Raw genomic sequence first — 142,307 nt, 5'->3', positions numbered from 1 at the left:
TGTTCAAGGGACTCTCCAGAGTCTTCTCTAGCATCACAATTCAAAAGCATCAATTAAGAGTCTTGGGGGGTGTGATATTCATTATTACTTCTCAACTATCTCTATTCATCTGATTGTGTGCATTTATAGGGGTGAAGGTGTGGCTGCCACAGGCCTGGGGTGGGGGCCTGGAAAGAGGAACAGGAGCCCAAGCAGAGCCACTCTGTGTCTTGGCGATAAGAGTAGATGGAAACAGCAGCTCTGTGTCCATGTGGGCTCAGCAACTGACAAGTGGGATGAAGAACCCTATCTGGGTCAGTGTGTGGAAACGGCCGCCGGGCTGGTCCCAAGGTGGATGGTGATAAATGTGTTCCGAAAAGTATTCTCAGAGAGCACGTGGCCCTGGGGCCCCACCCGTGCTCATCAGCATGGTCTTTGATGGATTTCTGACAGCCAGACCTGGCTGATAAACTCATCTCCAATCCTGAGGAGGCCCCAGCATATCTCTTCCAGAAACGTGAACTTTAATTTATTTAAATTTAATGGAAAAGCATATGGAGGGGAACGGAAAGCTAATTTAAAATGGTGCTCAAAGCAATCAATATGTTAACAGATTCCTTCAACTTTTTCCACTTGGCTGCAGGGGAAAAAAAAAAAAAAGAAAACACAACAAACCTTTAAAATGTAAGTGGATCTCTTCCATCCCCCTCCTCCTATTTTATAAAAACACAGGTTTTGATGTCTGGTGCTGAGTCCTTGGGAGTTAAAATCAGTCAGTCTTGTAAACATTCAAATATGCTTTTGGAAACATAAATCATCAGATGAGGTCGGAAGTGGTGCTGGAGAGAACTCTAGTCAAAAAATAATTTGGGGGGTTTGCTGAGGCAGGCGAGGAATATGAAGCTTTTCAGATGAAGCGATTGTTTTTTTGTGTGTCTGCACTTGAGTTTGCTCATCTCCAAAGTGGGCATAATCATCCCCCCTTCAATATTCTTGTGGGAATTCAGCAGGATGAGGTGGGAGGGCCTGTTCTGCAGATTGCAAAGCTGTGCAGTTCGTTGTTTATTTTATAGGGCGCATCGGGCCACGCCCCTCAGAGGGGCCAGGCCTGGCTCAGCCCAATGGATGCAACTGAACTCATCTGAGAGGCCCAAGGGCGACCTTCCCGCCTCCAAGCCTGTTCGCATACAAGAGCCATGGTGCCAGCATTTCCACCGTTAGGGAGTTCTTCCTTTGTTGCATTCTTGTCTTAGTCTCTGCTGGCCAGGCAGCAGGGTGTGGAGGAAGAACAGAGGCGTTGCAGTGAAGGACGTGACTTCAGCACCTGCCTCCACGGGGCTTCCTGGCAGGCTGGACCTCTCCAGGTCAAGCCCCAGTTGTTTTGTCCCTGATGCGTTTAGGGTGGGTTTAGGGAAGGCATCAAACACAGAGTCAGTGCCCAATGAGTGCTCTATTCCTTTCAAAGGTCAAGTCCCCCAGGAACGGGGCAGGGAGAAAACACTAATCACCATATCACTGGGCCTGCCTTCCAGCTGGGAGCGGGGAGGATGGAGGAAGCCTGAGGGGGTGGGGTGGGGTGGGCAGGGTTTGGGGGAGTCTGCATGGGAGCAGGTGAGGTGCTGGGCCAAGGTTTTGGGACGTAAATCTCCAGCCTTGTCTTCCCATTCTGAGGCAAAGAGCAAGACTGTGTGATGGTAACAGAGTCCTTTCTCTGTGTTGGTGCTTCCTTATTCCTAAAGGCAGCTCAAGGTCAACTGTTTCCAGATTGAAATTTGGATACCAACTGGCGGACACCAGCGGAATCCCAATTCCCCCGCCCCTCCCCCCGCGGCATTAACCTTGGAGAGCCTGTACCGCGTTAAAATTCTGGGGCTTCTTTCTCCCTGTTCTGCTGCCAGGGGCTAGGAGCCCTCATTTGCTTATATATTAAAAAAGGGGAGACAGAAAGGCTGCCGGACCACTGCAGAATTTCATCTGTAATCAACATCTGCCTAATTGCATTTTCTCCCAGAAAAAGGAGAATTTCAAGGCTACTGAGTTAACTCAAGGCCTCGTGGAAAGGTCTCCGCCAGGGTTCCCCTGGCTGAGAGGTGACGATTGAGACATTGTCGGAGCTCTTCCTCCAGGAACAGTATCTCAGCATGCCAAGAATTTGCAAGCTTAAATGTCATCAGGTTGACTGAAAACGTCTTTCACCGAGTGTCCAGAGGTGGTTTCTTAGAAGGTTAAAGTGTCTCAGGGCTGTTCCCCAAGCAGAATGTGGGATTCTTGAAAGACAAGGTGGTTCCTTCTCCCACATACACATAGAACCCACCCAGAGGGAGAGAAGTGCAGAGGTCCCAGGGACGGGGGTCAGGTCTGGGGATCCAGACAGATGTCTCAAAGGCCTGGAGTCAGTGCAGGGGAGACTCCTAAAGACATTGTTCACAAACTGTCAGACAGTCAGGAGGGACAATGAAACCCTAGAGGAGAGATGCAGAGATGCCCCAGGAGAGGTGCAGAAAAGATCCTTTATAATAAGCCGGAAGCAGAGCCCTCCACTCAGCCTCACATGGTTCCAGGAAGTGGAAGCAGGAACCAGATCAGGAGAACCTGAGTTACAGAAACACTGAGAACCAGGGCCCTGGCGGATAACCCACATCATCTGGGAAGTCTTCGACATCCGTGTGCAAAACGGATGCCAGGAAATTACTGCAGTTGTTAGCAGAAACACTGACCAAAACTGCTTGCCCTGGCCAGACCTGATAGTAACCACTTGCTTGACTTATCTTACAACAGAAGGTTCTGGTAAGGAACTGGGAACTAACAAGCTACCACCCACTGGAAGAATTCAGGAAAGGTCAAAAGGAGAGAGGACATGCCAATTCATATGTTCCTACCAAACTCCCAGAATCCTTTTCGCTGGAATCCATCTTGGCTGAGTGATACACACACCCTCCAGGAAGGACTCTGAGTCAGAGTGATTGGCCAGGGGCAACCTGGAAACTAACCCCATCACCGTAAAACCCAAGGCTGTGAACCATGTGGCAGAGCAGTCCTCCTGGGTCTCCTTACCCTACTGCTCTCCACCCAGATGCCCCTTCCCAATAAAGTCTCTTGCTTTGTGTCTCCTTGAACAATTTATCTCTGAGTGTTAAACAAGAGCCCACTCTCAGGCCCTGGAAGGGGTCTCCCTTCCTGCAACACCCTGACACAAGGAATGCAGGAAACAGAAGTATGGAGTGCAGAAAAGAATCCATGAAATGACACAGAGAAGTGTCTGCCCCAGCTTAAGGCCAGGAGGGTACTTGGTCAGGGCTGTGGGGGTGAGGCTGTGTCTGTATACGATGGTCACGATGTATTTCTGTGCCCTTGGGAGATGCATGCATCGTGTTCCCGGTGCCAGCCAAAGAATGTCGCTCACCATCTGGTTCTCCAGGGATTAAGTCATTAGCCACTGCAGTTTCTGACCTTCAACACACCCTGGAAAGGACTTCAGGGTGGAGAGCAGGAATGAAGCATTCTGTGCTCTTGGAAAAACTGGCAGAACAGGCCTTCAGATGGTGAGATATTTTCAGGAGAAAATTTTATGAACCCAGTTTCTTGCATCCTCCCATATCTAGAAAAGCACTAACATCCTTAACAGAGACATCTGGTCCTCATGTCTAGCAGCAAGCCTCTACCAAGATGTGTGCTCAACTGCACGTACCCTCCTCACCAAAACCATATAGTCTGTAAAAGAATACATACATGTATCACTGAGTCACTTAGCTACACAGCAGAAATTAACACAACATTGTAAATCGACTATTATGCTGTGGTTTAGTCGCTAAGTTGTGTCTGACTCTTTTGCCACTCTGTGGACTGCAACCTGCCAGGCTTTATCTAGAGGATTTCCCAGGCAAGAATACAGAAAGACAAAAGCGACTATCATATACTAACACACATACACGGGATCTAGAAAGATGGTACTGACGAAGCTATCTGTAGAGCAGCATGGAGACACAGACGTTGAGAGCAGACTTATGGACATGGCTAGGGTTGGGGGAAGAACGAGAGGATGGGAGGTGTGAAGAGGTTAACATGGAAACGTGCATTACCAAACGTAAACAGATGGCCAATGGCAATTTGCTGTGTGACTCAGGGAACTCAAACCCTGGCTGGATAACAACCTAGAGAAGTGCGATGGGGAGGAAGGTGGGAGGGAAGTTTAAGTGGGAGGGGACATGGGCAAACCTATGGCTGATTCAGGCTGATGTTTGGTAGAAACCAAAGCAATACTATAAAGCAATTATCCTTCGATTAAAAATAAATAAATAAATAAATGCAGAACAAACAAAGAAACAAGCAAAAAAAGAATACCCGAGTGGATTGCCATTTTCTTCTCCAGGGGATCTTTCTGGATCAGGGATTGAACCCATGTCTCCTGCATTGACAGGCAGATTCTTCACCACTGAGCCACCAGGGAAGCCACCAAATCAAAAACTAGACTTCAAACATTTAAAAAAAAAATCATATATTTATTGGCCTCTTTGGAGCAGTTCCTCAGAGCTATCTGAGAGGCTGTCTCCCAGGCAATAGTCCTCAGTAAATCCCCAATAAAACTGAACCCACAGCTCTCATCTTGTGCCTTTTTTTTTTTTCAGTCAACACAAGTCTAATGGGGTGGTGATCACCAGGTGGGCTTGGGAGCCACTGGTCTGGTGTTTGGGGGCCTGCTGCACTCCAGACAAGTAACCTCATCCTCTAAGCCTCTCCTGAGAAATGGAGATCGTGGGTGTGCCAAAAGTTGTAGTTAGTACCAAATCAAGTAATGCTCCTTAGTTATAATAATGTTTTACAAGGCTCTGGCGAAAGGACTCCTCTGGGTGCTATTAAGAAGGGCTTTTATCCACGTGACCCTGAACCATGTCCACCTGGACAACCCAGGTGACCCATTCACAGAGCAGTCAGCCCTGTTGGACCCTGTGGGTGTGTGGACGACTCCAGCCTTGCCTCTGAGTTTCCCAAAGTGTGTGTTCCTGGTCCTTGGACTCCAGGGTCTCTCTTGACTCTGGCACAGCCCCCTCCCAACTTGCATGTAAAACAGCATGTAATATGGGACTTATAATATGAAAGCTAAAAACAGGAACCCAGCTCTATTTTTAGAAATGGCACTTAAAACTGCAATGTGGTTAAAGCTCTGTAATTTCTCCCTGGGTGTGAAGGGAGTGTGGTTTGCCCCAGCCCCGTAGGAAAGTGCTTCTGAAATGAAGAGTTAGGGGTGTCATGGGTGTCCACCCTCTGTTCATCCCGTTGCTCCCTTTCCTGGGCAGTGGGGGCCACAGTCACCTACATCGGAGGACTGGGGAGACTCAGCCTGGGTGGTCAGTGCCCTGGCGGTATGGAATAGCCAGGATGGCTATTCTGGGGGGCAGTGATAAGGACACTCCTCGTGGGCTCTGGGACAGGATCTCATGCACCCACTGGAGATGTGTAGTCCAGGGGGATGCTCCTACTTTGATGAAGAGGTTTGAGCTCCTCTCCATTCTGTCCCTGGACCCCGATTGTCACTGTTCCTGTCACAGGTCAACCCACGGGGTGGGTACCGCATCTGGGCTCTCATCACAGCCTGGCCCCAGGTGAGCACGACTGGTCACTCAGGGATGAGTGGAACGTGAACTTTCGACCCTCAGGGACACAGACTACGCCCTCCATGACCAGAAATACTGGGCTAAGGCGCCATTGTTCCTGCCCAGAAAGGGAACTCAGCACAGGGTCTGTGGGGTGGATGGGAGGTTGAGGGTGGGGTGCAGAGTAGGACCCAGATAGGCAGACTTTTTATTTTTTAATTCTTAGGGGTGGGAATTTTTTTAAATACTTATATATTTATTTACAGTACTATGTCAAGTCTAAGTTGTGACACGTGGGCTGTGGGATCTTAGTTCTCAGACCAGGGATTGAACCCACATCTCCTGCATTGCATCTCCTGATTCTTAACCACTGGACCACGGGGAAGTCCACAGACAAGCAGTCTTTGAACCTTGTGTTATTCTAGCTGCTGCTTCATCCCTCTTGGCCTCAGTCTCCTCTGCTATAAAATTGGTGAATGTTACTTCTCAGAGACTGAATGTGGACGGGCATCTCCCAGGGGCTGTGCTTCGTCATAGCACAGGGGGCTCAAACCTCAGCATCCCTTGCAGGGAGTGGCTCATTAAAGCCTCTAAGCATCTGCAAACCAGTCCTATGGCACAGACACCTGGGGACAGAGGGGCCTGAATGGAGGCTGTTGACCAGACGTCTCTTCCAGCTCTCAAGGTTTTCAAGCTGCTGAGTTGGACGTTCCTGTTTAACCTGTATCAGAAATCCCACAGGAAGCAAATGAGCAAAACACTCTGCTCTGGAAAGCAAACGTTTGGGGCCAAGGGGACAAGGCTGGGGTGAGGAGCCAGGCCAGCGTCGCTGGACTACAGGGCTTTCAGAGGTTCTCCAATCAGGGGAAAGATGGACCCCTTGCTCTGTCTCTCTTCTGACTCACATCTGGAGCAGGGGCAGGCCTGGATCTTTGGTGATCCCTTTGGAAAACTAGACTTTAGGAAGAGGAGAGAAGGGGAAGGAGAAGACCCTGGTGGGAGCTGAGTGACTGCCTGGCTCTGAGTACCCTTGTCCACAGATACCGCTGGGTTGTAGCCAGCCGGCCAGGCAGGGGGCTGGCCCTGTGGGCGTCCCTGGCTGGAGTGGTGGTGTTGGCACAAACCCTCGAGAGGAGTCTCCCTCTGTCACTCTGGGAGAAGGGCCTTTGCTACTGTCAGGAGCTGTAAGGGTGTGTGGAGGCGGCTTCCCACTGCACGGGCCCAGCCCGCTCCGTCAATGCCCTTCAGCATCTTCCCAGCCACTCCAGGCCCTCTGTGGGGCTCCCATTGCTGCTCCTGCTGGTCCTCTGCTGTACTAGGTTCTCCTGGCAGGTCTAAGAATGAAATTGACATGAGCCAGAGTTAAGAGGAGAAAATCACAAAAAAGTTTAATAACATGGAAGAGACCCAGGAAAACCGAGTAAGTCGCTAAGATGGCTGCAACCATCTCTTTAAATTCCATCTTCAGCTAAAGATAAAAGATGTTGCGGATAATGGTTGGGGACTTCAAAGGGGAGAAAGGTGATTCACCTGGAGATAGAAAAACAAATGTTTGATAAATGTTTGCTGGCCCTGCAGAGACAATGGACACAGAGAGGATGCTGATCTCTGGGCTTGTTCTGGGAACAAGCCTTCCATCTAAATTTTTTTAGGCAATTAGGGGGAAAGAAAGAAAAGAAAGAAAGTGAAGTCACTCAGTCGTGCCCAACTCTTTGCGACCCCATGGACTGTAGGCTATCAAGCTCCTCCGTCCACGGGATTCTCCAGGCAAGAGTACTGGAGTGGGTTGCCATTTCTTTCTCCGGGGATTTTTCTGACCCAGGGATTGAGCCCGGGTCTCCCACATTGCGGGCAGACGCTTTACCCTCTGAGCCATCAGGGAAGGTCAGAGTTTTTCCTGAGTCTTTTGAACCTTGCTTGCTTTCAATCAGAGATAATCTGCATGCCAGAGAGATATTTTGGAGTGGCAAGTTCTTCTCCCCTACAGGTCCCACCCCTCCTTTCTTCTCAAATTCCCATGGCCTGGGCAGGGGCTCTGGGCCCCACCTCTGGTTCCTACCATACTTGGGGTCTGGCTAGCTGCTTTTCTCAGCTCCTTTCCTTTTTTTGGAATTCCTACTCCCTGCTGCATGCAGCTATTGGGCATCCATCAATGCTGCCTCCTCCAGGAAGCCTTCCCTGATGGGCTGACTCATGCGTGTTCTGAACTGCCACTTCACTTAGCACAGTCCTGTGTTCGGTGCACCGGGGGCACCTGTTCTGCACTGGGAAGGAGGTGGTGGCAAGAGGGTACCTTTGGAGTTGAATCTTGGCACTGCCAACTCCCAGCTGGGCAACTTCAGCAGATTATACCAACACTCTGAGCATCAGGCAGAAATCTGCCCTCACAGGTTGCTGGGAGGAGAGATGAAAGAAATCCTCCAGCACGAGGGGGCAGGTCTCTGAACGTTGGCTCCCAACTCCTTCTGACCACAAGGGTGGCGCTGTGATGCTCAATGCTGGCTGGGTACTAAGCCCTCTGAACAGCCCTGAGCTGAGTTAACTCAGGGTCAGGGGCCTCTCCCGTGTCGCTTATTCAAGGGAGCAGGCAGAGCAGGGGCTGGACAGAGCTTGACTGTGGCTCCACCTCTGAGCAGCAGGCGTCCTGATGCCCTTCTCTGGGGACAGCGAGGCCAGCCTCACAGTGACAGCGTCACCCCGTCGCGCCTGCCCCTCTCCGGGTGGACACGGAAGGGCTCTCGCCCACCCCCGTTTGCTGCCTCCCCCTTTTCTCTCTTCCCGGTGTGGACTGAGAGGCCCCCTGAGGGACCCCCTGCCCCCCGAGCCTCCAGGAGCATCTCAAGGTGTGAGGGCCCAGGTTGGCGAGGGGGTGGGTGGAAGTTCCACTGCTGAGGCCTCAGGGCGCGTCCTGGGGCCAGTCAGTCCTCCTGGAGCTCAAGCAACAGAAACTCCGACAGGCTCTCTGGAAAGTGCTACCAGCCTGTGCCTTGGAGCTGGCTGTGGTTCCACAATCTGGCTATGTTGTCCGCTGGGGGCGCCGACCGGTCAGGAGTGGAGGGCAGGTCTAAGGGGGTCTGTGCCTTCCCTGGGGGCCTGAGCTCAGGCTTGGTGGTTGGGGGTGGGCAGCTCTCTTTCCTTCTCCCTGGACTATGGGTCTGGGCTGCCTGCCTTCACCTGCCTTTCCACTGCTTGCTGTCTGGCTGGAAGCCAGCAGCGTCCAGCCGGGCCTGTGCTGGTCTTCCCACAGCCACTTCCTGGGCCTGTTTATTGCCTCATTTACTTACCTGGTCAACAGCTCTGCCCGCCTCGGCTCCCATTACCTGGAGATGCTGCTGGGTAACAGCACAGCCAGTTTCTCACCCTCTATGAGCTGTGGGATTGATGACACTTATTTCACAGCCTTATTGTAAGGATTAAATGAGAAATGACCGCGTAACTCCAATGCATCTCTCCCCACCCCACTGGCCCAGGGCCCAGGGCCTGCACGCTGGCTCCTGGAAAGCACACAAGAATCCAAGATTGGCCCCGAGAGGGTGGAGGAGACATCGGTGAAGGCTTCTTGGGTCACACCAGAGAAAGTTCATCTCACAGGACACGGCCATGCTCCCCTGGTTCCCACGTGAGCCGTTCTCTCTGCCAAAGTTCCCCTTTCGGTGCTCCCGGGAGACCCCCAGGCTGGCATTGGCTCCCCTCCCCCATCTTCCCTCTCCAGCCACCTCCCTGCCTAGGAAGTTAGTAATCTTGCTTCCTCTTGGCCTCTCCCATTTGCATTTCCTCCAAAAGATTGATTTCTGAGCCATACAAACAAAGGATTCATTTTCTTTGTTGGACAAGGCAAGGCTGCTTGGAAGCATCCATAATTTTATTTTTTTAATATTTGCCGTCACATATGTGAAGCTCCTAAACAGTACACGGCCCCTTGCAGCTTGTTAATCAATAGTGCTTCCTGGTCCCAGGACAAGGGGCCCCTTTGACCTCTAAAGAGAGGGGTCCTCCAGAGACAGAGGCACGGGGGCTGCTCAGAAGGTGCTGGCGTTCAGAGCCTGGCTGTCCTCTGCCTGTGGGGCTCCCCTCTGGGTCTGGAGTCTCTGCTGTAAGGCAGGGATTCACGGTGGGGCTGGCTCTTCCTAGCGCCCAAATAGCCTGGTGGGAATCAGGGTGCACCGTGCTTGAAGTAGAGGCTTCCAGTCAAGTTAACTTCATGTTGATGTCCAGTGGAGCTACTCTCTGGCCCTCCCTCTGCCCAGAGCACTCACTGGCTCCCCAGCACTGTCGGGGCAAAGACGGCTCGTTAAGACAGCATCCGGTGCTCTGTGGACCGTCTCAGCTGTCCCTGGAAGCTCACCAAAGGCCTTTTGTATGCTTCTCTCTCTTACCACGGCTCTCTCTCCCTGGGCTTGCTCTGATCCATCCTCCAATTTGGCTTATTCATCCTCAGCCTCACGTCTCTCTGCTCAGGAGGTCCCTCCCAGCATCGTAGATGCCTGTCTTACCCCATCAGCACCCATCTTGGCCTGGCTCACAATCATCTGCTCTCTTTTCTGAAGGGACCCCCCACCCAGACTCCAAGCTCTGTGAAGGCAAGGATGCTGCCTGTCTTGCCAGCACTCTGTCCCGAGTACCTCCTACGTGATGCAGATCCACACAAGACTCAATGGAGTAGATGAAGAAAGGTTCTCATTGTGATCAAATGCCACACTTTTAGCAAAGAAATTCTTGGTGTTGGTTCAAAAGGATTTGCTAGATATTCATCCTAAATGACATGTTGTTGTTGTTCGGTCACCCCCCTCATATCTGACTCTGAGACCCCACAGACGGCAGCACACCAAGCCTCCCTGTCCCTCGCCAACTCCCCGAGTTTGCCCAAGCTCATGTCCATTGAGTTGGTGATGCCATCCATCCATCTCATCCTCTGACACCCTCTTCTCCTTCTGCCCTCAATCTTTCCCAGCATCAGGGACTTTTCCAAAATGTCAGTTAAGTGACATATCACTGCCTCAAATTAAAATGTTAAAATATTAAGCACATTGCTTTGTGTTTTTGGTTCAACGTAAAATACGGTTTGTTGAGTTTCTGGAATCCTGGTTGGGTCTAGTTTTTGTAAAAAGTAAAACTTCTCAGTCAAATCAATTATTTATTTGTTTGTGAAAATAAAAATCCACACCCAGTGGTCTGGTTATAATAAAGCCCACGCTCCCCCACCACATGCCCAGTACCCCCCTCCTCTGGCCTCAGATCTGGGGATCCTGGAGTGACGTCCTTGCAGGGCCTGACATCAGCCCAACCCAGGAGCACATGCAGCAAGCTGCCTGTGTTTCTACATTTTCCATTTCCATTTTCAGATGATTGAATGCTCGGGGGCGGAGGTGGGGAATGCTTTGAAAAGAACCCCCCACCCCTACCCCAGCCCTTCAGCAGGTTAGTGTAGCTTAGTAATTAGCAATCACAATATGAGCTGGGATAATTATCCCCAAAAGTCAGATGAAAAACACAGATGTTTTTAAAGCTGCACAGTGGAGATTTTGCCTTTCGATTGTAATAATTTAGCATGCGAAATGAATTAAAGGCTGGCTTTTCCGGGGACTTCATTTCCAAGGTAGGTTAGGGAAAAACCTGCTGTTTTTGAAAAGAACAGTCTTGGTTTGGGGGGCAGGTGGGGTGGAGGGAACCCATACAATGCATGACAATTTTCAAAATCTAGCAAGAAGCGAGAGATGCCAGATTGAATGCATTAATGAGTTTTTTTTTCCCTCCTGGGATTTGAGTTAAAGCTTTCTCATAATTGAAAACTTGTGGGATGCTCCTCGACTGAAATATCAATATAAAAGTACAGCTGTGTGTTTGGTTTGGCTAACATGTGGAACAGGTCTGGACAAAGGCATAGATACCTTTGGATGGCCCTGCTTTCTCTGGGTTCCAGAACTTTCCAGGGGCCTCTCCCATTTGCTCACTGTGATTCCTCCATAATTATAGAGTTGGTGATGGACAGGGAGGCCTGGCGTGCTGCGATTCGTGGGGTCTCAAAGAGTGGGACGCGACTGAGCGACTGAACTGAACTGAACTGATATATCAGAAAGGTCCTCAGTGAAACAAACCAGCCAATCTTACTTCTGGAAATGAAACAAATGATCAAAAGGATCAGATCACAGGGAAAATGGGAAAAAAACGTGGCTAAGACCGTCCCCTGGTGCACTGGGTCCTTTCTTTTTCTTTTTAAGGAGCTGAGAACTTTTTAAAAAATGTGTTATTGGAGTAGAGTTGCTTTACAATGTGTGTTAGTTTGTGAATCAGCTATGTGTGCACGTGTGTCTACTCTTTCTTGGCTTTCCTCCCCATTCAAGTCATCACAGAACACTGAATACAGTTCCCTGTGCTATACGGTAGGTTCTCGTTAGTCATCTGTTTGACGCACAGTACCCATCGTGTACAGATGCTGCACTGGTCCCTTCTGGGAGCTCCATCCTGTGCCATCTGGGAGGGTCCTCAGGAAGTTTCATTTGTCTGAGGAAACACAAGCATGCCCTGGCCTTGGGTCAGGGACTTGAATATCAGACTTGCTACTGACTATAAAGAAAGCTGAGCACAGAAGAACTGATGCTTTTGAACTGTGGTGCTGGAGAAGACTCTTGAGAGTCCCTTGGACTGCAAGGAGATCCAACCAGTTCATCCTAAAGGAGATCAGTCCTGAGTGTTCATTGGAAGGACTGATGTTGAAGCTGAAACTCCAATACTTTGGCTACCTGATGTGAAGAACTGACTCATTTGAAAAGACCCTGATGCTGGGAAAGATTGAAGGCAGGAGGAGAAGGAGACGACAGAGGATAAAATAGTTGGATGGCATCACCGACTCAATGGACATGAATTTGAGTAAACTCCGGGAGTTGGTGATGGACAGGGAGGCCTGGCAGGCTGCAGTCCATGGCATCACAAAGAGTTGGACACGACTGAGTGACTGAACTGAAATGACTCATTTGGCTTTTGTCGTTTGTAAACCCTGTCCCCTCAGGACCTTGGTTCCCTCAACTGTAAAATGGAACTTGGTTTCCATCGATGTTTTCCCAAATTGTGTTCTGCAGAATTGCAGTTCCAAGAGATATTAAACAATAAAACAAAGGACAGAAGGACCTAGTGGACCCCACTTTTTCCCCTGAAAAAGTAGTTCTCAGTAGTTCTCAGTCTGGGAGGTTTTATTCCCAGGGGACACGTGGAAAGGTTTGGAGACCTTTGCTTGCTTGTCATAAATGAGAGATGGTGGGGTTTGCTGCTGGCATCTAGCAGGTAGAGGGCAGAACTACTGCTAACACCACCTAATACAGTCTCCTCAGCCAAGATTTATCCAGTCCCTCTTAAAAAAAAATTCATCTAAGTACATTTTAAAGTTTTTATCAGCTTTGTTCAACAGTTCATGAATCAGGCAGTGTCCCAGCTAGTAAACAGAAAGGAGCTCTGAAGAACTGTACAAAATGGAAGTCTTGTATAGTCAGAAAGGGGCAGGGCTAGGCGGTTACTAGCAGAGTGGACTGTGGCAATTTTCTTGGGCTCCAAAATCATTGCCACCGGTGACTGCAGCCATGCAATTAAAGGATGCTTGCTCCTTGGAAGAAGAGCTATGACAAACCTAGACAGGGTATTAAAAAGCTGAGACATCACTTTGCTGATAAATGTCCGTAGAGTCAAAGCTATAGTTTTTCTGTAGTCACATACAGATGTGAGAGCTGGATGGACCATAAAGAAGACTGAGCTCTGAAGAATGGACACTTTTGAACTGTGGTGTTGGAGAAGACTCTTGAGAGTCACTTAGACTGCAAGGAGATCCAACCATCAATCCTAAAGGTAATCAACCCTGAATATTCATTGGAAGGACTGATGCTGAAGCCCCAATACTTTGGCCACCTGATATGAAGAGCTGACTCATTGGAAAAGACCCTGATGCTGGGAAAGATTGAAGGCAGGAGGAGAAGGGGACGACAGAGGATGAGATGGTTGGATGGCACCACTGACTCAATGAACATGAGTTTAAGCAAGCTCCAGGAAACAATGAAGGACCGAGTAGCCTGGCGTGCTGCAGTCCTTGGGGTTGCAGAGTCAGACACAACAACAGGGCTTTCCTTTAAAAGGGGATGGCAGAGGTGTATCAAGTAGGTTACTTCACTAGTGCCAACCAGATAATTCCAGATTAACTGGTCTAAGATCCCACTCTTGGGAGAGATTGAAACTCTAAGTTTGGTGCTAAGTCTTGGTTTGGTGATGTGGGCTTAGCACAAGTGCTCCATTTTAGGCTTGTTATTATTATTTTTTAAAATGTGGACCGTTTTTAAAGTCTTCATTGAATTTGTTACTATATTGCTTCTGTTTTATGCTTTGTAATTTTGGCCACAAGATATGTGTCACCTTAGCTCCCTGACCAGGGATTGAACTCACACCCCCTGCATTGGAAGGCAAAGTCGTTACCACTGGACTGCCAGGGAAGTTCCCTGTTGTTTTTTTCTTTAATGCCCCCGTTTCAATAGTGCTGAGGTTGAGAAATGCTGCCAGAAGTTTCCAGAATCTATCTGAATAGTAAAGACTATGTGCAGTAAAAAGACCCTTTCAACTTTCAAGCCAACATGCCATATATATATACAGGCAGGCAGAGTCTCTTGTTTTCCCACCTAACAATAGGATTAATGTACCTTAGGACTCACTCTGGGAAACAGAGCTAAGTGGTAACTGAGGTTTCCTTCTACTCTGACCAGCTCAGATGCTGTATCTAATGAACAGACCTTCCCAGAAGGATGCAGACCTTCTTACGACCCATATCTGGCACAGTGCATCAGTCAGATGAAGTGTTCAAGAACTGCCAGGAGAGCTGAAACCAAAAAGCTGGCCTTAGCTTCTGTGAAGCAGAACCTGAAACAGAGGCTTTCTTGGAAAAGGGCTCTCAGGAGAAGAGAGAGGGAAGGGGATGGGGCTGGGCGCAGAGCTAAGTTCAAGATGCGGTCTCTGCTAGTGTTACTTCTGCCTGAACCTGAAGCTCCAAGGCCGGTATCATATCTCAGTGTTGGGAGTGACTTTGAGGCAGGAGGCCAGTCTATGGTTCAGTCCAAGGACTTCGTCCAACACTGACCTTGGTGCAGGGAGGCACAGCCTCCCAGGCAGAGATGCGCGCTTTGGAGAAGGAGGTGGCTGTGCGCTGTCACAGGGCCTTCTGGGGGTTGACTGCACAGGCAGGAAGGAAGACCAGCGACACCTGCCTCCCTGCAGCAGAGTGGGGAAGTGCTCAGGATGGTCCATGCAGGGAGCCCCAGAGCCTGGAGGAAAAGCTCGGTCTGTGCTTGACTGACTATTAGAACTGGGGAGTGATTTGGGGAATTAACCCCATTGCCACATCATTGGGTCAAATTCCCCTTCGACTTTCACTCAGAGTGACGAGGGGTGTGTGCAGTGGTAAGTGCTTCCCGCACCCCTTATTTCAATGACTACTTGGGCTTTCTCTTTTTCTCTTCTTTAGCTTTCTGAGATCCAGTTGTTGTTCAGTTGCTCAGTTGTGTCTGACTCTTTGCGACCCCATGGACTGCTGCACGCCAGGCTTCCCTGTCCTTCTCTACTTCCAGGAGTTTGTTCAAACTCATGTCTACTGAATCAGTGATGCCATCCAACCATCTCATCCTCTGTCGCCCCCTTCTCCTTCTGCCCTCCATCTTTCCAAGCATCAGCGTCTTTTCCAATGAGTTGGCTCTTCTGGGATCCTATCACTGCTCTAACTGGTGGGACCCCAAGGGAGTGAAATGGCTGGTAAGGGAAACTGCAGAGGAAAAACTAGCCACCAGCCAATCAGCCACTTGATGAGCCCCTGCGTCTGCCAGGTGCCAAGGGAGGGGTGGTATCAGAGCAGGAACTGGGTGTTCTGAGAGGTCCAAGGGCACACACTTGACAGGGGCTGGAAATCAGAACTTGTGGCCTTCGCTTTGGGCTCTTCCTCACATGGACCACATGCGTACTTCCAAGTGGCCGGGGTGGGGCTGCTGATAGAGTAAACAAGAGTGAAATATGCAAGATGCAATTATTTAATTAGCCTCATATTTGAAAACATGTGGCTTCAAATCGGATGCCAGTGGAACATCCCGGCCCACATTCCCTCTCCTTCCCAGACCCGAGCCCATGGCGTCTTGGATCATTTCAGGGGTGTTAGCGACTGCTGCTGTCCCAGCAGATTTGCAGCCACAAAAGGAGGAGGGTCTCCAGGGTCAGACTGAGAGGCAGCTTCCTCTGGTGGGAGGACACTGGTCTTGGGGTCAAAGACTCTGATGCCATGGCATTTCTAAGAGCGGCATTATATCCCTTCATATGGATTTACTGTAATTTTCATGAGCAGCAATTTATTGCTAGCCATTTGGGGTATTTTTCCCCCAGAATTTTTAGTATTCTAAGTATCAACACAATGACTATCTTTGTATATTCAGCTCTGCCTACATCTCAACCAAGTCCCTTGGGATAAAGCCTTAAAATAATTACAGGGTCAAGTTTACGTACATTTTAAAGGCTGCCAGATTGCCCTTCAGAAAGATGTGCCAAACACCCAGGGTCAGTGTACGGCGGGCCCATTTCTCTGCTTCCTCATCTGGACTAGGTATTGTCTTGGCCAATCTATTTTAAAAAATAGCATCTTAGTATTTTAGCTTGTTTTTATCGTTCACTGTTGAGACTGAACTTTCCCCCTTGTGCTTGTCAACCACTTGTATCTCTTTTTTTATAAATCGCCCTTGCATGCTGCTGCTCACTATTCTCTGGGCCATCCAACCCACGGTCACTTCTGCGTATGAAGGACCTCAGCCCTTTGTGATGAAGGTCACACCTACTTTTCTCAGTCGATTGTTTGCCCCGTTTTCGTTCTGTGGGAATTCAGTTTTGAGACCTTGACCCTCCAGGTGGAGATGGTTCCCCTGGAAGTAGTGACCATCGAACTTCTGGGTTAAGAGATTGTCTCTCACTTATCTTAAAAAATGAGAGCTCAGCTGGAACCAGAGAGGGTCAGTGGGGAAGAGGTTCAAGGGGTCAGAGCGTATCCTGTTCCTCGTTTCACAAATCATGCTGCTAATTGCCCAATTTGGAGAGATTTGGTGGTGATTCTCGGCAGCTGGACGTGCATTGCTCCACACACAAGGACAGCTGAGGATGTTCGGTTTCGTTGGGTGGTGTGTCAGGAAGTCCCGCAGTGGCCTCTGGGGCCCAGTGACGAAAGCCCTGGTCTTAGAGTGGAACAGAACTAGGACAGACTAGCTGAGCTCTGCGTCTCTGGGAGGGGTCACTGAACTCCTCCAAGCTTTCTGTTCCTGAAACGGGCTCTAATGCTTAGTCTGTGGTCTTGTTGGGACCGCTAATAGTGACTGGCCAGTGTGAAAATGGTCCTGGCCATGGGTGGTGATCTGAAGCTTTGAACGGACTTGCCTTCGACCCCTCAGAGCTATGAGATGAAGTATGGAAAATATTTATTTAGGCCCTGACTCTGTCGGTGGTGACTCAATGTCCTTGCCCCTTCTATAAAACAGAGTTTTTCATGGGGTGGTATGGGCTGTGGCCCCACATCCCCTGGGCTGTTGGGGTTCCCTCTGAACAGAACTCTGGGTCAGAGGCTTCTCAGGAAGCCTGCTGCTGCAAGGTGGAGGAGGGGGGCCGCCTTGGCCTCTCAGGCTGCTGGAGCACGGCACAACCACCGGCTGGCTGTGTTACGTGCTCAGGCGTGTCCGACTCTCTGCGACCCCACGGACTGGAGCCCGCCAGGCTCCTCAGTCCATGGGATTTCCCAGACAAGAATACTGGAGTGGGTTGCCATTTCCTTCTCCAGGGCACCTTCTTGACCTAGGGACTGAACCTGCGTCTCCTGCATTGGTAGGCAGATTCTTTACCACTGGGCCACCTGAGAACCACTGACCGGGGAGCTTATAAACCACAGAAATGTATTGCTCACGGCTCTGAAGACTGGAAGTCCAAGATGTTCAGGTGAGGGTCCTCTTCTTGGTTCTCGACTGTGCCTTTTCAGGGTGTCCCCTCTCACGTGCTAGAAGGGGTAGGGGAGCAGTGAGGTCTCTTTTATTAGGGCACAAATCCCATCATGAGGGCACCACCCTCATGACCTAGTCACCTCCCCCAAGTCCACCTACTAAGAACATCAACTTTGGGGGTTAGAATTCCTACGTGTGAAGCTGGGGGGACACAAACATTCAGCCCGTAGCAAGGACTTTCCACCTCCCCTCTTTGCAATCTCCCTTCCGGCAGGACATGGCTAATCCAGCAGGGAGGACCTTGGTTACAAGTCACCACGGCCTTGTGCTAACAGTATTGTCTGAGTCATGCTGGGCACCTCCTGGGCACCAAGGCCTGAGCTCGGTGATTCAGAGACAAAGTCTCCACACGTGTGTGATAGTCACCAGGAGGCCACACCAGCTCTCCTCCTAAGGATGTCCGGGGAGGGACTCAGAGACCCACACAGACACTAGTGTGCAGATACACGCACACACACACACAGACATGCTCATGCACATATATTCACACTCATTCATACAGACGCAGACACATGCATGCGCAACACACACATACACAATACATAACACTCACAACACGCACATATACACACACTCACATTTGCAGACACACACATATGTAACATATCACACACATATACCGCATTCACCCACACAGACACTCAGACACAGACAGACACATATACACAGACACGCTCATACACACACACACACACATATACACTCATTCACACAGACACACTCTCACACAAGCAGACACACACATATGCATACAACACACAGACACACATTCACACACATGCACCCACACAGCAACATCAGACACAACCCTCAAGGGCTGGGCGGGCTCCTGGCCGTCACACGTGAAGAAGGACAGACACAGGCTGAGGCCCCTCAGAAGCAGATGGGCAGGAAGAGGAAGTTTCTAGACAAATACAAACGGAACGCCTCTCCTGGGCCAGCGCTGGGATGATGCCGTGCAGGGCAGACCCGCAGGGTCACGTCCTTCCAGGGCGGGGCATCTACACGGATGACAAGCTGGAGTATCTGCGGGGCTGCAGGCAGAGCCCGGCTGGCTGGAGTCAGCTCCCTGTCTGTATCAGCAGATGGGTGACAAGACGCTGGCTGGGGTGTCACCTCCTGGGTGGGGAGAGTCCCTGAGACTCTCAGTGAGATCTTGCCCATCCATGACTCCAAAGCTGCTGTTTTAGATTTCACACTTGGTTCTCACAGAAAACAGAGCAGGAAGAGGAAGTAACAAGAGTTTCGTGGTTTCCTGCACACCTCGCCCTCTGGGTTCTTCAGGGGGTGTTATTAGGGCATATCGGTGGCAGGGGGTAAAGGATGGTTCGGTAGCCCAGTGACCTCTGCCTTGGCTGCCCCCCAACCTGCTTCAGCAAGGATGATTCTTTCAAGTTCGGAGGCCCAGGAAGGCAGGGCCATGCAGGAGAAAGCAGAGCGTGGATGGGCCGGCAGGGAGCCTGGCTTCATTCAGCCCTCTGCTCTGTAACTTACTTGCTGTGTGCCTTTAGGCAAGTCACTCACCCTTTCTGGGCCTCTGCTGTAATTTGAGGGATTTGCACTGGTTGGGTTTATAGCCACTCCAGCCCTGAAGGGCTACAAATAACCCTGTAGTTACTGAGCCCACGACAGGCCCCCATCAAGGGGTCAGTGGGTGGGTGGGCTGGCCAGCCTTGCTGTGTGGCTGCTGGGCTAAGATCAAACTTCTGAGCAGGAGGATTTCTGGGGGTGATGCTATTTATTTCTTTCTGGGTTTCAGGAAAAAACCTCAGAAGCAGGTTTACTTCCCAGCCCCCCAGAGGTTTCTTTCCAAGGATGATATGTGCTAACCAAGACGGCAGCATCAGAGCTGAGACTTCTCTTTAAACCCTTTTCTGTAAACCTCCACCCGGACACTCCCCTTGTCTGCTGCAAAACTTGGATGGCGGCTTTAAATAGATCTCCTCAGGGCCTCAGATTTCAGCGGAGGCAAAATCCACAAACAGCCAAGGGCAAATGGGAAAATTAAATGTTTCAGAAACTTACATTTTAAAACTTATAATAAGCACGCAGCAAGCTTTGTGAGACTACTCAGTGGTACTAACCAGTCTCCAGCCCTCCCAATTCTTGGACTAAATCGACGCTGGTAATATGCCAGCCAGCTGGCATGAACTTTGAACCATTTCTACAAAGTCTGTGGTGTAGGCTGACCCCCACTGCCTCAAGCAGCCCCACCGCAGGTGATATGAGCAGGCTTCATGGGTGGGCATGGCGTTTTTGCCTAGAGGGTCTCATGCTTGGTTTCATGTCCACCTGTCACTATCTTAAAAGTCTTAAGTTTTGAACAAGGGGCTCTGTGTTTTCATTTTGGACTGGGCCTTGCAAATTCTGCACAGTGTCTGAACCCAAGCACACTTTTCCTAGACAATCACTGAACTGATGGCAGTGTGTTAATATTTGGTCTAAAGCCATTTAACTTTCAGAAGAACTAAGCCGTTCAACTTGGGTCTTATTTGCACATGACTTAGCCTACTTACCTGTCCAGGGTCAGTGCCAAGCACAAAATAAAGAGGAGTTATTTTTGGCTCAGAGAAATAAAACCAAGTCTGTCTCATGTGTAATTCCAAATACAAATGCCCAAACATGTAAATTTGATGAGGTATCTACAAAGACCATAAGGAATTGCCAATGTTCCAGTACTGGATGGTATAGATCAGGGGTGAGCAAACTATGGCCCTGGGTCTGATCTGGTTTTCCACCTGTTTTGTGAATAAAGTTTTATTGAAACTGCAGGCTATAATGGCAGAATTGATTAGCTACAAGAGACTGGAGGACCAGTCTGGCCTTTTACAGAAAAATTTGCCAACGCTGGTCTGCTATTTGAATTTATAAATTTCTAGAATACACTGATGAACTTCCAAAAGCATAGCTCTGAAGAATAATGTTGTACCCTTGGGACAGGAAATAATTACTTAGACATAAACCACAATTGAAAAAGATTTATTTATTTATAAATTTGATTACAGTAAAAAACTTTTGCAAAGCAAAAGCCACCATTAACAAGGTTAAAACAAACTTAACTCTTTGGGAAAAGTTCAAAATACTAAACAGAATTCAAATTATATGATGAAATCCTGAAAACCCAAGAGAAGTAGAAAAAGTGGCAAAAGGGAATCACGAGGAGGGTCAACCAGATGACCAGTGCCAGTGACAAGCCTGGACGATGACGAGGAGACCAGTGTGGCCATTCCTGACTGCCCGCTCTGCGTTCCTGTGGTGGGAATTCTCTTCCCCAGGTCTTTGCATGGCTCGCCCTGTCAGCATATGGATCTTGACTCAACATTGCTTCCCATCCCAGCCATTGGCTTGTTTGCCCTACGATCTAGCCCCTTTGTCCCCCTGCCCTGCTATAATACATCACAGAGCCCTGGGAAGGGGACTGGGAAATGTGTTTCTGGGCTTGCTTGCCATTGGCTCTTGGTTATGTTCAGCGGTTGGCAGGAGCTGGCAGCAGATTGGAAAGTGGGAGGAAGGAGAAGCCAGGTATCTGTAGCCCCCAGGCTTCCTCTGCTTCAGGGACCATCTCATCTCCAGCAGCTGCTCCATCTCCCTGTAGTCTGGATCCTGCTTCCCTCTATGGCACCCCCTCCTGGACTCTGGGACACCTACCTTCCTTCCTTGGCCTCTCCTCTAGGATTAGTGCTCAGTTGCTCAGTCGTGTCTGACTCTTCGCAGCCCCATGGACTGTAGCCTGCCAGGCTCCTCTGTCCATGGGATTTTTCAGGCAGTAATACTGGCGTATATTGCCATTTCCTTCTCCAGGGGATCTTCCCGACCCAGAGATCAAACCCTATCTCCCGTGTCTCCTGCATTGGCAGGCTGATCCTTTACCACTGGGCCACCTGGGAAGACCCAGGGTTGGTAGCAGCTGCCTGTTGCTGCTAATCTCCAGGGGGACTCACCATCCTCTTTGTTCCTTCTGCTCTTCCTGCATCTTATAAGTGGTTCTCCATACTAAAATCCTTCTATTGAACTCCGTGGTATAGGATCTGCTTTCTCCATGGGCTTGAGATTAAACATCTGGGATTCTGTGACTTTGCTTTGCAATTACTCTTACAATTCAGCCAATCTGGAAATAACTCAAAATTTCAAATTTCCTTTTCCAGAGTTGTCAACACGGCTAATAAAAGCCAAAAATCACTAATTCCTTGGAGTGCTTTGTTCTGCTGGAAGCCCGTTGGTCCTGAGACACAACTGCTCTCTGTTAAGCTCTCAAGTGTGTGCACTCATTAGGAAGAAGGGAGCAGAAAGGCCATCACTCAGATTCAGCAATGACCTGACAACGTGAGCAGCTCACACTGTCCATTCCAAATACCAATCAGCACGTCATTACAGCATCGGAGGCCAGCAGAGCTCGGCCAAGCTCATTGGAACCTGCCACTCTAAGCTGTCTCTAGCAACACATGGGAAGAAGGTTGGAGCCTTTGTGAACTTTAAGGCAGCTGCACGCTGAGCAGTCATTTCCACGTGGGTGCACCGCAGGCATTAGAAGTCTTTGGAAATGGGCATTGGATACTTAGTATTTAGACAGCTTCTCTCTCCCCATTGCGACTGGCTCTATCCCAGAGTCCCCTTGCTTCTGGTATAGACCACTCCCCAGCCTCCTCTCGGGTCCTCTGCAACCAGAACACACCCCCCCTGCCCCATTTCCATCCAATCCATCCTCCACACTGCCATGAGAATGGCCTTTCCAAAAGGCTCAGAGGACTGAATCACTTACCCACTTAATACCCTTAAATAATTCCCTGTAGCTTTCAGGATAATTTCCTGGCTCCTTGGCCTGGCATTCAAGATTACTGCGCGGTCTGTTCCTCCCACAGCATCTGCAGCCCTCACTTTAACCGTCCCCTCTCCGTGTGTGCTTTAAACATATGTTTCTTCTGGTTCCCCTGCTCTGCCTGCTCAGCGTCTTTGCTCATGTTCCTTCCTCCTCCTAGGTTCTAGGACCCAGAATACTCTTCCTCCCTTCTTCGTCTGATTCTCATAGCTTTCCCCCTCAATTTTAAAACAAAATGTCTGCATTCAAGGGTTATAAAGAATATCCTACTAAGCTTAAGAAATGAAGTCAATCAACACGACAAGGCTCTCTGTGAAGTGAAGTGAAGTCGCTCAGTCATGTCCAACTCTTTGCGACCCTATGGACTGTAGCCTACCAGGCTCCTCCATCCATGGAATTTTCCAGGCAAGAGTACTGGAGTGGGTTGCCATTTCCTTCTCCAAGGGATCTTCCCGACCCAGGGATCGAACCCGGGTCTCCCGCATTGTAGACAGATGCTTTCCTGTCTGAGCCACCAAGGAAGTCACCCCTTCCTAATCCTGGTGCTCTTCTCCCAGGTAACCATCATTCTGAATTCACTGTTTTATCATTTCTATAAAGATCTTTGTACGTTTGCCATGAGTGTATGTACGTATGCCTAAGCAATATGCATTGTGGCTTAGAGTGTTTTAAAACTTCGTATAAATGTCATAATCTCTGTGCTCTTCCACAGTCTGCAATGTGTGCCCAGTATCATGATTCTGAGATGTTTCACGTTAGTGCAGGTGGCCACAGGTCTCTCATGTTCAGTACGACACAGTATTCTAGCAAGCGCGTGCACACGGGTGTGTTCACATCTATCTTCTTGTTGACGGACGTGTAAGTTGATTTCTCTTTTTTCGCTATTACAAATCTTACTGCTATGAACACTGTGAACACATCTCCTTGGGCACATGGGCAAGAGCTCTTCAAGGGCATCCTGCAGAAGAGGAATTACAAATCACAGGGTGATCACGCTTTCAGTTTCACTAGGTATTGCCAGATAATTTGCCAAATGGTTGGAGAAGTTTATGCACTCATTAATGATATGTAAAGAAAATTTCCTCCAGTCTACAAGGTTGTCTAAACTTTCTAATAACACATTTGAAAGATTTTTGACAACCAATGAATGTGAAATGAAGTCCCATTGTGGTTTTGATTTGTCATTCCCTGATTCCAAGTGGACTGCCATCTTCCTTCTTCTGCAAAATGCTTGATGATAACTTCTGTTCATGTTTCATTTTTGCCTCTAAAGGCTTTTAAAAATATTTTGATAAATTAAAAAAATTCATTTGGATGATACCTTTTTGGTTATATGCATATATGTGTTTATGAATGAACTGTAAATAAAATATCTTTTTCCTGTTTGTGGTTTGCCGTTTTCTGTTTATGGTATCTTTGATGAGCAGAAGTTTTTTTTTTTTTTTTTAATGTAGTCAACTTCTATTTTTTTCTTTTGTTATTTATTTTTGTTGTCTTTTTTCCTCCAAATAATCTGAGAGAGGATCCATTTTTCTCCATAATCGATTTTCCTAGCACCATTTATCTAAGAGTCAATCCTTTACTCTTATATTCAACTTTTTCCATTGAATAGAAGCAACAATCATAAAATTTTAAAAAAGCAGTGATCATAAACTTGCCTTATTCATCATTCTAAAAGGAACACTTTTAAATGCTCTACTGTCCAATGTGATGTTTATGTAGATTTTTGATTTATTCTCTCAGAATAAGTAATACTATCTTTTTCTAGATTTCTAAGAATTTTTTTTTATCATGAATGGGTGTTAAATTTTATCTAATGTCTTTTTCTGCTCTTAATGAGATTCTAATATGGTTTTTCTTTAATCTCTTAATATAGTGCTATTATTAACCTTGATAATAAAACCAGAGGACAGTATGAGAAGGCAAATCACTGAGTAACGTTTCTCACAAGTTTGCATGCTTAAAAGTCCTAACAGTACACTAGCAATTTGAATGTATCAATACCTATAAAATAATAATGCATAATCATCAAGTTGGGTTTATCCTAAGAGAGTGAAGATGATTTATTAGCAAACTATGGCAATATAGCAGATTTCACTATATCACTGACTCAATGGACATGAGTTTGAGCAAACTCTGGGAGATGGTGAAGGACAGGGAAGCTAGAAGAGTATCTGTAGTACAAACTCACTGAATATTTTTTGAATGAATGGAAGTCACTGCTGTGTGAAAGTTTGTTGTTCAGTCGCTAAAAGAAAACTCTGGGAAATAGTGGAGGACATGGGAGCCCGGTGTCCATGGGGTCAGCTACAGCCCACTGGGCCACAATGAGTTGCACACTACTCAGATGCTACTCTAGATGCAAAGAAATAATAGTGAACAAAACAGGCAAAATCTCCATTCTTAGTGTTCAGTCACTAAGTAGTGTCCAACTCTTTGTGACCCCATGGGCTACAGAAAGCCAGGCTTCCCTGTCCATCACCAACTCCCAGAGTTTGCTCAAACTCAAGTCCATTGAGTCGGTGATGCCATCCAACCATCTCATCCTCTGTCATTCCCTTCTCCTCCTGCCCTCAATCTTTCCCAGCATCAAGGTCTTTCCCAATGAGTTGGCTCTTTGCATCACGTGGCCAGAATATTGGAACTTCAGCTTCAGCATCAGTTCTTCCAATCTGAAGGGTTGGGTTGATTTCTTTTAGGACTGACTGATTTAATTGGTAGGTACAGGAAATCAAGTATAAGAGTTGAAAGACCTTTGGAAACAGATTATTAGCTGGCTGTATAGACCAAAGTTTATAAAGCCAATAGCTGACCTCTATTCGGGTTGGTAGGCTTTGGGTTGTGAGGGATGCCTCCCCTTGAGGGGTCATGATCTAAAAGGGGAGACAGACAGGGTTGTTTTTCCTCTTTCAAAACAGAGACCAGCCCCCTGGCAGCTGCAGCACAGAGAGGCTGGCATGTAGAGTGGAAGGAGCCCAGGGGGCTGTGCCTCCAAACAGTCAGCGCTGTAGAGTCAGGGTGAGCTGTGTCCCATGGGATGGACAGGTGTGAGTGGCCCGGGTGCTTCTTGATCCAGGACCTTGGATATGAACTTGAGCAGTGACCAGACTCCTCTGGCAGGTTAACCCACAGGCTCATCATCTGAGTTCTCTACTGATGGCAGGATACGAGCCAACCCTGTTGAGACAGCCCCTGCACACGTCACTCAGAATCCAAACTCTGCTTCCAGGTCACCCCAAGTCCCTGGGGATGTTCCCTGGGCCATCCAGTCATTTAACTCGTGGAAGCACTGCTACCTTGTCTCGGGGAGCTGGACAGGACTAACGGGATGATTTGCACTCTGAGAAGGAGAGAAATGTCCTCCCCCAAGATGTGTCATCCAAACAGTGACAGTATTTGGAATTAACTGGGCAGGTCCATGTTTCTTCATTTCCCAGCCGTGTGTGAGTGACATTTTCTGCCAGTCGGCTTTGCGCAGCCCTTTTCAGATGGCTCAGAATGTGCTGATGTGCTGGGGCTTGGCTGATGCTTCATGAGGGAAGCCGTCGTTCAGAGGAGTCAGGAAACAAGCTTCTAAATACACAAACAATGACAATGTCGTGTTTCAATATTTACCTACACCTTGTAAGGATGCGTTTCTAAGATGTAAAACTTGCTCATTTCTTCCAGATACGATTCAGTAAATATGATATTTTGAAAATAATAGAATTCTCCTCTGTTAAAACAAAGATAAAGGAAATCTTGTGTGGACATGCGGTGGGGTGGGCGAAGAGGGGTGGGATGAATTGGGAGGCTGGGATTGACATACTTACAGTGCTATGTGTAAAACAGATAGCTAGTGGGAAGTTGAGAGTCCCTTGGACAGCAAGGAGATCCAACCAGTCCATCCTAAAGGAGATCAGTCCTGCGTATTCATTGGAAGGACTGATGCTGAGCTGAAACTCCAATATTTTGGCCACCTGATGTGAAGAACTGACTCGTTGGAAAATACCCTGATGCTGGGAAAGATTGAAGATGGGAGGAGAAGGGGGCTACAGAGGATGAGATGGTTGGATGGCATCACCGACTCAATGGGCATGAGTTTGAGTAAACTGCGGGAGTTGGTGATGGACAGGGAGGCTTGGCATGTTGCAGTCCATGGGATTGCAAAGAGTCGGACACGACTGAGAAATTGAACTGAACTGAACAATGGGAAGTTGCTGTATAGCACAGGGAGCTCAGCTTGGTGCTCTGAGATAACCTAGATGGGTGGGAGGGAGATCCAAGAGGGAGGGGATATACGTATACATACAGCTATTAGTAATTCACTTTGCTGTATAGCAGAAACTAACACAACATTGTTAAGCAACTATACCCCAGCTGCATTAAAAAATAAAAACAAACGAATCTCCAACCACCGTAAACAAAGAAAGTAATTGGCAATTTAGAATAGAAGCTAAGGAATTACAAATGTATAGGATCAAGCAGGTACCTTGTCAAATACTCCAGTTATCAAGAGTCGCTGCTTAGTCAAAGCCTGTCTTTGTGCACAGCTTCTTTCAAGGGCTGCAGGAAGCATCTGGGCCACAGGGACGCTGGGATAAAAGCCTTTGTCAGTGCACCGATCCACTTGGATCCCTTGGGAGGAGGCACCTTCACTGCTTATCTTGTGGCGGGCGGGTCGCTGTTCCTCTCCACCCTGGCTCTGGGGTGACCCCTGGGGCTCTCACCTCCCTGAGCTTGGCTGGTGAAGCAGCAGCTGAACAACAAATTCATAATAAGAGGCAGTTTTCCTGAAAAGTTACGAAAGAGAGCCTATGCCTTCCCTATTTCTTACTTTTTCTAAGTTTTTTCCTTCCAACCACTGTTAACTGATCTCTTTAGGAGGCTGGCAACCTGCCTTTTTTTTCTGCTTGCATTTAGTCAGAGCTTTTGATTCCTTAAAGAGCTTTATAAAATAGGTTTTATGTGCAAGAGTCAAACATCAAAACTCCGTCCTTCTATGCAGAGTCAGGATTTACCTTCACACCCTCAGAGGGCTAGACATGCCTGTGTATCCATAGCTGATCACTTCCAAATCAGTTCTTATCTTTGACCTTCCCTGTCCTTCAGCTGGGTCTCCTGATCAGGAAGACATGGTTACTCCACAGCTCTGATGGGGAAACCAAGGCCCTGAGAATTTGGGGGTACATCTAGCCCTGCTCTCTCTTTTCCATACTCACTGCTCTGAGGTCAGACACCACCCTCTTATGCCGCACTGGGAATCCACAGGGATCCTATAGCTGGCCTTAGCATGGTAAGCTTTATCTGTGCCAGTCTCTCTGTGGCCCAGGACAACCGAGGAGGGTGTTCTCAAGGCTGCTGACAGCGCATGTGCCCTCCACAGCAGCAGAGAGAAGTCTGTGCTGTAACCAGCCTGGGGAGGCAGAAGGCAGAGGCTGGGTCTCAAGTTGCACCCGGAGCCTCAGCTGTCTGCACCAGCTACACATCGAGTAAAGGGCTCAGTAAATGGCACAAACTTACATGTAAGCAAATGCAGAAGAGAAATCTAGAAATGGAATGAGGTTCTTAAGGTTTCCCTGGCTGGTTGGGAGCAGAGCTGAGGGGAGAGGCCAGGCCCCCAGTTCCTCCCCCAGGACCCTTCCTGTCTCCTTGTGATGTGTCTTCAAGTTCTGCCATCTTGCTTTTCTTTTCACAGAAGTTGTTGTTGTTCAGTCACCAAGTGACATCCGACTGTTTGCAACCCCTTGGACTGCAGCACACCAGCTTCCCTGTCCTTCACCACCTCCCAGAATTTGCTCAGACTCGTGTCCATTGATTCGGTGATGCCATCCAACTGTCTCATTCTCTGTTGCCCCCTTTCATGGAAGAGTATTTGTCAAATATGTGCTTTCTTTATTTTGCTTTTAAAGCCCCGGGGGTAGGATCCAAATGCTTCTTTGCAGTCATCAATTTACAATAGGGTATTAAAAAGTGATTGCAGGCAGACCTCTTTTTACTGTGCTCCGCAGATATTGCCTTTTTTTTTTTTAACAAATTGAAGGTTGTGGCAACCCTGGGTCAAGCAAGTCTATTGACACCATTTTTCCAGCAGCATTTGCTCAGTTTGTGTCTCTGTGTCACATTTTTATAATTCTTGAAATATTTCAAATCCCCCACCAGCAAAAAGATGAAGATTTTCTGAAGGCTCAGATGATGGCTGGCAATTTTTAGCAATAAAGTATTTTTAAATTAAGATACGTACGTTGGGGGATTTTTTAGACATATGTATGCTATTGCACACTTAGTACCCTATAGTGTATTGCGAACATAACTTCTGTGTGCAATAAGAAATCAAAAAAAATTTACGCGACTTTCTTCTTTGTAGTATTTACTTTATCATGGTGGTCTGGAATCGAATGGGCAATGTCGAAATCTATCTATACTGCTGAGATGATGAAGTTCCAGGGGAAGGGCCAAGGACCCACCTTAGAATTGTCTTTACCTGTGGCTGGGCCTAGGAAATGCCCAAGTTTGGGTTGAGGGAGTCTCTCCTCTCACAGAAAAGCTCCCCACTCGGCTACCTGGAAGGTAACTCATCCTGTAGCCAGACCCTCCCTGGGACACCTGGCACTTGGTCCCTGGGCCCTCGTGACTTCAACAGTCTTGGCAGGTCTGCAGTGCTGCTGGCTGGGGGGTTACCAGTTTGCTCCCCACCCCCAACAACAGTCAGCCGCACTCCCTGCCTGGAGATCCGCGCTGATACCTGCGGGTAATCATGGCTCTGTCATCTGTCTTCCCAGCCTGGCTCCATCCAGGTAATTCTTATTGGAACAATGCTTTTGTTCTTTCTTCTGAGATGACAAATGGTGGAATTAAATTGACTGATGGGGTGGGAAGTTTACAAATGTTGAAAATATGCAAAAATATTCCAGGAAGTTTAAATGGTGCCTTCTTTTCAAGACCAAGCCAGGGAAGTAGTGGCCATCAACATATGTACAGTGGATGAATGGAACCATCCGCCCCTTGAGCCACGTGGGGCAGGAGAAAAGATCACACGGCTGGTGAATTTCAAATTCTCCATTTTAGCTTGTTCTCGCTGTAAGAAAAGGGCATGTGCCCATGTTAATGTTTCATATCTAGGAATTTCCAAGTTCCTGCCTGAGGCTAACTAGAAATATCAGTGACTCTGAAGAGATTTGGCAATGTAACTGCAGGAAAAAAAAAAAAAAAAAAAGGACTAGCTTCCGCCAGAGGGTCTGCAGGGAAGTCCCAAGATGCTGAGTGAAATGCCACCAATGATGTTATTTCAAAAGACATTTTTCCTTATTTAATTTCTTGAGCTATTATATTTCCATCCATATCTTTTTCTTCCTTTGCTCCTGACTTCCAGGCTGCCCATTCTTCTCCTTATTTCCTAGTTTATGTGTTCATTTCAGTCCTCCAGGGACTAAACAGCATAGAGGATTTTGGCTTGTGACCTGAAATCCAGGAAGCACAGGGAGGTTGGAAGAGGTGTGAAAGGGAAACCAGGAGGCCAAAGAGGGGAAGGAGAAGAGGGAGGAGTGCTCTCTCCCTGCCGGTCCCCAGTCCTCCTGATGATGGTCCCCTGGGGTTTCTCCCTGCAGCTGTATCAGCCCCCCAACCCCAGACAGCGTGGCAGCACTTGGGAGAGTGTTGCTGGCCTGCCTTGTAATGTGCTGGCTATGAGCCCTGGGTAACTGCTCACAGAGTCACACAGCCTCTCCCTGCCCTAAGGTGATGGCGTGCTCTGCCCTCCTGGGCAGCGGGGGGCGGGGCGGGGGGCGGCCTCAGCTTCCCTGCTCAGTGCTCCAGGTTTTAGCCCCAGCCTGGAGCCTGCCTTGAGTTGCCGCCTTCTTGGCTGGAACCTGATCAGTGTCTTGGCAACCCTTCCGTCTTCCCCACTGCCCCTGGCTAGCCTGGCCCCAGCCTGGGTTCCCACTCGCTGAGGCCAATCGGTCCCCTTCTCAGCAGAGTTGTTTTCCCAAGTCCCTTAAAAGTCCCTTTGACCCCAGTATCCCAGTCTAGGATTCTGAGGTCCCTGGGCATCTCAAACACAATCTGTTGTAGGTGTGGAGTAAAGGGAGAGGGGTGTCAGGGGGCGGCTGTAAAGTCCTCTTTTGCTCCATCCTTCCACTTCAAGGGAAGAAGCTCCCCAGTGCCCCCAGCTTCCCCCCAGGATGTGAGGAGAGAGCAGACACCTCTCAAGAGTTCTGCAGAGAAGGGAGGAGCCCAGTGCATGGTGGGCTTGCTACCGACCTTGGCAGCTTTGGGGCGGGGGAATGGAACAGCATCAGAACTTGAGTCCAGGGCCTGCCACTCCTGTGTATGCATGTGACAGATCCCTAACCTCTCTGGGCTCAGAGGGCACATCTGTAAACCGTAGGGGGCTGACAACCTGCTTGTCAAGGCTGCTGGAAGGCCCCGATGGATGCTGCAGCCCTGGGTTAAGCTCCCAGACAGAGAGGACCAGCCCCACTTCCCCTCCAGGATCCTCAGAATCAGGCAGTCTAGTTACAAACAGGTCTCCCTTTGGAGAGCAAGGAAGATGGTTTAAAAGCAGAGAGCAGGGACCCAGAAATGTGGCCTGCCTGCCCCCCGCCCCAACCCAAGAAAACAGAGGCAGGGCCCTTGAGTGCAGTCTGTTCCTCTATGATGGTTCTCTCCTTCACTCCGTGTCCCCTGGGCACAAAGGGGTTCCTGGGGTGCCCTGGGGTCCCCGGGCACAAAGGCCTGGACCCCAGTGGGATGCCCTTCTTTCTTTAGTGATGAAAGGCACAGATGAGAGCAGATGTAGCTCCTTCGAGGAAGCAGATACGAAAGGCCTGGGTGCTTCTGGAAACACCTCAGAAGCATTTGCAGCAGAAATCAAAGCAGCAGCAAGATTCATAATTGGAAACCCCTTTATTACATTAATTATCCCTCTTGGAGACCAGAGCAGGGCTTCCCAGGAAGCTTTTAACATTCTGCATTATGGCCGTGGGCGTCTCAGGGCTGCGTGTGGAGAGCATGGGCCTCGTCAATTATACATGGCCCCGCGGGCAGGCGGGGGGCATGCTCTGCTGGGAGTGGTGGGGCTGGACCACGATCTGCTCTGCTGGGAGAGCGAGCAGAACGTGGCTCATCTCCAGGCTGCCCTCCGGGCTGTGCCTCCTCTGTGGAGTGATGTGCAACTGAAGAGAAAAATCACTCCAGTGATGCAGGCTAACAGGGAAAATAATTGTTGGGAAATTAGTGCAAAATGGGACTTTTTCTTAAAGACTTTTTTTTTTTTTTTAATGTGGACCATATTTAAAGTCTTCAATTTGTTACAATATTGTTTCTGTTTTATGTTCTGGTTTTTGGGGCATGAGGCGTGTGAGAGCTTAGCTCCCCATCCAGGGATTGAACCTGCACCCCCTGCATTGGAAGGTGAAGTGTTAACCACTGGACCACCAAGTAGTTAGTTCAGTCGCTCAGTCGTGTCCGACTCTGTGCAACCCCATGGACTGCAGCATACGAGGCCTCCTTGTCCATCACCAACTCCCGCAGTTTACTCAAACTCATATCCATTGAGTCGGTGATGGCATCCAACCATCTCATTCTCTCTTGTCTCCTTCTCCTCCCACCTGCAATCTTTCCCAGCATCAGGGTCTTTTCAAATGAGTCAGTTCTTTGCATCAGGTAGCCAAAGTATTGGAGCTTCAGCTTCGGCATCTGTCCTTCCAATGAATATTCAGGACTGATCTCCTTTAGGATGGACTGGTTAGATCTCCTTGCAGTCCAAGGGACTCTCAAGCTGCTGCTGCTGCTAAGTCGCTTCAGTCGTGTCCGACTCTGTGCGACCCCATAGACGGCAGCCCACCAGGCTCCCCCGTCCCTCGGATTCTCCAGGCAAGAACACTGGAGTAGGTTGCCATTTCCTTCTCCAATGCATAAAAGTGAAAAGTGAAAGTGAAGTCGCTCAGTCATGTCTGACTCCTAGCGACCCCATGGACTGCAGCCCACCAGGCTCCTTCATCCATAGGATTTTCCAGGCAAGAGTACTTCTCCAACAGCACAGTTCAAAAGCATCAATTCTTCAGCACTCAGCTTTCTTTATAGTCCAACTCTCACATCCATACATGACTACTGGAAAAACCATAGCCTTGACTAGACGGACCTTGGTTGGCAAAGTGATGTCTCTGCTTTTCAATATGCTGTCTAGGTTGGTCATAACTTTCCTTCTAAGGAGCAAGCATCTTTTAATTTTATGGCTGCAGTCACCATCTGCAGTGATTTTGGAGCCCCCAAAAATAAAGTCTCTCACTGTTTCCCCATCTATTTTCCGTGAAGTGATGGGACCGGATACCATGATCTTAGTTTTCTGAAAGCTGAGTTTTAAGCCAACTTTTTCACTCTTCTCTTTCACTTTCATCAAGAGGCTCTTCAGTTCTTCTTTGCTTTCTGCCATAAGGGTGGTGTCATCTGCATATCTGAGGTTATTGATATTTCTCCCAGGACCACTAGGGAAGTCCCCCAGATGGGGCTTGCTAACATGTGAAAGCGGAAGAGGAAGTGCCTGTTTCTCCCATGTGTGGGCCCCGCAGTTTGGATGTTTGGGAAGCTCATGCTGAAAAAGCCTAGGAGAGAGTCTAACCCATAAAGTCAACTGACTGACGAGGATGCAGAGAAAGGGATGTGACTGAACCAGGGTCACACAACGGTGGTGGGGGAGATGAAATGCGGTGAAACCCCTTGGGGGTGCCCCGAGGGGCTGCTTGGGAAATGTGGGGTGAGACCAGGGCCCCTTCTGGGTTTTGTGGCTTCACAGAGCTGGAAGCTGCTGCCCCCTCCCAGACAGACCTTTCATGGCAGCCAGGATCCCAGGGCTTGCCTCCTGCTTCCACCCCTCAGCTGTGGTGCTTAGGCTGGCCCTGTGGGGCCATTCCTCTCTGCCCTTGCTGGGGCCACTGGGGTCAGCGAGCCTAGGAGTGCCTCAAACTACTGCTGGTCAAATCCAGAGACACCAGAGCCCTGCCAGGTGAGGGGACAGGATGGTGGCTATAGCCAAACAGAGAAGAGGACCACATGGCCTGGGAGGGCCAACAGCTGGTCAGGGCTGGGTGAGGAGACACAGGGGGCAGGGAGGCTGGGAATCTCTCAGGGGTCCCACAGGGGCCGGGGGCCTTGGGGCAGATAGTCATTCCAGGGGTGGAGCAGTGTGGGGATGAGGTGGTGTTTGCCCAGGGAAGTGTCCTTTGTGGTCTGCTGAATACATGCTGTGCACACTGGAGAAGCCATTCAAAGCCTCAACATTATCTCTGCAGACGGCTATGCTGCTGGATGGCTTCCTGGGATGAGGCTCTGGGGAAGGTGAGGGAGTTGGTCACTTACCTGAGAGAAAGCTCTGATAGCCTGTCCTGGCAAAAGGAGAAAGAGTCCTGGGGCCAGGGTGCCCCAGATTTCATTGTCAGGGCCCCAGGGAAGGCTGGTGAGCTTGTGACAAGGAGCGTGTGCCACCTAGCAGAACAGTGGGGCAAGAATGCGCTTAGCTCCAAGGTGGGTGGCCGCTGGGGCACCTGCAGCTCACCTCTGCTGAGGTGCCAGGTTCCAGGGCTCTGGCATAGGAAGGCTCAAAGCCTTTAGAAAGGGAGCAAGATGGAAATTTCTAAAAATAGGAGCCCTGGAATATAGCAGCAGAGAGGCTTTGTGCTTGCTTGGATATGGGCTTTTGAAAGTGAGGGTTAGGGGACTCTTTGGCAATTTGTGGGGGGCAAATTTGGTCTCTCCCAGGACCACCGAGCTATAGCAGTGGGAAATGTAGGGGATGGGCTGGGTTCTGCCACTTGCCAGCTATTATGGACTGAAGGTTTGTGCCACCCTCCCCCCCCTCCCCATGCTGAATTCCTATGCTGAAGTCTTATTCCCTAATGTAATATTTGGAGATAGGGCCTTTGGGAGGCACTTAGAGTCAGATGAGGGTGGGGCCCCCACAATGGGGTTAGTGCCCTTATAAGAAGGGACACCAGAGAGATGCTCGCTGTCTGTCATGTGAGGATGCAGAGAGAAGGTGGTCATCTGCAAGTCAGGAAGAGTTCTTACCAGAAGCCTGGCCTGTGAGCAGATGTTTGAGCCTGGGGGGTGTGGTATTTTGTTACAACAGCCTGAGCAGACTAATGCACAAGCCACATGGTAATCTCTGAACTGCTCTGAGTTGTAGAAAACATATTTTGGAGAGGAAGATACAGCATGTGTTTATGTTTGGGTCTGCTCAGAATACCACACCCCTTTCTCTGGGGGAATCTTCTCTCCAGTCACAGGGCTCTCAGAGTAAAGCTGAACAAATGCTGTTCTTATGAGAACTGATGGCATCTGAGAGCACTTGGCACAGTGTTGGCCATAGAGAAGGCATGGGGTGAACACCCTCTCTCCACTGTTCCCTCCCCATCCACCACCACAAGGGACCTGGGGCCGGAGGCAGGGCTAGACCCTGTGCCCAGCGAGCACTAGGCAGATAAAAAGTGGTGGAGGGGAAGAGCTTTGAAGTACCTTCTGGGATTTGCATCCAGTTTACCCTCCCAGGCTGCCTCTGGGCCTTTGCCTGGCTCCTTATTCTTCACCAGAGGGAAGACGAGGAGGTCTCAGGCTTCTTCTGAGGGTCTGAGCCCCTGATGACTGGCATCCAGGGCGCTGGCTGGCTGTGTGTGTGAGGATGGAGGCGGCACCCTCAGGGACCTCGGTGGAGGTCTGGGGTATGGGCACTGCCCAACTAGCTCCCTCTGAGGAAGAAGCTTTCTGTGAGGGCATGAAGCTCAGAGGCCAAAGGGAGACCAGGGCTCAACAGCTAAGAGGCCACACAGCCAAACTCCAAGTGGGAATAGATTTAGCATCTGGCAAGAGTACCATATTAAGAGGTAATTTTTCATCTGTTATAAATCCATTAGGAAATTAAAAATCTAGGCTGTGACTTTAAAATATGGAATGGGATTTTCTTCAGAGCCCCTGAAGCTAAGATTTTTTTTTTCCCCTTAATAAATGCTGAAATCCAATGAATCTAAATCCCCTGGCCAAGGATAATGCTCCCAGAGGCGGCGGCCGCTCCATAACCATTTGCTGACTTGGGGCCAGGACCATATTTTCAGAAATATTAACATAAACTCTGGCAGTTTGGCAGTCTTTGCCCTGGGCTGGACTTGGAGCGGTACTCACAAGACTGTGACTGGTTGCCAGGACCCACCAGGCGCTGAGCTGCGCCCGTGGAGGCGGGAGGGGCCGACTCCCAGGTGGCTGAGGTCAGCTCAGACCCTGCAGCTCAGGGCTGGTTTTAGAGACAGGAGGGAAACAATGTGGAAAGGTGCGTGTCGACCAGGTCAAGTCAGAGTCAACGGGGACTGGTTAGTCTTCAACTAGGGAAGTTACTGTCCAACCATGTCAAGTTCTTGCAGAGTCAGGGAAATCAGTGTACAATTAGGTCGTCACTGTACAACCAGGTTAAGTTAGTTTTTGACAAGAGCTAGTTAGTATGGCACCCCACCCCACTCCAGTACTCTTGCCTGGAAAATCCCATGGACGGAGGAGCCTGGTAGGCTGCAGTCCATGGGGTCGCTAAGAGTCAGACACGACTGAGAGACTTCACTTTCACTTTTCACTTTCATGCGTTGGAGGAGGAAATGGCAACCCACTCCAGTGTTCTTGCCTGGAGAATCCCAGGGACGGGGGAGCCTGGTGGGCTGCCATCTATGGGGTCGCACAGAGTCGGACATGACTGAAGCGACTTAGCAGCAGCAGCAGCAGTTAGTATACTCCAAGGTCAAGCTAGTATATAACCAAGACTTCAGTGTACCATCAGGGAAAGTGAATGGACTGCATGGAAGTGTTTTGAATACTCCACCAATCTGGAAATCAGACTTGGAGGAAATCGGGGTCTAAGAATCTGATGTCTGAGCTGGGAGTGCGGATGGGGGAGGCCTGCAGAGGAGGCTCTGGGTCTTCATGCCTATGGCTCATCCCTCACCTGGGCTTCCAGTAACACCCAGGTTGGAGCAGGAGTGAGTCTCCCAGCCGGACCCGGCAGGTTGGACGGCAGCCAGAGGACCAGAGCAAGGACACTGCAGAGGTCCAAAGCCTGGGCCTGAGAGCCACAGACAGCCGTGGATGAAGCAGACATCTCTGCTCACGTGATGATCTGAAATCACGACTGATGTCAGAATGCAAGAAGCACATAAAACTTTTATTGAGGTTTTTGACCAAAGTGGTTGAAATTTTAAAACCTCATGTCCTGAGGGTGAATCTTACTGACCTGAGATACTTGATTTAGTTTGACTCACATCTTCCAGCCATGCTGGAAGAGTGTGAGAATGTGTGTGTGTGTGTGTGTGTGTAGTATGTATGTATGTATGTATGTAATTTGTGTGTACGTGTCTGGTTCGTGTTTGGTGTTTGAGGGAGTGTAGCATGCGTGTGTTTCTGTGTACTGAATAAGTGGAAAAGAGATGCCAGCAAGGGACCTAGATACCCAGACAGTGCTCTAAAGCGAAGGGAGTGTGGCTGGCTCAAGGTGGGCTAGGGCATTGGAGGTGGGAAACATACAGGCAAATGGACATACTGTTTTGACCTCAGATGAGGGAACACTTTTCTCAAAACATGTTTGTACAACTTGGTTGCAAGGTTTAAGCTGAGTCGTTTAGGTGTCACGTGACTTCTTACTGTAGCTGACGGGACCAGGATGGTAGTGAACTAAGGCTACTGACTAATCAAATTATTTCCCCAGGGAAATGGAAAGACAGGGTCAGCCCATGAGGGTCAGCCTTCCCTGCCCATCCCGTGTCCTGGCGCTTCACAGCTCTTGGCAACCAGTAGGGCTCCCCAGGTGGTATTAGTAGTAAAGAACCCGCCTGCCAATGCAGGGGATGTAAGAGACACAGTTTTGACCCCTGGGTCGGGAAGACCCCTGGAGGACATGGCAACCCACTCCAGTGTTCTTGCCTGGAGAATGCCATGGACAGATGAGCCTGGCGGGCTACGGTCCATAGGGCTGCAAAGAGTTGGACGTGACTGAGGTGACTTAGCACGCACGCAGGCACCTGACATCTACTAACTGAAGGACTAGGCCAAGCAACCCAGAGGCTACTCAGTGTATTGTGGCCATTAAAACTGCAAGGCCACAGGTACTCCGGCAGTTGGCAAACGAGAAGAGAGAGACATGGAGAGGAGCGAGACCATGGGGCTCAGGGAAGAGGGTCAGAGACAGAGATGGAGAGGAAAGAGATAGATGCATACAGAGACAGAGAGACTTTGAATTCCTGAATTCTGTAGCCCCTCAGCATAAACCCTTTCCAAGCTCTCTGTGCAGGTCCTGCTGTTAACCACGGCAATGGCAGGGCTAGGGATAGGGTTCAGGATCCCAGGACTTTCTCTCCTGATCAGCAGTTCTCGACCCTTGCATCTTTTTTCCAATCAGACCCCAGGCTCTGGACTTCCCTGGGGGTCCAGTGGCTAAGACTCTGACCTCCCAATGCAGGGGGCCAAGGTTCGATCCCCGGTCAAGGGACTAGATCCCACATGCCACAACTAAAGATCCCGTGTGTCGCAAGCTAAAACTTGGTGCAGACAAAATACAAACAATACCCGAGTCTCCTCCAGGAGAGAAACGGAAACCAGCTTTCCCGAGAGAACATGCTGGAGTTCCTGAGTGTCTCGTATCTTCTAACATCTTTCTAGCCTGAACTCTGTCTTCCCGTTCTGGCGGTGCCCCCTTTGCCTAGAGAACTCCCAGGCACCAGAAAGCACCTCAGGCTGCCACGACCTTGGTTCCATGTGCATCCATGAATGGAGATCATTCCACAGGTGGTATACAAACACACATGCACCGACACATCCACACAAACCCACGCTCCCTGCCCCCCAACCCCATTTCCTGTTTTGCTCCGCTCTCAAGCCTGTCTGCTCCTGAGCCACCTCCTCTTCACACCAGCAGCATCTTAAACATAAGGCTTCTGAACGATTGCGCACTTCTCCAGCAGAGTTCCAGTCCCCACTCATTTCCTCCTATTGTTCAAAGAGGATGCACTTGATGCTTGTGTGTGTGTGTGTGTGTGTGTGTGCGTGCGTGTGTAACCATACGGCCTCGGTGTGTAGCCAAAACCGAGGAAATGGCTGCAAAATGCTCTGTTGGTCAGGTTTATCAGTAAGGGGGAGATGGATGTGAATTCTAATTCCTGGGGCAGAAGCGAGGAGAGGAATCCCTCCTATATGCTTGTCTTTTAGGTAATTTTAATGCACTGACTGCGTGTTTGCAGCATGCCCACCTCCCCAGCCCTTCACCAGCCACTGAGCAATGCTTGGGGAGTAAAAAAAAAAAAGAAAAATAAGACCTGCATCCACGTCCTGGGGAAGCTGAAGATTGGCAGGTGGTGAGGGGTCTGGGGGAGGGGGGAAAGCAGCAGTCATCTGTGGCGCTCTCGCTGGGTTGTCTAGGACTGTGCCTACATAAGCTTTCTCTTCCCTGTCAGCCGGGAGGCAGCTTCCATTCTGTAGATGAGGAAGTCGAAGCTCAAAGAGGAAGTGACACAGCTATTAAGCGGGGAAGCCAAGATCTGGGCCCAGGTCTGCCGTGGCTGGGTCACTGGGCCAGGCTGCCTTTAGAAATGAACAAAACCAGCAAAAGAAACATTCTCAGGCCAGGAGCTGCATGTGCGCCTGCTGGTGGGCCTGTGGGTTTGCAGAAGGGGTCCGGGAGGAGCCAGGAGTGGAGGAGACAAGGCTCCCGGGCCAGGGAAGCCCTGCGCCAGATGGAGAAGTGGCTGGTCCCATACTCCAGAAGGGACCCTGGGTGCCCGAGCTGGCTACGATGCTCATCCCGCCCAGGGCTCCGAGGAGACAGGCTCCATGCAGGGATCCAGAAGGCCGGGGAGGACAGGCCCTGCCCTGGGCACTGTGCTGCCTCTGGCACACCGCTCCTCTCTCCCTGCCCCGCCTCCTCGCCCCCACCCCACCCCAGCCGCACTCCCCCTTCCCTTCAGGCAAAGTGGGTGGGGTGCCCTGTGAGGCTGCGTCCCTGTGTCTGGGACGAGCTGAGATGGGAATCTGTTTCCTCAGGAGCAGGAAATTGCTGATTTTACAATGCGGCAACGAGAAAGTCACCTTTCTCCATTTTGCAGGGCCTCGTCTTGATCCTACGCTCCCCTGGGGAAGGGAGATGGCTCTATGCCGCCCTTGGAGCAGCAGTACGCCAGGGTGGTCTCGCCCCACTGATGGGAAAGGATGAGGACACAGGAGGACAGGACCCCCATCTTGAGCCGCAGCTCAGTCACCAGGAAGCAGGATGTTGACCCTCTCCGGGTGCTGCACGCTGGTCCCTGCGTTTGAGGCCACCAGCCCGGCATCAAAGCCTGCCTGGTCCCGTGCAGCCTGGGGAGCTGTGTTTCAGCTCAGACTCTGAGATGAACCCTCGGTGTGCCCTGGACCAATTGCTCTGCTCTCTCCTCCTGACCTCAGTGTCTCTATCTGTTCAGCGGGGCTGGGGGACAATTCAGCAACCAAACATTATCCCTGACCTGGGATCGAACCTACTCCCTTGGCGGAGCGCGCGGAGTCCTAACCGCTGTCTGCCAGGGAATTGCCTGCCAGGGAATTGCCTACCAGGGAGCTTTAAACACACAACCAAGGCCCAGCCCCAGGCCCTGAGATTCTGATGTAATTTGTTTGAATGACTCGATTATTCCTGCCTTGAAAAATCTCTGCCAGCGAATCTGAAGTCACAACCGAGCTGGATAACTGAGGCCTAGCTGAGTGCGGGGGTTCTCTTCTGGGTTTCCCCTGGGGGTCGGGGCTTGGCCTTGGGAAGGAGAAACAAGGTATTTGAAAGCCAGAACTGTTTTCACCTCAGATTCTCCTATTTATTTGTCCTTCAAATCAACGAATTTATAGGTAGCTTTATTGAGATACTGGCTGAAGCTTTCATAAAATTACAGATGAGCGTAAGAGCAGTGAAAATTATGCTACCCCACACAGCAGTCCCTAGACACACGTGGTGATTTAAATGGTTAAAAATGAAATTAAATCAAAATCTCACTTTCTCAGTGTTCAATACCCCCATGAGACCAGTGACAACGGGAGGGGACGGCCCGGGTACGGGCCGCATCTCTCATCACAGAGAATTCTGCTGGATGGGCTGATCTAGCAGAGACTAGACCATAGCCCGGCCTTGCCAGCCTACAGGGGGGAAACTGAGGCCAGGGCCTGCTGCGGTGACATGTGTTGCTGAGGGCCTCGGGGCTGAGTGAGGCTCAGGGCCTGGGATGCTAACATCCTGTCCCGTATCCTCCACTCGAGGAGGACTGGGGAAAGAGTTCAGACTTTGGAGACTGGAACTTTCCTGAGTCACATGTTTTCTCTCTATCTGCCTTTCCACCCCAGCCCCACCCCCTCCACCAACTCCCCGAAAATGCCATGCTGGTGTCGGGTCTCCTCTGCCAGTGCATGGCACACACCAGGTGCCCAAATAATTACTGTCTGCATAAAAGAAGATCAGGAAGGTGGCTGGAACCCTGCAGAGAGCAAAGAAGGGGCTGCAGGAGAAATCTTTTAAGAAGCAGGTTGGGGAGGGGCAGGATGACGGAGAAGGGCCAGGGCTGTTGGGGGAGGACCAGGCCAAGAGGGGGACAGCTGACCCCTCAGGAGGAAGGTGACCACGGGCTCCTAATGCCGCTGAAGGGCCAAAATAGGGACAAAGGGTAGGGGGATATCGGGGCACATGCAGTGGCCGGGAGCTGGTAGGGCCAAGGGTATTGGCTGCCTCCTTGCAGCCATGTTTGCTTGGACCTTGGTCAGCGCCTGGCTGCATCCTGTCTTCCAGGACCTTCTGTGTCCAGAGGACTTCCGAGTTCACAGATGCTGGCACAGGCCGGCTACTGAAGGACCCTCATCCCCACCATGCAGGTTACTGGATGAGGTGCTTCCACTGCAGCCTCTTTCTCTGCAGGCCTGGGTCTGAGACAGGTGAGGGCGAGGGCTTGTTCCCAAGCCGGAGCCTCGCCAGTCAGTGCCCCCTGGCTGATGTTACATCCCAGGGGTTCCTTCTGAAGCCGCCAGTGCAGAGCAGAGTGGAAAAAAGGATCTTCCTCTTTCCCTTCCCCCAGCTCTCAGCCCTGAAGCATCTTTACAGAGGGTGTTGATTTTATCAAGCGTGGATGGGAACCAAGTCTGTTAACCGAAGGCAAGCCTGAACTGGGCTTTCAGGAACCAGAGGCCCCTCCATCCCACTTCCCGAAGCCTCCACATCCTAGACTTCAAGCTGAAAGGAAATTCAAATGCAAGGTGTCTTTAGGATAACATCGAGCGGTTTTTAAAAAATGCTATTTCATTTTCTATTCTTTTTTCAAATTCTCTGTGGAACATATGACTAATAGGTTTTTTTCTTTCTTTTTTTTTTTTAGCATTCAGGGGGCCGAGCTAAGGGCAATTAGAGCAGTCACTTAAAATATTCCACCCCAGTACTCTGAAAGTGATGTGCGAAAGGTGATCAAATTAGCAATGGGAGCAGGGTTCCCGCCAGGAGAAAGAAAGGTGCAGCCTTTGCCTCGCTGTGCTCCAGTCTGTGAGTTGGGGTTCAGGGAACAATGTGGGCAGGAAGGTACCCCTCCCTGCAACACAGCTGAGGTGTTGCAAAACATGCGGTATCTTTTACATCCCTAGGGTACCTGGGGAAGAAGGAAATAGCAACCCACTCCAGTGTTCTTGCCTGGTGAATCCCAGGGATGGGGGAGCCTGGTGGGCTGCTGTCTCTGGGGTCGCACAGAGTCGGACACGACTGGAGCGACTTAGCAGCAGCAGCAGCAGCAGGGTAGCTGGAAAGGGAGGCAGGATCGCTCTCTGAGAGGCACACCCTTTCCACCCCTAGGAAAATCACGGAAGTGCTCAGTGCATGGACTGGGGGACAGACGGCCACCCCATCGCCTGTCTCCGTGGATGGCCTTGCAGCTGCTTCAAGCAGAGAATCAGAGCCACCCAGGAGGCTGTCCACAAGCTCCCGCCCACCTGCCTGTCTGCTCTCACGGTCTTCATCTCCTCTCCTCGCTGGGCCGACCACCCACATCCAGCCCTTGGGTACCGGATCCCGTCTCATCTCTGCTGTGAAGACGCCGCTCTAGCAAGTTCCCATTCTCCTCGCCCACCTCAGCTCTTCCTTTCTCTATGGGTTCACCCCCATCCACATTCTTCCATGCTCTGCTTCTCTCTCCTCTCGTGACCCCACTTTCCCTCCACCTGCCACCCCCTTCTCCTCCTTCCTTTCGTAGCCTAGGTCCTGGAGAACACCGCCTACTCGCACTGTCTCCAACTTCTCTCTGCCAAACCCCTCCTTTTCCCCTCTCTGCCTTTTTTTTTTCTCCTTATACCTGTCTTGCTACAGTACCTTACTCGTTTCTCTGGTGCTGGCTTCCTCCCTGGAATTAATCTCCCTGAAGGTAGGGATTGGGTCTACTTTATTCATGGGTGTCACCTGACCATCTAGAGCAGTGCTGGTCTAGAGCAGGGGCTAGATAAATATTTTTTAAAATAAATGAATGGAGGAATTCACAGATGACAAAGCACGTCCATGTACATTGGTGAGTTATCGCCATGGATTTTCACAAACCCCCTGAGGCTGGTCTCGGTCTGCCTCATTTTGCAGAAGAGGAGACAGAAACGTAAGGGTTGGCTAGCTATCCCCAGGATGTGGGGTCAGGACGGAGCTGGGTCCAGCTCAGGTCTCCAAAGCCTAGTTAAGTGCTCTCTGCTCTACCCCATGGGGTTTCCACGGTGGCTCAGTGGTAAAGAATCCACCTGCAGTGCACAGGAGTTGCAGGAGATGCAGGTTCGATCCCTGGGTTGGGAAGATCACCTAGAGGAGGGCATGGCAACTCACTCCAGGCAAGAGCCTGGAGAATCCCATGGACAGAGGAGCCTGGTGGGCTACAGCCCATAGGGTTGCAAAGAATCGGACATGACTGAAGCAACTTAGCACTCACACATGCGTGCTTTACCCAACGGCTGCCTCTGGCAAAGGGCCCCCATTCTGTGTCTCTAGGGCCCTGATGAGAGCCACAAGCTCTGCAGATGGAAGCCAAGCTGCAGACGACCTGCATTAACCCCATCGCCTCCTGCCTCAGAGCTTCCCTCCCTCTGTCTAGGACTGACCTCCCACTGCCTCCCAAACCTCCCTAGTTAAGCAAAACATCGACTGCATTATGCGTTGGTTAAGATATTACATTTGGGGGTGTAATTATTTCAAAGGCAATTAGGTACTCGATATTTCTTATTCTGGCTGCCAGGAGGAATTAATAGGAAACCTTTCAATCAGGAACAACTGCAAAATAATTTCTGGCCCCAAAGATAATCAATATTACCCAGCAGAACATTCTTCGAGCTTCAGGAGGCTATTCATTTCTGGTACTTTCAAAACCGGAGGGCAAAGTGTTATTTCCATCTTCATCAGAAGGCTCCTTCATGTAGAGTGTTTAAGAAGACACTGACATCTATATGGCTTTTTCTGACCATCCATCTCCACGTCACCCTCCAGGGTACAGGCATAAAACCCTCTGCAGCGGACAGTGAATGATGTTCATGTTATTAGGAACACGAGTTGCTGTCTTGCCCTGAGCCTTCCCACCAGGCTTTCTAGGGTGTGCAACGGGATATGAGACTCTCAACCATCCGCTAGGTGGTATGTCCTAGAAGCCCCCCTGAGCCCACGGACCCGACATCTTCCCAGAAGCACCTCTGGAGAGGCCGGTGGCATCTTCCCTCCCCATCCTGCGATGCAGGCAATTCCAGAGCTGCCCTCTCTCTCAGTCTCCCTGCTGTCATGAGGGATGGTGTCCTGCCTGCTTGGCAAGGTCCCTGACATTCTGTCCAGCTCAGGCCTGGCCCTCTCCAGGGTGGAGGGTCTATGCGTGTGGAGGAGGGGAGACATGGAACAAAGGTTTATAGTTGGTTCTTGCTCTCTATTCCCCTGCTCCTTTTTCTGGGTTCACTTCAAGTTCTGCTCTGAAGTCTGCAGGACTTCCGGTGAGAGGGAGGTCACCAACAGGGACGATCAATGGAATGGGAAGAGTGTTCCTACACTAACAGAAAAAGTGATCTCAGAGCACCATTCATGTGCAGTAGGGAAGAAAAACTATAGGGCAATCAAGTCAGAGGGAGAAAGGTAGAAAATGTTCTAGAACAAAGACATCTATTGCATTGACTTCTTGGATAGGAGGATTCTGTTTCCACTGGAACCGATGTAATTTCTGCAGTTGTAGGCTTTCCCATCCACGAGCATGGGAAAGTCCTGCTCCTTGGATTCATCTATAGTCTGTAATGCTGGCCTCACAGGCTGAGGTCTTGAAGATGCTGTGGGAGATTTGAAAGATGATGGGAAAATGACCACATGGGGCCTTTTCTAGAAAGGAGAAGAGGGAACTATGAGCCTTAAAGGATTGAAGTCAGAGGTAAACCGCCAGGCTGTCTCTGTGGCCAGTGGAACATGACGATGCTGGAGAAATCCCGGATGCCTGGGTTCCACTGGAGCACTCCTGTTTCCCGGTGGTGATAATGTGGAATCAAGAGGGCCAACACGGAAAGCACCTTCAAGGCAATTGACTTAAGCTCAGCTCAAAGGTGTAATAGTGAATACACGTGGGGTGCTGTGCTTAGTCGCTCAGTCATGTCTGACTCTTTGTGATCCCATGGACTGTAGCTCCTCTGTAGATCCCATGGACTACCAGGCTCCTCTGTCCATGGGGATTCTCCAGGCCAGAATACTGGAGTGGGTTGCCATGCCCTCCTCCAGGGGATCTTCCCAACCCAGGGATCGAACCCAGGTCTCCGGCATTGCAGGCGGATTCTTTACCATCTGAGCTACCCATGGAAGAGAATAAAACTGTAGGTGGTTGAAGACGGGAAGAAGTTTACTTCTGATTAGAAGCCATAGAATCCCCTTCCTCCAGCCTTGCTCCTCCCCTTGTTCCCCCTCCCTCCCTCCTCTCCCCTTAATTCTCTGCCTTCAATCCCCCCTGAAGATCTAACACACACACACACACACACACACATGAAGTTTGGGGAAACTGAGGTGCAGAGATGTGAAAGGGCAGCTCTGTGGCCACCCCATCAAGAAATGGCAGAGTTGCGATGTCATCCCAGGGGTGTGTGATTGCACGTGCCTCCCAACCGAGACTCCTAGGAGAGATTTGGGGTGAACTCCATGCAAACATCTGGTGAGTGCCTGAGCATCCTGTGGTCCACTTACCAAACACTGAATGAACACTAGGATCCAGCAGGTGACGGTGTCAGGCTGTGTGACTCATTGGAGTAGCACATGCAAGATAAATATCCTAATCTGATCCCTTCTGCTCTCTGAAGACCATACACTGGCATTTCCTGGGCTTCTGATCTGAAATTTCTCCCATTGTTTACTGGTAAAGGGAATCAGGAGGTGACGGCGGGATTACGTGGTTGTGTTCTCAATTGACGACGCCCTCCAATGACCGTGGGTTGACAAGTCAGGCACAGCGCTATCTCCGAGGGTGGAGAGGTGATGGGCACTGCGCCTCTGGTGGGCGCCCTGTCACACTGGAGTTCTGATGTCCTTCTAGGCTGTAGCTTATTCCCATTGGCGGGGTGGGTGAACTCCCCATGCCTGGTGATAGACCAGTGGCTCTCCTGCCCCTGCTGGATGCCAATCTTTTCTGCTCCAAACTCCCAAAGCCCCCCTCTGGCAGATCTGGTCTTCTTTATGGCAGACTTATGCTTTTAGACCAGGCAGGGCTATCTGCCCATCTGTTAACACATCTGTCTACCCACCCACCCACCCATCTGTCCATCCACCACCACGTTTTCCATCTGATCTCCGTTGCCTCCAGGATAAGGCCCAGACTCTTGGTGCATCGATTTAGGATGATTTTGCTCTAAGGAATAAGAGGCCTCGATTCAAAGTGGTTTCGACTGTCACCCAGACATCTCATAACCAGAAGACCAGAGCAGGACAGGCTCCAGATGGGTTGTCAAGGTTCTGACCTTGTTCTCACGATCTCATTGGTTCTGCAAGATGGCTTTGTCCTCCGGCTCGAGACCACATGGCCATGGCCTCTCTGGGCATCTACACGGTCCCGGGGAAGAAGAGAGACCCTCTCTTCTTCTGTCTCTCTTCATGGCCTTTGGTTATGGATTTTCTGGTCTCCTGAAGAGGCCACAAACCAATCCAGAGAGTGAATTCACACTTGGTCTCAGACAAAAGGCCAAGAAGTGATTGGGGCAGGGAGGTAGTGAATTCAAACCCAACTGATGTCTCAGTGGGTCTCAAATAAGGCCTAACTGGTGGAAAAAAATCAAACAATGACCTTCTGCTGGTCCCCGGAGGCCAAGCGACTGGGCAGCTGAGCAGAGTGGTTGCAAGGTGGCACGGCCCGCTGGGCAGCACTGAGTCTCTCTCTTGTCCCGGATTCTGGCATCTCACAGCCAGCCGGGAAAACACAACATCCAGACTGTCTGCTCACCTGGCAGCTCTCCTCCATGCCCCCTCCCGGAAGGGAGGTCTTTCAAACAGTCTTCTCACTTGTTACTTTGGGTTTGGTTTTCTTTTTGCCCAGGAAGGAAGACAATCAGCATAATGGCTCTGTTGTGCTAAATGTGACATCAGAGACAAGCTCCTCTTGCTCCCTCCCTGAAGCGCTCATGGGCAGCGGGTCTCAGGGCCCAGCCCAGGGAGAGTCTTCTACCTGCCCCCCCCGCCCCCTCCCACCCCAGAGCAGAGGCAACACGAGGCCGGGAGGTCACGTGACCTCTGGTACCCAGAGGACCTGGGCTCACGCCACAGCCGGGCTTCTCGGGAGCTGGCTGAGTAGGGGTGACTGCCCACCATCTCTGGGCCTCAGTGTTCTCATCTAGGAAATGGGGGTAATAACTTCATAATTGAGAATCAAACAAGATAAGATGCTTTAAAAGTGCTCTGCACACAGCAGAACACTATGCAAATTTGGGGGCTATTCTAGAACTGGGGGGCCAAGGCCTCTGAATCTCAGTGTCAAGGTAGAAGCACATGACAAGGATCATGTCCATCCTGTTCCTTTCAGAGTTTCCTTTCAAAAACAAAACAAAACAAAACCCCAGGCTCCATCACACACATATGAATCTCCTGCAAATTGAGTTGAGAGAAAATGTTTGGCGTGAGATGCCCTGGAGAGAGGGCATAATAGAGATTTTTCTGGGCAACACTTGCCACTTTGCCCCAGCACCCAGGAGCAGCCCCACCTGTCCCCTGAAAGGAAAGGAAAAGGAAAATGAAGTCGCTCAGTAGTGTCCGACTCTTTGAGACCCCATGGACTGTATTTTCCAAACAAGAGTACTGGAGTGGGTTGCCATTTCTTTCTCCAGAGGATCTTCCCGACCCAGAGATCGAACCCAGGTCTCCCGCCTTGCAGGCAGACACTTTACTGTCTGAGGCACCAGGGAAGCTCCTGTCCCCTGAGGTCTCCTACAATAAAAGGAAGGCCAGAAAGTCAGCATCATTTATGGATTCAGTCGACAAACTTCACCGAGGATCCACTGTGTGCTGAGTGTGGGGATAGAGACGTGGATACGGAAGGGATCCAGCAGGGCTGGGGCACATCAGCTGTGGGCTTGGATGGACCACGCCTTGAAACCTGGGCAACTGAACAAGCCACATAACCTCTCAGAGCCTCAGTTTCCTGGTCTGAAAAATGGGAGGAAGAAACAGTATATACCTGGTCATGAGGGTTGGATGAGATGGGGTATGTGTGTAAAGCATTCAGACAGTCAGCATGATGTTGGCGACAGGGACCGTAAGCATGGTGATGACCAAGTTCCCTCCCTTCTAGACGGGTGGCTCTTCAATGGGTGGAAGAGAGAAGGGCGCTCCCCAGGCCATCAGTCTGGGTGGGTGCGGCCTCTGCTACAGTCACGGCAAGGCTCACATCTTAGGGGGTCGACACATATGATTTTGTGTTCACATAGGCCATGTATGTTGAAAGACTGGCCATGGGGTGTCCGCCTTGCGGTGACTCAGTGCTGAAGTCTGCTTTGGCCTGGGGTGGGGGGGTCCACCCCTCCCCAGACAGCAGAGGGAAAGCGCCCATCTCCTCTTCTGTGTTTCAGCCAGAAATGACACGCACCATCCTACTGGCAATCCCCTGACCAGTATCTGCCACATGGTCCCATCGAACCACAGGGAATGCTGGGAAATGCGGAGGGCAGAGGTGGGGAGAGCCTCCCAGCTGAAGGGAGGGCCCAGGCGTGTTGAAACCTCAAGCAGATAAGGGCTCCTGCAGTTAGGAGAGCAAGGAAGGTGCGGGCTGGGGGCTGGGTGGTGGCGAGGCTGAGATTGTGGGTCACACTGGAGGGTTTTGGCTACTACAGATTGCGTGGCTGGGGGCAAAGAGACTCATTGGGAGGCAGGAATCTGGGCAACAGGAGTGGATGCCTGAGTTGGGGCCACAGCAATGGGGTGGGAGGAGAGGGCAAGCCTCAAGCTGTCAACAAACAGAATCGAGAGACCATTTGGAAGTTGGAAAGAAGGGAGGAGAGCACAGCAATTCCCAGACTCCTCACTGGGTCCTCTGGTCTGAGATGGGATCAGGGAGGTTGCGGTAGCTTTGAGGGAAAATGAACTTCCCTGCCTCTGCCCTGGCCATGGAATGTAACAGGGCTTGGGAGAGAGGCCTGGACTAAAGAGTCATCAGTCCACAGAGCCCAGACCTCCTGTCTGCCTCCCCTGTCCCAGCCGGGCACCGTTGGTCAGTCACCCTCCATGTGCAGACCCCTGCTGGGCACACCTGGGGGAGACAAGGAAACCAGCCAGTCCTGGATGAACAAAGGGGAGGTTGATGGATTAAAAGCACAAGCACCCACTCCCCAACTCAGTCATCTCAGCTGCAGAAGTTCTGAAAGTGTTATTCACTCAGTCTCGTCTGACTCTTTGTGACCCCATGGACTATAGCCCGCCAGGCTCCTCTGTCCAAGGGATTTCCCAGGGAAGAATACTGCAGTGGGTTGCCAGTCCCTTCTCCAAGGGATCTTCCCAACCCAGGGATCGAACCTGGGTCTCCCACATTGCAGGCAGATTCTTTACCATCTGAGCCACCAGGAAGTTCTGAAGCTGGTGATCAATTCCCAGTCTGAACATATCCAATCCTGGGGCAAGCCAGGAGGGCTTAAGGGACAAGAATCGAGGTGCTAATTATGGCATGTGGAAATACACCTCTTCCACAGAGCATCATGCTGACATCATTCTTTGCAACCGTTGAGGTAACAGAAACATGAATCTCCTTGGTCTCTGGTCTCTGGGATTTGGAATCTAATATACTGTAAAGGACTCCTTTCTTAAACTAGCTCTCTCACCCTGTTCTCCGCAGACAGGAGTTGTTCCCATCAGATCAGATCAGATCAGTCTCTCAGTCGTGTCCGACTCTTTGTGACCCCATGAATCGCAGCATGCCAGGCCTCCCTGTCCATCACCAACTCCCGGAGTTCACTCAGACTCACATCCATTGAGTCAGTGATGCCATCCAGCCATCTCATCCTCTGTCGTCCCCTTCTCCTCTTGCCCCTGATTCCTCCCAGCATCAGAGTCTTTTCCAATGAGTCAACTCTTTGCATGAGGTGGCCAAAGTACTGGAGTTTCAGCTTTAGCATCAGTCCTTCCAAAGAAATCCCAGGGCTGATCTCCTTCAGAATGGACTGGTTGGATCTCCTTGCAGTCCAAGGGACTCTCAAGAGTCTTCTCCAACACCACAGTTCAAAAGCATCAATTCTTCGGCACTCAGCCTTCTTCACAGTCCAACTCTCACATCCATACATGACCACAGGAAAAACCATAGCCTTGACTAGACGAACCTTTGTTGGCAAAGTAATGTCTCTGCTTTTGAATATGCTATCTAGGTTGGTCATAACTTTCCTTTCAAGGAGTAAGCATCTTTTAATTTCATGGCTGCAGTCACCATCTGTAGTGATTTTGGAGCCCAGAAAAATAAAGTCTGACACTGTTTCCACTGTTTCCCCATCTATTTCCCATGAAGTGATGGGACCGGATGCCATGATCTTCGTTTTCTGAATGTTGAGCTTTAAGCCAACTTTTTCACTCTCCACTTTCACTTTCATCCAGAGGCTTTTGAGTTACTCTTCACTTTCTGCCATAAGGGTGGTGTCATCTGCATATCTGAGGTTATTGATATTTCTCCCGGCAATCTTGATCCCAGCTTGTGTTTCTTCCAGTCCAGCGTTTCTCATGATGTACTCTGCATATAAGTTAAATAAACAGGGTGACAATATACAGCCTTGATGAACTCCTCTTCCTATTTGGAACCAGTCTTTGTTCCATGTCCCAGTCTGTTGTTCTAACTGTTGCTTCCTGACCTGCATACAGGTTTCTCAAGAGGCAGATCAGGTGGTCTGGTATTCCCATCTCTTTCAGAATTTTCCACAGTTTATTGTGACCCACACAGTCAAAGGCTTTGGCATAGTCAATAAAGCAGAAATAGATGCTTTTCTGGAACTCTCTTGCTTTTTCCATGATGCAGCAGTTGTTGGCAATTTGATCTCTGGTTCCTCTGCCTTTTCTAAAACCAGCTTGAACATCAGGAAGTTCACATATTGCTGAAGCCTGGCTTGGAGAATTTTGAGCATTACTTTACTAGCGTGTGAGATGAGTGCAATTGTGCGGTAGTTTGAGCATTCTTTGGCATTGCCTTTCTTTGGGATTGGAATGAAAGCTGACCTTTTCCAGTCCTGTGGCCACTGCTGAGTTTTCCAAATTTGCTGGCATATTGAGTGCAGCACTTTCACAGCATCATCTTTCAGGATTTGAAATAGCTCAACTGGAATTCCATCACCTCCACTAGCATCATTAGTTGTTCCCATAAGCATCATCGAAAGTCTCGCACACAACTGAACAGGAGAGGTGGTCTTCACGAGCCCCAGAGTCCTTTGCCGTTTTCTCTGCTACGCTCAGGCATTTCAAAGGCTCTTTTTGAGTCTACAGAGAGCCATGGTTTGGCCTCCAGGGAGGAGTGCCCTGGTCCTGATCAGAGGCAGGCTCTTTACATGTCAGTCAACACCTGCATTGTATTCTAGCCATTTCACAGATGGGTACACGGAGGTGCTGAGGGGTCAAGACCTTGGCCAGGCTCATCGAGGAAAAGTGCCTCAGGGTGAAAATAGGAACCAGAAGTTCTGCTCCAGCCTCTGTAAATTGTGGCTGCACCCGGCCTCTGCAGAGAGAAGATGAAAGTCCTGCTAGACCCAGAGAGAAGGCAGGAGCCACCCCCCCTCCCCGAATCATCCTGCATGAAAGGGACAGGCTTGGGACGACAGCCACACTTGTGGGATCTTCTCTGCCCAGCAGAGAGGTCTGAGCGCATTTTATTAAACAGAGGACCATTCAACAATAAATATTTCTCTCACACGGCCGGAGAAGTTACCACAGTTGGCCCTTTCCCAGCCTGGCTGAGTCAGCAGGAAGTTAGCCAAGGTGCAGAAGACCTTGTGTTCTGTGGTGCCGGTGTGTTGATATTTTTGAACTACGGAGCTGGAAAGCAATGAGGACTGGAAAACACCCTCGAACACCACGATCCTCGTGCGCCCCTGATCCTGGAGAAGTGAGTCTGGGTCCTAGGGTGCCAGGAGCCTCCCGATGGTAGAAGGATGAGTGGGTGAATGTTACAGGGCGTTTGGGAAGAAGGGGCCCAGCTGTAGCCCTCTCAGCTACAGTTCCCTTATCTGTAAAACGCGGGTAGGAATGCATTTCCTCAGGGCTGCAATAAGGCTGAGATCTTCTGCCCAGTGAAGAGGGTTTAGTAGGGAAAGCACTGCCCTTGGACTGGATCCTTCCTTTACAGTTAGGACTGCTTAGCTGAGTCCTTGGGCAAGACCCTCTCTCTTTCTGAGCCTGTGTGCGCTCAGTCTTGTCTGACTCTTTGCGACCCCCTGGACTGCAGCCTGCTAGGCTCCTCTGTCCATGGAATTTTCCAGGCAAGAGTACTGAAGTGGGTTGTCATTCCCTCCTCTAGGGGATCTTCCTGACTCAGGGATCAAACTAGAGTCTTCTGTATTGGCAGACGAGTTCTTTACCACTGTACCACCTGGGGAGCCCTTTTCTGAGCCTATTGCTTCTTCATATAAAGGTGTCTTAACACATCCAATATAGACCTTTAAGAGGTAGGTGTGGCAACCCACTCCAGCAGTATTCTTGCCTGGAAAACCCCATGGACAGAGGAGCCCGGCAGGCTGCAATCCAGAGGGTCGCACAGAGTCGGACATGACTGAAGCGACTAAGCAACAACAATAGCAACGGCAGGGACCCAAGCGACTCATCGTGTGTCCCTGATACTGGGACAGACTGAAAGCAGAAGACAACAGCAACGGAGGGCGCAATGGTTGGATGGCATCACCGATTCAAAGAACATGCACTTGGGCAAACTCTGGGTGATGGTGCGAGACAGGGAAGCCTGGTGTGCTGCAGTCCATGGGATTGCCAAGAGTCAGACACGACTTGACGACCGAACAACAACAGGAACCCAAAGGACTGAATGAATGTGGAAGTGTCTGTGAATTGTAAAGCCCTAGAGAGACCAGGTATGACCTTTTCTTAGGTCCAGTTGTTATCGTGGCCTCTGCCTGGGGCACATCCTCACTGAGGTCAGGCAGCCGCACGTGGGATCTTGTTTATTTGTGTTAGGCTTTTAGTAGAGTCTGGGGACAGCTCCTTCATCAGGGCTTAATAGAAAAAAAAAAAAAACAAAACAAACAACTGGTTCTGTTGTTCCCTTCCCATAATTAATATTCCAAATAAGAATTATGTATTCACTTTATGAATATTTTGAATATTTATGAATATAATTATGAATAATCCACTCTTCAAATATCAACTCAGCTCTCAGGCTGAATTGAAAGAAGTAATTGTTTTTGCAAGAACCCCAATGGGCCCTGATCACACCCTGAGAAGGGATGACTTAGTTTGGTTGACAAGCCTTGTCATAAAAACATCTGAGTCATGGTCCCTGAAGCACCACTCAGCCCCTTTGAGGTGAACATTGAAGGGATGGACTTCCTGGTCCTGGGCCCTGTGAGGCAGGAGGGAAGCCCTGCATGAGGCTGGTTTCAGGGGAACCCCACGGCAGGGCATCCGGGACTCACAGAGACCCAGTCTCTGGGGGACATAAGTGGCAGTGGGTGAAGTGGGCGACTCATCTCCAACTCAGCCCCCAGTGGGCACCTGGGGAAAAAATACGTCCTCCTTCACCTTGGCACAAAGGCAGTGGATCCCCCAGGCTGAGGAAAGAGGGGACAGAAGGCTCCTTCTCCAGGAGATCTTCCTGACCCAGGGACTGAACCCTGGTCTCTTGCATTGCAAGCAGAGTCTTTATTGTCTGAGGAACCAGGGAAGGCCCAAAGAAAACTGTTACGTCTTCTTAAACCCATCTCAGTGAGAAAGCCCTTCTGGGTACTAGTCCTTAAAACTCTGACACTTGCTAATTTTCCTAACAGGGAGTATTAACAGGGAGAAAACACCCATCAGTAACCTTGCTGGAATGTGACCACTTTGCTGTCTTTTAATTATATGTACTTTTGGACAAATTTTTATGGTGAATGATAGTGGTTTTCCCATGTATGATGAAACACATGATCTTTTATAAATACATTTTCCCAAACTCTTTTTGCTGTTCAGTTCAGTTGCTCAGTTGTGTCTGACTCTTTGCGACCCCATGGACTGCAGCATGCCAGCCTTCCCTGTCCATCACCAATTCTCAGAGCCTACTCAAACTCATGTCCATCGAGTCAGTGATGCCATCCAGCCATCTCATCCTCTGTCGTCCTCTTCTCCTCCTGCCTTCAATCTTCCCTAGCATCAGAGTCTTTTCAAATGAGTCAGTTCTTCATATCAGGTGGCCAAAGTATTGGAGTTGCAGCTTCAGCATCAGTCCTTCCAATGAATATTAAGGACTGATTTCCTTTAGGATGGACTGGTTGGATCTCCTTGCAGTCCAAGGGACTCTCAAGAGTCTTCTCCAACACCCCAGTTCAAAAGCATCAGTTCTTCGGCACTCAGCTTTATTCTGTGGACACATCCAAATGCAGCTCAGAAATAGAGATGGGTGCCTGACATCCCACTCTCTAGCTCCAGCCATCATCAGCCCACTCTTCCCACACTCCATTATTGAAGCAACTTCCAGCCGCCTTACACTTTATCTGGATATATTTCAGTATGTAAATTGCTTCTATGTAAGCATAGTGAAAGAACGTGGCAAATGAATCACTGTACAGAAGGTCCCAGATAAAGCAAAACCTGCGAGCAGCCTGGATGACTGGGGGTTGGGGACCCTTGTGCAGACCAGCTTCCTACTGAGTGCATGAAAAGCCTGCCCCTGCCAGGCCCCTGCTCTGGCCCTGGCATAGGCTTGGCATTTGGTTCTCCCTGTCCATGTCCTGTTAGATGGTGTGCCTCTAGAGGGCAAGGCTGCTGTTCTGAGAACTCTTGCGTGGCATCTCTGGACCTGCTCAGGAAATGTTCCCTGAAGAACTGATGCGGGCAAGAGGAGCTAACCTTTCAGATTTCCTAACAATGAAGTGTGGTGGGCTGAATTTTAAATGAACCCCATCACCTTTGTCCCTGGGGTCACGTCTATGAATGTGTAGGTTACATGGCAAAAGGAACCTTTGAGATGCAGTTAAGGTTACTAATCAGTCAACCTTATCAAGATAAGGAGATTATCCTGCATTATTAAAAGCTCGGACTCTCCTTGGTGGGCTCTGTGTCATCGCAGGAGCCCAGAAAGAAAAAGCACAGCGGTCCCAAGCATAAGGAGGACTTGACATGCTGTTGCTGCTTGGCAGATAGAAGGGGCCATGTGAGGAGGGGTGTCGGTGGCCTCTGAGAGTAGAGACCAAACCCAAACCAGCACCCAATGAGGATGTGGAGTCTCAGTAACCTCAAAGAAATGAGTCCTGCCAACAACCTGAAAGGGGCTTGGGAGGGCTTTCACCCCAGGACCTGCAGGTAAGAGCCCAGCCCTGCTGTCCCCTTGCTTTTATTCTTGTGAGACCTAGAGCAGAGGATCTACCAGGCTTCTGACCCACGTTACCGTGTGGTAGTTAGAAGGTGCTGTTTGAAGTCACTGGGCTTGGGGTCATTTGTTACGCAGCTGCAGGAGACTAATACAGATAGAGAGCGGACCACCTTCCATCACTCCTTGTGATGGGTAATCAAGATGCTGATGACACCTTGGAGGGGCTCAGTCCCAAGAGAGAATCCAGTTCCACCCTCATGTCATGGGCAGGGATGTGAATCCTGGGGAAGGGAAGTGGCCATACTCACACTGGATTGTAATGTCATTGAAGAAAATTGTAAGGAAGCAACTTTTCTCTAGTTAACCCTTCATCCGAGAGCAGATAGTCCCTGGGAACGCCTGGTGATGCCACTGACCTAGAACTCATCTCAGCACGACCATGTCTGTTGTCCCTGGGCCACTTTGGGAGGCAGTGTGAGCAGCGCTGATGGGCACGTTGGAGCTGGGAAGGGAGACAGCACAGAGAGGAGCCTTGGACCCTACCCGGCACTGTGGGCTGGACTCACCTTTGGGTGCAAGGGAGGCATTGTAGGTGTTTAACTGTGGGGCCGACATGCTCAGATTTGTGTGCAGGAAAAGATGCTGACTGTGTGTGTAGAAAGAACCAGTTAGTGGAAGTCAAGGAAAGGAGGCAGAGAGTGTAGATAGTTAGAAGCTGCTGCAAGAGGCCCAAGGGAAAGAGCGGGAAGAGGGTTGTTTATTATACAGATCCCCACACACCACTCCCAGAGTGTCAGATCCTCGAGTCTTACCCTAGACCTACTGAAGTGGAGTCTCTGGTTCTGGAGCCTAGGAATCTGCATAAAAAAAAAAAAAGCAACCCAGGCTTCTAAAATCAGCAGGCTTGAGAAGAAGATGATGGCTAATGGGAGATGGGGGGGTTGGTATAAGGGCCAAGAGTTAAGGATGACACTGGGGTGCCTGCCTCAGGCCTCTGGGCAGGTGTGTGGTGGGGAATTCAGAGAACTGGGGTAGTGAGGGGTGAAGCAGGTCTGGTCTGGGTTGGACCCAGCCGCAAAGGTGGGCAGGGAAGGAGGTGCAAATTACCACGACCTGCTAGGAGCCTCTGAGTGTGGCTGTGTCACTCCCCTGCATTAAATGCTCAACCGGGAAAGTGGACTGTATTTAGAAGGCTCAGGTATTTCACAACTAGGGCAGGCAGTGCTGCTCTAAATTTACCAAATCAACAGCTAATTTTTGTGTTGGGTGGGTTGGAGATCTTATGACAGAAACAAGTAAGTGAAAATGCTATCGGCTGTAAACTTTATTGGCTAAGTGTCTATTATGCAGCTAAAAACATCCAGTTAATAGGCGATGCCCGTCAACAGCTGGTAGCGACACAGTCTTAGACGGTGATAACAATGACATTATGTCTCTCTCATCACCCGTAGGTTCTTCGTATCTCCAATTACTGGCCACACGCTGACTCGCGGAGGATAAAGAGGTGATGACATTGTCATCACTAAAACTGCTTGGAGTCCTCTTCCGATTTTCCTTCAGAGGTTTCTGCCTGTGCGTGTAGGATCCCCAGGCTTCATTGGTGGGGAAAGCATTTGATTTTAGAAAATAGTTTGGTGGATAAATTGCTAATCAAGCCAGGAAATTCCAACTGGAGCATTCACTGGAAATTGACTGAGCGTGTCTGCTGCCTCAGGCTCTGAGCTAGGGTTTGGGAGACTTACATGACCCTGTTCTCACCCTCAAAGGGCTTATGGTCTCTCAGATTTCCCTGGAGGGATCTCCAAAGTAGAGTTCTAAAGCCTTCAGCTATGGGAGCATCTTGAGAGCAAGTGAACTGACCCCCTGGGCCACCCCGTTAGAATAGGCAGCTCTTATGTAAATACACCTGTTCTGGTGTTTGTTTAAAACTGGCCTGTTGCTTTCTTCACTGAAGTTTTGAAACAGAGTTGAAGTCCACAGCTTTAAGGTATTTGCTATTATCCTAAGTCCAGTTGAGGTTTTGGATCGAGTGTAGGAAATTTTCACAAGAACCTAAATTTCACGTCGATTTGTGATGGATTAGCATACCAAAATTGGCTTAAAGTGCACTTAATGGATGCATTACTGCACAAGGGATCTGTCTAACCGGAGTATTTTTAAATTTATGAAATTGAAATGCACTTCAGGTTACCGAGCAGTCTAAATTCGTCAAAGTCACAGGGCTGGAGGCAGGTCGTTACCGGTGGCAGAGAGCTGAAGCCACGTCCACCGAAACAAATTTGAGAGCTGGTGCACTGAGGCCCAGGGACCCCCATCGTCCCCAGGGGTGGCTCTCCCCAGCGCAGGAACTCTGACTCCAGTAGCTTCCCGCCCCGTGCCCGCCCTCCCCTCCCCAGGCTGTCCCTGTGCAAAGAGCCTCACATTTGGGAATAAAGTATACCAGGCTCTGCTAAAGCGTTAACTGAAAATTAAGGGGATAAGTAAGTCCTCTGACATATAAAAGGGGACATTCCTGGGACTTCCCTGGTGGTCCAGTGGCTAAGACTCTGCGCTCCCAATGCAGGGGGCTGGGTTCGATCCCTGTTCAGGGAACCAGATCCCTTGTGCCGAGACTAAGATCCTCATGCTCCAATGAAGAGCAAAGATCCCACATGCCACAACTAAGACCCGCTGCAGCCAAATTTAAAATTGAATAAATATTTAAAAATAAAAGGAGCATCCATTCTGATAGGAGGGTCTGGGGAGACCCCAAACGCTCTGGTCTCCACGCTTCTATAGTGCAGTGACCGAAAGCAGCGTTGTGGCTGTTGAGTAGGGGCTTGTAATGAGCAGTGCCCATGGCCTGACCTTGTCTCCTTTCCCAAGTGGTCTGTTCTTTCCATTTTCAAGTTGTTGGGCCAGTTCCTGGAATTGTGATTCCCATCACTTTATTCCTTTAAAATGAACTTCCAACAGCCATGCCTCTTGTATCAGCAGCGTTATAAGATCCCAGAGCTGCAGTGTTCAAGGTCCTTCCTCCCTCCAGGTGGGGAAAGAGAGTGAGAGAGGGGCTCAAGGTCTTACAGACAGCTGATGGCAGAAGCAGAACCTGGGTCTCCGAGCCTCAATATTTCCTGAGCAACTCACACGCACAAGGCCAGGAGACTGACACAGCTGTGTCCACCTCTTTCCTCTGCTCTCACTGCGCTTACCTGATGGGTGTGCCCGCCGTGAGCTTGAATTCACTGACACTAGTGCACACTGAAGGCATAGAGAGGCCTTTGGTCTTTGCCTGTGTGGCTTTGTTTCTGAGCCCCAGTCTCCTCACCTGAAAAATGGGGATTCAATAATAGTGGCTCACGAGGCTGTTGTGAAGGGCAAATGATATAGCACAGGGGGAATGCTTCGTGGGGTATGTCACATGGTAGGGTGCTGTAGGTCTGCATTCTTAGGAGGGCGTGGAGACTTAACCGTCTTAGTAGCTCCCACCTTCATGCCAGTGTGTGGCCCACAGTAAGGGTTCAGGGAATGTCTGCCAGATGAATGAATGAATGAGTGAATGAATGTAATTTGGGGATCATGGCAGGTCCTTGGTCTTCCAGTTTTCTGATGTGCGTGCACTGTCTCATAGAATCTTTACTCAACTAATATTTGTTCATGAATTCAATTAACCAATTGAATAACAGTTCTCATGTGACTGTTACATGCAAAGCCACTTTCCATAGCACTGATTACTGATAATAGCTAACGTCCCTGAGCTCTAACTAGGGTCTAAGAATTGTGTTTGGTGTTTCTCAGTTACTGAGTCATGAATCTTCACACCAGCCCACTGAGGGCATGCATCAGTCAGCTACTGCCACGATAATGCTGTGTAACAAAACTCCAACATACACCTTGTAACACGCGTTTCCCCCTTGTTCATGTGTTTATAGGTCAGCTGAGGCAGTGCGAATTCCAGTTGTGTGGGGGAATCACTTGGCTCCAGGCTGCAAGTTGAGTTGGGTCTGCTCCACGTGTGTTTAGTTTAGAGCCCTGCTGGAAGCAGCAGCGGCTTCTCAGGATGTGTTGGTGTTGTTCTCATTAAGGATTCAAAGCACAAGAGAGCCAGCCCAGGCCTGCAACACACGTCGAGCCTCTGATTCAGCCACATTCTTCACAATCTCATTGTCTAAGGAGAATCATGTGGCTAAGTCCAAGCTCAAGGGATAGGGAAGCATGTTCCATGAACTATGACGCTGTGACAGGATATGGAAGTGTAAGAACCTGCATGCGGTCAATAATTCAACTTACTGCATGTAGGGGCTGTTAAAGGCCCCAGACAGAGGCGAAGAAAGAAGTGACTTGTCCAGTGTCCCTCAGCTAGTCAGTGTCAGCAGTAGGGGTTGAACTCAGACAATTTAATTCCAGAATTGTGGAGGCCTAAGTGTGCATCTGGGGAAGAGACATTTGTTTTCTTAAATTACATTTTTTTTTCACTCACTAGTTGCCGAAGTGATGCACCAGCCTCTCGCACAGACACGTATCCGTCTGTCCATCCATCCATTCATGCGCACACGTATGGTATTTGGGTGTTCTCTCAGCTCTCCAGAGTAACAGACTCAAGGGCAACTCTTGAGTGATTTTTTTTTTTTTTGAAATTAAAGTTGAGAGGAAAAACTCCAGTTAATCTCAGGCACGTGTATAAATACCTTTAGAAAGTCCCTGGTGGAATCTGTATCAAAGCAGCAGCATGACTATACTTAGAAACAATTTGCTCCATGTCAACCGTGATTTCTGACACCTGAATTTGAAAGTGACCTGGGTGGGCCCTGAGCCATCTACACAACAGAGAGATGTGTTTACTTGGAAGGAGGAGAGGAAAGACGGAGGTATGTGTGGCCGTGGAATAATGTTCCACATACCCTTACAGGAGGGGATTTCCTTCTGGGTGTTTCCACAGAACCTTCCCTGTGTTTGTTTAAACCCATTGCACACTCTGGTCTGACAGCTGCCTGGCCCAGGGCCTTCCTTGCAGATGCATGCACAACCAACCTTCTTTAACAGCACCCTGCTCTGTGTCCCCCCACCCCCCGCAATTACTTGAGTATATAAACCTCACTGAAAGGCAGGCTTTTCTTGGGAGCTAATAAATAAGCCCCAAAGCCACAACGTGTGTAAGACCTTGAAAAATGGCATCATCATCTATTGGGAATTGTGAACCCTGCAAAAAGCAGCTCATTGTATTTTCAGAAAAAGCTTTTTGTTTAAAAAAAATAATAATAATGAACAAAACCCACCAAGTGGAGTCTATATGGAAAAAGCAATCTAGTCTGAGATTCTAAGGCTGGTCTCTTTGCTGCATTAATCTCTCCATAGATTTTATGTAAGAGGCATTATTTGCAGGAAAACAAGATACCGTTTTGAAGAATTCCCCTCTCATCCCAGCTTCACATCTGCAGTTATAATCCTCTGATTGTGACCCCCGCGTTAGTTGCCATGGATGCTGAGCAGAAGTTTATGACCTCAGGGTGGGCTACAGTTTCTGAGGGTGAGAGGAGCCTCAGGCAATAAAAATCATGTTTTTCCAGAAAGAGAGGAAAGGGTGGGGGGCGGGGGGAAGGTACCCTCAGGACGCATCCCTCAGCGGTGTGTCAGCACTTGACACGGAGAATTTTCAGCCCCACTTCTGGTCGCTCCTAGGACAAGATGCTGGACTGTGGTCAAGGGGACTCGGCCGGCAAAAGGCTATGTGACCGAAGACAAGGAGTTTTTTTTTTTTTTTTTTTCCTGCCCCTTAGACCTGTTTTCTGAGAGGCTGGGCTTGAGTCTTTCCGAATTCAAAGTGTTTTCTTCAACTGGTTTATCTTCGGTGGAGAGTCTCCAGGTCGACCACGGGTGCGGCACTTCCTTGACCTCAGTCAGCCCGGTGGTTTCCTGGAGCAGCCGCGCCCGGGGCCACTGCTCGGGGTGGGGGGGGCGGGGGGGTGGAGGGCGGGCTCGGGGTCCCGCTGAACCTTCCTTCTCGGTGAAAGCAAGCAGGCTGGGCCGAAGAGCCCGAGAGAGCGGTCTCCAGATGCAAAACCACAACAGAGGGCTTAGAACCCACCAGCGCCGTGGCCTTGAATATCAATGCACGGACTGGCTCCAGACCACCAAGTTCGTTAAAAAAAATGTCTCTGGCAGGGTGTCACTGGCAGACTTGAGGGGTTTCGGTTTGCTCTCTATTCGGAATCACCGCAGCGCACATGCCGTGTTGACTTGGAACGGGAGGGGGCGGGAACCAAACCCCCCGCTCGGCGCGCACGCCTTGGTCTCACATTCCAGACCCAAGCTGATGTGTGTCCGCGCGACATGGGGCGGGGGGGCGGGTTCTCTTCGGATGTTTCATTCGCCATCTGCACGTCACTCCCAAAACTTTTCCTCCCTGTGCTCGGGGAGTCAGGTTGACGCGCCCCGCATGCCGGGCTCCGGGCGCGGGGCTAGGCGCGCTCCCGCGGAGCCGGAGCCGCAGAGGCTGGGCTGCCCCCGCCGCCCCCAGGCTGGACTCCGGCTTCTCAGGTACAAGTTGGGTGCCAGGCGCCGCGCGGGGGCGGCCACAGGCGGCGGGTGGGTGTCTGGCCCCGAGCTCCGGCGCCCCTCCGCGTTCCGGCCGGGCAGCGCCGGGGTCGGCCCGGGCTGGGCGTAGGGAGTCCGGGCCGGCCGAGGCTGCGCGCAGCCTCACTCCCCGCGGCGCTCTCCGCGCGGTGGCGGTGGCGGCGGAGGCGGCGGCGGAGGCGACGACGGCCCAGGCAGACAATGAACTTGCGAGCGCGCGCAGAGCCGAGGCAGGTTTGGGCCCCGCGACCCTCGGCCCAGCCTCACCGAGGCAATCGCCGTCTCCAGCGGAGGGCGTCCCCTCGCCGCCGATCCCGGCCGCGCTCTGGGCGCCCCGTGCGCCGGGGACCCTGCGGGAAGGGCTGCTCGGCGGCGGCGGCGGCGCCAAGGGCTCGCACGCCCCCCTCTCCCGCTAGGGAGAATGCGATCGGAGCTCCGGGACCGGGGACTCGGCGGCGGGGTGGTGGCGCTGCGGACAGCTGCCTCTGGGCACGCACAGGCCGGCTGTCCAGGAGAACGGCCCCAGGAGTCGGAATGGGGGTGCGAGGGGCGCGCTCTGCAGGCGGAGGACCGACTGACCGACCGATCGGTGCTTTCTCCCTAGGAGCGCGCGTGGGGTGAAGGTGGGGGTAGGGATTCCCCAGCCAGGCGCTCCGCTCCGCGGCGCACTTCGGGGAAGTTTCCAGGCGCGGCCCGGGGCAGGTTGGTGTGTTTGCTATCCGCCACTCTCTCCCTGACTCGGGTTCGGGGCCACCTTCCTGCCCAGGCTCCAATCCCGCGGCCGCCCGGGGCGGGGAGGCGTGGGGTGGGGGATCCCAGGCGCGGAAGCCCGTGGGACCGGGTTCCGGGAGGGGGACCGCGTGGGCGGGCCTGGGAGGAGACCGGGGCGCGGCGAGGCCCGGAGCGGCCTGAACTTTTGCTCCCCGCCTTCTTCCTCCGGGCCCTCCGCCCCCTGTCCCCTCCCAGCGCCCCGCCGCAGCTCCGGAGGCGGTGTGACTCGGGAGGAGCCGGCGCTTCCCGGCGGTGGCGGAGGCGGCGGCGGCGTCCCCAGCCGGCCTGGGCGCGGCGATCCGAACGCTGCAGGTCTGAGCCGAGCGGCGCTGAGGGGCGGCGGGGGCTGCGGGGCGACGGAGCTGCGGGGAGCCGGGGTGGCATCAGCCCCTGCGAGGGGGCGACGCCGCCGACTGGGATGGAGCGCGAGTCTGTTGGGCTATAGGTGCGGGTGTAGAGGACTCGGCGGCCGTGGGCTGATGGGGGACGGGTCGTGGCGCAGGTGGCCCCCTTGGAGTCCTCCTAAGATCACGGGATGGAGGCGCCCGGGAGAAGCGAACCTCGCCTTTGGGAGAATGAATGAAGCACTGTGAAAGCGCCTTCCGACTCCTCTGGGCGAAAGGATTGGCCGGCGTGCGCGCGTGTGTGTGCGTGTGTGTTTAGGATTCGGAGCCGCCAGGGTCCTGGGCGCGGCTGCTTGACCGCCCCGTCGCGGTCCTGGCCCCACGTTGCCCGTCCGCCCCGCAGCCCGGGTCGGCCCGCGGGGGCTGGAGCGGCGGGTACAGACTGAAGGCTGGGGCTCGGGGGCTGGCTGTTGGCAGCTGGACGTCCGCGCCTGGAGTAGGGAGGTTCGAGAAGGAGGCGATAAAGCCTGGGGCTGAGCCCAGCTTCCCCGCCCCCGGTCCGTTTTCCTATTCCCCGAAGCCCTTGCTGCTTTCATGTTGGGTGAGTTGATGGCACGGAGTTTGGGGGAATGAAGTTATATCTCTAGGAAGCCCCAGGACGCCCCGCGAAGGGATGTGGCGCGCTGTCTTGTGAGGCTGAGCCAAGGGGTTTGCAGGGCCCCAGATCTTATCAGCTGCGGTTCTAGAAGGACATCCACCAGGTGATGGAGCAGAAAGGCAGTCCGGGGGCGCACCTCCTGAGGCGCCCGGGGGGAAACTGAGGCCTGGAGATTTGCCCCAAGTTCCTCTAGAACTGCCCCCACCCCTGCCCACCCCCCCCACCCCCCACAGCATTTTCCATGTCCAACTTTCCTACTCCCCTTCCCCCAGTGGCAAAATCAGGAGCCCTCCCTTCCAGAACATGGTTCTTGTTAATTTTACCAACAGCATGTTGAATCCGGATATCTTAGCATACAAATCATATATGATTTTGTTTAAAATAGCATGGGAATAAAATGCCTTTTAACTGCTGCTGCTAGGTAGTTTTTAATCAAATAGGTTTTTCAAATGGGTTTAATCAAATAGGTTTTTCTCTCTAACGCTCCTGAAAGATTTCCAGGAGAATGTCCTGCCTCCTGCTGGCTGGGGGAACTGAGCCAGCAGGTGAAGCGGCTTGCCAGGCTCTCTCAGTGCATAGGTGCCCAAGTGAGCCAGAAGTGGAGCTGCAGGGGGCTCTTCTCCCCCTTCCAGGTCCAGCTCCCTGGCCCTTGGAAGGAAATTCAGCAGTGTTTTTGTGTTCTTTCTCGGGTGTTGCATGACTGCAGTGAGCAGGATTAATTCATCCAGGACCTTGTGTTTGGAGGCAGGATGGAGAGGCTGATTTGTCCAGAGTGGATCCCCTGCCTGCCTTGCTGTTCTTTGACAATCAGATGGCCAGAGGTCCCAACACTGTCATGGTGGCCGCTGTGAGGCCTCTGTGTCTGCACCTTCCTTCTTTTCTGTTGCTGTTGCCTGTGGCCAGGAGAAGGGAGGTGTTTGGTTTTCCCACTGGCCTGAAGAAGAGAAGATTAATCCCAGTGTGTGGAAGAGGCAGTGTTTGCAGGAAAGTTTGGGAGAGGTTGGGAAGTGGACTTTGCTTATTTGGTGTCTGGAGAAGGTGCAGAAGAGAAGCCCCAAGTTAACCATCTGGTCCACAGGAACCCCAGGCTCTTGGAACCTGCTCTAGTGGGTGCCTTAGGTTAGAGCTGGGCTGTGATTAGACCGTGGGTGTCCAAGGCCACCTAGGACCTGGCTGGAGGTTGCCGGGCGCACTGGCATCCAGGTGAATCCCTGCTAGCTCCAGGGGATGGGGAGAGGTGGGGAGACTCCGGGGCTGCCCTGAGCAGGTGAGCACATGCCCTACCCAAGAGGGCAGCTTTGACTCAGCTCTACCCAGCTGGGAGAAAAATTGACTTGACAAGTCTTGTTAATTTTCAAGGAAATTCTCAAGCCTGAACATTTAAGTGTGGGCTCAAATTCTACAGGGAAAGGAGACGGTTGGCAGTGGGTGCTCTGCCAAGAAGTCTGAAGCTTGACATCTGGTCCTGAGTTTGCATATTGGGAAGGGTGTCCCACCATCAGAGAGGTGTAACACATGATAAGGATATGGAGACCACAGCCCCAGGCCGAGGGACTAGAATGACGGACGCCCTCTGTGCCTGTGGCCAAGTGCCAGCCTTCATGTGCTGTGTGTCACGCATCCATTCAATAGCTGTCTGACGAACTCCTGTCTCAGTTGGTAAAGAATTTGCCTGCAATGTAGGAGACCTGGGTTTGATCCATGGGTTAGGAAGATCCCTTGGAAAATGAAATGGCAACCCACTCCAGTATTCTTGTGTGAAGAATTCCATGGACAGAGGAGCTTGGTGGACTACAGACCATGGGGTCACAAAGAGTTAGACACGACTGAGGGACTAACACTTTCACTTGCCATATGGAAAGAGGCACTCTGCATAAAACTTTTCATATCGTTTCATTATTCAATAGTATACACCGATACCGGGAGAAGACAAGAGTTCCTGCCTTTCTAGGAAGGGAGCAGGCAAAAATGTCTGTGCCGGGTAGTGATGCAGTGAGCTGCATTAACAGCTGGGAGAGTAAGGCCAGGAAAAAGGCCAGTGAGGGATGGGTGGCCTGGGAGGAGTCTTTTCTTACCAATGTGGGAATTGAGGCTCGGAGCAGTGAGTCTCAAGTCACGGAGCCCAGAAGTGAAACATCAGCCCAGGTCTCCAATGCTCTGGCTCCCGGGCCGGCTCTTACATCCCACCCTGCCAGGCTGGAGCCTCTTGGAATCTCCCAGATGAGTGGACATCCCCTATGCTGGGCAGCTCTTGCTTCCTGCCCCCCAGATCCAGACCCTGTCCTGATCCCCAGGCGTCAGCAGTTCCAGGATTACAGAGGTACTGTTTGGAACCTGTTTGTATGAGAGACGAGTTTCCTTGATCTATGAGTAAAAGCAGAAACTATTTAGAAACGTAGCTGGCCTGGGAGTGTCGTTGTGTGAGCATTCCCTCACCAGGCATCTCTTGAGCGGCACGTGATGTGGAAGTGATGCTTTCAGTCATCAGCTGGTGAGGATGGCGCACCACCTGAAAGCCGGGCTGCTCGGGACGGTGGCTGACTTCCGCCCTAACTGTGCCGCTTCGCTGCGGATTCAGAGCCTGTCTTCTCACTTAGCTGACGGCGTATCGGGGGACTGTTCTGACTTGCACAGGGTGTTTCTTTATTGTTCTCAGGTGCTGGGGTCTGATTTCCTTCCTGAAAGGCTCCTCTGTTAAAACGAAGTGCTAGGACGGGAAGATTTATGTGTAGACCTGGGTCTTCACGGCGTGAAATGAAGCACAGAGGTGGCTGTTATCTAGTGTGTGTATCCAGTGTCCACATCTAGGAAGAAAAGTAAAGGGTCTGTGTTCATTCGGGCCAATACAGAATATTTTTAAGTATGGGCGCTGGGGAGAAAGACATTTGGTCCTAACAGCTGTCCTTTGCTGGGTCCCTACCGGTTCCCAGCTTGCCCTATGCCAGCTTGGTCAGACAGGTCTCCCTTTGTCTCAATCAGAGGGTGGGGATGCTGTTGGAGACCACAGGGCCCAATCGTTTAGCCCTCCGGATGTGCAAGAGGTCGGATCACAGAATGGCAGTGGAGGAAGGAGGGACTCGGGGTGGGGGTGGGGAAAAGCAGTCATGGCTCTCAAAGGGGAAGGTGGTGATGAATCAGCAAGTGGGGTGGGGGGGTGGCAGAGGAAAGCAGGTTCTTGGTCTCTGTTGATTTCGAAAGGGATGTGGAGGAAACACGAGCAGCCTGTTTCATCAGCGCCAGCCATACGCGGCATTTAGGTCTTCCTCCAGGTGCAAGCCCAGGGCCAGGTGCATGGGGGCCACGAGGCAGAGCTTAGCGTAGTGGGCCAGGAAGTACTTGCACGAGTCAGACTACGTAACACTGCCCAGAGCGCAGCAGTTGCTAGGTTAGCGCGGCTCTGAGATTGGAGTGGCCTGAGAGCTGGGGCCTGAGAGCTGAGCCAGGTGTTATTCGCTCTGTTGTGTCCTGCTCTTTGCAACCCCATGGACTGTAGCCCACCAGGCTCCCCTGTCCAAGAGATTCTCTGGGCAAGAATCTGGAGTGGGTTGCCATTCCCTTCTCCAGGGGATCCTCCCCACCCAGGGATCAAACCCGGGTCTCCTGAGTCTCCTGCATTGCAGGTGGATTCTTTACCATCTGAGCCGCCAGGGAAGTCCTACACAGGACACTTAATACCTGCTTGGAGTAGTGCCTAGCATACAGTAAGTGCTTAATATACATCAGCTCTAGAGCTCATTACCAGGGATGGGAGAATGTTTCTGAACTCCCTGAAATTGCTTGCCCAGTTTTCTTTTTCTTTTTTTTTAAATGTAGCTGTGTATGTTTCCTGGTGGAGGAGGGGAGCATGACTTCTAGCATATTCTACCTCAGAGAGCTTCTCTGACACCCCAGGACGCCTTGGCTTCTAGTCAGGCTGATTGCTTCATCTCTCCCGGCAAAGAGAGGGCTACATCCACAGCCACCCTCTGAGATGTTTCCAGCGGACGCCGTGGACAGGCGGCCGGGCGGTTTGGCTATGCTCCTGTGTAGTGGTGATTAAGCCGGGGGCAGATCAGGGGATGTGCTGGGGAGGCCAGCTTTCGAATGTTGCATTCCTGAGCCCCACTCCAAGCTTCAAAGAGTTCTGAGCGGGTGTGCGGGGGCCTTCTTGCCCGGGCAAGCTTGTCCTGACACCTATGTTATGTTTCTAGAATTTGTCTGGGTCCAGGCCTTCTGGGTCTCTGAAGCAAGAAAGGCTGGCAGATCCTCAAAAGCAGAGAGTGTCATTATAATGGAAACCTGGACCCTTTCCAGAACTGTGCTTGTGATAGAAATATTGAGACAGGCCGCCTAGTCATCCAGGTGCCTGGAAAATACCCCAACACGGGCACATGATTAGATTACAGGGCTGTGCTGTGCTCAATCGCCTTGGTTGTGTCTGACTCTTTGCGACCCCACGGACTGTAGCCCACCAGGCTCCTCTGTCCACGGGGTTCTCCAGGTAAGAGTACTGGAGTGGGTTGCCATGCCCTCCTCCAGCGGATCTTCCTGACCCAGGGATTGAACCCACGTCTCTTACGTCTCCTGTGTTGGCAGGCTGGTTCTTTACCCACTAGCGCCACCTTGCTGTTCAGATGCTCAGTCGTGTCCCACTCTTTTCAACCCCATGGACTGCAGCACGCCAGGCTTCCCTGTCCTTCACCACCTGGGCAGGCAGTTATTTTTTCCTATGACGGGTGGTTTCACATCTTTTCTTGAAATGGAATATGTGCCTGCTGACCCTTTTTGCTCCCTGTGATCAAGATGATATTGGTGTGACCTCAGAGGGGGAGAGGCCTTGGGAGATGGCGGGGCCCTTCCTCCCAGGGTAGCCCTGGATCTCGGGGAAGTTCTGACCTGCTCTGCTTGCCCTTGTAGGGAGCTACCCTGAGGGGGCCGGGGGCCCATAGCGCATTTGCTGTGAGGTTGGAAGGTGCATTTCAGAGTCTGAGAGGCCTGTAAAGCTGTGTTATTGTCTCACTCCTTGTTGAAAGGGGTCTGGACTGCTGTGTCTCCCCTTTGTGACATGCGTTAGCTGATTTGGGCTGAATGAGGCGAGTTTGACTAGCACCTTCATTTTCCAATCAACCAAAGGTTTAATGCCCACCACATGGATGTGGATTCAGCCTGAGTGTGGAATCCCTTGTCCCCTTGGAGAGGCAGCCTAGGTGGTGGGGTGAGCCTGGACACCACGTGGACCTGGGCTTGAGTCGCTCCTGTGCTTCTGTGTTCCATTATCGTGACCCTGGGCCAGTGGTTACATCTGCTTGGTCATCAGTTTCCTTATCTGTAAAGTGGGGTTGATAATCTCTGTCTTGTTTTTGTAGCATAGTTTGGGTACCAGGAGTACAAATGGGCTTCCCTGATAGCTCAATTGGTAAAGAATCCGCCTGCATTGTGGGAGACCCCAGTTCGATTCCTGGGTCGGGAAGATCTGCTAGAGAAGGGAGAGGCTACCCACTCCAGTATTCTTGGGTTTCCCTTGTGGCTCAGCTGGTAAAGAATCCACCTGCAATGCGGGAGACCTGGGTTTGATTCCTGGGTTGGGATGGTCCCCTGGAGAAGGGAAAGGCTACCCACTCCCATATTCTGGCCTGGAGACTTCTCCATGGGGTCCCAAAGAGTGGGACATGACTGAGGGACTTTCACTTTCTTTTCACAGTACAAATTAGGGTCCAAGGGAGCCCCCCAAATTAAACCCCTCTTTCCTGGTCAAGTTCTGAACCAATGGAGAGAGGGCAGGAGAAAGATGCATAAAGATAGAAATGCAGTATTTGGTCCCAACTGAAGTGGATCTTGGAGAATGTGATTGAACCAGTGAGCATGTGGGCATCGCATACCTGAAGTGAGAAGCCGGCAGTGAGGCCCACTGACCTCTCCTGAGTCGCAGGCCAGTGGGAAAGCAGCAGCCTCTTCCGGGGCGGCCGCCACTGCTCCCCTCAACCTGGTGCAGCCAGCAGGGGGCAGTGCCTACTCTGTGTGGGAAGAGATGAGGCCAGGCTCTTCCTTGCACGCTCCTGGGATGGTGTGGACCTCACCAGGTGGAGACACAGTGGTGGTACACAGGCAGCACTGTCTCCACGAGGCAGGAAACATCAGGAGTGGGAAAGAAGAGTCCCCCCCTGGCCCCCCACCTCCCCTGACCCCTCCATCCACCCAGAGCAAATGATAAGTGCTGAGCCCAGGGCCTGACTCGTGGAGGGGTCTCACACGTGGCACCTGTTAGGTGCAGAGTTGATAAGGACAGCATTAGATATGCAGTCAGTAAGGACATCAAGGTTAGGAGGTAAGCCTGTCGACTGTGTTGCTATCTGCAGAGCATGGCAGTGATGAATTAGATGCAGGTAATGATCAGCCTTTGACCTCAAGGCTGCATTCTAACGGTAACACAAGGGTAATTTACAAGGAAGGGCAGAATCACTGGCAGACTGACCGCCTGGTAGCCTGAGTGTGAGAGCCTTTCTGCCTTCTCTCGGTCCCCCACTCTTGATTCCCCCTCTCGGCCTGAATCTTGGTCCAGCCCCCTGCCCCCATCTCATCATTGCCTTCTGGAAGTTTTGCGAGTAATTCTTAACCATCTTTCCACATCCTTCCATCCAGATGTCACTGTTCTCCTCTGAGTGTCTGCAGGGATCCTCTACTGAACTTGACCTTGACCCCATCCTCCTTTTTACCATGATCTTTCTAGTATTCCTGGGTGTGGTCCACTCACCCCAGCCTGGTGAGCCTCTCAAGGGTGAGAGGCTGTCTGGGGGTCCAGTCAGTCGCGAGAGACTGTCGTTTGTTGAATTAACACATCAAGAACCAGCTTGTCCTGGAGAAAGAGCTGTGATGGATTTCATGTGGGCCTCTGAATGTACACCCAAAGAAGACAGAAAAGTAACCCCAGTTTGGTAGCGTGGTGCAGGAGAGTTAGTGCTTATCAGTAAATTTCAGAAGGAGAAGAGCCTAATGTGCTAAACTTGGCTTTCCTGACATTAGGTTTTGGGCTATTAAAAGGTAGTAAGCACAGTTTTTTTGTGTGGCTGGAGAGTCTTGGGGAAAAATACTATGGAAATTTGTATTTCAGGAATAGAAGCAGGAGCCATTAACTCAGGCAAGAAATGTGGGAGCTGTTAGTGTTTCTTATAGCCGGTATAAATAGCTTGTCATTAAGTTCCATGCTCCTTTGTTTGGAATGTAAATATTTGCATTAAAAATATAAAGTATGTCCTGGAGTGTATTTATAGAGACCATAATTTCCAAACCGAAAATCAGACTATTGGTCTACAGAGGATTGTTCCCTCTGATTCGTGAACCTGTTTATATAAAGAGCCTTCCAAATGTACACACACAAGCTGCATTTGCTTTGTGCACATCAGGGATCTCCAGGATTACAAGAAAGCGGGTGGCCCTGGGGAACTGGGCCAATCGGTGGGGTTTCCCAATAGACACTTTTGATCATGCCATCTGTTAAGTTGCAGCCACCCTGGGCAGGGCGAAGTTTTGGCCCAGGTCCCGTGGGACCGGCCGGCTTCCCTGCCTTCAGTTTCCTGGACATCCAGGTGGGAGTTGGCTGCAGCTGGCTAGTCTCTGAGTTGTGTAACCAGACACTCGATTTCAGAATTGCTGTTGCTTTAAGAAGATGTGGAGAAGAATTCAGGATCGGTGGTGCTCTTTCCGTGGTCTCGTTTCTGGTTCAAGGTTGAGGGCCTCCGTTGGATGTCGTCCTCCAGCAGATTCTTGGGGCCGTTTAGCTTTTTTATTTTCCATGATGAACAGCGCAGACTTGTCAGACGTTTGCTGGAGACAGGATGTCAGCACCCATTTGCTCTCTGCCCTCTTCTTTGGAATGAGAGACTGGGGGCTACAATCGGGTTGGGCCGGGGCCTCTGCTCCTGGCATTGTGTGTGTGTGTGTGTGTGTATGTGTCTGCGTGTGTGTCTGTGTTGGGACGGAGTGGGTTTATTCTCGAGGGGGCAGCCCTCGCTGGAAAGCCTCTCTCCAGTGTCTCAACAAATACAGAGTGAAGGTTGTCTGGTCGGTGGGAGCGGGCCGACCTGGTCCACAAGTGAGCTCTGAATCCAGGCTGTCCCCTACCTGGAAACCCCCTATCATCACAATGTGATGAAGGACAAATGAGTGGGGATCCAGGGGGATCTTGGCAGGACTGGGGGTCCCCCTGCTCCAGCCTCTGGTTGGCTGGTATCAGCACCTCCTTTGCTTGGCATCCCAGGCAGCCCAGGGCCCTTCTGTGGAGTGGGGGCCAGCTCCATCTCTCCCACCATGCACTGTTGCTTTAGGACCAGGACTCAGTTGAAATGGCAGGAATCCTTCTCGGTCTCATACAGGGCATGGTGTCCTGGCTGTAGGAGCTTTGGGCATCTCTCTGCTCGGGATCCCAGGATGCCAAGCCCCACTCAGGGTAGCAAGTAAAACAGGGTGGTGATCTGAGGGGAGGGGTGAGGCGAGCCGAGTCATCAACCTGACCATGCCCCGTGCACCATCCAGGGTTAAGCACTCAACTTCCCCTGGTTGCCTCTTACTTTGACCCATCAGTATTTCTTATCTGAAAGAAATACCCTCTGGGCTTCGAAATGGTGAGTCCTTAGAGAGGACCATCTTCCTGTTTACCTGGATGTTCTTGAACTGTGGGATACTCAGAATTGCCCTTTCTGTGGTCATCTGTAGCCGGACCCACATGTTGTGACCTTCCCTTATTCTCTCACAATTCTCGATCAAGGTAATAGTTCTAGGTAGGCCCCAGCCAACCCCATATCAGACCAGCCGCATTGTTTTGAAAGTCAGAGGAAATAGCTGCTTTTAGGACATGTTGAATTTGCTGAAGAAAGTTGTCAGGAGCGCTAAATGAGAGGATGAAAGAATGCTCAGAATAATGGAATTGGGATCAGCCTGACATCTGTGTCGCCCTAACTTTGAAAGCTATTTATACTTGTTCCGTAGCAGTTTCTGTGAGAAATTAGAAAGATACACAAAAGGGAAGAGGGAGCTTAGCAAATGTGGCCTCTTCATTGGAAATAGCTTCCAGGCAAAAAGAAAGAAAATCCTTTGCTCACCGGCTGGCTGTTGAAAATACACGCATCTTTTGCATTGTTCACAATTTGGTTCTGAGAATAAAAATGATGTATTAAAGAGTAGATGAAACCTCAGTTGCCATTTCGATGGTAGAAAATAAATTTGCTTTTGGCTGTTAAAACTGAAATAAATCAATAGAAAAATGCAAGCCTGCCCACTTTCAAGTCAGCAGTTTTTTTTTTGTGGTTTATGTACCTTTGGATCAGTTATGAAGCCGTGGAACTGTTTAGAGAGAGTGTGTGTGTGTGTGTGTGTGTGTGTGTGTGTATTTATGTTATATATATTAACTTTACAATGTTCTCATCTGATTTATTTTTAAAAATCATGCAACAGTTTTTTTTTTTCTATTCAACCTATCCTTTTTATAAAACAGCTTTCAGTTCAGTTCAGTCGCTCAGTCATGTCTGACTCTTTGTGACCCCATGAATCACAGCACGCCAGGCCTCCCTGTCCATTACCAACTCCCGGAGTTCACTCAGACTCATGTCCATGGAGTCGGTGATGCCATCCAGCCATCTCATCCTCTGTCGTCCCCTTCTCCTCCTGCCCACAATCTCTCCCAGCATCAGAGTCTTTTCCAATGAGTCAACTCTTCACATGAGGTGGCCAAAGTACTGGAGTTTCAGCTTTAGCATCATTCCTTCCAAATAAATCCCAGGGCTGACCTCCTTCAGAATGGACTGGCTGGATAATGAGATGTAATTCACACGACATAAAATTCACCATTTAAAGCATACAGTTCAGTAGTTTTTAGTAGGTTCACAGATGTGTGCAACCAGAACCGTGTTTTCTTTTAGAGCATGTCCTCATATTAAAAGGAAACCATGTACCTCTTAGCTGTTAGCCCCCTATCTCCCCATTCACCACCCCACCCTAAGCAACCAAGAATCTACTTTATCTCTATTAATTTCTTTATTCTGGACCTAAGATGAATGGAATCACATAGGATATGTTTTTTGTGTGTGTCTGGTTTCTTTCACTTAACATCATGTTTCATGGTTCATCTATATGGTAGCTTATATCAGTACTTCATTCCTTTATATGGCCACATGATATCCCATTGTATGAATAGGCTACGTTACATTTATCCATTCATCTGTTGATAGGGTGGTTCCACTTTTTGGCTCTTAGGGATAATGCTGCTATAAACATTCATTTATGAGTCTTTGTGTGGACATGTTTCCATTTCTAGGATTAATTTTTTTGAGCTATCTTTACTTGCTTTCCATAATTCATTTACTTTTTTGTATGCTCTTCTCCTGGCCCTAAAGGAGGACTGATTCTCAGATGAGGTTCTGATTCCCCTGGCTTGTCTGAATGTTAGAGCTTGCAAAGGCCTTCAGGAGAACATAGTCCTGCCCCATTTTGCAGATGGAGAAACTGAGGCCCAGAGAGGCCACACAGAGTCAGAATTGAATCTGGGTTTTCAGAGTCGACTCAGTTACCCTCAACATTCTCCCTGAGCCCTTTTACTAAGCGGCAGGTCACCCTCTTGATTGGCTGGGGATGGTAAACGCAGGCTGGCTGGGCGGACAGGCGGTGACCGCCTGGCCCTCGCCTGCTGTCCTAACACCCTCTGACCTGCAGAGGCCCCGCAACAGCTCATCCTCCACCAGCTGCCAAGCGAGAGCTGCAGCTCGTGGCTTGTGGCGCCAGTGCCTCCCGAGTTCTTTCCCTGCAGCAGCGGGAGGCTAGCGCTTATCCGGGGAGTAATTAAATTAGGAACCAATTCAGAGAATGAAATTTTATCTGATCTGGCTGAGCCCATAAACACGGGGCTGTGCTTGTGACTCCAGGGTACATTATGAAGTTGATTTTTAAAGAGGCTGGGCCATAACAAGGAAGGAAATGCACAGGGCCAGCCGGCAGCTCTCCCGGGCAGGGGTGCTGCAGTGGCTGGGGGTGCATTCCCGGGTGTTGAGCCGAGTCCCCAGGCTAGCTTTTGTATTGTGACTGGAATGTTCTCGGCGCTTAGGAAGGCTCACCTGTTGAGATCCTCCTGGATCCATTTCATACTCTTATTGTTGACACCGCAATGCACCTCTATAACCACAATCAGAGGGAACTTTGCCGGAAGCTTGTTGGTTCTAAATGCAGGTTCTAAATCTAAAGCCCTCTGGGGCTTTTTGAAAGAAAACACATATTCCAGTTCTGCGTGAGCTCTTCAGGGGTGGGCCCCGGGCGTCTGTGTATGTGTGCGCTCGCGTGTGGACGGGTGGGCTCATGTTTGTACGTGGGTGCGAGCGTTAAGCTCTTTAAGATGGAACGTAGCAGTGATCACAGCTGTTCTTCTGAGAAGGAGTTCCAGTTCTTCCATGGCAAAGATGGGGGCCGGTAATCTGCAGAGATCTTAGGAGTGAGCCTCTTTTATCCTCAGTCTGTCCTTGACTGTGACTTTCTTTGGGTTTTTTGATCGGATTCCCTGGATGTAACTAGCATACGTGTTCCATCACTGCAGCGTCCGTGGGATTTTAGCTCTGGTTTTCTTGTCTGCATGAATGGCCCTCATCTCCACAGGGGCCCAGCCAGAGCCCAGGAGTCGCCTTTGGCCTTTAGCATGTCACTGCAGGAATTACCTCCATTCTGTCTCTGCCATCAGAAGGTTATTTGTCCCTTTAAGATAGGAGGTGTGTCTTATTCAAGGTGACATCCCCAGGATGCGGGCCATGGGAAAGAATGGTTGGCTGGACGGACAAGTGGCTGAAAGGAGGAAAGGCAAGAATACATTGAATTGCCCCTTGATCCTGAAACTTTGCTCATGAAAACCATTTGGGAGCCTGACCCTTCATCTTCAACTCTTCTGACTCAGGCTCTACACCCCCTTTAAGAGTCACCATCCAGTGATGGAGGACCTACTGTTGCCCATCGCTAAGAGCTGAGACTCCAGCAGTGACTTGACGAACAGGGTCCATCTCATAGACAAGTTCATAAATATCAGAGAGCAGACAATAATAAGTGCTACATGTTAGGGGTGACTGTCTGGGTGATTGGAGAAGGCCTTTCCAGAAAGGTGACGTTTAAGCTGATTCTTGAATGACAGGAAGGCACCACGGTATGTAGCTCAGAAAGAGCGTCCCAGGAGGAGGGAACAGCCAGTGCCAAGATCCCAGGAGGGGATCAGTTGATGGGATGGGATCGGGTCAGTCTGGGAGAGCAGGTCAGAGAGCTTGGTTTATAGCACACTTGGGTTGAATGAAGTGTTCTTTCATTTTCCTTTGAAAGTGTTAGTCATTCAGTCGTGTCTGACTCTTTACAACCCCACGGATTGTAGCTCCCCAGGATCTTCTGTCCATGAGATTTTCTAGGCAAGAACTGGAGTGGGTAGCCATTCCCTTCTCCAGGGGATCTTTCCAACTCTGGGATCGAACACCAGTCTCCCACTTTGCAGGCAGACTGTTTACCATTTGAGTCACCAGGGAAGCCCACGGGGGAAGCTCCTTTACAGCTTCACTTTCTCACTGCCTCTCATCTCTGGGTGAAGAACCCTTGCCCCATGCTGGGCTGGCTTGCAGCTGCTGTGGTTTCAAAAGGTAGGGCTAGTGAGAAGCAAAACCCCATCCTTTTTGTCTTCTCACTGAGGGTTTGGCTTGTGAGCAGAAGTTATTTTTAGGTAAGCACATGCTTGATGGGAGAAGTCTTGGGTGGGCAGCTGAAACCACACTCATGAAAACAGGACTGAAATAGTCTGTGAAATCCCAAAGGTGAGTTTGTGGCTGTTCACTTGAGTTTGGTGTTGACTCCAGACAGCCTGGTTCAGGGAGACGGCACCCTTTGGAGAGGGACTGGGGCATAGTAGTTTCCCCAGCTAGTGCGGCCCCTGCCTTGAGCCTTGCTTTCTTCCCCTGATCTTGACCAAGTCCTATTCGTCCCTCACGACTTGACGTCCTCCGTGCCCTCATGGGGAGGTTCTTCCCCCCACCACCCATGGCTCCCCACACCTGGCCCTGATGTTTTGACATGTTGACAGCTTGCCAGGAGTCCCCTTAATCTTTTGGTACTCCTGGATTCTGCCCATAATTTTATTTTAGTTTTTTAATTTGAAGTAATTTTAGACTCATAAGAAGTTGCAGAAATAGCACAGAGTTCCTGTGTACTCTTCAACCAGCTTCCCACAATGATAGCATCTTACATAACCATAGAACATTATCAAAACCAGGAAACTGACACAGATACAATTCCATCACTAGGCTACAGACCTTGTCTTGCTGCCATCTAATTTCATTAAACCTAGGGAGCCACAGCACTTTGGAAGCACCTTAGAATTTCATGAACTTCAGTGTTGTCATTTATCTTTTAGATTGTTTTTGGATCCCTCCCAATTGGCCATCAATTAAATTAGTTTTTATCAGATTAACAAATTCTGAAAGACCCATGGTTTATGCATTTCATGCCTCTATGTGCCCACTGGGAGCTTTGTAGGTGCCTCATCCCTGGGTATGCGCACAGCCTTCTTTAGATCTGAGAGATTCTCAGAGACAGTTCAGTTCAGTTCAGTTGCTCAGTCGTGTCCGACCCTTCGAGACCCCATGAATCGCAGCACACCAGGCCTCCCTGTCCATCACCAACTCCCGGAGTTCACCCAGACTCACGTCCATCAAGTCAGTGATGCCATCCAGCCATCTCATCCTCTGTTGTCCCCTTCTCCTCCTGCCCCCAATCCCTCCCAGCATCAGAGTCTTTTCCAATGAGTCAACTCTTCACATGAGGTGGCCAAAGTACTGGAGTTTCAGCTTTAGCATCATTCCTTCCAAAGAAATCCCAGGGCTGATCTCCTTCAGAATGGACTGGTTGGATGCCCTTGCAGTCTAAGGGACTCTCAAGAGTCTTCTCCAACACCACAGTTCAAAAACATCAATTCTTCGGTGCTCAGCCTTCTTCACAGTCCAACTCTCACATCCATACATGACCACAGGAAAAACCATAGCCTTGACTAGACGGACCTTTGTTGGCAAGGAATCTATAATATATAGAGAATAGTTTGGTGAAACGGAGAAGGCAATGGCACCCCACTCCAGTACTCTTGCCTGGAAAATCCCATGGACGGAGGAGCCTGGTGGGCTGCCGTCTATGGGGTCGCACAGAGTCGGACAGGACTGAAGCAACTTAGCAACAGCAGCAGTTTGGTGACATGGGCTTCACTGATAGCACAGTTGGTAAAGAATCCACCTGCAATATGGGGGACCTGGGTTCAATCCCTGGGTCAGGAAGATCTGCTAGAGAAGGGATAGGCTATCCACTCCAGTATTCTTGGGCTTCTCTTGTGGTTCAGCTGGTAAAGAATCCACCTGCAATGTGAGGGACCTGGGTTTGATCCCTGGGTTGGGAAGATCTCCTGGATAAGGGAAAGGCTACGCACTCCAGTATTCTGGCCTGGAGATTTCCATGGACTTTGCAGTCTATGGGGTTGCAAACAGTCAGACATTACTGAGCAACTTTCACTTCACTTTGGTGAAATAGAACCCAGGACACGGAATTGAGAAACTTGAGTTCTGATAATAGTAACCTACATTTGGGTACTTAGTATGTGCTCGATTTTGCATTATTCCATTTACTCTCAGCAACCTTGCGACAGACATGATTAACATCCCCATTTTACAGATGTGAAAACTGAGGTTAGAGAGGGTCACCTTACCTAAATTTTGGTAACTTATGAATGATAAGAGTTGGGACTTGAACCCAGGCAGTCTGACTTCAGAGGTCGCTGACTCTTACCTTGTGGGGCTGCCCTCACTTTTTCAGGCCTTTACACATCTAGTTCCTGTTCTCACTGACTGCTCTGTGTCCTCAGGCTGCTTCCTTGACTTCTTTGAGCCTCTTTCCTTATCTGCAACATGAGAGACTTGACTGAGAAGATGTCGTGTCCCTTCCATCTTTGAATGGTGAAAACAGGTATATCAGTAGAGGAGGAAACACTCCAAAGATCTGAAGGAAATTTCTACCCTGCCCCTTGTAGGTCATTTTAAGGTTGGGGAGATTTCTGCAGCCTCATGTGGTTTGATGGGGAACCTCCATTCCAATTGAATTATGCTCTAGTGCCTTATATTTTATTGTTTTTCACTGCCCTACATGGCATGCAGGATCTCAGTTCCCCAATGAGGGATTAAGCCTAAGCCCCTTGTGGTGGAAGTACAGAGTCCTAACTACTGGACTGCCGGGGAAGTCCCTTGCTCTGGTGTATTTTAATTATACCGCATACAAACTGATTTCTTCAAGATGCAAAATCCCCATGCAGCCTGCTATGTCTGAAGCCCCTACATTCAGCTCTGGGTCAGAGTGATGCTTGTAATAACCAGAAGGTGCTGTGTGAAGCTGCTCCCGGTCAGCCTCACGGGCAGCATTAGTTCCCAGATGCCACCAGCACGAGATGCGCAGACGTTATCAGCTGATACGTAATTGATTTGGCATCCTCTGTAAAGGCAGGTTAAAATTAAGCTTGTTGGTAAATGGTGTTTAAACCTCGGTGTCTGGGGATGAGTGGCAAAAACTAATGGAGCAGGGCACTTGTGGAAGGGCTTGATTTTTTTTTTTCCCCAGATTGTGGAATGAGCTCATCCCTCAACTACGGCAAAGATTTTCCTATTTAAAGGGGCTGGAAGCGTGTAAGCTTCCGATCATAAATTTCATAGGAGGGGCCTCCACTTGAGTGCCTATGAGATGGCTAGACTGTGGGATGGCTGTGTAATCACATTAGCTTGATAAATTAAAGGTCCCCGTATTGTTTAAATCATCAGGCCGAGCTGTGTTAGAGAAGATACTGCGATGATTCAGAGCTTTGATAAATGGGCTTGTGGAAACTCCTGGTATAGAATGGAAGGTACTAAGTCTGCAGTGATCCTGTAAAGGTCCCTGCTGAAACCAACGATGGGATTAAACCCGGGGCATCTTGCCATTTTCTAAGTATCCATTTGTATTGATATTTAATACTTTGGACTTCCCTCGTGGTTCAGCCGGTAAAGAATTCACCTGCAATGTGGGAGACCTGGGTTCGATCCCTGGGTTGGGAAGATCCCCTGGAGATGGGAATGCAAACCTACTCCAATATTCTTGCCTGGAGAATTCCATGGACAGGAGTCTGGCAGGTTACAGTCCACGGGGTTGCAGAGTCTTAGCTGTTACGTGTACCAGGAATCAGAGAAGCTCTTTGGATGTGATTTCTTTCCCCGTTGTATTACTCTTTCATTAACTCCAGAACTGGCGCTATAATTTGTAGACCTCAGTACAACATAAAAATGCAAGCCCCTAAAGGATCTGCCTGCAATGTAGAAGACCTAGGTTCAATCCCTGGTCGGGAAGATCCCCTGGAGAAGGCAATGGCTACCGACTCCAGTATTCTTGCCTGGAGAATTCCATAGACAGAGGAGCTTCAGTTCAGTTCAGTTCAGTTGCTCAGTTGTGTCTGACTCTTTGCAATCCCATGAATCGCAGCATGCCAGGCCTCTCTGTCCATCACCAACTCCCGGAGTTCACTCAAACTCATGTCCATTGAGTCAGTGATGCCATCCAGCCATCTCATCCTCTGTCGTCCCCTTCTCCTCCTGCCCCCAATCCCTCCCAGTGTCAGAGTCTTTTCCAATGAGTCAAGTCTTCGCATGAGGTGGCCAAAGTACTGGAGTTTCAACTTTAGCATTAGTCCTTCCAAAGAACACCCAGGATTGGTCTCCTTTAGAATGGACTGGTTGGATCTCCTTGCAGTCCAAGGGACTCTCAAGAGTCTTCTCCAACACCACAGTTCAAAAGCATCAATTCTTCGGCACTCAGCCTTCTTCACAGTCCAACTCTCACATCCATACATGACCACTAGAAAAACCATAGCCTTGACTAGCTGGACCTTTGTTGGCAAAGTAATGTCTCTGCTTTTGAATATGCTATCTAGGTTGGTCATAACTTTCCTTCCAAGGAGTAAGTGTCTTTTAATTTCATGGCTGCAGCCACCATCTGCAGTGATTTTGGAGCCCAAAAAAATAAAGTCTGACACTGTTTCCACTGTTTCCCCATCTATCTGCCATGAAGTGACGGGACCAGATGCCATGATCTTTGTTTTCTGAATGTTGAGCTTTAAGCCAACTTTTTCACTCTCCTCTTTGACTTTCATCAAGAGGCTTTTTAGTTCCTCTTCACTTTCTGCCATAAGGGTGGTGTCATCTGCATATTTGAGGTTATTGAGATTTCTCCCGGCAATCTTGATTCCAGCTTGTGCTTCTTCCAGCCCAGCATTTCTCATGATGTACTCTGCATAGAAGTTAAATAAGCAGGGTGACAATATACAGCCTTGACGTACTCCTTTTCCTATTTGGAACCAGTCTGTTGTTCCGTGTCCAGTTCTAACTGTTGCTTCCTGACCTGCATATAGGTTTCTCAAGGGGCAGGTCAGGTGGTCTGGTATTCCCATCTCTTTCAGAATTTTCCACAGGAGCCTAGCAGGCTATAAATCAATGGGGTCACAAAGAGTCGGACATGACTGAGCAACTAACACTTTATGAAAAAATTATTAAGAACTTCAAAGTGGGCTTCCTTTGTGGCTCAGCTGGTAAAGAATCTGCCTGCAATGCGGGAGACCTAGGTTAAACCCCTGGGTTGGGAAGATCCCCTGGAGAAAAGAAAGGCTACCCACTCCAGTATTCTGGCCTGGAGAATTCCATGGACTATACAGTCCATGGGGTCGCAAAGAGTCAGACATAACTGAGCGACTTTCACTTTCTCAAACCAGGGAGAGCAGAGCATTAACCAAGTGCCCCTCTGGGCACCAGGCCCGGTGTGACTGCACAGGAGCTGGCCCATGGAGCTGGCGTGAGGCCACCCACGTGTGTCATGCCCTAGGGTGTGTCATGCCCACCCTAGACCACCTTGACCTACAGCAGCTTGTGTGCACCGTAGCTTGTGAGCACCAGGAGGGCCGGGCTGCGGCTGCATCACCTTGGTTTGCTCTGTGGGCTCTGGCGGGGTTCCTGACCCTCGTTCATGCTGAGGAAAGACTTGCTGAGATGAATCAGGACACAGAAGGATTGTCCTCATCTGCTAGTGGGATTACATGTGGCTTTCTCAGATTCCGTGCATCAGAAATCTGGAAAAATCCACCTTTGGGCTCTTCAGAATGGATGGCATGAGGACCAAAACTGCTACCATCTGCAACTCAACTTGGAGGAGAATGCAAAGCGCTACTGGATATCTCACAATGGTTTATGTGTGTTTCTATTTGCAGCCCCAGGGCCTCGGTCCTTAGAGAACCAGCCCCATCCCTCTGGACTTTCATCTCTGGTTGTCCCCGGCTTGGGCTCTGCCCTGCCAGATGAGTGGAAGACCCCTGGAGAGAGTCCAGGATTCCAAGGCCTCCATAGGTCAGCCTCATCATTTCCCAGCCCTGGAGTGAAGCCGTGGAGATGGGAGGGGGTGGACGGGGCATCTGGGTGAGGAAGCAGACCCCGGCTGCCGAAGCATCTCTGCTCAGGAGCCAGTGGCTGCAGGGCTTGGAAAAGCCCACTTCTTCTTTGTGTGAAGTCTTTGTTCTCTCCAGCATGTTGAGCTGGGGCTTGTACGGGCTCAGTGGGTGCCTGTTTCCTCTTAGAAGCCAGTGGAGAAGTGGAAGGTAGCATCCCTGGGCTGGCTGCCAAAGGGAGGGGAGGTTCCAGCGGAGGAGAGCTGGGACTTGCTGGGTTTACATTGGAACCGGAGATCTTGAATGAGGATTAAAGTTATTTTATATTGCGGGAGGAGACTGGGGGTTGCTGCACTCAGAATCCCTAAGGACAGCTCTTTAGAGCTGTGTCTCGGGGCGGAGCGGGGGAGCTACTGCGGATCCCCCCTCTTTTGTTCTCAGTTTGTACAGAGGTCACCAGGGGTGTGAGCTCAAAGGGAGCCAGGACGCCGTGCTCGCCTTTCATTGTCACAAGCCGCTGGGTCTGAATGGGGCTGCGATGCTCCAAGAAAGAAGCCGTCTTTACTGCCCGTCCTGGCTGGGGAGAAAGAGCTGCTGGGCAATCGGAGTGGTTCTGGAGACCACATCTACTCTTGCTGAGCCCGAGACAGTCTGCGGTACCTGGGTGTCCAGAATCACATCCTCCCATTCAAGGTTGTGCTCAGCCAGGACTTAACTCACTCAGGAAATGACACGTTATTGCACCTTGGTCTGCAAACAAAAGCTGGTTTTACTTATTTTCCTTGTGAAGACATCCGCAGTCATTGTTTTTACTTTGAAAAGAAAAATAACAGGAAGAAAAGCCCACAATATTTTTTTAGCTGGTGTGGGAGATTTAGATACCTTAAATGATAATGTTGGGTTTAAAACTATTGGGGAAAAAAATCTTGATGCATAAACCAAAAGAGAGAGAGAGAAAGAAACACGAAAAGATGAACGTGCAAAACCTCACAAATACCTCTTACCTCTGCAAAACCTCACAAACACTGAAGTGGCCAGGATCTCGTCTGTGGGGTCCACCTACTGTGTCCATGCCTCACCCAGCCACACTGCGTGGGTCCTGCTGACGAATGAATGAATCGGGGTCCAGATACCTGTTTTGGGCTGTGAATTGGCTTTCTTGGATGATGACCTCAAATGGAAGGAAACTGTAAAGATTGTGGTCCGTGCTTAACATAAGTCAGTCTCCTCTCCAGCCCTGAGAGGTAGATGACCGATCCTTGTTTATAGAGAAGCTGATAAAGTTCAGACAGGTTTGGGCAACTTGCCCAGGGTCAACCAGCTGGCTGTGGCTGGGCTGAGATTTGGTTCTAGGACTTGCCCCATGGCTGCACACCACTCTTTCTACAGAAGATGTCAGGGAGAGGAGGAAATGACACTGACGGACTGCCAGGTGTTGGAAATGCCTCGGTGTCCCCATTCTGAGCCTTAACCCACAGATGGACACAGACAAGGAAATAGACAACTGGCTACCGGGGAGCTGGTGGTGGCTAAGACATGCCTGGTTTCTGCCTGCATGGAGCTCGGTTTCTAGTGGGTGGACGAGATACAAACACTGAGTCAAGTGACTTATTTCAACAGTGATGAGTGCCCAAAGGGAGATGAAGGGCAGGGGTGTTGTGTGCATGCACCCGTCGGTATGTTGAGCAAGCATGGCCAAGGGTCCATGGAGGTGTCATAGAGTTCCAGGGAGTGATGGAGGAAGCTGGGAGAAGAGTAAGGCACAGGAAGCTCTGAGCCCAGAGAGGAGGGAGGGATGGCCTAGCAGGCCTCCTGGATGGGCAGAGTCTGTGATGTTGGGACAGTGACAGGGGTGGTCATGGTGACCTTGAGTGACATACCAGGACCTGGGGTCTCTCTCTTTAAGGTTCAGAATGTGGTGGTCTTCTTGTCCCCTGGGCACCAGATGGGATTCCATAGTGACCAACTCTCTCCAGGATCAAAGAGCGTGTTCCCTTCTCACTTTAAAACTCAAGGGCTTCCCTGGTGGCTCTCTCCACCTGCAATGCGGGAGACCTGGGTTTGATCCCTGGGTCAGAAAGATCCTCTTGGAGAAGAGAATGGCCACCCACTCCAGTGTTCTTGCCTGAAGAATTCCATGGACAGTGGAGCCTGGTGAACTACAGTCCGTGGGGTAGCAAAGAGTCAGACACGACTGAGCAACTAACAGACACTTAGACCTCATGGCTGCCTGGCCTGCAGGTGGCTGTCAGGCTGAAATGGCCCCATGACACGGTCCAAGAGGACTGGGGCTTGCAGCCTCCTTGCTTCCCCGAGAAGAACCCTTTAAGACCTTGGAAACCCTTAGAATCTGGGAACTGGAGGTCATTAGCCTCCAGACCGAGACATGGGTTGTAAAACCAGCCCTGAGTGGTTATGAGCAGAGGTGACTTTGGTTTGGTGCCTCTGAAAGGAAGTGGGCATCTCTCTGAGAACATTGTCCTTCAGGGTCAAAGCAAGAGAGCTGAATTGTATGGGTGCATTCATGCCCGAGTCAAATTCCTGTGTACCCTCTGCTTCTCTCTTAGTTTCTTAGGGGACAGAAACCTACCGCCACCCATTCTTTCTTCTTTTTATGAACTTTTCCCTCCCGTGGAGGATAGCAGACCTAGCTGGTGAGCATCTGCAAAGGCTCACAGCTTGATGGACTTGCATAAACAGAACTCACCTGTGTAACCAGCATCTCGGTCAAGTGTGGAAACCATACCCCAGAATCGCCCAGTTCCATTCTACTCACTGACCATGCCGCACCAGCCCCCAGTCAGGCAAGATCACCATCCTCATCTCCACCGCCTCTGCCTGTTCTTTATACTCAATATAAATGGAACTATGTGGAATGTTCTCTTTTGTGTCTACTTTCTTACGCTCAGTACTGCATTTGTGAGAGTCTTCCCTGGTGTTGCAGTGTTAGTTTGGCCTTAAGCTGGGGCTCTGAGCATCCTAATTCTAGTACATGGCCTTGAGCAGCATGAGGATGTGTTTCTGCTGGGCATGGACCTGTGAGTAGAATCGCTGGTCTTTGGGAAATAATGTGCTCAGTATCCGTACGTGTGGCTAGTCTTCCAAGCTTTTGTCCTGAGTACGGTTCCCACCAGCAGCATATGAGTCTCCTGAAAGATGAAATAAGAACCTGGAACAAATGTACTGTGAGACTGACGCCCCTTTGGTCCTCTCCCCACAAAGGACCCTGGGGGATAACTGCTGACTGTCCCGCAGGTTTGCGTTGAATGAATAAACTGGGATCTGCGTAGAGAGAGTCCCTGTGATGCCCCAGAGAGTTGTCCCAACCTTCTGGGATTCTGCACCCCATGGTCACGTTTCACTGGGAGCCAGTCTTTGTGCCTGAACCTGGGAATGGGGAAGAGCCCAGCATTTAGTCACTGCCCTTCGGGGCGTCTTCACTGTAGTAGAGCCTCTAGGCTGATCCTTGAGATGGAAGTGGCTGGCCTGGGGTGCCTTCCTCCTGGAGCAGGGACAAGAAGGGAGAGCTGCCACCACTTAGATTTTATTTGCAAATGGGTTCAGTCCCAGAACCAACCGGTTCTGCCCACTCTCTCCTTTTGTGTAGCCTGACCAGCCAGACTTTCCCCCACTGTGTTCAAGGCAGAGAAGGAACGTTTTCTTCCCCCAAGGCTGATGTTCAGGGTGACTGGGGGGTCTAAAGCAGTGAGAAGAGGCAGCTGGCATTTCCTAGGCCATGTTGACACCATGGTCATGTTGTTGTCCTGTGTTGACACCATGGACATGTTGTTGTCCATGATATGGACAGGAAACAAGGAGAAAGGATTCTAGATGTCCTTGAATGCAGAGTCCTATGGGGCCAGCCCAGGCTGAGTGCCAAGGTGTGAGTGCTGCCCTCATTCCATCAAATTCCTAATTCCCAGCAGCAGCCGTGGCTGCATAAGGGAGGCTTGGAAGGAAGGAATATCCGTGGCCATTGGCTTGAGGCTTGAAAGTAAGTAGGAGAGAGTGCCTACCTGCCTTGCCCTGCCTGCAGTGGATTCTGTAGATCTGGGGCTGGGGTGAAAGCTGTTTTATCTTGTGCCCTATGGAGTCTTACATCCATTTTGGGAAACAGTGATTTCACAGTGCCTTTTGTTGGGAGGCCAGGTAGGGAGAGGAATGAAGGAGGTAAGAAACAGACCCCCCCTCGGAGGTCCCTGGTTAGGCAAGGATGAGCTGGTGGGCTCAGGAGGGGCTAAGCTGGGCTCTGTGCTCAGGTATCTCTTGGCAGGAGCTCCTGAGGGGACACTGGTGTAATTGGTGGTCTTCTCTGCCTTGCCTGTACAAAGTCGGTCACTCAGATTTCTACAATCTGAAACCATACACTCAGGAGTCCTGCGGTCTTGCTGGTCTCTGGGGAAACACCTGGCTCCCCCGCCCTCTGAACTCAGGCCTCAGCCCTGCGCTCTGCTTGTCAGGGTTTCCCCTTCTGTCACTGGGTGTGGTGGAGGCACCCTTCAGGCCCCCAGAACCGCTGGGCTCCCCCGCCCAACCCCGCGGGACCAGCCCTCCTGACTCCTGCAGGGTCACACCCTTCACACCCACAGATGGTGTCTGAAAACTGCAAGGGTGAACCTGAACTTCACAAGACTCTTGCATCTCCTGGCTGTCTGTATGGTCTGTGTGGCCTTGACTGGTGCTAGAGCTAAACTTGCGGAATTCAGATGAACCCGATTCTCCCTGTGTTCGGGAGTCTTACGGGATGCGGGGAAGCAAGCGAGATGTTGGTTTGGGAGTGTGCACCTTTGCCTGGTGGAGCCCAAATTTCAGATCACTGCCTCCGAGGCGGGGGCCTGCGGGGTGCGATACACAGCTGAATGTCTGTGTAGTGACATGGGACGTTTCGGCTCTGAGAGGCAGAGTCCCCACCCTGACTGGTCGTTTCCCACTCATGTCTGCTGGTGGCTTAGCCCAGAGAGGGGCGTGTTCAGACCTGTGCAGACACTTTCTTCCCAGCTTGCATTTCTCCTTGCTCTGCCATCTTTGTGGGCTTGGGGCCCCAAATACCATCAGATCTAAGGCTGAAAATAAAAAAATGATCCTTTTTTTATTGTTCGAATTTATGTTTCTTATTACAATGGAATGCTCTGCAGTTATTTGCAAGATAAGGTCTCTTTAAAAGAATAATTATTTCCTCTGCCTCTCTGATTTTTTTTTTTAAGAGTAGGGCTATCAAGACAGGAGATATGAAAGCAGAATTTTTAATAAGAGCACAGTGATTCTTTTTCAACCAGCTTAGAAGACATTAAAATAAATGTAGGTGCTTTGATCTTCTCTTTCTGTACTAGAATATGAAGGATCAGTTGTTGCAACAGACAGCGAAGTAATTCGTTTCTGATGCATTTCAGAGAGCTGGCTTTCCAGAAGAGGCCAGAATGAAACATGGAATGCCATGACACAGACCAGACCAGAGACATACCGACATGTTTACTAAACACAAGTCCTAAGAGCAAGTGGTAATAGGAATAATAGTAATGATGATGATAAATATAATAAAGGTAGTGACTAACCAGTCACGCACCTGGGGATACCAGGCTTCTTGCTCAGAGCGTTCGATGGGTCATCTCAGTCCTTTGTGCAATTCTGTTCGACTAGACGTCATGATCATCACCCTCTCTTTTCACCTGGGGAACTGGAGTGGGCTTGGGGTCAGGCTGTGGGGCCAGGACAAGGACCCTCATCAACTGGTTGCCCTCTGTGCTCGTAGCCACCACCCTGCTCCCCAGGAACTGCTCATAAGTGGTGACTAGTCTCCACCACTGTTGGCTCTGCCTCTGACCCCCGCTCCCCGCCACCAGAGGGGGGTGAAAACTGGAGGCAGCTATTCCTGGAATGAGCCATATGCTCATTTTTTGCCTCAGTTATTTCAGTAATTGAGGCAAAGGTTCTGGGAGTTTGGACATTAAGTATCTGGATAATTGCCTCAGTACATCATTTTCATTTTACATGTTTACACCCAACCTTTAATGAAATTTGAAAACCCAGCTCTACCTGAAGCAGTATTAGTTTCTATTTCTAACTTTGTTTGCCCAAAGTAGCTGATGGCTTTGGCTTCTAGTTATCAGCTTCATTGCCAACATATAACCTCCTCCAGATGCCCTGTTTGTCAGACTTGAAAATCAACCTTGATTTGGGGGTAGATTCCCTGACTTTTCCTTTCCTGGGAAATGAAGACTCTGAAAAGACGATCTCTCGGGTGCCTGGGGTTGGTTCTGAGGCTCTGTTCTGGTGACTTCTGTCCCTAACTGGATCACGGACGTGTCTCAGGAGGGCAGGATGGAAGTCTGCCTTTTCCTTCATCCCTCCTCAAGGCCCAGCACTGATGATTGAACAGATGGGTCAGGACCAGCGTGAAAGTGCCCGTGGTTTCCCTGAATGATGTGAATGCAAATTACCGGCCAGAAAATATCCAAGGAAGATAAATGCCTAAGAGCTTCCTTCTACCTTTGAACATTTTTTCCCCTAATTTCTTCTTTGAGATCTCAAAGAGAATTTTAAAGAGACTTCAAATATGCTGCTTGCGAGTCCTGGCACATTATCGTAGTGTCCTCACATCACTAGGGGTCGGGGTCTGCATGCCCGGTGATACTTGGAGAAGCCCAGCTAGTGAATCTGGGGCATGCAAACGGCTCCTCTGCTCCTGCTGCAAAGCCCCTTTTGGGTCAGATCTCAGTGGGATTGGGGGTGACCGGGGCAAGAGGAAGAGGTCAAAGCTCTGGGAGGTGCTCACACAATCCTACCCGAAGGCTCTGCCTGTTCTCAGCAAGCTGTGAGGGGACCAGGAGGGGGCCTCGGCACTGGACCCCACCCCTCTGGGAGCGAGGTGACTGGCAGTCCAGGTAGGGGTCTCCCTCCTCCCCAAGCTGAAACGCCTCCATCTCTTTTTTCCGTTGTAAAGTGAATGCTATTGGCCATTCATAGGGAGAAGCTTCTTTGGGGTTTGTTCACGATCATTCGTTTCTGCTCAGGGTTTTTACAACTGCAGAAAAGGGTGTGAAAACCTCAGAAACACTGAGTTAACTAACCAAAGATGGTCCAGCAATGTTGTAAACTGTGTTTTGTCATCTGAAAGTGAAAAATAATCCCAGGGTATGAACAGTCAGAAAAAAAAAAAGTCAACCCATATTGCTTTGTGACAACGTCAGCTTTTCTTGTGGCCAATTTTAGAGGAGGAGGTGTGGGTGCGGCTGGAGAAAGGGAGAAGTAGTGACAGGCCTGCGGAGGGGTCATTAAAGAGGCTCCAGGCTCCCCCTGGTCCCAACCTGTTGGCACAGACTGGTTGGCACTTAAACCCATCCAGCCCTGGCACTCTGGAATGCCATGAAGAATTACTTTAACCTAAAAATCTGGTTTCTCCCGCCCATAAAAACCAGTAAATCCTTCAAACTGATTGAATGAAGGAGCTCATTTATTTACATAATAATTGGTATTTTGTCTTTTTTAAGCATAGGAGAAGGGAAAGTGTCTGAGGAGAACACACTCCCCCCTTCAAAAAAAAGAAGAAAGAAAGAAAGAGAAAGACAGAAAGGAGAAAGCTAATTTGGATTTTCAGTTGACTCTGAATACTTGATGTTTTTGAAACATTTCCAGATTTCCTTTACAGGAAAGGAATGAAAAGGATCCAACAGGAGGAAGAATTTTCTTTTTTCCCTCTTTTGTCCTGAACTCAGTCCTGGGGTTTTGTGGCTTGTGCTGAGAAACTGGGTAGGCTGAGTGCATTCAGAAAAATTTGCCTGAAGGGGTTGTAAGAACTGAAAATGAGTGAAAAGCAAAACAAAATGGAAAAAACAAAACTTCCGGCCACAGCTAAGAATCATGTAATTTGCTAAGACATATCATTTGGTGTTTTCTTGAGGACGAAAGCTAATTTGGAGCAGCGGGGAGGTACACTGGAGGTTAGGGGAGTAAGATACAGCCTCGGCCCCTGGAGACCCTTGTTTCTGCTCCAGCAGAACTGAGGATGGGTGGGGCAGCCCTCTGGGTGCCCAAGCCTGGGGCCAGCCCACTGGACAGTCTCGCTCTTGAAACCAGCATCAGCTGCAGGCCAGAGAGATACCAAGAAATGGATTTTCAGTGCCATAGGGTCTAATCCTAGAGAAGCAGATTCCAAAAACCTGCAAAATTTAAAATCCTGTGTTAAACATCAGCTCTCTCCCCTTCCCATCTTTTGGAATTCTCTGTTTGTGACTGTACTCTATTTCTGTATATGTTGCCTGCTTCCTGCCTGCCTTTCCAATTTCCTTCTTTAGGAAATATTTTAAAAGTGAGCAGAAGAGACTCTTTTGCCTTGGAGCTTATAGTCCACTGGTCAAGGAAAATGCCAGCCCAACAAGCATATAGGGGCTGACTTGGTCTGGGGACTGGGTTGAGGGAGCTTGGCTGATATTGGAAGGGGGAGCAGGAGTCCATGGGTCAATGTAGAAGGAGATGGTAGCCATCCAGGGAGGCTGGGGGAGTCAGATGGAGACAGAAACAGAGGCGGCACTCGCCTGGGGCAGAGTCCTGCCCTTTCCTTGACTGGAGACTGTCCCCATTCACAGCGTGGCTGCTGACCACGGCTCGGAGGTTAGGGGGCCTGCCCAAGGTCACCTAGTCAGGGGGTTGTTTCAGGGCCTTGTGGTATAAGAGCCATCGAATCAGGCATGCTCCTGGTTAGCTCACCATGTGTCCCCGGGGACACCAAGTCCAGTGCTCGTTTGGTGCTCCAAGGCCTCTGCTGGGCCTTGCATGGGTGGACAAATCATCGCATAGGCCCTTGGATTGTGTCAAGAGAAGTTGTTACTGACTTTGAGCTGACTCAAGGTCTCAATATCTATGTGCTTTGACCTGATATTTTTCTTAACCGACCCAGAGAAGTTCTTGATAGAAAGTCAGCTACAAGGATTTTTTTTGATCAACTTTTTAAAAGTTTGAGATTTTTTTAAGCTCAGGAAGAAGTCTACTGTCTGCAAACAAGTGCCAACCTTCATCATGATGCCTGAACACTTTCCAGATCTTTATGGAAAAATTCCACTCTTCCATGGTTAATTCCAAGATGTTACATGTTTACATAGAACTGAGTTCCCAGGGCGGCTCTTGCTGCACAGCTGTCTGCTTTTATACCCTGTATCACTTCCTCTCCTATCCCCTCTGCTTTGTGTACATATTCAGTCCCTGAGTTGTGCCCAACTCTTTGCAACCCCATGGACTGTAGCTCCCCAGGCTCCTCTGTCCATGGGATTCTCCAGGCAAGAATACTGGAGTGGGTTGCCATTTCCTTCTCCAGGGATCTTCCTGAATCAGGGATCGAACCCATGTCTCCTGCATTGGCAGGCAGGTCCTTTACCACTGAGCCACCAGAGAAGCTCCCCTCTCTGCTTTAACTCGTTGCAAAAGGAGACTAGTCCTGTCCATCAGTAGGGTGGGAGTGGAGGATTCACTGAAATAGCATCTTACCAAGCCGTTCGTGGAGAACATGTCTTTGTTATGATGGTTATTGAAGGTCTACCTCTCCAGCGTCAAGAATCAAAACTTGGAAAGATTTTTTTCAAAAGAAATCATACCCCACCAAACACTTTCAGAATGTCTTTACTTAATGGAGAAGAGAAAAGAATTCTTTTCCTTTTCGATAGGCTGATCTGTGTTCAGCGTCTGGGGTGATACGTCTATAAATAAATACTTACTTGACCTATTTATCTTACAGAGGTTGGGAATCTAGATTTCAGATTTGAGTGAGGTTATTAGAAACTGGGTCTCTTTTCTAAAAGTGTCAAGGATGTTAGAAGGAGAGTTTGAGACTACCATTTAAAATTATGTATTTATTGAATACTAAGGAATTTTGTTTTGCGATTATTTTAACTGGTACAACTACATGTATTTTGGTTGCCATTTACTTTTTTTTTTAAAGGTTATATTCCATTTATAGTTATAAAATATTGGCTTAAACTACCACATTTAAAATTAGTTTCTTCTCTGGGTCTCTCCTTCCATCCAAAATCTAGTTCTTGGCTCCACGTGCCCTGGTGGGACCAGCCTCACTGTTGCCGTGTCAGCGAAGGAGAGGGCCTGTGTCAATCAGTTTTGTTCAGATGTTGCTGACACGCAGCCTTCGCGACTTTCCTTCTTCCTGTCTTGCATCCAGGCCTGGCTGGGTCTTCGTACCCTAGGCGAGAGTCCATCCTGCTCACCTGAGATCCTGTCTGCAGAGGTGGGAGGGAGAGAAGGACATGGGGGAGGTGGTGGGGATCTGGTTGCTGTTTGCAGAGCACTTGGAGTTGGCGGCCCTGTGGAGGCATTGAGCATGAGTCGTCTTGATCCTCACCATTTTCTGGTGGGTGCGTAGCGCCACTGTCTCCCTTTGATAGACGAGCAAACTGAGGCACAGAAATGTAAAGCGGTCTGCCCAACGGCACACAGAGCTTTGCAGGTGGCGCTGGTGGTAAGGAACCCTGCCTGCCAATGCAGGAAATGTAAGACATGCGGGTTCGATCCCTGGGTTGGGACGCTCCCCTGAAGAAGGAAATGGCAACCCACTCCAGTATTCTTGCCTGGAGAATCCCATAGACAGAAGAGCCTGGCGGGGTATAGTCCATGGGGTCACACAGAGTCGGACACAACTGAAACAACTTAGCATACCAAGGGCACATAGTAACCTGATGGGTCTGCGTGCACGTGTGTGTGTGTGTGTGTGTGTATGTGTGTGTGTGTGTGTGTTCACATACTTCTAGGGCGTGGACTTCATCTTTAGTCCCAGCCACCATGCTTTGCCTTCCACGGGGGCAATGTGCCTGTTCCCATGCCATGCAGCTGTGTGAAGCAGGATCGGGGTCAAAGGAGTCAGAGGCTGATTTGGCCTCTGCACACCGTCAGTCACAAGACATCATCCTCTGGGGTCTCACTGCCCTTTCTGCTTGTGATCCCTTGGCACTCTTCTGGATTGTGCATGTGGATGCCCACTCTAGGGACTTCTGTGGTCGGCTCAGGGATTCCCATGGCTGTGGCAGGGAGGGCAAGGGACATGTCCCTCCTGGGCTCACTCCCAGGCATGTCATTCTTGCTTAAATGGCAATCGGATTTGTTTTTTGTTTTTCTTTTTTTTTTAAAGCAGTTGAGCATTATACTATGTCTGTTGGAGAGAGAAGATAACTTGAAAAGTGAGGGGATAAAGTGGAGCTTGACTGTAACTTCCCACTTGGCACTTTGCATAAACCCCTTCTGTGCCATGACACCTTGCCTCGTACAGCCCTGAAGTCTCTTTGCTTGCACCTGATCTGGGGAGAAGGACAAGTGTGACCCATTTTCAACAGATGAGGAAACTGAGGCTCAGAGATGGGACCTCGTGCCCCAGGGACCTTGGCCCAGCCCACTTTCTATTTGCCACTCCCGTTTCCTCAACATGAATTGTCATTGTTGTGTCCTCTTCCCCATCTTTGCGGTTGTAAAAGTAATACTCTATGTGAGTAAAATTGCAAGCTGGTGATTGGAAGCCATAATGTATGTGTGGGTCCTGCCCCCACGCCCCCTGTGAGAGGGGCGGTTTGGACTTCAGCTCATGTTTAATTCCAGCTCTACCACTTACCTGCTGTGTGATTTAGGACAAGCCACTTCACTGCCCAGAGCCTCGGTTTTCTTACCTGCAAAATGGAGCGATTGCATCTATTGTTATCGTTTCAAAGGCAGGGTACGTGAGACGTACCCTTAGTGCCTTCCATAATAGGTGTTCAGCTCCCGCTAGTTCTCCTCCCAGGCCCTGTATCAATGCTTCTCAAGCTCACCTCTAGGGGACCCTGAAGGCAGAAGATAATAAATTCTCACTGGAGTGCCAGGGGCTGTCCCCAGGCAGCTTGCAGAAGGCAAGACAAGCTGCAACTCTGCAGATTTGGTATCACTTAGCGAAGTATCTGAGTATAACTTAATTTATAAACAACGTTTTCAGTGTTTAAACATGTAAAACCCAGAAGCTTCTAGTTGTTGGCTTCCTGCAGCTCCTGGCATACCTTATCACACTCCTGGGAGGTTGGCCCACACATCCCCATGGCTCTGGGGTCTACACATCCCACCTGGGGGCAATGCAGGAGTTGCTGTCCTTGTCTCTTGCCACCCCTAGTAAGGGCTAGACCTGTCTTCGAGCAGACAGTGGATGTTCTGGAGAAATCCCGTTTCACCCTCATCTTGTTCCAGAACCCTCCAGAGGATATTGCATTTCAGTCCGATTGCTCACTCTTTCCATCCAAAAGAAATCCCAAGAACTGTTGTCAGGCAGCTCTTCTTGTTCAAGGGTTAACCAGATTCTTATTTCGCTTATCTTTGGAAATAAAACAATGTTTAAAACTATTCAGATCAGCAAGGCCATCTGGTGGGGAGTACGCAGCTGCTCCCATTCAATGGTTGCCACCTCTAATGTATTCATTGCAGAGCGCTGCCACGCATCTGCAGGGTCATTATTCGCCGTTGGTTTTGAATATGTGAGCCCTGTCTGGGCAAGACCTCTTTCCTCCGCCCTTCCTGAAGGACATCTGAGTTGGGTATCTCCTGATGCTTGGCAGTCTTTTTACTCTTCCTGAAACTGCTTCAAAGCAGGTGAGAGGGTTCCAGACACCTAAGTGAGGGGGGACAGAGCCACCCTGCTCCTTCCGAATACCTAGTCTCTGCATTATACTTGGGGCCACTTCTCTTTTTCATTCCTTTTCCTCTTTGTGGTAAAGAAACATTGTTGGAAGCTAGAATCTACCTCTCATCTTTGTGGTCTAGATGATCAAGAGCCAAAAGGATCCCCTTGTTGAAAATGTGCACTCCCCCCTCTGCACTCACCCCCCCAGTAGTTAAGGTTTGTTGTTAAAGATGTTTGAATCCTTGAAAGCATGCAAAAACATACCTCAGTTATCAGGTACCTGTGTTCCTGAGATCATGATGCATCATACTTTGAGAAGAAGAGACTGAGGGTCTAAGTGGTGCCAGGGTTTGCTTATAGTCCCGTGGCTGGTTGAGAGGGGTCCCAGGTCTTTGGATCCCTAATCCCTCTCTCTCCTGTTTTCTAAGTCATGTGGAGGGTGGAGTGTATAGCATTAAATTTGTCTATAAAATGGGACAACCACATGATGTTTTCCCCTTAGATTACCATGACGTGTAAACAGGATTATCCCTGCTGTCTGGACACCAGAAAGCCTTCACTAGATGTTAGCTCGTGTCACTTTTATTATTGTCATTAAGTGGCCAGAGCTCTGGATTTCTGCCAAGAACTTGCTCCTTCACTCATTCATTTAAAAACTCTTCAGAAGATGCCTGCCCCTGTGCCAGGCATGGTTGATGTACAAGCAACTCCAGTACCTAAGCTGATTTGATTTCAGGATTGAGCATCGCTGACCCTACCTTTGTGGAGCTGACAGTACAATGGTTCAGACAGTCACCGGACCCCAGCCACGCCTCTTTGCCTGGGAGCCAGGGTGGCTGGTGCGGCTGGGTGAAAGCTGACCTTGCCACTCCTTGAGCCTCGAGTTCTGGGCAGGTTTCCCCTAGCGTTACTCCCTTATGTGATGGTGAGGTGCAGAGAGAGGTCATAGGCTTTGCAGCCAACACACCTGTGGTTGGATTGTGGTCCTGCCAGTGGCTACACGTGGGGTTCCGGGGATGTTTTTAACCCCGCTGTGCCTCAGTTTCTTGTATATAAAAGGGGGTCGCAGTGCAGACATCAGAGAATTGCCATCAAGAAGGGAGCTTGCAGGCTTCCCTGGTGGCTCAGTGGTAAAGAATGTGCCTGCCAATGCAGGCGATGTGGGTTCAATCCCTGATCTGGGAAGATCCCACATGCCTTGGGGCAACTAAGCCCGTGCACTGCAGCTACTGAGCCTGAGCTCTAGAGCCTGGGAGCTGCATCTCCTGAGCCTGAGCACCACAGCTAGAGAGTACCCCCCACCCACCACAGCTAGAGAGTACCCCCCACCCACCACAGCTAGAGAAAAGCCCACACAGCAACAGAGACCCAGCACAGTCAACAATAAATAAATAAAATTAAAAAAAAAAAAAAGAAAGGAACTTGCGTGGCAGGGGTTGGACCAACGTTTGTTACCTTCTCTTTTCATCACCCCTGGAGCCACTTAAAACCCTAAACTGGGCCGATGCTTTGAAGCATGCATCTCAGTCTGCACAAGGAGTGGTATTTCATTTCTAATGTCAAGTGTCTACAAACAGACTCCACGCGGCTTCCTTGACATGCTGTGTGTTGTAGGATTGTCCTTGCTTTCTTGCCAAGAACAGTGGAGGTGGGTGGGTCCCACAGCACCCTGCTAAGTTTGTCTCCAGTAGGTTCTGCCCTAATAGAAGACCGTCGCCATAGATGTGCAGCTTTGAGTGGAAAATCAAGCACCTAAATCTAGCACTGATTCGGATTACTACTGGAAATAATAAATTGAGCATTTAGGAATAGTTTCTCCCCAAGTTTGATTTCAGAACAAGAAAATCGTGGGTTGTGTCACGAAGACCTTTAGCATCTCAAGCCTGTTGAGAGTCTCAGGCGATGGTGCAGTGTGAACATCTCACAGCCTCTTGTCCACCCTGCCCCCGGCTGTCCTGTGCTTTGCAGAGAGACGGGGCCATCTGGCCAGTGTCGTCCGTACATCTGGCTGTTGCATGAAGGAGCTGGAGCAGGTTACCCTCTGGGAGAGTGAGCGGTCCTGGAGGATGTTAGAAAGATCTCGTTTGATCTCCTGCCTTTAGCTGTTGGAGATCCCGTGGGTCAGCAAGGCAGCCCTGTTGTTGGGGTGGTTTTTCAGCCCCTTGAACTAATGCTGGTTCTCCCGGCTCTGCAGACACTCAGGGGCTGGTGGGCTTTGCGGCTGCCCTCGAAAGGGGATCTGTCATTCTGAGTGTGGGAGTTTTTCTGGAACCTCTGTCCTGGGGTTCATTGGGATGTTCCAGAGGGGTGGACTGGCCATTTTTCATACTTGTAGCCTCAACAAACAGTGCTCTGCACACCATGGATGCTTGATAAACATGTGCTGCCCAGTGGGAACTACTAATAAGGAGAGAACACTTCGTGTGTTTGGGAATTAATTGTCCAGCTTTTTTGCCTGGCGTAAGGGAAGTATTGCACCAGCTTTTCAGTCCTTGCTGCAAAATGGTTGGCTTCTTAGTGGCCCGAAAACATAATAGATGATTATGATATGAGTATAATGATAATGGGCTTTTACTAGGGAGGAGTTCATTGCAAATCATCCATTCAGGAGTGTCAGGGCTGAAGGAGGTAGTCCTGACTCCATATTTTCTGTACAAGATACAGGCTCAGAGAGGCAGGGACTTGTCCGGGGTTATTGGCCAGGTGAGTGTCAGGTCTGGATGGTGACCCCTTGGGAAATCTCAGCTCAGGGGCCACACCCTGTGGCTCGCTGCCTTGTTGGAGACAGATGCTCACTCCAAGGGGCCTCATCTTTCCCCAGGGTGGACGTCCATTCATCCCAGGCTCTCCAGGGCTCCTCACCCAGGTTATGGAAGCATCTGAATGATCCCAGTCGGCTCTGCTTTTTAATATCCTGTTTCGGCTGTAAAACTTGGCTGTTATTCTGTCGTCTGTGTGCCTGCCTCTAACTGCCACCTGCCTCTTCTCACTCATTACTTCATATTAGTTGCAGAAGGGAAAATTGGACACCTGTACCTAGAACTATATATACACTGAAAGCAAGTACCCTGGAATGAAGAAGGCCTAAGGGCCTCTCTTGTAAAAACTCAAAGAATACGTATCATTTATTGAGGCTTGCTCTGTGCCAGTTGCTAGGCTAAGCATTTTATATAGATTATCTCATTTCCTCTTCACATCCATGCTGGGTGGAGATCGTTTTATTCCCATTTTACAGATGAGGAAATAAAGTCACAGGACAGTGAAGTTAGTTACCCGAGATCATTAAGCTGGCTCAGGCTTGAGTCAGATTGAAACGCAGGTCTGCCTCACTCCAAAGCCTGTGAAGCTTTGTTCTGACTGCTCAGAAAACATTTTTGCTCCCTCCCAACTTTCTACCAAGTTGCACATCATTTGGTTCCCTGGGCAGAGGAGGAGCTGGCTGTGTATTTGTGGAAATTTAATCTCAGAGAAAATGTCTCTTTCATATAGATATATTTTATGTAATGAAAGAATAGTTTAGAATGTGTTTTCTATACTGTAAAGCATGTGTAGTGGTCATTATTAACAAATAAAATTTTGATGATGAGCTTAATACAGAGTCAAGTATGCTTTAAAAATAACTGTTAAAAAACTGCCTGTGTTGCATATGACATACATTTTGAGTGAGCCAGGGAGATTCTGCAGGTCAGTTTGAGAATCCTGTCTCAAACAAAACACAGATGAGATTTCTCGGTCACCGGGAAAGGTGAAATCTGGCAAGGAAACCAGAAGAACAGGATGCAGGAAGGGCTTGCTCAAGGAGAGGAAGCAAGGAAGAAGTTATAGTGACTGTAAAATAGGCAAGGGGGAAGTTTCTTCATCAGGGAGTAGGGAGAATGGGGTCAGTCATTTGATTACCAAAACATAGTAGCTGTGGTTGTCATAAATACACATTTTGCCAGAAAATAACCTGGTGTGTGACATTTGGGTAGTTTTGTCTTGATTTGGGACCAATTGCCATCTGGGTTTTCAGCATTATTTTGGCATATCTACTTTTGGTGTTAGCCAAAGAATTCTCCAGGACAAAAGCATTGATTCAGTTGATTCACTGGGTCTTCTTTGGATGAATTCAGTTCAGTTCCGTTCAGTAGCTCAGTCGTGTCCGACTCTTTGCGACCCCATGAACCGTAGCACACCAGGCCTCCCTGTCCATCACCAACTCCCGGAGTTTACCCAAACTCATGTCCATTGAGTCAGTGATTAATTACTTTGGCCTGAATTGCTCACTGAGATAAACATACTTTTTAAAACTCTTCAATGCAGAATCATATCAGCTTAACTTAGTAAAGTCTTTTGTTTGTAACCTGTAGAGGGGTGTATTGGATAGCTTTTATCACACAGCAAGATACCCTTAAACTCAGTGACTTAAAACAGCAGCCACTTATTATTTCTCATGTGTCTGTAGACATTGGCTGGGGGTCAGCAGGGTATTGGCTACTCCAGGTGGGACTCAGCCAGGTGGCTCTGCTCCACGTGTCTCTTGCCCTCCTCTTGGCCACGCTGCTGTGTTCTTCCCACAGCGCCCGTAAAGGTAGAGAGGGCAGGTGGACACACTCGGCCCGTCTGAGGCCTGGGCTTGGGACTGGGCTGCTGTCACTGCGGCCGCATTCTGTTGGCCAAAGCAGTTTCCAAACCCAAGTCAAAGGGTGGAGAAAGGTATTCCACTAATTTGATTAGAAGAACTGCAGAGTCCTTTATGTGGTGAAGGGGGTGAACAGAGAGAGGAATAATAAGCTGGAACCAAAGGTCAAACTGCCATAAACAGTAGTAAACCGCTACTTACCAATCACTTCCTGTGGGCCAGGGCTGTGTGTGTTTAATAATAGCTAAGATTTATTTGGCACTTCCTGTGGGCCAGAAATTCTTCTACACGCTGGACACACATGGGTTCTATGAGTGTTACGAGGTTATCTCCAATTCACATACAAGGAAACAGGAGGTGAGAGGTTCAGTGGCTTGCTCAAGGTCAAGGTAGGGGAAGCCCGCTCCAGCACCCAGTCTTCAGGGGTCTATGTGATCTATGTGTCAAGGACTGCTGAGAATACAGAGGCCCAGGTCACTTAAGGGACCTGTCCGAGGTCACCAGGTGGACACAGCTAAAGCCTGCTGGCCCACATGACTGCTGACCGTATTCTTCCCACTGTGCTATTGACCGACGACGTGAACTGAGGAATGTAGCTTTCTTTATTCTACTTACTGATTGTAATGTGGCCAAAGGCATGAGATCCAGGTATGAGATTGAGACTGAGCATCTGTTGTTTGTACAGAATTCTCCCCTCTCCTTGAGCTAAATGTGAAAAATATTCCTTTTGCCACTTGTTGATTAATATTCCTTGGGAATAAAAAATGTATTTTCATATACATAGCCCGAAGAGAAATGTCAGCAGTTAGACAAAGTAATCAGCAGAAGGCTTTGTGTTTTAGTAAAGGTTAATTAAGACCCATCAATTTTTTTTCTTTAAAACCTTGAAGTAAAAGAATGTAATTAGCTATTTTTTCCCCTCTCTATTCCCAGAGGGCAGATGTAAATGTTCTACCTAAATGAAGCCATTTATTTAAATTCATCCCGATTTCTTTGGAAGTTTTGTACATCTTTCTTCTGCTATATCAGCTTATAGCTACAATTATTTAATAAGATTTTCCTAGGGTGAAATTGGATGCCCTTTATCGATCTTAACGCTGAGGGGGCATTCAATTACTTAATCTGAAGTGCTATATCTGGGTCTCTCGATTACAATTTTGTTATAAATGGCTTGCTAATGATGCTTGGGGTGCATAGGTTAATAGGGGCCATCTTAGCCAAGGCTGGGTAATTGAACGCTTTCTATTTTGGGACTGGTTATCTGATCTCTTACAGTGGTACTGGGTTCCCACGATTCCAGCCTGCACCCACAGGGCACAGCATTGAGCCCTGGCTGGAGGGCGATCTCACTGAAATGCATGCCTGCGGACTCTGGTTTAATACCCGAATGGGAGAGCCAGGGGTCCTGGCTAATCGGAGTTCACTGGCACCAAAACGGGGACATTCCAGACAGGTGAAGTGGATATCCATTGCTTATTTCTTAAGAAAGAATAACCTGAGTGTTAGGTTTCGGAATGACTGTTCTTGGTGTATAGAAAATCTCAACACAGGAAAAAAAAACAGCAATCCATTTTCCTTTCAGTCTAGGTGCATGAGTTCCCAGCTATATGTATTTTAAAGATCCTTTTGAAAGAATCCAGAGTGTGCCTCCCTCTTTGTGTGTGGATGGATCCCAGCCTTCCAGGCCTTCCAGAGTCTGGTCCCTGCCTTTTCTCCCATCTGTTTCCCACCCCCTTCTTGCCCCATAATCCATAGATCTGCTCTCCTGATGGTCCCCATGGCTTTGCTCTTCAGCTTCCCTTCTTTGCGGGATCTTTACTTCCCTGGTCCCTACATGACTGGCTTCCTTCTCATCAGTCAGATGAATCCACCTGAAATAGGTCTTCCCTGGCCATCCTCTCCACTTTACTTCCCCTTCTTCTAAGGCAGCAGTTCTCCCCGGGGATGAAGGCCAGGGATGCTACTAAACATCCTACAGTGCTCAGAACAGGCCCCCACAACAAACCATCATCCGGCCCTGGTGCGGCAGGGGGAGCCCGTTCTAAGGGTGTCATTGTTTTCCCCCTTTGTGTTTTCTTCCAACATCTAAGACGATGTTACTCATTTGTGACTTTTTAAATTATCTATTGTCCTGCTATTCCCGTAACTCCAGGTGGAATATAAGTTCCAGGTGAGGCAAAGGTCTCCCTATTATGGTTACTGCACTTGGACGAGGGTGGTCTGGAAACCTCAAACTCCAGGTCCTGTTCACAGCAATGCACTCACTAGTCATGAAGTATTTTACATACTATATGCTGGTCAGATGTTTCGATAAAACATGTAAATGTAACAAACATTTTTTTTTTCTCAAAGAGAGTCTCCCTGGGGGATTTTGCCACACTGGCAAAATCTTCAACTCTCTAGACACCAGCTGGGTGTCCTGCAATTCAGTTGAATTCTTCTAGTAACTCCCTGGAATTAGCACAACTTTCACGGGTTAAGGGCTCAGTCCTCTGAGACCGGAGCTTCCCTGGTGGCTCAGCAGTAAAGAATCCTCTTGCACTGCTGGGAGACTCGGGTTCGATCTCTGGGTCGGGAAGATTCCCTGGGGAAGGAAGTGGCAAGCCACTCCAGCATTCTTGCCTGGGAAATCCATGGACAGAGGAGGCTGGTGGGCCCCAGTTTGTGGAGTCTCGAGAATCGGATGCACCCTAGTGACTAAACCACCACCACCACCTCTGAGACGGCCCCTGCTTCAGACCTGAGTCACGAGTCTCAGGTCCCCAGGCTACCCACACTTCTGTTTTAACGGCTGCAGGGTCAGAGGTTCCTACAGTCCTTTCTCAAGTTCCTTAAGTTGAATCATGCACGGTACTCAGAAAAGCACCTTCCTTACTATTATGGGTTCGTTACAAAGGAGACAATACAAGAACAGCCAAATGGAGGAGATGTACAGAGTGAGCCTCGGGGAGGGTCATGGACCTTCCAGGCCCTCTCTGCATACGCCACCCTCCCAGCACCTCCATGGGCTCTCCAATCAGAAAACTCTCGGAATCCTGTCATTTAGAGGGTTTTTATAGAGGGCCTGCAGCTCATGGGGCCGCAAAGAGTCAGACATGACTTAGAGAATGAACAACAATAACATCATGTAGGCACAAGTGAGTAAATCATTGGCCATTGGGGATTAACTCAGTCACCAACCCCTTCCCCTTCCCTGGAGGCTGGAGAAGCAGGGCTGAGAGTTCCAAGCTTCCAAGTTTTTCCTGCTACCAGTCCCATCCTGAAGCTGTCTGGGCCCCCTCTCCCCCGCCAAGAGTCACCTCACTAACATAAGCTGAGGTGTGGTTGAAAGGGGCTTGTTACAAATGGCAAAAGGTATTGTCCGCGTCACCCCTCTCACCCAGGATGGTCCAAGGGTTTTAGAAGCGCCGTGTCAGGAACTGAGACAAAGACCAGGTATTTCTTTAGTGTGACATCACACCCACATCATGTCCTGGCTTCAGGCCCCCAAACCTGGCCGTGCTGGCTTCCCTGGTGGCTCAGATGGTAAAGGATCTGTCTGTAATGCAGGAGATCTGGGTCTGATCCCTGGGTCTGGAAGATCCCCTGGAGAAAGAAATGGCAGCCCACTCCGTATTCTTGCTTGGAGAATCCCATGGACAGAGGAGCCTGGTGGGCTAGTCCACGGGGTCGCAAGGAGCCGAACACAACCGGGCTACTGACACTTTCAGACCTGGACGTGCATCTTGGGCAGCGCCCAGTGCAGGGTCCTCCTTCGGGAGGGATCTGGAGAATTAAAGGGGGAAGGGATGAAGGAGTGAACTATAGGAGATAACATTGGATTTGAGTGTTTAGGCTCTGCAGGCCTCTGGAATTGTGTCGCCAGTTTTCTGCTCCCATTTTACGAAGTGAGACTTGGAGTGGGAGGTCTGGCTGGAGGGTGCAGCCGGCCCACGGGATAAATCCTCTGGGCTACTGTGTCCCAGGCCTCTCTGTTGAGACTGTCAGCTTCTCTGACTACTCAGGTCTATTTATTTATTGTGCTTGTCTTAGAAAACCTTTGTTCTTGTTGAGGAATGTTTTGCCCATTCTGGTGGGTCCACATTTTGTACGTTTTTGTCTTGGAGCTTCAAAGACCATGTTTTGGAAAAGATCTAATTAAGCCTCCTACAGCCAGAGAGACAGAAGTGTGCAAACTGGCTCCCCCCTGCGATGCTGGCTGGAATCTCATTTTAACCCCATTTGGCCTTGTCTTCGCCGTGTGAAAAATGTTTTCTTGGCTTAGTGACGGGGTTTCTGAGTAGGGGAGCTTGCCCTTTTGTTTCTTTGGTTTGGGAGAATTGTTTGTAGCAAGTGATGGTTCAGGGCTGGTTGAGCAAGTTGGAGGCAGAGGCCTGAGCCTTAAGGTTTCTGCCGAGTCCCTCCAAAAACTCTCAGGGATGAGGGGGTGGCGGAGCTTGAGATGTTGGCCTGGTTCCGGGCTGTTTGCTCCCACGACTCCCTCTCCTCTGTGCTTCTCAGAACTGCTCTGACCCCTATCTCAGCCTTTACTCACTAGCATTCCTCAAACTGCTTCCTTGAGACATCAGTTAGAATTCCATGGTCAATTATGTTTTGGAAATGTTGTGTATTATAGTCCTCTCTTATGGCTTCACAGTGAAAAGGTGAAGTCTGCTCTAAAGAAGTCTGTGTCATTTGGGCCATTCTACCTTTCCTCCAGGTAATTTAAGCCCTGAAGACCTATCGAACATGCAGAACATTTTGTGGAGGACATTTTAGGAATACTGTATGGTTATTTAATGGTTATCATGCTTTGATAAAACATAGGCCTTTCTGTCCAAGGGAAGGGGATGTTGCTGCTGGCAAGTTGATTGCTTGGCCTCTCCGCCAAAACGAGGGGGGCTTTATGCAGGGTTACTTAACACCAGCTTCCCCGGGGACAGTAAGGATTGTTGGAGGGTGTGTGTGTGTGTGTGTGTGTGTGTGTGTGTGTGTGTGTGTGTGCAGAGGCAGAAGTGAGTCTGCCACCTGTAGCTGATTCTCAGGTGCTAAGGAAAGACACTGTGATGGGATTGCCCATCTTTGATTCCACTTCAGACGTTCTTGGTATTCACTGACAATGAAAAACATAATAGTAAGAGTCATCGATGATGCTATCATTATTCATGTTATCTCTCCTTTATGGGATCTTAAACACCTGACCTGCCTCTTGAGAAATCTGTATGCAGGTCAGGAAGCAACAGTTAGAACTGGACATGAAACAACAGACTGGTTCCAAATAGGAAAAGGAGTACGTCAAGGCTGTATATTGTCACCCTGCTTATTTAACTTCTATGCAGAGTACATCATGAGAAATGCTGGGCTGGAAGAAGCACAAGCTGGAATCAAGATTGCTGGGAGAAATATCAATAACCTCAGATATGCAGATGACACCACCCTTATGGCAGGAAGTGAAGAGGAACTAAAAGCCTCTTGATGAAGGTGAAAGAGGAGAGTGAAAAAGTTGGCTTAAAACTCAACATTCAGAAAACGAATATCATGGCATCTGGTCCCATCACTTCATGGGAAATAGATGGGGAAAGAGTGGAAACAGTGTCAGACTTTATTTTTGGGGGCTCCAAAATCATTGCAGATGGTGACTGCAGCCATGAAATTGAAATACGCTTACTCCTTGGAAGGAAAGTTATGACCAACCTAGATAGCATATTCAAAAGCAGAGACATTACTTTGCCAACAAAGGTCCGTCTAGTCAAGGCTATGGCTTTTCCAGTGGTCATGTATGGATGTGAGAGTTGGACTGTGAAGAAAGCTGAGCACCGAAGAATTGATGCCTTTGAACTGTGGTGTTGGAGAAGACTCTTGAGAGTCCCTTGGACTGCAAGGAGATCCAACCAGTCCATTCTGAAGGAGATCAGCCCTGGGATTTCTTTGGAAGGAATGATGCTAAAGCTGAAGCTCCAGTACTTTGGCCACCTCATGCGAAGACTTGACTCATTGGAAAAGACTGATGCTGGGAGGGATTGGGGGCAGGAGGAGAAGGGGACGACAGAGGATGAGATGGCTGGATGGCATCACTGACTCGATGGACGTGGGTCTGAGTGAACTCCGGGAGTTGGTGATGGACAGGGAGGCCTGGCATACTTCGATTCATGGGGTCGCAAAGATTCGGACATGACTGAGCGACTGAACTGAACTGAACTGAAACATGTGTAGGCATTCTGCAAAGTCTTCACATGCATTAGCTGACTTAGTACTGTTACACACTTGAAAGGGACATACTTTCATCCTAATTTTACTGGTGAAGAAACCAGAGCTTAGAAAGGTTATGCTGCTGGCTCGAGGTCACACGGTTAGCTCATTAGCAATGTTCTACCACTGCTAGAAACCATATAGGTCTCTTTTTTTGCTGTTTTTACAATGTCTACAAAGAAGTGTCACTTGGGCAACAATACATTCTATAACTGCAGACTTCTATTAATGGATTTTTAAGAATCATGTTTTCCCAAGGATGATGAAAGTGAAAAATTGTTTCAGGGTCTGAAGTTTTCTGTTACTCGGGGGAGTATTGCATGTTGGATTTAATTGCTTAATAACTTAAAGTCAAATTTTTTTTAATATGATACATTCTACTGAAGGAGAGAATCATTTCAGTGTTTCTATATTTTCATTAATTTTTGCATCCTACACTGATAATAAATGTTAGCTCTAGGTTAAAAGACTATTAATGCTGTTAGGAGGGGAAAAATATTTTCTCTGCCTGCTCCCATCTTAACTATTCTCTTTGGATTTTTTTTTGTTGATTTAAAAGAGTTGTTATTTCAATTCATCCCTCAAATTCAGAGTGACTAACTGTGCATGAATCTAAGAATGATTCCAAGTTGGGAGCAAGGGTTCTAGCCACTTAGCTGTGTCCAGGCACAGACATTACAGAATATGTGGGTTGTGTGAAATAAGAGGTGTTTAATAAGGTGCTGGTGGAGCTGGTGTTGGGGTCACATTTGGTGGCAGAGACTGAACTCCAAAGCCAAACACCAAGGACCTGACACTTCTCCCTTCATCCTATATGATTTTCTGTAACTTGCTTGTGACCTAGCCAGCGTGGCTGAAACTTAGAAGTGGAAAAGAAGCAGGAACTTCTCTCCTTGGAAGGTGTTCCCAGGGTGATTGCTGTCATCATCTAATGTAATAAAACCTCTTTTCTTTGTTGTTTAGGTAATCTGACATCTTGAGGATTTTGTTCCCCATGAAGAGGAGACATTTCAAAGGAACTTTAGGATGTGAAAGAAGAAATCTCCATGGACTCTGCGTGGATGGTGTGTCTGTCCATCTCTCATTGAGGCCATGAGATCTTCTAATCCCTTGGGTGTTTCCATGTTCTCCAGCAAGAACACTTCCACTTCATTTGGTGCCATGGGAAAAACCTGAAGGTCAGGAAGAATTGCTCCTGACCTTGTGGCTTTTTCCAGGATTACAGAACATGACAGTTGGACATCATTCATGTTATCTTTCAGAGGCAAACCAAAGAACGTGATCCCTCATTCTCTGGTGTTTTGGCACCTGCTCATTTTTACTCTTGTTTCTGTTGCTTGTGCCTTCTGATCATCTTATGTGATCACTGAGCCATCCTCCAAGTTTCACAGCACGACTTGCAGGCATCTGGACTCCTCAGAGGCTCGCCCATGGCTCAGTGGGCCAGCATCCAGGGGCATTATCATGAGGCACTGCATTAATTGCTGCATCCAACTGTCGCCTGACGACGTACAGACACAGCAGGTCAGCTGCCGAGGAGGCTCCCATCACGGTCGCCAGGAGTGCCCAGTGTGCAAAGCAGAAAACAAAATTGTGTTTCGAGTGGACGGTAAGCAAATGAACTTGCTGGCTGTTCTCGAAGTGAGGGCTGATGGGAATGAGAGCTGGGGTGGGTTTTTGCGCTTCAAGAAGGGGAAGCGATGCAGCCTCATTTTTGGATTGATAATAATGACGTTGGTGATGGCTTCTTACATCCTTTCTGGGGTCCACCAAGAACTTCTGATCTCATCGCCTTTCCATTATGGAGCCTTCCCCAGCAATCCCAGCTTGATGGAGGGTGAAAATCCAAGTGACGCAAAAGAGCATCATCACCAATCCTCTGTAAATAATATTTCATATGTGAAGGACTATCCAAGCATTAAGTTAATTATCAACAGCATCACATCCAGGATTGAGTTCACCACCAGACAGCTCCCAGACGTAGAAGATCTCAAGAAGCAGGAATTGCACGTGAGTAGCCCGATGCTCATCTCCGTTGACTGATTTTAAAAAATGGCTGCTTCCTTTCCTATCATCACCTTTGGCAAGAAAGTGACCAAAAATTTCCCAAGTGTAATAGTGGTAATTTGACAGCCTTATGGATGAGGGTTCACTGAAAGGGCTGTCTATGCTGTTAATGCCAACAAGGGAACTCTGTATTAAATGGCACAGCTAAAACAGTTGAAGGAACTCCCCCTTTCTAATAATTCCTTTCTGTGATATTTTGCTTGAAAGGTGGCCCTGGCAGTTAAAATTACTTTTGTAGATTACTCTCTAGTCTGCCCTAAATCAGTGTTTGTCTCTAATGGCCACTTAAATATACAACTATATAGTCGTGTGTGTGTGTAAGATAAATCATGGTAGAATGGATTTTGATGGAACTTGTATTTTCATTCTCTTCATATTTTATTTTTATTGGGGTTTTAGGAAAAGCATGGTCATTGTTTACCAAGTTTACTTTTAGTATTTAGTCATCCAATAATACTTCCCATGAGAACGTTGTAATAAGCCTCAGTGTAGGATCATATTGAGGACAGAGTGTGTTTTTCCCTCTCAGTGTGTCTCTCCGTTTTTGTCTCTTTCTGTTGCAGATGTTTTCCGTCATCCCGCACAAATTTCTTCCCAACAGTAAGAGCCCCTGTTGGTACGAGGAATTCACGGGCAGGAACACCACCGACCCCTACCTGACCAACTCCTACGTACTCTACTCCAAGCGCTTCCGCTCCACCTTCGACACGCTGCGCAAGGCTTTCTGGGGCCACCTATCCCACGTGCACGGCAAGCACTTCCGCCTCCGCTGCCTGCCGCACTTCTACATCATTGGGCAGCCCAAGTGCGGCACCACCGACCTCTACGACCGCCTGCGGCTGCACCCAGAAGTCAAGTTCTCTGCCATCAAGGAACCGCATTGGTGGACCCGGAAGCGCTTCGGTGCGTGCCGCCATGTCCCCACGGCAAGGGTGCTTCAGGCGCCTTCACCCGGTCACTCCTTCCGGGGTCAGGGGTCAGGGTTGGAGTGGGAGCCCTGAGACTGACCTGAGCGGGGCATTCTGGGAGGTTCCAGGAGGGAGGCAGGTGGGGAAATGAGAAAACACGCTGAGAGGCGGAAATCAGAGAGTTCTGTGGTTAAGAGATCCTCAGGCAGACACCCAGCAGGACTGAGTACCCAGCTCCTGATCACCTGGTGAGCATTTATACAGTGCCGGCAGTGTGCAAGGCCAGCGAAAGGGTGCCGGATGGGCACTCTTCTTGTCCTGAAGGGCCTTGGGACATGCATCATCCAGGTGGACGTTTGTTGGGGCCTGTCCGTTCCCAGCTCACAGCTCGGTGCTGTTCCTGCTGGAGCCCCCACACCCACACCCCTGCTGGGAGGAGGCAGGAGAAAGAAAGGTGCTGTGTCTGGCTAGGTTTCAGCTTCCTACTGGAGCATCCCAGGACCTGAGCCTGTCACTGAGCTGCTTCCTGCCTCTTCTCTGACCTGCCTGCCCCTTGGGCCTCAGAGGGTCAGAATGAAAGCCCCATGAAGGTAATTCTGGGCCACCCTGCTCATAGCACCCCTTTCCCAGAAGGTTGACGGTAGCCACCACCCCATGACTCCTGCAGGCTGGTTTCTGCTCCACCCACCCCTGAGCCAGCCCGAGCCACTCCCTTGGCCCCCAGGGTCACTGTTTCCTCTCCTCAGCCTTTTCCCTTCTTCCAGGAGACATTTGGACACTGGAGCTAAGGGATGACAAATGCCAAAGTCTGGGTGAGCCTGGAGGGCAGTTTCCGTGGAAAAGACCTAGGTTGCTTGGAAAGGAATTTTGAAAGCTTTTTTTAGTACAACCTAAGTTGAGATCAACTCTTAGTGTGTTTCTGACAAACGTTTGACTTAATCCTTTTGATGTTCCTCCCAAAGTGAACAGAAGTGTAAATATGTCTTTTGTGGTTTGGCAGCGGCAGCTGTGGAAGCCAGAGTTTCTGTGCTCATCTTTAGGGGGCCCTCCCCTACAGAACTCACTGTCTTTCCCTGTGAAAACCAGGTTCCTGCTGGTCAAGGGGAAAGTCATGGGGGCATGCAGCCTCTGGAGTCTGGTGTCCGGTATCACCTTGAACCTCTTGCTGTTTTGCCTGTGGATACTCTCTCTCCACTTTCCATTAACCTTGGTGGCTGTGGTTTGGGGCAGTGTGTTGTCAATACATTTTCAAGGAAAATTTACCCACCTCTCAGGCAAGGGACAATTTAGGCTGCGTGTGGCTGATGCCAGAATCACTCAGGTGTCCATCCAGGGACCATCAGTTCTCCTTATTGTTTGGAGAAATGGATAGACTTCCTGATGGAAAAGAACCTTGGGAAGGTGCTGGGGAGCCCTGACAAAAAAAAAAGATGCATCTGAGCTTCAGAGGATATGGCCCCTCTGATGGGAGGTGTTTTCTTGTGATTCATCATGTGTATTCTGATGCCACTGCTGCCCCGCCCCTGGGGGACCTCATCTGGTGCCCGTGTTAACCAGCCCCAACCTCTCTGGCCCTCCAAGTAGACCCGATTATAGTTCTTGAACAGGCGTGCCATCCTTTCAGGGGCTACTGTGCACTCGAGTGGTGGTGTGTTCCACCCCTCAAAGTGCACACGGCTCAAAAGAGGGTGGCCGGTTTGCAGACATCCCTCCGCCTCTTGTAGCTCATGGGGTCAAACCTTTGCTGCTGCAGCGGGGCCCTCAGACCTTTCCATCCATTTGTGGTTACTCCCTGGAGGCCACCAGCCCGGCGTGGCAGCTTTGTCCTCAGTAACCCCTGCTTCCTGGTTCTTGTAGGAATCGTCCGCCTGAGGGATGGGCTGCGGGACCGCTATCCGGTGGAAGACTACCTGGACCTCTTTGACCTGGCCGCACACCAGATTCATCAAGGACTGCAGGCCAGCGCTGCGAAGGAGCCGAGCAAGATGAATAGAATCATTATCGGTATGGCTTCCGTGGAGCTCCTGCCCTGGGCCAGGCCGGGCTTCACTGCACCTGCAAGCATTTGCATGACATTTGCCCTCAGCTCCTGAGTGTCTATTTCCCCAGTGACTCCCCCACCTCTCTCCCCCTGTGTAAAATGTTCATATTGTTTGTGCAGTTTTCCATAAGCAAAAACGTTTAGTAGACTCTCTAGTTCCGTGGAGACTCAAGTGCACCTGAAATGGCTTTTTTAAAATGTTGCTGTTTTTTGCTTTTATTAAAGTTAAGCTTGCATACTGGATTTCTTTTCATGATACGCCCATCTGAGTAAGTTTGGACGGGGGATCATGAATGCAAAATGAACCAATTAGTCATCGGTTTAATTCTTGTGGCCTTTGTACTCCCTGGCCTCTGGGACCCTGTGAAGATGGAGGCGGCCTCTCCTGAAATAGACACATCCCTCGTGCATCGTGTGTGACTGATTGCTGTTGGAAAAGCTTCAGTCTTGTTAGCCTAATGCCTTTAGACATTCAAAATGAGGTGGTTTGATTAGCAATCATTTTTTTTTTTAATTCACAAGGATGTTTTATAAAAAACATATCTGTTCACGCTCTCTATTGGCTTCAGCCTAAAAGACATTTATCCACTTACACCTCTGAGAGAGAGAAATCAAATGACATATTTTTCTTAAATTGGTTACCTGAGGCAGCGATCTATTTTTTCGTTTTAAATCTATTATATTTTGATTCTCTGAATTCGGTTACACTATCAGTAACTAAGAAGAATTGTAATCAACCATCTGAAAGACGGCTGTTTGCTTATGTGTCCCATGTCCAAGGGGACAGACTTACCTGCTGAAGCTCTGATTTATTTATTTTTAATTCGAAGAACTCGAGTCCTGGAAGCCAGATGAGAGCATACCCTCTTACTCAGTCCGAACTGGGTACTAGCTGTTTTCTTGCAGCCATGAGTTAACACCCAAATTACAAATCTTAACTAATATTTGACTGCGGCTCAAACATACTGTGGGCTTCCCTGGTGGCTCAGTTGGTAAAGAAACTGCCTGCAGTGCGGGAGACCCTGGTTTGATCCCTGGGTCAGGAAGATCCCCTGGAGAAGGAAATGGCAACCCACTTCAGTATTCTTGCCTGGAAAATCCTATGGACAGAGAAGTCTGGCAGGCTACAGTCCATGGGGTCACAAGAGTTGGACACGACTTAGTGACTAAGCCGCCACCACCCTTACCATATGCCTCTGGGAAAATCTCATGTTCTTGTGAAAGAGCTAAAAATCTATACATCCTAGGGTTGGGAAATAGAGCCTAAGCTAATGAATAAAAAAAGGAAGGCTTTAGTTTGGTTTTCTCATTTTATTTACTTCTAGATTTAGAAATGAAAACTAAAGAATATATCTGTATTCTGATGTTTACCTGAAGCAGAGTTTGTGGAGTTTTATGGTAGATGGAAAGCTGGCATCTAGCCCGGGCTGTGCCACCAGCGAGCTCTGTGCCATGAGACAAGTTGGTCTTTGTGTTCCTGAACTCAGTCTACTCATCTGCAAAATGGGTTTGTTGGACCAGATCAGTTCTGGGTTCCTCCCAACCCTGAAACTCTGCTTCAGCTTCTTCTGGTTAGATCCCTGGAAGAAGCATACTGGTCTTTCTTCATCTTGGCCAATGGATCATAGAGGGCCCTTTCTCGGTGGTCTGGGCTAATGGCTGGAGTCAGGAAGGACTCCAGTGACTGGGTTCTCTGGGCTGGGGATCAATACATGTGGAAAGGCTGCTGCCTTCTCTCAGGGCTCTCAAGCTCCCCTGCTCTGCCCTGTCAAAGTGCTCAAGTGAAGCTCTGATGGTTTATTGAATTATTGATCCTCCCCTATGTTGTAAGGTTTGAGACTAAAGGGGATTGTCTGTCTTGTTTCTGTCATCTATCTATAGTGCCAAGCACAGTGCTGGGCACAGTTTAGACACCAAATCAGAGCTTTCTGCATGGATGGATGAAGGATGGGTGAATGATGGATGGAGGATGAATGAAAGATGGATGGGTAGATGGACAGACAGATAAATGGACAAGCATAGAACCAGTTCATTTATGAGACTGAGAAAATTTGTGCCAACTTAGTTCTAGGTACTTTCCTTGTCCTAATATTCTCTTATTCATTGTGAGTAGAATTTTCAAAGGACTTCAGATTGGCTTGTTTTTTTTCTGTGTTCTAGGGTATTACCTCTTAAAAAAAATAGAAAGAAAGAAAGATCAGAATAGAAATACTCACCTGGACCTGATTGCACATCCAACAGAATAAATAGGAGCCTGCTAACTCTCCGCATAACTGTGATGTGCTCATCAGTGATCAAAGAGACTCAGTCTTCAGGCTCAGATTTTGCCTGAATAGTGACTTTGAGATGTGTCATATAGTCCCGTGTACGATGTCGGGAAATCAAATGTATAATTAATTGATTTATTTGCCTTTCTTTCTGAATCTCTGAAGACTATTCTTAAAAAAAAAAAAAAAAAAAGGAACCAGTTCAAGTCTATGAGATAGAAATGCTGAAAGGTCTGTGTGTTGGCCTCACGCCTGGCCTAGAATGTGCTTAACTGACCTCATCATGCTTCAGTCATGCAGACCGTGATCAAACGGGCTAGAACCAGCTTCCCGTTCACCCAGCCAGCACTGAGTGAATCCCAGCTGTGTGCCAGGCCATGGGGTGGGTGGGCACGGAGGACCAAGGTCCCATGAGCCTTCCCGCAAAGCCTCCCTCTTCGAGTGTGCTTGGGGACTGACCCTTGTGATTTCAAGGGAAGATTGATGCGGATTGCCCGCAGTTTCCTAATGAGAGTCAGTTTGCCCAAACTCCTCCTTCACCCCTGATGCCTTTTGAAGGAAACCATCTAATATATTCTCAGCGGGCCCTTAAAATGCCTCGGAGCTGTGCGCCGTAGGCAAAGTTAAACATCGTGAAATTGGGAGGCCAGATGCTCATAGAGGTTTTTCTGTCACATCCTGGAGAGAGGAGCTGGGAGGAAGAGGGATGCTCAGTGTGGCTCAGATCACTTTCATCTCCAGATGGAGGTCCTTGCGGGGAGGGGGTGACGGTGTGGCAGAGGGCGGTCATCAGCCTCCTCTTCCCAGAGTCCGGTCTGCCCGCTTCCTGGACCAGCTCACCCGTGCACAGCTGTTTTAGACGGCATCACAGCCAGGTGTGGCCCCTAGTTCAGGCCGCTCTGCAGGAGCCCGTAATTCAGCCCCACTCACTCGCAGCGTTTTCTGTTTGCAGGCGAGGCCAGCGCCTCCACCATGTGGGACAACAATGCCTGGACGCTCTTCTATGACAATGGCACAGACGGCGAGCCTCCCTTTCTGACCCAGGACTTCATCCACGCCTTCCAGCCAGACGCAAAGCTGATTGTCATGCTCAGGGACCCTGTGGAGAGGTGAGCAGTGTATTCGTGGGTTTTTTTGTTTTGGGAAAAGAAAAGGCAGTTTTGAAGGCCAGTCTTCCTTCTCATCGCAGGCAAGATTTTGCTGCTGCTGCTTCTTTAAATAAACAGGCTTAACATGTGATGTTACTGCTATTTCTTATGTAAACGTTATTCTTGGGGCAATCTTCACTGCTTCTAAACAAACTGTGGATTGTTTCCTTAGCCATTCTGACCCTAGCCTGCGGGCCTTCAGCCTCTGCCTGGTCTGGCCTGGGGATGTGGAACTGCCCCTTGAGTGATGTCCAGGCGTGAGAAATGCCCTTGGAATCAGGGGTGTCGGATTTCTCTGTAGGGTTTAACTCCTATAGTTCTTTGTCCTCTGCCTTGATTGATGCCTTTATCCTGTCGGCTGTGAAAGTGCCAGCTGCACCTTTCCTGAGAGGAAGAACACGACAGAGCTGCTCTGTTGTGCAGTGTGGCGGCTGCTCAGTGTGGATGAGGCCAGGCTAGCGTGGTCCCGAACAGACTGGGTGAGGCTGGCGGGCCAGCACTGGGCCATGCTGACGTCATTGGCAATGGCTGTGTGCGTGGCAGAATCTTAGGGCTGCCAGGACTTAAAATCATTTAGTCCATCACGTCCCCTCTGGCCTGACCAGTACCCCTGCCCCAGAGACAAGAGGCTCCATTCTGGTCCAGGAGTTCCCATCCAGGACAACCCAGTTCCACTTAGACAGCCCTGTGAGAGCATCCTTCCTACATTGACCCCAAGTCTATCTCTTGGGAGTGTCTACACTTTGGACCCATTTTTTCCCCATAGAGCTACATAGATCAGGTCTAATCCTTCTAAATGGGAAAGCCTGCAAGATATAGAAGATGTTGTCAGGGCCCTGTGTCTTCTTTTCCTTTGGACTAAATGCCTCTTGTTATGGGTTATTATAGGGGCTTCCCAGCTGGCACTAGCGGTAAAGAACACGCCTGCCAATGCAGGAGACATGAGACACGGGTTCGATCCCTGGGTCAGGAAGATCCCCTGGAGGAGGGCATGGCAACCCACTCCAGTATTCTTGCCTGGAGAATCTCATGGACAGAGGAGCCTGGAGGGCTGCGTTCCATGGGGTCACAAATAGTTGGACAGGACTGAAGTGACTTAGCACACAGCACAAGGGTTGTTATGCCCCACGCCCCCACACACACCAAAGATGTGTGTGAACTTGACCCTGTTGGGAAATAGAATCTTTGCTGATGGACTCAGTTTAAGATGAGGTCACAGTGGAGGGGGGTGGGCCCTAACTCAGGAGCTGGTGTCCTTTTGGGAAGAGGAACTGTGGGGCCCGGGATCCACAGACACAGGGAGAAAGTTGAGTGAGAATGAGGCAGAGGTGTGATGCTCCCAAACCCCTGAGGACCGCCAGGGATGGCCAGGACTGAGGCCTGGAACAGACTCTCCTCGGAAGCCCCAGAGTGAACCAGCCCTGCTGACACCTGGACTTCAGACTGCGGGCTTTCAGAACTGTGAGAGAATAAATTCCTGCTGGAATAAGCCCCAAGTTGGCAGTAATTCATTATTAGCAGTCCTAGGACACTAACCGGAGAAGGCAATGGCACCCCATTCCAGTACTCTTGCCTGGAAAATCCCATGGATGGAGGAGCCTGGTGGGCTGCAGTCCATGGGGTTGCTAAGAGTCGGACACGACTCAGCGACTTCACTTTCACTTTTCACTTGCATGCATTGGAGAAGGAAATGGCAACCCACTCCAGTGTTCTTGCCTGGAGAATCCCAGGGAGACTAGTGGGCTGCCGTCTATGGGGTCGTGCAGAGTCAGACACGACTGAAGCGACTTAGCAGCAGCAGGACACTTAACACACCCCTGGTTCCTTCCTTGGATGGCAGACACTCTTGGCCCTGTAGCCTTGTGAATGACAATCGTTTAAAAAACACCTATAATCTCCCACCCAGATAATCGATATTTTTATTTTGGTTTGTTTTCTTCCAAGCTAATACTCATCTATGCAGATAAGTGTTGTGTGTATGTGTATATATGTGTGTGTGTGTGTGTGTGTGTGTGTGTGTGTGTACAGCTGTGTGAATATACAGTCTCACATCTTGCTTCTTTCGTTTCGAACTCTTGGCTTACCTCTGCGGGCCCCATGTGGGTCTTGGAGTGGCCTCTGTGCCCTGCAGTGATCTGGTCAGAGAGCTGGATGGCCCCTGCCCCATCCCCACCCCTGCAGCCCTGTGGGGGCCATCTGGATGCTGCAGATGGTTCCACTCTGCCCGCTGCACCTCCTCCAGCCTCGGGAGTCCCTCCACGCTGGTCCCGAGGCTGCCCTGACCTCGGGGCAGCTCGCCATGTCCTGCCTGCCGCTTCCCACACATCGGGAGACAGGAATTCGGCCCGTCTGCTCAGGGAGTGGGCTGGCACCCCCCCAGCTTGAGAACAGTTGACCCAAACCAGTGGTGCTCTCCTGTGTACATGATTACATAACCGTCAGCCTTGAAAGGCCCGGTGACTAAGTGACCCCGCGCTGCCCGCAGAGGTGTTTCCACAGCTGCTCCCCCAGGCCACCCCCGCTGCGGCTCACAAGCCTGGAACATTCTCTCGGAAAGAGGGGGGTAGCTCACTGCTTGGCCAGTGTCTTCCCGTCACATCTCCCTGTTCCTCATTCTGAAGAAGGTCACCTGCCTCGACTCGAGGGCCGAGAAGGTGAGACTCCGGCTCTGTCGCCCTCGGGGCACAGAAACGGGAGCCTGGGGGACGGGCTGCTCACGCCAGCTGCAGGCAGACAGGTGTGGGTGTTGCGGTCTGTAGTTTAGCCAGGGCGGGGAGGGAGGGGTAAGTGTGGCACCCAAGAGGGAAGGAGCAGCTAGTGGAGAGTGCAGAGACAGGCCTTTCTGGAAGAGCTGAGGCCAGGCGGAGTTTTGAGGGCTGAGTAAGAGTTTGCCACGTAAGGAGCCAGGGACATGGTCAAGGGGAAGCAGCGTTCTGGGTGGGGAGGATGGAGAGTGCAAAGGGGAGGACTGCATGTTCTCTCAGAGAGCGGAGCCAGCTTCCGTGGGCGCATTCCTCTCCCCACAGCTCTCATTCCACCTCTGGGGACACAGGAACGTGAAGACAAGCTTTGGACAGCAAGGGCCGTCACACTGCCCAGGTTCAGACACTGAACCAGGGGCCAGGCCTGCCCACCTCACCTCTCAGACCTCAGCCCATAGTTCCTCTTTTAGTAGGTGGCCATCCCAAGGAGTCTTGTCTCTTTTTTTTTAAAGAACAAGTGCTCTGTTTATATGGGAAACTGAAAGTTCTTGCCTTCCTGCCACTCACTTAACAGAAGGAGTTCATCAGTTACAGTGTTCACTGATTCCCAGTCACATGCTGGGCACTCCTCTTGGTGCTGAGCAGGCACACATAGACGCCTGCCCTCCAGGAGCTGCACTTTGTCAGGAATGCGAGGCACTGATCCTCACGCACGCTGATGGTGCGGAGGAGGGCAGGATGCCATGGCAACACACAGCCTCCTCAGGAAGCTGACCCTGCCGAGGGGCTGCCTACTGCATTTCTCATCAACTGCTGTGTCACAGATCACCCAGCAACCCGGCAGCCAAAGACAGCACACTTAACTGTCTCGCACTGTCTTCCATGGGGCAGAACCCTGCACGGATCTGCTCTCCCAACGCCGTCGTCAAGGTGTCACCAGGGCAGGGTCTCATCCGAAGGCTTGGTAGGGGAAGGATCTGCTTTCGAGCTCATGAAGTTGTTGGCAGAATTCAGTTCCCCAAGAAGTGTGGGAAGAGGGCCACGGTTCTTTGCTGGCCATTGGCTAGAGGCTGCCCTCAGTACCTTGCCACTGGGCCACCCTGTCATCAGAAGCTGCTTGCTCCATCAGAGCCTGCAAAGGAGCAAGCTGCTGCCAAGTTGGGAGCCTCCATCTTTTGTCATCTGAGCACAGAGTGACAGCCTATCACCTTTGCCATATTCTCTAGATGAGAAGCAAGTCACGTGGTCCAGGACACAGGCAAGGGGAGGGGATTGCAGGGAATGAATCCCAGGGTGAGGAGAGGATCCCCGAGACCATCTTAGAAGTTACCTACTTCTCTGTGCTGCTCTCTCGCTCCTCTGGGAAACCACGCCCTTACCGCCGGAAAGAGAGGCGGCGCTGGCACCGCACCATGTGTAGGGGCGGCGAGCCCACGTGCGCAGGGCAGTGTGTGCGTGTGTGCATCTTCTGTGGGGGTTACTGACAGCAGCAGCTGTTCCATTGCTTATTAAACGTTGATAAAGGATGGAACAATAGGAATTTCTTCTTTTTTGAGCCCCGTAACTCATGGCCTGTCTGAAATGGCTGGCTCATTTCCCATCGCCACCAGAAAGGATGATAAATACTGGGTGTTTAGGTCACTCTTGAAGAAACAAACAGTTGGAGCCCGAGTTCCCATTAGTCTTAACTGGGTCCCGGGCTATCAGCCACTTAAGCCATTCCGTGACCTTGTACTTCTGCAAGTGGGAGATTCCCTGAGTTTCTCCCTGCCCGTGGGATTGGACCGAATTTTTCTTTCCTTGTACAAATAGGCTCAGAGAGGAGTGGAGAAAACCTTCATTTCTAGTTTAAATTCACGTTTAGCCTTTATGTCTATAATTGATCAAAGGCAGAGGGTTTGAAAATGTTGGAATTGTAAACAAAATCAAATCAACCACTTTAAAGCTTCTGGAGAAGCAAGCCCATTTATCTTTCTGGCGAGGAAGAGAGAATAGTGGAATGTGGATGGGATGGTTCTTTAGGGCCAAAGGGCCAGCCGAGAATTCCTGTTGCAAGTTTCTCTACATAAGAGATAAAGACAATTTAAAATTCAAGTTTCTCGGCTAAATCGTCCCAGTTAATTAAAAAGAAGCCAACAATTACAAGCAGGGTTTTCCGTCATTTAGTTCAATTCTTAAGTAAGACTTCTTTTCAACACTGCCCACATTGGCCGCCTGCCTGTTCATTTGTGAGACAGTTGCTGGAATTTGACTCAGTGCAGAGGTGGTTACAGTCCGCAAGAAATGCAGAAAATGGCTGGGAGGTGCCCACCCCTTTGACATACTTTGTTCCAGGGATGCTTGGAGAGTGGTCCTGCACTCTCCATCATTCATGGACTTCACCATCCCTGTATCTTGGGCTTGATTTTTTGGGTGGTCTTCCCACAGTGCATGGTAACGACCACCTCAGGAGTCTTTGGTTTTCACGTTTTATGGAGAGAGGTCAAGGCAGAAGGAGAAGTCAGCTCCATAAAGGGTAGAACTTGATTTTGACCCCAGTGCCTTGAGACCCAGTATCTTGTCCCCAAAGCCGTGGAACCTGGGGAGTTATTTTCTTCATGGCTTTTATGAACTGATTTTCTTAACAATCCACTGGGCTGGTTAAATAAATTACTCTCTTCATGGCGATAAGCTAGGAATGGAAGGAATGAGGCTGCTAATGAAATGAATCTATTTATGTGCAGTTTTTCATTCGGACAGAGAGTGATGAGCAGGAGGGAACCTTTCGACTGGAACCTTGAACCTTTCATGAATGTCGTTCCATCTCCAGAGTGGCCATTGGGGTGTGTGGATGGTGAACAGGGACCCAGGATCATTGTGATAGGGACGCAGCCTCAGGGACCAGAGGGTCTGTATTTGAACCCCATCTTTGCGGCTCTCTGGCTATGTGACCTTCAGCAGGTTATTCAACCTCTCTATGCCTTCTTTCTTCCTCATTGATGAAGTGAGGGGACATAGTCCTATATCTGGGGCTTCTATGGTGGCTCAGACGGTAAAGAATCTGCCTGCAATGCAGGAGACCCAGGTTCCATCCCTGGGTCGAGAAGATGCCCTGGAGAAGGAAATGGCTACCAAGTCTGGTATTCTTGCCTGGAGAATTACATGGACTAGAGGAGATGGGCAGATTACAGTCCATAGGTTTGCCTAGAGTCGCACATGACTGAGCAAGTAACACTTTGACTTTCAGTCGCGGATCTTGGGGTGTGAGGATGAAGTGACTTAATATGTGTAGTGTGTTTAAAAGTGCTGGGCAAATGGTAACTATTATATACTTATTAGTTACTATTATTAAGCCATAAGAGTAGCAGGTAATAATAACAATAGCCAGACCAAGCGCTCAAATACTCAGCGAAATGTTTATCTAGCCCTCTTGATATGCTAGATGCACTGCATATGCTGGAGAGCCAAGTCCTTCCCGTCTGCCCTCCTGGAGTCTTCTCCAGTGGGGAGGTGGCAACCTAGCACTCACTGATCACTTTCTTTAGCCTGGTTCAGTGCTAAGTCCTTTTCAGTCTTTGCCTCCTGTGAACTTTGCAAGCAGGTGAGAGGGCTGTCTTGACATGTCACAGCTAATGTGTGTGGGCTCAGTGGGGATAAGTCACCTATCAGCTGTCACCTGGTTAATAAGTGGCCGGACTGGGATTTGATCCCATGTCACTTGGCTTGAGGGGCCAAGCTTTTCATCTCTGTCATAGGTCAGTTACTGGGAGGCCGACTGTACAGCAGAGGGTACAGGAAGTTTATCAGTTTATCAGACACGATCAGTTGCGTCTGACTCTTTGTGACCCCATGGACTGCAGCACACCAGGCTGCCCTGTCCTTAACCATCTCCCAGAGCTTGCTTAAACTCATGTCCATTGAGTCAGTGATGCCATCCAACCATCTCATCCTCTGTCATCCCCTTCTCCTCCCGCCTTCAATCTTTCCCAGCATCAGGGTCTTTTCAAATGAGCCAGCTCTTGGCATCAGATGGCCAAAGTATTGGAGTTTCAGCTTCAGCATCTGTCCTTCCAATGAATATTCAGGACTGATTTCCTTTAGGATGGACTGGTTGGATCTCCTTGCAGTCCAAGGGACTCTCAAGAGTCTTATCTAACACCCTCAGCTCTCTTTAGAGTCCAACTCTGACATCCATACGTGACCACTGAAAAAACTATAGCCTTGACTAGACAGAACTTTGTTGGCAAAGTAATGTCTCTGCTTTTTAATATGCTGTCTAGGTTGGTCATAACTTTTCTTCCAAGGAACAAGTGTCTTTTTATTTCATGGCTGCAGTCACCATCTGCAGTGATTTTGGAGCACCCCCCCTCCCCCCCTACAAAATGAAGTTTACAGGGCGTGCTTTTGGGCCAGCCCCTGTGAGGGGCGACAGGGCAGGACCGACAGAGGGAGAGGTCACAACAGGGATCTCAGCCAACCACTTCCTCTAGGCATCTCCCATTCACTGGCCATTGGCTGTGTCTGCCCTGGGGAGGTGTAACCTTGGGTGGGGCAGGTGTTTCGGTGAAGGGACTGAACCTGTGAGCCATGAGCAGGATGGAGGCTCCCCACTTGGGCAGAGTTCTGTGATCAGTAAGGATGCCAGTCTGTGTAGATGCCTAAGCCTGGACTCAGCTCCTTCACTTGTGTCCACATGGGTAAGAGCAGGATCCTGACCCAGGGCGTGGACCAGCTTGTGGAACAGGGAGATGAGCCAGATTGACGCTTCTGAAATTGCCGTGCGCCCCCAGTAGTGATGAGCGTCTTTCTGGCGACTCAGCTGCTGCTAAAAACCTCGCACCAGCCCAGCTTCTCCAGGTCACTGGAAGCATTGACTGGTGCGCGGTAGACGTGTTCTCAGGCAGAACAGGAGCTCTGGCATTCCAAGGCTGAGGGATGTTTTCTCTATAGCAGATTTTGCATGAAGACTGAAAAGCAGGCCGTTCCCTAGCACTGACAGATTAATTTTTAATGTAAACGAGCTCAAAGGGAAATTAGAACTCCCTTGTGGGCAAGAGATGGAATCTGGTGGAGGGGGGCGTGGCGCTGAAATGTACAGGTCATGACAACCGCAGCATCGCGCACCCGCCACCTAAGGCCTCGCCCTCCTCCCTTTTCCCTCTTTAAGACCTTGGAGGTTTTGGAATCCCAGGCAGCAGTCTTGAGAAAGACTGTAGCGGAGTGTCCTAAGCCGCGGGTTAATTTCCTGGTGAATTTGGGCGTTCTGCTTCTCAGAAGCTGCCTGTCTGGGTGTCACTGACATACCTTGGTATGGGCCCTAACGCTGACACCAGGTCCCTTTGATCAGGCTGTGCTGTGAGCTGCCAGGGAAGGGAGAGGGAGCTGGCCGGCTCTGGGTCAGGGCCACAGGCCTCATCCTCTGAAGGCCGTTTGGGAGTGTCTGTCCAGGGAGGGATCTCATCTCGTTACTGGTGGGAGAAAAGCCATCGTGCTGAAAACCCCCATGTGTTTAACACTGTTTATTTTTTTGGGAAGTGTTTACAAAGTCATTGGCAGTCCTCAGTATTCCCACATGGACTGTTTGCAGAAGGAAGCTCTGTGTGCCGGTGACCATGGGGAAGAAGAGCCCGCTGTGTGTCTGTCTGCAGAGATTGGAAGGTGGTGGGGGCGTGGGGTGCCGACGCCAGGCTGCCAGGAGGAGTTGGGGGCCTCTCCGACCCAGGGTGTGGGGGCTGACGAGTGAGGGTGGCCTATATCCCGGACCAGCCAGCCTGTGTGGGGATGGTGGCCATTGCTCCGTGGTGGGGTCTCCCACATAGGGGTCCTGGCCTGGCTTTGCTGCTGCCGTAACCTGGGGGTTTTGGCGCCTGCCTTTTCTCTTTTCCCCTGGTCTCAGGGTCTCGGGCACATTTCCCGTGAAAGTGCTTTGTGAGCCACACGGGGCTTGTGGGTGGAGGGCTGCTGGCATGGCCTCCACCCACAGAGGTTCACCGAGGCCCTGCGACTGGATGTGCAGAGGGAATCAGAGCTGGGTCCAGAACGCTGCTCGTGTTCAAGGGGAAGAGAAGGCCCAGCCCGGGCAGCCCTGCTTCCCTATGGACCCTTTTTAGGCCCCAACCTAGTATGTTTTTCTCTGGCAGAAAGTGAGCTTCACCAGCATCGCACAACCTGGGTGACTCCAGAGGTTTTCTCCGAATAAGCTGGTCTGGCCAGTCCCGCTTCACTGTTCCTCATGATGGGATGTTCACGGTGCGTGAGTCAGCGGACAAAGGGCCTCCGTCTCAGCGATATTAAATGGCTATTTTTTTTTCCTCGTAGGAAAAGTATATATCATCGTTATTGATGCCACCATGTCAAAGGTTGGGAAGTTATCGATCAGAAATTTGGGTCTGGGTGCCAGCAAATGGACAGTAATGACGGGCTGCTCTGGCTGGCACTGTGGTCACCACGTGCATGAGACCCTCCAGGAGCCGCGGAACCCTGTGCTCTTATGGGAGGGTGGATTGGAAGACATGAGTGTGCCCACTCTTGGGGGCTGCCAGGGATGAACTGTGACCCTTCACATGTGTGTCGCTGGCTGGCACGCACTTCAGGGGCACAAAAGGGCCAGGGAGTGCTTGGCCCGAGGTAGGCCTGTCCAGGAGCTGTCGGTCAGCTGTCCACAGCTTTGGCATCTGCCTGGGGTCTTTCCGCCAAGCATGGCTCTCTGTGATGGCTGAGGGGTGAGCAGTAGTAAGCAGCTCCAGGCCTCTGACAGTCTGCACTTGGCTGGACGGACCTGACACCGAGGCTCCAGCTTCTGTGGGCCTTTCAGGCTTGGGGATCTGAGCGATTTGGGACCTGGGTCCCTCTGAGGACTGACCCGTGAAAACCACCTCTCTCTTTGGGTGATGAAAATGTAGAATTAGATGGTGCTGGTGTTTGCACAAATTTGTGCATTTACCAAAAACTACTACATTGTTCGCTTGTTTAAAAGGGTACATTTTATGGGGTGTGGATCATCTCTCAATTTAAACATAGTATGAAAAAAATTCACAAAAGGAGGAGAAGCCAGCCGCAGGGGGTGGTCTCACTGTAGTAGTGACGTTTGAGCTGGAACCTGCGGAGTCTGCACCTAGAGGAAGGCCAGTCAACACGCTGTCATGGTCTCAGAGCTAAGTGGTAAACTGAAATGAGCTGTTTGCCGTGGCCAGTGAGTATCAGCTCATCCACGGGATGAGAGATCGGGAAGTAGGGACGGAGCCGTGAGGTACCTAGGCCTCTGTTGTGCTGTGATCTCCAGTTGCCGAGCGTGTTTTCTCCTCCTGGTCACGCCGGGTTTCACCCTGGGTGTCTGCTGCTGTGTTCCAGGTGTGATTGCGTTTCAGTCTCCTGTAACTTATTAAGTAGTTCTGTGACAGAACTGACTTTTGCTTGCAAATCACTCTGCACCTAAAACAACAGACTTCAAAACCAAAACCCCCAAACCATCACATGGCTAGTCCCCAACTCGGGCCAGTTGCCGATTTGCAGCTCTGTCCCTAAAGTGTGAGCCTGGGGCCAGGTCCTGTCGGGTCACTGGGCTTTGGAGTTGAGCAGGTCTGGGTTGTTTTGGACCCAGCCCTGGGGCCTCCTGGGCCCCGTGACCTTGGGAAGCTTTGCACGATTGGAGAGGACAGAGCGCATCCCAAAGGCTGGTTGTGAACAGGGAGGGAGATTGCACGTGTAGTTCTGAGCACAGGGCAGGCCTCAGTAGCCAGGTGCAGCCACGTAGCAGGTGGACACCAAGAGGATTCTGGGAGGCTAACCTATACAGCCCTGGAGTGAGCCTGGCTGGAGGAGAGGCCCAAGGGGTAGTGGCCACCCTTGTTTTCCTGACTATCAATACACCCAACTCTGCTCACCTGGGCTCAGAGGAGTGCCCTGCTGTTGTTGGATGAATTCAGCTGTGACCTTGGGGTAACCGTCCAGGTTTTGCATGGTGAGACCTGTGAGCTCACTGCTGGCCACTCCTTTGTCCCCCCTGGAAAGAGACATGGTTCTTTCCAGAGGTACCAGGTTCAGGGAGCCCCTGCTACCTCCACTCCTGTGCCTGTCTCCAGGAGTGCTGGGGTCCCGGGACCCCTGTCCTGCCCAGGAAAGACACCTCACACCCATGAGCAAGCTTACTGTCCCAGGGCCGCCCCAGCAGCCTTCTAAAATAACCATAGCACAGAAGGCCCGGAATGTCTTATATTTGGAATAGCTGTTGGAAACAGTTCTGGCCAAATGTAACACCCATCTGTTTGGGAGGGTCTGAGAGTCAGAAAATGAGGTGGTTCAGCAGGAGGGGGCTTGGCAGCACCAAAACTCAGGGCTGGGGGCTGGGATCAGGGTCAGCTGGCCCTCACTCGGCCTGGGAGGCCCTCACCCCTGCAGCCTGGACCACGCCTGTCACGCCAGATGGCCCCAGTTGGAGAAAGGTTTCCCCATATCAAACCCGGCTTTCTTCCTGAACCTCTACCCAGGGGTCAGTCCTTCAGGAGTCTGGGACCTGTCCCCTCCAAGCTCTGAATAGCCTTTTAGCCGTTGAAGCTGGCGTCCTTCCTGCTGAGTCTCGCTTCTTCAGATGAAGTGACTCCTTCCCCTTCGCTGTCTGGCACCCGGCCCTGAAGGCGAGTGGCCTCTGGGGCTCTCACCTGGCCGGGTGGTGCAGAGCAACACCCTCCCAACATTCTCAGTGCCATGCCTTTTTTAAAGCAGCCTGAGGTGCTTGCGTCCCTGCAACTCTGTGATGATTCATTATGCACTTATGTCAGCTAAACCCCTCGTGCAGTTTCCAGGTTGGCCTCTTTCCCCTACATCATCATTGCACAGTTGGTTTTTAAAGAGTAAAATATGGATATTTAGGTTTATTTTGTTACGCTTCCACTTGTTATTTGAGTGTGCCTGTAACCCAAGTGGGCTCTGGCTGCTCGCTGCTCAAAAGCCAATAAAGAGGCAAGGTTAGTGGAAAGGAAAGTTTATTTTGGATGCCGGCAACTGGGGTGGGGGGAGTGGATGCTTCTCCAAAGGCCCACTCCCCACCCCCTACTCCCTCCAATCAAGGGGTAGCTTTTATAGACGGAGGGAGGGAGGTACATGCAGGAACAGCACAGTCATCTCTGACAGTCATCTTGAAGTTGGTCATCAGTGATCTCACCAGCGTCATCTTGAATGTTTTAGGTACAGTTAATCTTCAGTTCCAGGGTCGGTTCGTTTCCATTTTCTTGAGGCCAGTTCTCAGAATTCCAGCAGCTTACGTCATGGTGACGGTGTGGTCATCATGTAGTTAACTTCTTCCACCTGGTGGGGGTTTCAGTATCTACATGACAGCTAGCAGCTAATATTAGCTAACCTGTTAGCTAATATTCAGCTAACAGCTCAGAATATTATCTACAGCCCTTGAGGAGGAACTGAAGGTCCTTGACTTAATGATTACATTGCTATTATCTAGTCTTGTTGAACTGTTTTCCTTTGTCTCTGCATTTTCTCACTTCTCTGATTAAACTTATTCTTTGGCTAACATTGTCCCACAGACAAAGGCAGGTGGAGGACATGGTCCATAGTGTCCTGCTCCGGTGTTTTGAGGTGCGTTTGGAGCCTTATTCTTGATATATCTGCTCTCCTTCTCAACATTTTTTGAATAGTCTTAATGCATCCAAGTGACTGGCACTCTTCCAAAATCATTAGCTGACTTTCTCCCCAGAGAGTAGTTGTGGGGAATCATGCACTCGTGTAAGTCACTTCAGTCGTGCCCAACTCTGTGCGACCCCGTGGACTGTAGCCCGCCAGGCTCCTCTGTCAGTGGGATTCTCCAGGCAACTGGAGCAGGTTGCCATGCCCTCCTCCAGGAGATCTTCGGACCCAAGGATGGACCCAAGGTCTGACTCCTGTGTCTCCTGCATTGGCAGACAGATTCTTGACCCACTAGCACCACCTAGGAAGCCCACCTGGGAAAATCATAGTATTTTTATCCAAGACAGTCTTACCCCTGATTCTTCAGGGGTACTCAGATAGTGCCCTCTGGGGAAGTAAGGGTCTTGTGTTGCTCGTCCTCCTTCTTATTTCTTTGTGGAGGAGCTGGCCACACGGCCATCATCCTCCTGCACACGCAGGTTACTCTTCGAGGGTCTCAGGGTGAGAGAGGTCCTGACAGAAATGACTCCTCAGGAATTTGGTTTCAGGACTATGTTAGTTTCTCGGAGGGCTCTTGTAACAAATCATCACAAATGCGCTGGCTTGAAAAAACAGACATTTATTCTCACTGTTCTAGAGGCCAGAGGTCGAAGTTAAGGTGGTGGTGGCGAGTTTAGCTCCTCCTGGAGGTTCTGAGGGAGGGTTCGTTCCACTGGTCTTCCAGCTTCCAGTGTCTTCTGCAGTCCTGGCATCCTTATCTTGTAGGTAACACTTCAGTTTCTGCCTCTGTCTTCATGTGGCCTCCTCCCCATGTGTCCATGTCCTTTCCCCTTACAGGGACGCCAGTCCTTGGATTTCGGGCCCACCATAAGCCCGAGACGTTCTCACCTGGAGGTCTTCACCATAATGACATCTGCAGAGACCTTATTCCTGAAATAAGATCCCATTCGCAGATAGGAGTTGGGCATCTTTCAGGACATCTGTAGACTCCAAACGGGCGCAGGGAGGTTCTCAGCTCAAATAGCGTGTGAAGGACTTGGTACAGACACGCATCTTGGCATGTGTGTGGGCTCCAGGGAAGCCCGCTGCCCACCCTGTGAGCAGATCCAGGGTCCCTGGGGGACTGAGGGGAAGGAGAAGTCTCCCCTCACCCTGCCGAGGAAGTAGGCCTGGCCTGGTGCCCACCTGATTCACAGCAGGTGGGGCCCTGAGCTCATTTCACTGCACCCCAGGCAGATGAAAATCAGCCTTCTCACTTGGTCGGGGCTGGGCTGGCGCGGCCGGACCTGAGGACGTGCCCCAGTTTGTCTGCTGGAGTTACTTCTGGATCTCTAAAGAATTGGATGGAGTCAGCAGATTCTTCATGAAGTTACTTTGTGTTTAAAATTAAGCCAGGTTTTAGAGACTCTTGTTTTATTTATGAGCCACCCGTCTACAAGAAATGTCATTACCACAAAATAAACTCGCTGTGGAAAGCCTGAGCCCAGGGTTGGGATTTTAGGTGGCAGTCGATGTGTTAGCATTCCAGTTCTACCAACCGATTTAGATGGTTGTGTGGGAGGCCCTGCTAATGACTCTAAACTTGAGCTTCCTATTAAAGTCCAGATTCTGATGACAGTCTCAGAGGCATCGGTCACTACGCCCCCCCCCACCCCCGGCATCTTTCCTGGGCAAAGCTGTAAATTGGCAGCACTCATAGGAAACGGCATGAGCCTGGAGGGGCCTCCAACAGACTCGCTGCTACAAGGTGCCCAGGTGTGTGCTGCCCAACTGCACTTTGAGCTGCACGCAAATCTGATTTCGGGCATTTATCCATCAGCTCTTCGATTATGCTGCGACTGAGCCTGCGGTGACGGGTGCCATGTCTCAGTCTCGATGGACGTCCCGTGTTTGAAGAGGGAAAGCCACACAGCTGGTGTGGGGGCCACTTGTAATCGACAGGCGCAGTGTCATCGGGGTCGTGTACATGGCTGGACACGGATCTGGGTGAAGATCTACTTGCCAGTGCTTGAGCATCTCTCAGGACTAGCCTTGAAGCAAGTCCTTTTGGAGGTGTGGCTGACAAGGCTGAGACGTACAAGCACTCTCCTTCCAGTGTGTGTGCATGGATTCTAGGCAATCTGTGGGCAGATTCCAGATACCTCACTATTTCTCCTAGGTGTTCTCTCTGGACATTGGCAATGGGTGATTTCTAAAGGGCCATGCAGAAGGCACTGTACCAAATGCCAGAGGAGAAGACGATCAGTCCCTGAGAAACTGCTCTAGTTGTCAGGAAATCTTTGGATTCCCTGGTGGCTCAGATGGTAAAGCATCTGCCTACAATGCGGGAGACCTGGGTTCGATCCCTGGGTTGGGAAGATCCCCTGGAGAAGGAAATGGCTACCCACTCCAGCAGACGGAGGAACCTGATGGGCTACAGTCCATGGGGTCGCAGAGTCGGACACGACTGAATGACTTCATTTTCTTTTCTTTTCACTAGTGAGTGGGGAGGGGTGCCAGAGAAGGGGTGTGTGCATTCCATGTGCCCCCAGGGCACTGCCGTCTCTGCAGGGGGGTGCGGGTGGCCAACAGCCAGAAGGAAGCCCTCGGTGCAATCAGCGGTGCACAGCTACAGCCCCCAGCCCTGTGGGACCCTAGTAAGATCTACTGTGTCCTTCACTGGAAAGAGGGAAGCCGGGTTGGAGACGCTGGGAGAATAGAAAGTATGGAGCCGAGAGGGACAGAGGCATGCCACCACCTAGCAGGGAGCCAGTTTGCATCTGCTTGGTTTCCAGGCAGCCCCGGGCTGAGTGTGTGTGAAGGGTGTTCGGCATGGGGCAGGGCGGGGAGGGGGGCAGGAGGTGTGTTTTGAAAAAGGCGAGACAGAAACAAAAGGGGAAGTGTTGCAAAACTAAAAAAAAAAAAAAAAAAAAAGGGTAAAGACTTAAGTTCTCTGCCAGCAGAAAAAGGAGAAGAGGTGAAAAGAGATGTAGAAAACTCTCAACTTGGAAATTCTATTAAAGTAAAAAATTTCTGGGGCATTCCCCAGTGACCTAGTGGTTAGGTTTCTGGGCTTTCAGTGTCGTGGCCCAGGCTCAAACCCTGGGCGAGAAACTGAGCTGCGTGGAACTGCAAAAAAAAAGAAAAAAGAAAAAAAATTTACAACAGTGGAATCTGTTTGTGTTTGGCTGCAGTGTATATATTATCTTATCTACTTTTATGAATGTTCAAAATTCTCCCTAATTAAATAATTAGAGAAGTGCCATAAGAACAGATATATTATCTGATCCCATCCAATATAACCTGATACATCTGTGTTTTTAAAAAATATAAGATATGCAGATATATACTTGAGGGTGCACTGAAATTTTCTGGACGGATGTATGAGAAACTGATAACGAGGCTCACCCTTGAGGTTTATATGGATTACCTTGTCATGAGGAAAGCACAAGGAGTTTTCCTATTTTACAGATGAATTTAATACTATACCCATCCTTCCCACCATGACTTAGAGTATAGGAGCTGGGGATCAAAAGTTAAGGCCACAAGGGGAATTGGGGCTGAGGACTTTAAAACAAAGGTGTGCTCATTATAGTGTTATAACTTGTTTTGTTTTGCTTTTATTATTTATTTTTGGCTGTGCTGGGTCTTTGTTGCTGCTCAGACTTTTCTCTGATCACGGCGGGTGGGGGCTACTCTCCAGCTGGGGTGTGCGGGCTTCTCACTGCAGAGGCTTCTCTCCTTGCGGAGCTCGGGCTCCAGGGTGTGCAGGCTTCTCTAGCTGCAACACGTGGGCTCAGTAGATGCGGCTCCCAGGCTCTGGAGCACAGGCTCAGTAGCTGTGGCGCACGGTCCAGTTGCTCCATGGCATGTTGGGATCTTCCCGGACCAGGAAATGAACCTGTGTCTCCTGCATTGGCAGGCGGATTCTTTACCACTGAGCCATCAGGGAAGCCCATTCTTTTGTTTATTTGATATAAGAAAAGAATTATCCCATCATCAAAGGAAATATCTATCTGTAGTGTTAAAGTACAGTAAAATATATTTGGAGAAAGTGAAAGCATAGTCACTCAGTCATGTCCGACTCTCTGCGACCCCATGGACTGTAGCCCGCCAGACTTCCTTGTTCATGGGATTCTCCAGGCAAGAATACTGGAGTTGGTTGCCGTGTTCTCCTCCAGGGGATCTTCCCAACCCAGGGATCGAACCCAGATCTCCCACATTGCAAGCAGATTCTTTACCATCTGAGCCACCAGAGGACTCCCTGGTGCAAAGGATTTGTGGGAAAAGAAAGAAAGTATCATTATTCTGACTCCTGTTAGAGAATGATAAGGCGACTATTGAGGGCTATAGGTGTAGGGACCACTGAGGTGGGATCTTGCAGTAGGGGAAGGAGACTGGGGTCAACTCCAGATACAGCAAGAAAAGGTGGGAATTTGTAGCCCAGGAGGACGTGGGTTGGCGGATGGGAAGCTAACTAAGAAGAAACAGCAGGGTTAAGGGGAAAGTCTGGCTAAATGGCTAAATCGAGCTGGCAGGATTCTTGTTAAAACTGGGGGATGCAGAGACAGACAAGGAAAGTCTTAAGAGTCAAGGCTGAGCTGGGAAGAAGGCCCAGAGGAACCTGAGAACAGTTTGGTTACATAGAGACACTGTCAGCTCCTGTGTGCATGCAGTGGGATCTGGGTGAACAGCTCCATGTGCATGGACACATGTGGAGGTCTACTGGTGTCTGCATGCCATTAGACCTGGGGTGGAGACGTTTCTACATTGTGTTAAAAATAGATTCCTATCAACCTAGAAGGATGCATTTCATAATTTTGCTTTAACTTTCCTAGTCTGGAATGGGCTAGGAATCTCACACAGAATTGTAATACTGGCACAGTGACAGCTGTTCTGTTATTGTTGCCACGAACAGGGGAGATAGGAACCGGAAGGGGCATAAAATTTTCATGGCCTCTCTGCTCTTGCACAGTCTTTGTAATCTGGTGTTGTTTCAAAGTTCACTCATTGTGAAAACCGCCTTGGCCCAAGGTGCCTAGAAAGGACCATAAGAAAGAAAAGCACAGAAAAAATGAATGGGGGCTTGCCTGGGGCCAGTGTAGACCGTGCCTGCGTCCAGGAGAGCATGGGTGGACCTGTGAAGGGTGGGGAGATTGTCCGGGGCAGGGGCGGTTGGAAGCAGCTTGTGGGCTAGGGAAGAAGAGAGCTGTGGTGTCTCAATGAACCGAACGAAGTAACATAATTGCTTGTTGATTTCCATTGTCACGCAAATGGTGCGATTTCACATTCCTGGGGGGTAAAAAGATCCATCTGTTTTATTCACAGGTTGTACTCCGACTATCTCTACTTTGCAAGTTCGAATAAATCTGCAGATGACTTCCATGAAAAAGTGACAGAAGCTCTGCAGCTGTTTGAAAATTGCATGCTGGATTATTCATTGCGCGCCTGCGTCTACAACAACACCCTCAACAACGCCATGCCTGTGCGTATGCGGAAGGGCTGCTCCGCGGTTATTGTGCCAGGGCATTGTGGATGGGGATTTTAGCATTTAAACAGAGAAGCGTTTTAATGTGCAAATGCCTCTCCCCATGCCTTTGAGCGGTGGCTAATGCCAAACAAATATTCATGGATGTAAAATCTATAAAAGCTGATGGGCCCTTTCAGCTGGCACACTGCTTTCTTCCTCGCTGATGGCTCAGTTGCAATGCTCACTCCTCCCCCCCGCCCCCCCCCCCCCCCCGCTAAAGAAAGAGGGTGCATTTAGGAAGATTATTATTTAGCAAGGCTTGGAAACACACCCTGCAATTAGGACTGGCAGACGTGAGGACCCAACTCTCTGATTGTCCTAAAAGTGTTCTCTCTAATGCTGGATTGTTTTGTTGGTTTAAAAAATTACCCACCAGTGACTTTCAGTGCTTCTCTGACTGAGTCTTAATGCAAAATTTTTTTCCATTGATCCCTCTTTTTTTGCTCTCGTTTGCCTTCAGAAATATAGCTATATGTTTCTTGTTGTTGCTGCTGTTGTTCAGTCACTCAGTCGTGTCCAACTCTGCTACCCCATGGACAGCAGCACCTCAGGCCTCCCTATCCTTCACCATCTCCCGAAGTTTGTCCAAGTTCATGTCCATTGCATCAGTAATGCCATCCAACCATCTCATCCTCTGATGCCCTCTTCTCTTCCTGCCTTCAATCTTTCCCAGTATCAGGGTCTTTTCCATTGAGTCGGCTCTTTGCATCAGGTGGCCAAAGTATTGGCGCCTCAGTTTCAGCATCAGTTCTTCTAATGAATATTCAGGGTTGATTTCCCTCCAGGTTGACTGGTTTGATCTCCTTGTCCCCCCTTTTCTTCCCATGCAAAAGAAGCTGTTGCTGGTGACTTCAGCATGGTGTAGCTAAGGGATGTTTTCATACTGCAGAGCACCCTGGCTTGTCCCAAGTGCCTTCTCAGCAGGTTTGCCGCAGTGATAAGTCTCCTTCAGCCCCCGAGTGTGGTCCACAGGCTTGCTCCACTGAGTGTGCCACGTGGTAGATCTGCTTGAGCTGGAGGCCGGGGAACCTCCAGGTGTGATGGGGTTTGAAGTCAAGAGGGTTCACTCCCTTTTCTTTGTTGTCTAGACTATCTTATCTGACAGCGTTGCAGGAAGGGGGCTCTTGTCTAACACTTGGAAATGAATTGTCCAAGGAGACACATATGCAGACAAAGCAAGAGACTTTATTGGGAAGGGGTGCCCCTGTGGAGAGCAGCAGGGTAAGGGAACCCAGGAGAACTGCTCTGCCAGGCGGCTCAAAGTTTTAGGTTTCGTGGTGAAGGGGTTAGTTTCCAGGTTGTCTCTGGCCAATCACTCTGACTCCATCCTAGCTGGTGGTGGGTGCATGGCTCAGCCAAGATGGATTTCAGCGAGGAGGATTCTGGCAGGTTGGTAGAACATATGGATTGGCATCTCTTCTTTTCTTGACCCTTCCTGAATTATTCTGGTTTGTGGTAGCTTGTTAGTTCCATATTCCTTACCACGTGTTCCTGACCTGTTGTTAAGATAGCTCATGCAAGTGGCTCCTATCTTGCCTGGCCAGGGAAGGCGGTTCCAGTCAGTGTCTCCCCTAAGAGCAGGCTGCACAGAGGAGCAGGTAGGATCCCAGGCCGCCCTGCTGGCGTGTATAGTTTTGCAGGGAAGATGCACACAAAGGATCAACACAGAATCTGGCCCCTGAGCCCGGGGGGCCGGTCCCGCCTGCCTGCCCTCCTGCTCCCCACGCCCCATCTCCCTCTCCATCACTGCTCTACAGCTGCACCCTCCCCTGCTGGGTCCTCTTGCCTCAGAGCAGGGATTCACAGGTGTGGTCCAAGACCAAGAGTATCGGCATCCCTGGGGACTTGTCAGGAACGCATACTCTCAGGTTGAGCCCCAGACTCCAGAATCAGGAGCTTTGGGGGCGGGGGGCGGGTCCACCTGCCTGTGCAGCAGCCCTCCAGGGGTTGTTTTGGGTGCCCGTCTTGGGGACACCTGGTTCCAGAGCCTACCCACGCCCCTCCCTGGCACGTGCTCCTCATCCTTCGGGTCTTGCTTTAATCTTGACTTCAGTTCGCTCTCTTTCCATGCCTTTCATTTCCCCACAGCCTGGACCACAGTTGGCCATTACAGATAATTGTTCTTCACTGGTTTAGCTCCACCTCCACCAGATTGCAAGCTCCACGTGGCCAGGGGCCATGTCTGTTAGATAGCAGCACATCCCCGTTGCTTAGCATGTAACCTGGCATGCAGACTGCACTAGAATATTTGCAGAATGAATGAGTGAATGGGCAGTCTGTGAAACTAGTGGAGAAGCCGGGTGGAGAGTTCCAACCAAATCCCTAATGAGGAGCAGAGGGGTTCGTGTGCTCTTGTCAGGGGAGACCCTGCACCGCACTCGTCAGCTCTTTCCCCACCTGGGATGGGGGAACAGGTCCCCAGGGCGAGGGCCCAGCTTTGGGACCAGGCTCTGGTGGGTGTTCTCCAACCGACCCTGGCAGGCTCCTCGCCCTCCCTGGGCCTCTTGTGTTTCCACCCAGAGCCAACTGAAGCAGATAACCTCAAAGGCCTCTCTCAGCTCTAATGTTTTTAAATTTTAAACGTACTGGGCACTTCTCCTAAAGACTCTTTTTTATCCCCATTCCACTTTGATTCTCTGATTGGTACTGGGGAAAGATGAGGGGAGGGGTGGTGTGAGCCTGGCTTAGGTTTGTTAGCAGTGATGCTCCATGAACCAGAAACTGTCATTCGAGGTGAGCAGCACTTCCCTTGACTGGTAAGGGGGCTGGGGGTGGGGGCTGAGGGCTTGGAGTGAGACAGGAGTGTCCAGGAGACCGGGAGGGCTTGCCCACCCCTCTACCCCTGCAGAGCCCTCTCAGGTTTGTTTCCTGCTTGCCCCGGACGGTCTCTCTGCTGCTGATCAGCCCTCTTGGGAAGACAGACTCAGTTGCGGGAGGCCTGCCCGGCCCAGTGCGGGGGGGTTCTGTCCATGAAGGCACAGATGCACTTCCAGGGAAATGCTGTCCCCTGTGGCCGGGTCCAGGGACCACTGCAGCTACTTTAAAACACCCCTGTCCTGCCACAAAGGCAGGAGCTTCTAGAACCTTCTAGAAGGTTCTCAGGAGCGAAGGCAGGTTCTCTGGAAGAGATAAACCTGGTCAGGCTGGTCCTCCTTGGAGGGACAGACAGACTGAGAACAGAAAGCTCTCGATGATTTAGCAAGAAGCCGTGCTCACAGTGGTTGTCTGTGTTGGAGGCGACACCAGTGTTTATTTCTGAGGCTGGCATGTGCCTCTTTTCTCTTTATTTCTGGCCCAACTTAAGGTCTTTTTACGAGCTGGTGTCTGAGGTAGCTGCAACCTGAGGGCTGCAGGCAGCTAATGAATTCTGGAGACAGCTTTCCCCCCTCCAGTTGTTTTTCTTCCTCCACCACCTCCCACACAATTAGAAGAACAATGAAATGGAAAAAAAGAATAGCGAGAGATGAAGCCACTTAGTGTCTGTACGTATTTTGTCAAGGTTTCACCGTTTTATGGTCGTCAAGGTATTCAGCGTGGGAGTGCCAGGGGGCTTGGCCTCATGCGGGATGAGGGGATGACAACTGGGATCCTGGTCCCCGCCCTGGAGGAAGGAGGTCAAGGTCGAGCTGGGAGGGAGCAGAAGTAGGAGTTGAAAGTCTGCGTCAGGAACCAGGATTGGGCACTGGGAGGCGCTCCACGTGGGAGGGGGTGGGTTGGGGGTCCAGCCAGGCCAAGGACTTTGCACACAAGGAGAGCCAGGTGAGGCCAGGCATCAGTGTGGGGAGCTTACCCTCAGAGATTCGAGGTGGGAGCACCAGGCAGGGGGCTGGGACCGTGCCCAAACAAAGAGACGAGGCACAACCAGAGGCCGGACACAGAGCGGGGTCCCTGAGTGGGGGCACGGATGGGAGTGCTGGAGAAAGGGGGGAACCTCAGAGCAGAAGGGGAAGGATTCACTGTTTTTCCGGAGCTTTGTAAAGCCAACTGTGAAGTCAGAGCAAGCAGTCCCCAAGACCACTCTCCCTTCTGACACTATTTGCAAACTGGGGGAAGTCCCCCAAAGTACCATCATGTTCAGTAATTCACTGGAAGGAATCCCAGAGCACACGGTTGGCTGTTACACTCGTGGTTACGGTTTACTGCAGGGAAGGGACGCAGGTTGAAGTCAGCCAGGAGAAGCACGTGTGACGGCACACGCAGCACACTGCCGGCCGGGGACGCCCACCCAAGCCTTTGGTGTCCGCAGCGCTTCCCGAGGCTCCATCACACACTGCCCGCCTGGCTGACCTTTACCCGTCCAGTTCCTCTTGGAGGTCAGACTGGTCCTGCGAGGCCCAAAGCCCCCATCCTAAGTCATGCTGTTAGACTGTCCAGTGGCCAGACCCACCCCCCCGCTCTCCTGGCAAGCAAGATACTCTCATCAGGCAGGACTTCCCAGGTGGCTTTAGGTAGCCTCCCAGGAGTCAAGGACCAAGGCCAGACATCTCTGTGGGTCAGGTTAACGCTTCACCACACACGTTTGCAGTTTGGCATGGGAGAAGGCATAGGAGAAGGACAAGGACCCCGAAGTGCAGGTGGACAGGAAGGGCTTCGTACAACGCTGCTCAGACTGGGATGTGCACACACATTGAAGGTCATAGACCTCCATGTGGCGCCTGGCATTTGGCGGCTCCTCTTGTGGCTGGTTGCTGGGCATTTGCAGGTGTTTCTCATGGCTGTTGCGTGCTGGGTATAGAAGCAAAGGCAGCTGGGTCCTGTGTAAAGGAATTCCACGCCATTGGTGGATGTAACCTTGGCCTCTCCCTTCACCCAGGTCCTCTCTATGTCGTGAAGATACCTACAGCGTGGTTCTAAGGATGAAATGAGACCCTGAGTGTGGGAATCCTTTGTGCATGGGACACAAAGGCCTGCACAGGGCAGCAAGCACGAGTGGTGTTTAAAATCCAACTTCTGGGGACATCCCTGGTAGTCCAGTGGTTAAGACTTCGCCTTCCAATGCAGAGGGTGGAGGTTCAGTCCCTGGTCACAGAGCTAAGATCCCACATGTCTCTTGGCCAAAATGTAAAAACAGAAGCGGTATTGTAACAAATTCAATAAAGACTTAAAAAAACAGTTCAGTTCAGTCACTCAGTCATGTCCGACTCTTTGCAACCCCACATGGTCTTCAACACGCCAGGCTTCCCTGTCCATTGCCAACTCCTGGAGCTTACTCAAACTCACGTCCATTGAGTCGGTGATGCCATCCAACCTCTTGTCCTCTGTCGTCCCCTTCTCCTCTTGCATTCAGTCTTTCCCAGAAGCAGGGTCTTTTCAAATGAGTCAGTTCTTTGCATCAGATGTCCAAAGTATTGGAGTTTCAGCTTTAGCATCAGTCCTTCCAATGAACACTCAGGACTGATCTTTAGGTTGGACTGGTTGGATCTCCTTGCAGTCCAAGGGACTCTCAAGAGCCTTCTTCAACACCACAGTTCAAAAGCATCAATTCTTCGATACTCAGCTTTCTTTATAGTCCAGCTCTCACATCCATACAGTCTACTGGAAAAACCATAGCCTTGACTAGACGGACCTTTGTTGGTAAAGTAATGTCTCTGCTTTTTAATATGCTGTCTAGATTGGTCATAGCTTTTTTCCAAGGAGCAAGCATCTTTTAATATCATGGCTGCAGTCACCATCGGCAGTGATTTTAGAGCCCCCCAAAATAAAGTCTCTCACTGTTTCCATTGTTTCCCCATCTATTTGCCATGAAGTGATGGGACCAGATGCCATGATCTTAGTTTTCTGAATGTTGAGCTTTAATCCAACTTTTTCATTTTCCTCTTTCACTTTCCTCAAGAGGCTCTTTAGTTCTTCACTTTCTGCCTTAAGGGTGGTGTCATCTGCATATCTGAGGTTATTGATATTTCTCCCAACAATCTTGATTCCAGCTATGCTTCATCCAGTCCAGCATTTCCGTCCACATAAAATTTCCAGCTTCTGAAGGTAGTTGTTTGCTGGGATTCCTCTCGCTGTTGGTTTATAATGTGTAGTGCATATAGAAAAGCATCTACGGTTTTGGAGGAATTACCCCTGAACTAACGCCCGCCTTCTTGCTTGGTTCTAGGTGAGGCTCCAGGTTGGGCTGTACGCCGTGTACCTTCTAGACTGGCTCACCGTCTTTAACAAGGAGCAGTTCCTCATCCTCCGCCTGGAAGACCACGCCTCCAACGTCAAGGACACCATGCACAGGGTCTTCCAGTTCCTCAGCCTTGGTATGAATCTTGAGCCAGACACCCACAGAGCAGGGCGCGAGTTCCATGGACACCGACCTGCTGGGTCCCAGGCAGACTCCGTGAGCCTGGGCAGGGTGGGCCTGGGCTGGGAGAGCCACAGATTAGCGCCTGTTGGTGAAGCACCAGCTCCAGATGGGGCCTTGTGCGCAGTGTGGGGAGGGGGTCTCCGGGGAGGAAGAGACAGCCACTCATCTGGATGCTTATGGTCCAGTGGAAGGAGAGGAGGAAGCAAGGCTTGAATCACCGAGTGACTGACAGGGTGACATGGGCGAGGAGTGATTTAGTGTCCTCATACACGTGAAATCCTTACATGTGACTTGGGGGTCCCAGCTGCTGAAGGGATCTAGGAAGGAGTGGTGTGAGCTGCGCCATGAGGATGGACAGGGCGTCCTGACTGCTGGAACTGTCTTGCAGAGGCCACAGGGCCTGGAGGAGGGGATGGGCAGGTCATCGGTTGTCCCTGCTTTGCTGGGACCCCTGGAGGCAGAGCCACGTGGCCAGGTTTGGGCTCCTGGGCCTCCAGGGTGAGGGACCCTGTTCCCACCCAGAGGAGACTGTCCCCTCGAGTCCCTGGTGGCACTTTGTGGCGGCAGGCTAACTCGCTGGCCCCAGTGACGGCTGGTAGAGGCGTGCACGCGGGTGCAGAGTGGTCCCCGGTGGGCAGCACCCAGGACCCCTTAAGAGGCTGGGCTGGCCTGCATGTTTCTCCCCCACAGCCACCCAGACGCCCCCGCAGCCCTATCTGATGAGCTTGCCTGGGAGTTTTGTCAGTTGAATATTTCCTGAGATCCATTTGCCCGCCGCTGGGACTCAGGGCCCTTTTGTCATTTGATTCCTGTCTCCTTCTCGCGGAGACCTGGTAATGCGGTCGAGTGTGATTACCTTTTCCTTTTAAGGCCTGGAACTGTTTTTCCTTTGACTGGGCCACCTGCAGACTCTGGCACATTTCAGTGACTCGTCTTTGGTCCCTAAGATAGACAATGGCAAAGGCCAATCCGTTCCTTCCCTTTCACGTAACCCAGGGACACTGGGTGTAGTTTTTTGTGCATGGACTCAGGACTTCAGCCTGACCCTAAGAGCCCTGGGGCATAGAGCTGAGTGGAGATCCTGGAGGTTAAGCCAGCGAGAGGCTTCAGGTCCTGAGGGCTAGGGGTAGAGGCAGCACTCTTGGGAGGCAGCACCTGCTGGTTTGTTCTTGGGCCTCCCCCCATGGACACCCCTGCTGTAGGTGGAGGTTCAGCCAGTGGGGGGTCCCTGGGCACGGGTGGCCCCCACCCCTCCCCCTGTGGTGACTGCACAGCAGGACACACGGGGAGAAATACGGCCCCACACGAGGCCCTCTGCAGCGGCCTGGAGTGGAAATGGAGGCAGAATTCGAGTGGCCGGTTGCAGAGCATCTCCGTGCGGAGGCCGCGTGTGGCAGGCCACAGCTCTCCAGGCACAGGCCGGCTCCTCTTTACGGGGCTTTGGAAGTGAAACCAGGAGGTGAGGCTGTGCCCAGAGACCCAGCTGTGCTTCCAGGGTGGCGAACACACCAGACCACGTAGAAGGCATCTGCCTACAACGCAGGAGACTTGGGTTCGATCCCTGGGTCAGGAAGATCCCCTGGAGAAGGCAATGGCAACCCACTCCAGTACCCTTGCCTGGAAAATCCAATGGACAGACAAGCCTGGTAGGCTACAGTCCACGGGGTCACAAAGAGTCGGACACGACTGAGTGACTTCACTTTCACTTTTCACTTTCCCTCAGCAACTCCGAAATGAATCCAGCCAAAGAATCTGAATCTCCATACACATTCTTACAGGAACCTCCTGTCTTCCCAGGAAGCATGGCCTGGATTCTCTCATTAGGGTTTCTTATGCCCCTCACTTGCCTCACAGGCTCTTTCCTTTGCGTTCTAGGACCCTTAAGTGAGAAGCAAGAGGCCTTGATGACCAAGAGCCCAGCATCCAACACGCGGCGTCCCGAGGACCGGGATCTGGGGCCCATGTGGCCGGTCACCCAGAGGCTTCTGCGGGACTTCTACGGGCCTTTCAACGCCCAGCTGGCGCAGGTCCTCACCAACGAGGCCTTCCTGTGGAGGAAGACGTGAAACCGGCTTCCTGGCACCGGCAGGGCCGCGGTTTCCGTGACTTCCATGGTCTGAAGGTCTCTCTTGGGGAACCCTTGCACTCAGAGCCTGGAGGAGACCCCCCCTCCCTGGGCCCGTGTTTGTGGAACCCGGTTCCGAATCCTTTGTGACGTCACGCAGCCCAGCAAGGACCCATCGCCAAGCCTTGGATGGAGGCTGTTGGAAATTCCACTTGGAAAGGGGTCCCCTTCTGCTCTGAGAGTGTCCAGGCTCCGGGACGAGGCAGGCAGGCGCTGGGTGGGGTGCAGGAGGGTGCTGGGTGTGGAGTCTGGGCTTTGATGATTCCGAGATCCACTGGAGGCCCCACCCCAGGGAGGGCCAGGATACACACTACACATTCAGTTTCACAATCCTCTGTTCAGGTCACTAAACCTCAGGATGGCGGAGAATGGAGGCTCTTTGATTTTTTTTTTTTTTTTCGCCTTTTACTCCAAAGTCAGTCCTTCTGTCTCTTCAGATATAAACCCCATCAACTTCACTATTTACGAGAGAAAAGACACAAGTCAATTTTGGGTAGCACATTCCTGTCTCGGACCTCTTCCCCTTCTGTCCTCGTGGACTTTACTTATGTTTAAAAAGAAAGCGAATGTATTTAAAACAAACCACTTTCTGCATTTCACTGGCTGGAGCTCTCTTTTTCTGTCCACATAGATGTTTTCTCAAGAGTTTTTTTTTTTTTTTCAATTTCTAACTGGAGATATAAATTCAGTTTAAAATCAGAAGGGAAATGGTGGCTGTTAATGCCAGACTGAACACCTTGAAGGAATCGATGGAAAAATCTGTGCACCTTGGTCCCGGCTGTGCCCCCAAGGGCCTCAGAGAGCTGCCCTCATTGGGAGGTTTTAGTTCTGGGGGTGACAGGCTCCACTGCTCTGCCTTCCTCTCTGGTGAGCTTGTTACCACCTTCTCCTCCGTACGTGGCCAGAGGGCCTTCCTCACCCAGCGAACTGCAGAATGCCCATTTCGGATCCAGAAATAGACATGTGAGCTCTGCCTGGGCCGGACGAGCTGTGCTGGGATTCCATACGAGAAAGCCAGGAGCAGATCCTTGACAGAACTTTCTGGGCCACTTGGCAGCTCGGTTTGCTGTCAGATGCACTGACGGTCTTGCTGTTTCTTGGAGGTGATGGGAAAGATTGAACACCGTCCTTGCACACAAGCCCCCAGGCGGGACCCGCAGCTAAACTCTGCACACGGTTGTCAGTGGAAGCTTCTGCGAGTCAGAGGTCTCCAGGTCAAGGTGCCAGGCACACCACCAGTCAAGAAAGTGCAAACGCCTCCACGGGCAGCCGCCACTCGTGGGGCTGAGGATTCACTCAGCTGTCCCATCCCTACTGCCGTCGGAGGTGGGATGCTCTGTCCACTCGAAGGCGCGCGGCGGGCTCGCCCGGGCACGGCCGGGCTGTTTCTGCTGTGGAGGAGCCCGGGTCCCAAGCACCCACTTTCAGGGACAGGCCCCCTCTTCCTCTGTCCCCGTGGTACTCAGAGCAGCAGCGCACAGGAGACCTGGCCTGAGCGCGAGGTTCTGTAGGAAGATATCACTGGCGCGTACGTGTGTATTTCTTTGCAGTACAGGGGTGCGTGTGTGGGTGCGTGCGTGTGTTTCTCAGTGGGTTCCCTTGAGTTCTGTTGCCTATCAGCCCCCTCTGCTCTGGACTCAACCCCCATTCATGGGTTCATTTCTCTGCCAGTTCTTTAACAGCTCGTCAGTTTCAGCCCACGTTTTGCTCCTCGGCCCCAACCGTGGTCACGAGGACTTTGCTCACGCACCCCATGCATGTGAGCAACATGCAGCGTAATTCTGCTTCTTACAGAAGTGTTAACCGAAAGTCTGACTTCCAATATTATTTGGTTTATTATACAAATCTTTCTACAGACGCAGGCCCATCCGTGGGTGCCAGTCAGCACCGTCCGCGTGGACCCGGTTTCTCCAGGGGCCTTTCTGCAGAGGGCTGGCTGGCTGTCGCCTTTGCT

At 50.3% G+C, this 142,307-nt stretch overlaps 1 protein-coding gene across 3 annotated transcripts; it reads left to right on the top strand.

Moving 5' to 3' along the window:
- The first annotated feature begins 61,704 nt into the window (after positions 1 to 61,704).
- CHST15 (carbohydrate sulfotransferase 15) lies at positions 61,705 to 141,039 on the top strand. 3 transcript variants are annotated; one of them, XM_025274179.3, is made up of 8 exons: positions 61,705 to 61,921; positions 106,640 to 107,686; positions 108,307 to 108,646; positions 110,509 to 110,655; positions 113,912 to 114,068; positions 131,732 to 131,888; positions 138,034 to 138,181; positions 140,104 to 141,039. In XM_025274179.3, the coding sequence occupies exons 2-8, from the start codon at positions 107,141 to 107,143 to the stop codon at positions 140,292 to 140,294; spliced, it is 1,686 nt and encodes a 561-aa protein (XP_025129964.1). In that variant the 5' UTR covers positions 61,705 to 61,921; positions 106,640 to 107,140; the 3' UTR covers positions 140,295 to 141,039. The 3 variants fall into 3 exon arrangements, with proteins under 3 accessions (XP_025129964.1, XP_044791275.1, XP_006080478.1); XM_044935340.2 differs by lacking the exon at positions 61,705 to 61,921 and adding an exon at positions 62,528 to 62,659; XM_006080416.4 differs by lacking the exon at positions 61,705 to 61,921 and adding an exon at positions 62,912 to 63,040.
- The last annotated feature ends 1,268 nt before the right edge of the window (positions 141,040 to 142,307 follow it).

The sequence above is a fragment of the Bubalus bubalis genome, chromosome 23 (genome assembly GCF_019923935.1).
Source record: "Bubalus bubalis isolate 160015118507 breed Murrah chromosome 23, NDDB_SH_1, whole genome shotgun sequence".
Lineage (NCBI taxonomy): Eukaryota > Metazoa > Chordata > Mammalia > Artiodactyla > Bovidae > Bubalus > Bubalus bubalis.
Note: the sequence above shows the minus strand (reverse complement) of the source record. Positions and strands in the feature narration are given on the sequence as shown.

Excerpts from the sequence above, each read along its gene's own strand:
- CHST15 (XM_025274179.3), top strand. The coding sequence starts at position 107,141 with ATGAGGCACTGCATTAATTGCTGCATCCAACTGTCGCCTGACGACGTA. Across the intron at positions 108,647-110,508 it reads GTGGACCCGGAAGCGCTTCG|GAATCGTCCGCCTGAGGGAT; the intron begins GTGCGTGCCGCC and ends TGGTTCTTGTAG. Across the intron at positions 114,069-131,731 it reads CTCAGGGACCCTGTGGAGAG|GTTGTACTCCGACTATCTCT; the intron begins GTGAGCAGTGTA and ends TTTTATTCACAG.